The 144,179-nt window shown below is 37.9% G+C and overlaps 1 protein-coding gene across 2 annotated transcripts; it reads left to right on the top strand.

Annotated features, from left to right (window-relative positions):
• The first annotated feature begins 45,691 nt into the window (after window positions 1-45,691).
• Window positions 45,692-133,379, top strand: SDHAF3 (succinate dehydrogenase complex assembly factor 3). 2 transcript variants are annotated; one of them, XM_082632303.1, is made up of 3 exons: window positions 45,692-45,937; window positions 47,740-47,806; window positions 133,150-133,379. In XM_082632303.1, the coding sequence occupies exons 1-3, from the start codon at window positions 45,764-45,766 to the stop codon at window positions 133,179-133,181; spliced, it is 273 nt and encodes a 90-aa protein (XP_082488429.1). In that variant the 5' UTR covers window positions 45,692-45,763; the 3' UTR covers window positions 133,182-133,379. The 2 variants fall into 2 exon arrangements, with proteins under 2 accessions (XP_082488429.1, XP_082488428.1); XM_082632302.1 differs by lacking the exon at window positions 47,740-47,806.
• Window positions 133,380-144,179: the final 10,800 nt, after the last annotated feature.

Below are 144,179 nucleotides of genomic sequence, written 5' to 3'. Positions count from 1 at the left end.
ATCATTGAAAAGCCTCAATATTTCCATCATATTTTTTCTAAAATATCTCACAAGGGTAATGCCTTACCAGACTTGGGAGACTCGGTATTATCTGGGTAGGCGAGGATAGGCTGATTGTCTTTTCCTAAATCCCACGAATTACCATGATATCCAATTTTAAGGTGATAAAATAAATTGGTTGTATGAATTGGTCAAAAGTTTTATAAACTTTCTGAGCCCCAGTTTTGTAATTTGACTAATTACAAAGAAAATATTTATTGTAAAGATTATCACGTTGGTAAAATGAGATGACAGATGTAAATCTCTTGGCTCAGAGCCTGGGCATAGTAGACACTTGATAAAGAGGAACAATTACTATAACTTGAGAGAGCTTGACTGGCCTGGGAACTAGGGCAGAAACTTTGGTGGCTTGGGAGCGGGACTTCTCAGGGGACATTTCTTCACTCTTGGCCTTCTTCTGCTAGGTTTATACTGCTAGGATAGGCAATATTCCAGAATCTCAGGGATTATTATTTTACTTGGCCACTCTCTGCAATGATTCAGCAGTGAAAGGGAGCAGCGTCAGTGGATGAGCCTGTGTAGATGGATCAGAACCAGTTTGTCTAACTTTGACGAACTAATATTATTTTACCAAATCTTTCCCCACCCTCCTGTAAAAGGGAGAAACCAAATGAGAAGAATACAAATTTTCACTTTAAACGAATAAAGTCATAACTCCTGGAATTATACATATGTCCATATATATTGACTTATTAACCGTCACATCAATTTTGTGACAAACTAATATTTTTAATCAAATGAGCTTTTTTTTTTAAAGTGAGTGAGTTTTTTAAAAATTAATTAATTAATTAATTTTTGGCTGTGTTGGGTCTTCGTTTCTGTGCGAGGGCTTTCTCTAGTTGCGGCAAGCGGGGGCCACTCTTCATCGCGGAGCGCGGGCCTCTCACTGTCGTGGCCTCTCTTGTTGCGGAGCACAGGCTCCAGATGCGCAGGCTCAGTAGTTGTGGCTCATGGGTCCAGTTGCTCCGCGGCACGTGGGATCCTCCCAGACCAGGGCTCGGACCCGTGTCCCCTGCATTGGCAGGCAGATTCTCAACCACTGCGCCACCAGGGAAGCCCCTCAAATGAGCTTTTGAGGTCAGGAATACTGCATCTGTTATATGTTATGCACAACTTCCAGTTTTTCCTTATACTTTTGGAATTTACTCTTTTCTTTTCACTCCCAGCCTACCTTATCCTAGGTCCTCCTTGTCTCAAGCAGTGCTATTGCAATCACCTTCAATTTCAGTCTCTCTGTGTTCCACTCCACCAGCCTCACCCTCAATCTGCCTCACCAGTGATAGCTATTCCCTGTGAGATCAAGCCCAGACTCCATACCATGGTATGAAAGGCTTCTACAATCTGGCTCTGACGCCATCAGTCCAGTATATTTCCATCTCCTTGAGCTCCCCAAACAATCCCATTTCTTCAGTCAAGCAGCTTTCCTCCTCGTTTCCTGATCATAGCATATACTTTCCCACCATCTTTGACTATTCTGATCCCAGCTGGGGCTCAGTGTAGAAAACAGAAGTCCTTCGCGATGTTTGAGGCAGCGAGGGATTTCATACAGGCAGTTGGGTACTTACAAAAGTGTCAGAAGGGCTGGAGGAAGAGTCTAGGCTGGGCCTCCAAGGACGACCCCTGGAGCATCGTAGAGGCTGCTAACAGACAGATTTAATTCAAGAAACGCTGCAGCAATCCAGGGATCAGAAACTATTGCCGTCACTGCTGTTGCAGTTGCCTCTTAACCAGAGAAGCTGAGGAAAAAACACCAGAATGTGATTGAGGGGGAAAAAAACGAAAATTCATTTCCATAACCTGTAGCTAGCGTAAAGAGCCCAAAGGGGTATGAAAATGGCCTTTCCTTCATGTCTGCTTTCTACATGGAAAAAAAAAAAAAGCATGTCTTTGCAGCCTGAATCCTCACTGAAAAGAAGTCTTTCTGTACATGAGGGAAACCAGAAAAATGGTGAATGAAGTTTGAGGGAGCTAGTCCATGGTTTTAACACCAGTCCTTGCTTCTTGCTTACTTCTCCTAGATACATGATCTATGATATCATGTATAACGTAACACCAAGGTCTGCCTTCTTCCTTCTCTACCAAAATTTACTTATTCCAAGGTTCAGTTCAAACGTCTCCTCCTCCAGAAAATAGCAAGCAATGTCAATGGTAGATCTTTATACTTCCTAGTCATCCTGAACCACGTTGCAGAGATGGTAAATATGTGGTTCACATAGCCACACCCTGCCTCCTTATACCCTGACAGTCATCTCACTTGAATAGCAAGATTAAAGCACAAAATTTACTCGGCCTGGAATTGGCCTCAGAATCCTTCTTATCACAGTACTCAAGTCAGCCTCAGTCAGCTGATAGGTGATAAAGGCATGGCCCCTGCCCTCAAGTGGGTCTTCCCTTACTCTTAGATCATCCATCTCTCTGACTTCCCCACCCACGGAGACTGTCAGTGTCCTGTTTCTGAGATGGCTCTTTTAGTGCTGAGATTTTTCAACATAGGAGCCTATTAATGCACATGAGCCTAGATTCTACTTCTCTTTTTCAAACCTCTCTTCTAAAGTCCAGTTATATACCTTCAAGTGGACATTTCAATTGATTCCATAATTACCTCCGACTCAGGCAGATGGACCTTCTCATCATTCTTCTGATTTTCCTCTTTCTTCGAGGAGTCCAAAATTCTCCCAGTCACAAAGGTGGAAAATTTTGCAATCAACCTTGATGACCCCTTCTCTTTTCTTTCTGTAACAGGGATGATATTTGGGGTGGGGAGGGTGTTAAACTGGTGTATTTTATCCTTGGCAATCCCTAATTCCTAGCTGAGCCACAGATCTCACATCCATGTCTGGCCAATGTGTACCTTAGAGTTTTCTCCATAGTCTCAGGAAGATTTAGCTTCTACCTGTGATGGGTAGGCTGTGAAATTCTGCCCTAGGGTAGAAGAGAGATATGACATAGAAGAGTTTAAACTGAGAGAAAGAGGAAAGCTTTTTTAAATGGTTGAGTAAGATTCTGTTGTATATATACCACATTTTCTTTATCCATTTATTCATCCATGGACATTTATGTTGTTTCCACATCTTGACTCCAAGTCTTTTCTACCCCATTACCATGAAGTCACATGAGCCTTACTAACAATGGGATGCCATCTTGGGGAGGAACAGGGAGAGAGAGAATCTAAAGGAGCAGCTTTCAAAAAGAGATTGAATTATTGCAAAGTGACTTTACAACAGGGAGACTAAGACACTTGAAGTTTTCTTGACCCCAGAGTCATACTTAGGGCAGTGGGGTCTCATGAGAAAGATAAGCTTGGTTATAGGAAATGAAGAAACACATTTTTTTCTCTCATATATGTTGTATGTTTGAAGCCCTGGTTCATTTCTCCTTCTGTGGAAAGATTGGTTGCAAAAATGGCTCAAATTTTCCATCCCTCTCTGCCCTACTCCCTTGGTAACATGAAGTTGCAGCTCCTCCCATCAAGAAGTGGAATCTACTTTTTGAATCTGGGCTGGACTTGTGAATTTCTTTGTCCAAAACATGGTAGAAATCATGACATGACAGTTTCAAGCATAGGCCTCAAGAGGCCTTTCATTGCTTCTCCTTGCTCTCCCAGACCTCTACTATCACCATGAAAATAAACCCTGGCTAGCTTGCTGGAGAAGAAAACCACATGAAGACTCAAGTCAGCTCAGAAGATGCCATCTTAGATCAGCCAGCCTCCAGCTGATACAACGGATGATTCATGAGTGAGCCCAGCTGAGATCAGCCAGGCTTGGCCCAGCCGAGCAGAATCCTCCAGACAACTCATAGAGTCACAAGAAATAATACACAATTATTTTAAGCCACTGAATTTTGGGGTGGTTTATTATGCAGCAGTAGCTAACAGATACACCTATAGAAGGACTACTACCCACTGTGTCTTTTTTTTCTGTCACTGTGTCGCAATAACCACCATATCTTCTTACCTTTTAGTGCTTTCCCTCTCTAACACATCTTGCAACTCTAAGCCAGGTCAAGCCTTCTGCATGTCTTTCTTTTCCTTTGAGTCCTGGGAATCAAAATAACAATGATATTTGACACCAAGTCACTCCCTGATTTTATTTCCAAGGATACTATTTCCTCCTCTTGCTGTGACCTTCAGTACTTCTTGGCCCTCCTCAGTCACTGTGGTAGCTCCCAGAAGAGCTTCCCCACCTGGGGCCAGGGATGCAGCTTGCTGGTCTGACATGTTCTGTGTGCTCTGCTTTGTACCACCCTCCCCCAGTCCTGTCTCTGAAGGGAAGTTTTCCTGACAGAGTTTATATGTACCCATGATTAGAGGGTCTTTTCAGTGACTACAGCTCAACCTGGAGTAATACGGCCTCCCATGGCTATAGCATTGTACCCTAAGACCTTTGAAAGGATACCTGAACTTCTAGTCTCTCAGCTACATTATCAAGGAAGTTGGAACAAGGAGAAAGGGCTGGATACAATGGAACTTTATTCAGCCTTAAAAAAGAATGAAATTCTGACACATGCTGCAACATGCGTGAAACTTGAAGATGTTATTCTGAATGAAATAAGCCAGACACAAAAGGGCACTTATACGAGGTACCTAGGAAAGTCAAATACACAGAGACAAAATGTAGAACAGTGATTGGCAGGGGTGAGGAGAAGAAGGCCGTGGGAAGTGATTATTTAATGGGAGTAGAGTTTTGTATGGGATGGTGGAAAAGTTCCGGAGGGGGATCGTTGTGACGGTTGCACAACAGTGTGAGTGTACTTAATGCCACTGAACTGTACATTTAAAAAGAGTTAAAACAATAAATTTTATGTTATGTTTATTTTACTAAGTAAAAACATGTAAACTTAAAAGAAACACACAGTGAGGTACCACATCACATGCACTAAGATTGCTATCGTAAAAAAGTTTTTTAATGGAAACAAAATGAAGACTGTCCCACTGAGACCTTCGAACTGGCCAAGACTTGGCTCAGGCCTCTAAACTCTCTCCTAGATCCCCTGAGACTTTGTTTTCCTTCTGGGCTTGAGAGTCTTACTCTGTGTTCTGATGCAAGGCCTCAGCCCAGAGCCGCTTTCTTGTTTGGGTACTTTCCCATCTCTTCTCCACTGAGTCAACCCCCCTCATCTCTTAGGGTCCAGTTCATATCCCATTTGCTGTATGAAACCCTCCCTGATCACCACCCTAATCTTTCTGTCCTTTGAGCTCCCCTTGACCTTATTGTTTGTGTAGTTAGTTAGCCCTTTTCATAAACTGTTCCACATTATTAAACATCTTTTAAATAGTTCTTTGTTTTCAGATGTTGATATCCACATCAGCATCTATTTATCCTGTGCTAGATCCTCACTACCCAACTCATCTATACGTACTTTTAAAAAAGGAATCAAATTTTGTAGCTCTTTTGTTCTCATAATAACTGATAAAGTGGGCCACGTATAATGTTGCTCAATAATTGTTGGTCAGTCATTTGATTCTGTGTTGTTCCTGCTCACATAACCTTGACGGAGCTTTTCTGAGAAAAATGCCTGAATCCAGTGTTTCTCAACATTTTTCATTATTGCACAGTCCTCCCCGCAGGAACGTTTACAGGCATCTTTTTCTGATCTCCTTTACCGTGAAGTTTTAATGCCACAGATTAACAGTATATTTCTTTATGGAATATCTGTATATCCATGCATAAAAAGAGCAAGATTTTTTTCTCCCTTCAAGAACCAATTTTCTTCCGCTTGGGGGAGATATCACTCCCACTGAGAATGTGTGTCTCAGCCAAAAGAGGAGATGAACTTTTTTTTTTTTTTTTTTGTGGTATGTGGGCTTCTCACTGTCGTGGCCTCTCCCATTGTGGAGCACAGGCTCCGGAAGCACAGGCTCAGCGGCCATGGCTCACGGGCCCAGCCGCTCCGCGGCATGTGGGATCTTCCCGGACTGGGGCACGAACCTGCGTCTCCTGCATCGGCAAGCGGACTCTCAACCACTGCACCACCAGGGAAGCCCAAGGAGATGAGCTTTTAATGTTCGGCAAGAAGGCTGTGGTGGAGATGTTTGGGTGGTTATTCAGGCATTTCAGACTCCTCCAAGCACAGCATCATGGAGAAGTTCTTCTACTCCAGCTGCTGACTGCCTGAAAAGCCCAGCTCTTTCTTTCCTCTGTGGTTATTGCCTTGGTTCTTGTTGTCTACATTCACAGGTGAGGACAGAGCCTGAAAATATACTTTCTAAAGTGTACTGATTTCTCGAAATCTCATAGTTGTTCAGTTATTCACTTATGGGAGGGGTGGGGGGAATAAGCTACTGTAGTTGACACAGGGGAATATACAATGTTGCCTCTTCTCCTAAGGTGCGTGGGCGTGGGGGGTGGCATTAGAGAGAGAGGTTGGAGCACAGTAGACAGGATGAAAGGCTGCTGCTAGCACCTGGGAGGCCCTTGTTGGAGTTAGAGCACGGAGCTCCTTCCTTTAGGTCCCACGGCCCTGGCCAGTGCTCAGCCTGCTCATGCCTGAGCACCCTTGTCTGGGTGTCTTTAGGGAGGCAACCAACCACACAACCTCAAACAGTAACACCTGAAAGGATAAACAGATGTAAATGTAGAAATTAATATATGTAAAATATATTTAAATGCTTTGAACCAGTTTATGAGATGAGCCTTGCACAGCCACAAGCTCCTTCTCCCCTCTTATTGACTGTGCAGGGTTTGGCTTGGGAAAGCCAAACCAAACTCTTGATTTCACATGCCTTCTCTTTGCTCGGATGTGGTGTGCAACTGGCACAGGTCCCACGTTGGAGTGTGGGAGCATCCGGACAGAGAGCATTTCCAAAAAGAACTCTAGACAAGTCATCATTCAGAACACAGATCTCCTGGGACGTTTTGCCCAGGGTTGTAACTGAATTTTTTCCCCTATAATCTGGGCTTTCCATCTGAACTATCAAATTTTAGTTCAGATTAAAGCATCCCACCAACTTTACTACCAATAACAAATTGTTAATTTGCAAACACGTTTTAATATAACTAAACACAAAGGTTTTTTTTTCTGGTTACTAGTGATCAAAAAGTTTTCCTGTTTCTTTAAGCGTAAACCTGGGATTTCCACCAACTGTCTGATTTTCTATTGTTACCACATTTTGACCTCAAATGGGAATAACCATTTACATTACAAATATTATTGCATCATATAAATTAGGGAAAATTTGCATGGCTTCTGATAGAATAGAGGAATACTAGTAGTTTCTTTTAGTTGCTCTGAAGTAGCATACAATGAATTAACAAACTCCCCAAAGAAGTAATAACATGATTCCAAATGGAAAATACATAAACTTTCTTTGTGGCTAAACATTTTACCTTATAAAATATAGATTCCACAATATCAGTTTTTTTCAGATTGCTTAAGCTTTCTAGCTGCTCAAGGAATTTGTCAGCCTGACTCTGTCCCTTGTGGTGAGCTAGATTCGAGGGAAAGCAAGTTTTCTTTGGAGGGGATGAAGGGAATAGAAAGAACATCTTCCTCTTGTATATTGCCATGCCCTCAGAAAGCTGACTGCTCGCACACTGCTGGACCAGCACATTATGTCTGGGACATAGAAGGCCTTTGCCCTCAGAATCTCCTGAATTCTCTGCATTGCCCTGAAACTGGAATGTCTGGTGTGCTGAAATCACAGTGCAACATGAATTGGAACACGGTGTGAGATGAATCTCTCAGATTTTGTGCTCTTAGGAGTCCAGCTGAGGAAGTGACCAAGTAGTTCCCCAAAGATGCAAATGACTGGAAAAAAAAAAGGTAATTTGTCCTACAAGGCATGGAGGACCTGGCCGCATGTGCCTCCCAAAATTCCTGAAAAAGAATGAGGTTTGGACACATCAAAAATTAAAAAACAAAACAAAACTTTCTGATTAAAAAAATCTATACCCACTCTCATGAATTTGAAGAACAATTATGCATCTATAATCCCTTAATTCAATGAAATGGTATTTTGTGATATCCCCATCTTTAGCTCCTTTATGAAATTACAATCAGAGACGGAACAGGAGTTGGAATCACATGATTCTGTTACCCTGAAAAAAACAGGAGCTGCAGAAGAACCCAGATGCTTAAGATGGCAGGCTTGTGAATCCTTGCTTCCACTTTCGTGTGTGGCTGGCTTCCCACCATCTTAATTTAAATAGTATCTTTAAGGAGTAGGAAAAAAACTCCAAGAATCTGGGTTAAATACAATTTGGTTACCATAGAGGATAGTCATTAAATATTTCATAAGGTATTTTATGTAGTATCTATTTACAAAAAAGACATACAGTGCTACTTAAGAGCCTTTATTAGGCACACAAAATGTTGTTATAAGATGCTATGTTCAGAACATAAGCTATAGCCTATACATGTCGAATAACTAAAATATCCAAAATATCTTTAATGGCTCAGTAATGAGAACTGTGTAAACACATGAGAGAGTGTGCTTTGAGCTTCCAAATTGCCCACTGTATTAAAAGTCACATTATGAAACAGTGAAACAGAATTCAGGGATTCTGATGTAGCAATAGACCTGTGACACATGTAACTAAATGGAACGCTCAAAGTCAGATATTAAGTGATTAAAAAATTTTAAAAATCACTTGAAAAAGAACTAACCCACTAAGTCAATATGGCTGCGTATACTGCTTAAGAAACGACATCCCAGTTCTAAGCACAGCACTGCAGTATGCTCGATGCTAAGGACGAAAGCTGCATTAAAAATAAGAATGCAACAACGGCAGCCAGCCTATTTTAGAAATTATAATATACCCTCAGACAGGTAGCCTGAATTTGCCTCCTGGGCAGAGACTGGATGTGGGGGAGATCTGGGTTTTGGAGCATTTTGGCTGCAAGTATTATGGATTAAAATTTTTTCTCTTGCCTTGAAAGCTATTTCAAACGCACTGTACTTCTAACCTTGAGGTAGGCTAGCAACAGTGACATCTAGTGGTCATCTCCCTCCCTCCCTCTCTCTCTCCTCTCTCCCTCTCCCTCTCCCTTCTTTCTCTTTCCTTGACTCCCCCCACTAAAGAAACAATGTTATCAGAGTTAAGCATTTCAAGTTGAATCTCTCTATTAATATCCACACTTAAATGGTCTTTCTGGGTCTCCAGCGCATGCTTCAAATACATGTGTTGATGGATTAAGAGTGAAATGTTTAACTGACTATTTCTTCGACTTGTTACGAAAGTCACCTAGCTGTATAGTAAAGGGAGAATAATTGGGCTCAAGTATTTAAAAGGACAAGTTTGACAGCCCAAAGCACATGGTGATGGATTGAATGCTCGCAGGTGCTCCATTTGCTTCAGCACTGCCCCTGCCCGCTTCATCCCATCCACACAGAAAGCTGCCACCAGACTAATCGTCCTGCATAGTAACTCTCCTCAGTCCTTCAGTTGCCCGCCACACTGAACTAACTCATGCATGCCTGCCTAGCTTTTAACCACCCATAAGACTAATCCACTTCACCTATTACTCAGCTCGTCAACTCTTTTCTCTATTTCAGTCAAATCAGTTTCCTCACTGTCCTCTGGACCCATAATATTAATTTCTCCTTTCCTGCCTTTGTTCTTCTCTCTCCCTTTCTTTTCTGCGGCCTATCTTTCAAGGCTCAGTGTAAGCTCATCTCCTCTATGAAGTTATATCTTCTTTATTCTTTAAATCTACACTGATCTCTCTGTTCTCTGAATTACTATTTTATTTATACTTAGTACCACACTGTTTAGCATTAAACTGCTTTTCTAGTATTTCATGCTTCTTTATCTTGTTGTATTTGCTAGAGTTCAAATCCTGCAAAAGCAATGGTTGATGTCTTATATGTATTTTTGTATTTTCCTTAGGTTTGTTGAATTCGGGGGTAAGGGGTGCCGAATTACTTTATTTGAAGGAATGGTACACGTGGAAGAACTTAGGCAGATGTTTTGGTACAATCTCAGTTTTTTTTTTAATTTTTATTAATTTATTTTTGGCTGTGTTGGGTCTTCGTTTCTGTGCGAGGGCTTTCTCCAGTTGCGGGGAGCGGGGGCCACTCTTCATCGCGGTGCGCGGGCCTCTCACTGTCGCGGCCTCTCCCGTTGCGGAGCACAGGCTCCAGATGCGCAGGCTCAGTGGTTGTGGCTTACGGGCCCAGCTGCTCCGCGGCATGTGGGATCCTCCCAGACCAGGGCTCGAACCCGAGTCCCGTGCATTGGCAGGCAGATTCCCAACCGCTGCGCCACCAGGGAAGCCCCCAATCTCAGTTTTTTAATGGTGTAAAATAAGGAAAACATATCCTCTTGTAAACCATTCCTTAAACTTTCCGCATGTTTCAGTGGAAAAGTTCTATTTCCTTTTGTCCAACCAGCTGAAGGACTACAGTTTTTGATGCTAAGTTGTTACACGAGTCAGTAAAATACGCCTTAGATCAACTTGAGTTATGAAAGTTTATTCTCAGGAGATTCTCAAGGAAACGTAAGCATGAAATAAATTCTCTTACAAACATGGGATCCTACACAGACAGAGTGGAATGACATAGAATAGTGTGGAAATCTTTCTCAGTATTTGAAGAGCTCTATTTATTTTCCTTTAGGAAGATCATCCGCTCTAAAAATGTTATCCTCTCTCTCCAACTCTGTTTGCTGTTGCTTGACATCTCACTGCTTTTCAAATACTGTCGTATACTATCATGTGGCCTACCTAAAGAGCACTTGAATGTCAAGTTAAAATCCCTAATTTCTATTATTTTTTAAATAAAAGGAACCTCCATACCAGAATTTGGATAAGTAATATCTGAGATTCTATTACACATGCTGTAAGCATTGACCAGGTTAATAACATATTGGTTAAGATTCAACAGAAGGGTTGAATTCTCTCCGGGGCACCACATTTTAAAAGAGATAGACAAATTGGAGAGGGTTCAGAGGGGAAGAACAAAAATGATCAAAAGTTTGGAAAATCAGCCCTGTGAGGAAAGGTGAAGAGAATCAAGCTGGTTCTACCTAGAGAAGAGAGGCCTGAAAAGGGCTATAATAGCTCTCCAAAATACATAAAAGGATGTTTTCAGGAGGAAAGGGACCAATTATCCTCATTAGTCAACAAGGATGGGACCAGGAGTAATGGGACTTAAGCTACAGCAAAGGAAGGAAAAAAAAGGATTAAATATTATGAAAACCTTCATTTCAAGGCTAGGCCTAATGCTTTTTCTGAGTTAGGGATAAAGATATCAGTCCTGCTGTGATGGTTGGGGGAATATTAGAAAATTACCAGAGAAAACCCTGACAACTCCATAATTCTAAGGAAAAAAACAAGCAGGGAATTTTTATGTTACTTTTAATGTTTAAATAATGTCTACCACACCAGTCCAATGAGGGGGTTATTTTCACCCAAAGTCATAAAAACACATATTAGACGCACACAAAGATGCACAGAGACATAGATCACAAAAGAAAAAGATATTTAATTACCCATTCCTATACCATCTTGGCTCATTCTTTCACAGAATGAACACGGAAAAATAGGTTTATCTTAAAATAATATACTGTCAATGTGCTTTGTTCCTGGGTTAAATATAATAATAATATTAGGTGATGGTAGGACTGCTAGACATTTAAGTACAGATAAGTCAAGCATGAAAGCAATGACAATAGATTGAAAGAAAATATAATAGATCTGAAAATAATCAACATTTGTTTGTATGTGATTTGTTTTTATTGCTTGCCATTTACTCACTGTTTTCTTAATCTCTTACTTCACTGAGGAAGTCAGCGTTATCTAGCTTCAGTGCTGTGTATTCATTTTATTCCACTTATATCTACATACATTTCCTTTCTGTACAACCCTGATTCTAAATCTGCTTTTCTCCATCCTTTCCTTCTTTCAACTCATATATTATATCTGCTGTTTGACCAGAAACAGGGATAGTGCTTTTACCCAGTTTCATTGAATCCATCACCCAATTGTTTATTCAACGAACATTTATTGAGTAACTCCTATATCCTGGGCACCATGCTAAACACCCTGGATATACCCAAGGACAAGACATATTTTGTCCCTGCCCTCGTGAAGCATACAATCTAGACATAAACATGTGCATACAATGTGTGATGGGTGTTGGGAAGGGGAGGTTAGGAGTGCTGTGGGAGCACATAACAGGAGAACCTAAGTTAGCCCAGGGAAAACTGCCTTCCAAAGGAGCTGAGATCGGAAAAACAAATAAAACTTAGGAGGTAAATGTGAGGGGAAGGTGACGAGGCCAGTCTTCTAGGTAAAGGGACTAGCATGTGCAAAACTTCAGAAAGGAGAGAGAGAATTCGCAGTTCACATAAATTGTAAATTTTTGTATTTTATAAAACCACCGTAGCAGGTCTTTTTAAAGAGTGGGATTGGGCTTCTACACAACTTCTAACCATTTGTAGGAGTTGCCCCATAGATACGTATAGACTTCCAAAAAAGAGATATCTACCTCTACAGAAAAAAAACAAAACAACTCATATTTATATTTACCCCACAATTGTTATCTTTTTAGAAACTTTTTATGATTATATTATAAGTGTAGAGCTATTAGTATTATGAATTCATCACCTAGTTTCAACGATAATCAACATATGTCCAATCTGTTTCATCCATGTACATCACTCCCCCCACCATGATACAGTTGTTTTGAAGTAAATCAATGGCTTTGTTTTTTGCTATGAAATGTTTTGTGTACCTGTTCTGGAGTGGAGGTTAAGAGATTATTCTGCATAGACAATGTTAGAATTATTGAGTTTCCTCTCGCAGCTGAGGAGAGAGGGTCTAAGGTGCCCTCTTAGGCCTGAAAGAGGAGGAAATTGGAAAAAGATGTATGCATCAAGGAGAACTAGATCCCCCCCAAGTATGGTGGAAAGTGGAGCCCAGGGAGAAAAACTGACATTGAGAAATTCCTTAGGACTGGGATGGGTAAGAATAAATAAGATTTAGAAAATTCTATTTAATGTTATTTACTATTTGATTTGAAATATGTCTCCAATTCCCTCAAATTCTAGTAAAAGTGGGAATATCTGTGAAACTTTGTGTTAATGATGTTTGGGAAATGAAGATGGCTAACGGTGCAGAAGCACTTGAAGATGAGCAGAAAAGGAGGGCGAGCAAGATGATGAATGTAGATCAAAAAGTTAGCCAGAGCAGGGCTTCCCTGGTAGCGCACTGGTTAAGAATCCACCTGCCAATGCAGGGGACACGGGTTCGAGCCCTGGTCCAGGAAGATCCCACATGCCGTGGAGCAACTAAGCCCATGCGCCACAACTACTGAGCCTGCACTCTAGAGCCCGCGAGCCACAACTACTGAAGCCCACATGCCACAACTACTGAAGCCCACAAGCCTAGAGCCCATGCTCCGCAACAAAGAGATGCCACTGCAATGAGAAGCCCATGCACCACAACGAAGGGTAGTCCCTACTCGCCGCAACTAGAGAAAGCCTGCGCACAGCAACGAAGACCCAACACAGCCAAAAAAAAAAAAAAAAAAAAAATTAGCCAGAGTAGTTACTTGGGCCCAGAGATGGTGATGATAACTGCTGTAAAGGAATCCCAAGACACTTTGGGATGTGTACTAGATACTGTAGAAATTGGGTAAAAATTTAAGCCCCTCTATTTGGATATTACTAGAAAGGGATATTAAAGTAGGATGGAAGCCTTGGAGACTTTTTTTTAAAAAATCAGGATTAACTTAAAAAAATTTTTTAATTGAAGTATAGTTGATGTGTAATATTATATGTTATAAGTGCACAATATAGTGATTCACAACTTTTGAAGTTTATACTCCATTTATAGTTATTATAAAATGGCTATATTCCCTGTGTTGTATAATATATCCTTGTAGCTTATTTTATACATAATAGTTTGTACATCTTAATCCCCTACCCCTATATTTCCCCTCCCCACTTCTCTCTCCCCACTGGTAACCATTAGTTTGTTCTTTATATGACTTGGGGATATATGGATTATCTATATTTTTCATTTCTCAGATGCCAATGATTGTATGATGAACTGTTATTTTAATAATATGTTTGGGGGATTGAAAAAACACTTCCACATTAAAATGGGGGAAGAAATATGTCTTGAACATATTCATAAATGTTTTAACAAATGGGATCTTTTTTAAAATTTTTATTTTATTTATTTTTTTATACAGCAGGTTCTTATTAGTTATCTATTTTTTTTAGTATATTTATTTATTTTATTTATTTATTTTTGGCTGTGCTGGGTCTTCGTAGCTGCACGGTCTTTCTTTAGTTGCGGCGTGCGGGGGCTACTCTTCGTTGCGGTGCGTGGTCTTCTTATTGCAGTGGCTTCTCTTGTTGCAGAGCATGTGCTCTAGGCACCTGAGCTTCAGTAGTTGTGGCACGTGGGCTTAGTAGTTGTGGCTCACGGGCTCTAGAGTGCAGGCTCAGTAGTTATGGCGCATGGGCTTAGTTGCTCCGCGGCATGTGGGATATTCCCAGACCAGGGCTTGAACCCTTGTGTCCTGCATTGGCAAACAGATTCTTAACCACTGCGCCACCAGGGAAGCCCTAGTTATCTATTTTATACATATTAGTGTATATATGTCAGTCCCAATCTCCCCGTTCATCACACCCCCACCCCCGACCCAGCTTTCCCCCCTTGGTGTCCGCACGTTTGTTCTCTACATCTGTGTCTCTATTCCTGCCTTACAAACTGGTTCATCTATACCATTTTTCTAGAGACCACATATATGCGTTAATATAGGATATTTGTTTTTCTCTTTCTGACTTACTTCACTCTGTATGACAGTCTCTAGATCCATCCACATCTCTACAAATGAACCAATTTCATTCCTTTTTGTGGCTGAGTAATATTCCATTATATGTATGCACCATATCTTCTTTACCCATTCGTCTGTTGATGGACATTTAGGTTGCTTCCATGTCCTGGCTATTGTAAAGAGTGCTGCAATGAACACTGGGGTGCATGTGTCTTTTTTTTTTTTTTTTTTTTTTTTTGCAGTACGCGGGCCTCTCACTGTTGAGGCCTTTCCCATTGCGGAGCACAGGCTCCGGATGCGCAGGCTCAGCGGCCGTGGCTCACGGGCCCAGCTGCTCCACGGCATGTGGGATCTTCCCGGACCGGGGCACAAACCCATGTCCCCTGCATCGGCAGGTGGACTCTCAACCACTGCGCCACCAGGGAAGCCCCTGCATGTGTCTTTTTGAATTATAGTTTTCTCTGGGTATATGCCCAGTAGTGGGATTGCTGGGTCATATGGTAGTTCCATTTTTAGTTTTTTAAGGAACCTCCATAGTGCTCTCCATAGTGGCTGTACCAAATTATATTCCCACCAACAATGCAAGAGGGTCCTCTTTTCTCCACACCCTCTCCAGCATTTGCTGTTTGTAGATTTTCTGATGATGCCCATTCTAATGGGTGTGAGGTGATACCTCATTGTAGTCTTGATTTGCATTTCTCTAATAATTAGCATTGTTGAGCAGCTTTTCATGTGCTTCTTGGCCATCTGTATGTCTTCTTTGGAGAAATGTCTATTTAGGTCTTCTGCCCATTTTTGGATTTGGTTGTTTGTTTTTTTGATATTGAGCTGCATGAGCTGCTTGTATATTTTGGAGATTAATCCTTTGTCAGTTGCTTCGTTTGCAAATATTTTCTACCATTCTGAGGGTTGTCTTTTCATCTTGTTTCAGGTTTCCTTTGCTGTGCAAAAGCTTTTAAGTTTCATTAGGTCCCATTTGTTTATTTTTGTTTTTATTTCCATTACTCTAGGAGGTGGGTCAAAAAAGATCTTGCTGTGATTTATGTCAAAGAGTGTTCTTCCTATGTTTTCTTCTAAGAATTTTATAGTGTCCAGTCTTACATTTAGCTCTTTAATCCATTTTGAGTTTATTTTTGTGCATGGTGTTAGGGAGTGTTCTAATTTCATTCTTTTACATGTAGCTGTCCAGTTTTCCCAGCACCACTTATTGAAGAGGCTGTCTTTTCTCCATTGTATATTCTTGCCTCCTTTATCAAAGATAAGGTGACCATATGTGTGTGGCTTTATCTCTGGGCTTTCTGTCCTGTTCCATTGATCTGTATTTCTGTTTTTGTGGCAGTACCATATTGTCTTGATTACTGTAGCTTTGTAGTATAGTCTGAAGTCAGGGAGCCTGATTCCTCCAGCTCCGTTTTTTTCCCTCAAGATTGCTCTGGTTACTTGGGGGTCTTTTGTGTCTCCATACAAATTTTAAGATTTTTTGTTCTAGTTCTATAAAAATTGCCATTGGTAATTTGATAGGGATTGCATTGAATCTGTAGATTGCTTTGGGTAGTATAGTCATTTTCACAATATTGATTCTTCCAATCCAAGAACATGGTATCTCTCTCCATCTGTTTGTATCACCTTTGATTTCTTTCATCAGTGTCTTATAGTTTTCTGAGTACAGGTATTTTACCTCCTTAAGTAGGCTTATTCTTAGGTATTTTGTTCTTTTTGTTGCAATGGTGAATGAGATTGTTTCCTTAATTTCTCTTTCTGATCTTTCGTTGTTAGTGTATAAGAATGCAAGAGATTTCTGTGCATTAATTTTGTATCCTGCTACTTTACCAAATTCATTGATTAGCTCTAGTAGTTTTCTGGGGGCATCTTTAGGATTCTCTATGTATAGTATCATGTCATCTGCAAACAGTGACAGTCTTACTTCTTCTTTTCCAATTTGTATTCCTTTTATTTCTTTTTCTTCTCTGATTGCCATAGCTACGACTTCCAAAACAATGTTGAATAATAGTGGCGCGAATGGACATCCTTGTCTTGTTCCTGATCTTAGAGTAAATGCTTTCAGTTTTTCACCATTGAGAATGATGTTTGCTGTGGGTTTGTCATATATGGCCTTTATTATGTTGAGGTAGGTAACCTCTATGCCCACTTTCTGAAGAGTTTTTATCAAAAATGGGTGTTGAATTTTGTCAAAAGCTTTTTCCACATCTATTGAGATGATCATATGGTTTTTATTCTTCAATTTGTTAATGTGGTGTATCACATTGATTGATTTGCATATATTGAAGAATCCTTGTATCCCTGGGATAAATCCCACTTGATCATTGGTGGATGACCCTTTTAATGTGTTGTTGCTTTCTGTTTGCTAGTATTTTGTTGAGCATTTTTGCATCTATATTCATCAGTGATATTGCTCTTTAATTATCTTTTTTTGTAGTATCTTTGTCTGCTTTTGGTATCAGGGTGATGATGGCCTCATAGAATGAGTTTGGGAGTGTTCCTTCCTCTGCAATTCTTTGGAAGAGTTTGAGAAGGATGGATGTTAGCTCTTCTCTAAATGTTTGTTAGAATTCACCTGAGAAGCCATCTGGTCCAGGACTTTTGTTTGTTGGAAGATTTTTAATCACAGTTTCAATTACATTACATGTGATTGGTCTGTTCATATTTTCTATTTCTTCCTGGTTCAGTCTTGGAAGGTTATACCTTTCTAAGAATTTGTCCATTTCTTCCAGGTTGTCCATTTTATTGGCATAGAGTTGTTTGTAGTCATCTCTTAGGATGCTTTGTATTTCTGTGGTGTCCGTTGTAACTTCTCCTTTTTCATTTCTAATTTTATTGATTTGAGTCCTCTCCCTCTTTTTCTTGATGAGTCTGGCTAAAGGTTTATCAATTTTGTTTATCTTCTCAAAGAACCAGCTTTTAGTTTTATTGATCTTTGCTATTGTTTTCTTTGTTTCTATTTCATTTATTTCTGCTCTGATCTTTATGATTTCTTTCCTTCTGCTAACTTTGGGTTTTGTTTGTTCTTCTTTCTCTAGTTCCTTAAAATGGGATCTTATATACACAATGTTCTGAAACTTTGCGTATTCTTTGGAAAATAACAATATTTTCTTCTTTTAAAAAAAAATTTATTGAATGTAGCTGTTTTTCAATGTTGTATTCTTTTCTGGTGTACAGCAAAGTGATTCAGTTATACACACATATATATTATTTTTTATATTCTTTTTCATTATGGTTTATTACAGGATATTGAATATAGTTCTCTGTGCTATACAGTTGGAACATGTTGTTTATCTGTTTTATATATAGTAGTTTGTATTTGCTACTCCCCAAACTCCTAATTTATCCCTCCGCCACCCCCTTTCCCATTTGGTAACCATAAGTTTGTTTGTGAGTCTCTTTCTGTTTTGTAAATAAGTTCATTTGTATCATATTTTAGATTCCACATACAAGTGATATCATATAGTATTCATCTTTCTCTTTCTTACTTACTTCACTTAGTATGATAATCTCCAGGTCCATCCATGTTGCTGCAAATGGCATTGTTTCATTCTTTTTTATGGCTGAGTAGTATTTCATTGTGTATATATGCCACATCTTCTTTATCCATTCATCTGGTGGTGGACAATTAGGTTGTTTCCATGTCTTGGCTATTGTAAATAGTGCTGCGATGAAAATTGGGGTGCATGTATCTTTTCGAATTACAGTTTTGTCCAGATATATGCCCAAGAGTGGGATCACTGGATCACATGGCAACTCTATTTTTAGTTTTTATGAGGAAACTCCATAGTGTTTTCCGTAGTGGCTGCACCAACTTACATTAGCACCAACAGTGTAGGAGGGTTCCCTTTTCTCCATACCCTCTGCATCATTTGTTATTTGTAGACTTTTTAATGATGGCCATTCTGACTGGTATGAGGTGATACCTCATTATAGGTTTGATTTGTATTTCTCTAATATTTAGTGATGATGAGCATCTTTTCATGTGTCTATTGACCTATGCCTTCTTTGGAGAAATGTCTATTTACATCTCTGCCCATTTTTTGATTAGTTTGTTTTTTTTGATATTGAATCGTATGAGCAGTCATATATTTTGGAAATTAAACCCTTGTCGGTCACATTGTTTGCAAATATTTTCTTCCATTCTGTATGTTGTATTTTTGTTTTGTTTATGGCTCCCTTTGCTGTGCAAAAGCTTATAAGTCTGATTTGGTCCCATTTGTTTATTTTTGCTTTTATTTCTATTGCCTTGGGAGACTGACCTAAAAAATCATTGGTACAATTTATGTGAGAGAACATTTTGCGTATGTTCTCTACTAGGAGTCATATAATCATGTTATGTCATTTTATGGAGTCATGTCATTTTATGGAGTCATGTCTTATGTGTAAGTCTTTAGGCTGTTTTGAGTTTATTTTTGTTTATGGTGTGAGGAAGTGTTCTATCTTCATTGATTTGCATGCAGCTGTCCAGCTTTCCCAACACCACTTGCTGAAGAGACTGTCTTTTCTCCTGAATATTCTTGCCTCCTTTGAATGACTGTATTTTTTTCTTTGGGGATAAACTTGATTTTCAGACAGAAAAAATAGCACTATATATATATATATATATATATATATATATATATATATATATATATATATATATAGTGTGTGTGTGTGTGTGTGTGTGTGTGTGTGTGTGTGGTACGCGGGCCTCTCACTGTTGTGGCCTCTCCCGTTGCGGAGCACAGGCTCTGCACATGCAGGCTCAGTGGCCATGGCTCACGGGCCCAGCCGGTCCGCGGCACGTGGGATCTTCCCGGATCGGGGCACGAACCCGTGTCCCCTGCATCGGCAGGTGGACTCTCAACCACTGAGCCACCAGGGAAGCCCGCACTAGATGTTTTGATGGTCAAAAAGATAGTGAGAGGGCTTCCCTGGTGGCACAGTGGTTGAAAGTCCACCTGCCGATGCAGGGGACACGGGTTCGTGCCCCGATCCGGGAAGATCCCACGTGCCGCAGAGCGGCTGGGCCCGTGAGCCATGGCCACTGAGTCTGCGCGTCCAGAGCCTGTGCTCTGCAACAGGAGAGGACACAACAGTGAGAGGCCCGCGTACCACAAAAAAAAAAAAAAAAAAAAAAAAGATAGTGAGACTACCTAACTCTAACAGAGGATTTAGAAAAATATTTCTTTGCCCTGTTCACAAAATGTATAGAACCTTAAGGTGTCTACTTTAAATAATATTCTTTTGGATGTATGCATTTGCTGTTTATTTTTCAAAGTCTCATTATTTTATGGTTAAACTTTGATATTACAAATAAACTGGAATTAACATATATACACCACTATGTATAAAATAGATAACTAATGAGAGCCTACTGTATAGCACAGGGAATTCTACTCAGTGCTCTGTGGTGACCTAAATGGGAAGGAAATCTAAAAAAGAGGGGATATATGTATACCTATAACTGATTCACTTTGCTGTATGGCAGAAATTTACACAACATTGTAAAGCAACTATACTCCAATAAAAAAATTAAAAATAAAAACGAATAAGCTGGAAAATAAAGTACTTACTTGAAAGACTCCAGTGAAGCTAGAGGAATTTTATCGCTAAGAAAATCATGAAAGGAGCGTTGATTGGGTAGCAGCTGAGCTGGACATGGCCACTGCTTTATTAACCCCAGTCTCTCCTGCTCCTCTTCATCTGAAGGTCCTCTGGTGACCTGGCAGAAGGCATTCAGACCCTCAGATATGAGAAGAGTTGTAAAAAGAAATCTTAGCACACTGGAGCTACTGGGGAGTAGCCAAGAATCCTCAGTTGTAGATGCTTTTAACATAAGTGAGAAATGTATATTTGAGCTGCCTCACTCTGTACTAATAGCAAGTTCAATGGCTACTCAAAGGGCATGTGTGTATGTTGTGTGTGTGTGTTTAGTGAAAAAAACTTTGAATATTCTTAGCACCATCTTCTATTTAAAAAGATACTGAAGGAAAGGGTGACCAGAACCATGTGTTACAGATTTTCTCCTAATCATATTATTTTTATAATTTTCTTTGTTGTGAAATTAAGTTTACAGTACTATTTAGGCATTATTTAGGTAAATTAATTTAGTATTTAAATTAAAAAGGTGTGACAGCTGTCCTTAGTACAGTTCTTTGGTTGCAAGTAATGAAAACCAAATCTGGCTAATTTAAACAAAAAAGGAAATTAGTAGAAGGATATTGTTGCCAGAACTCAAAGTGCCTGGTCTCTAAGAGGATGGGAATTAGAATATCTCCAGGAGTAGAGGTAACAGGAATCAGAGCACAGTTCTTAAGGTCACTGCCATCAGAATGAATGAACTTGAATTTATCTTAGTTCTTGTTACTTGCTCGAGATTCAGATTCTAGGAAGAGAGCCTCACATTGGCCTAGTCTTGATCACATGCTCATTTCCTTGATTTCAGTCCTCTCAAGGGCATAGCCAATGAATGAGACTTGGTCTCCCAAAGAGGAACAGTTAGTAGATGCTGAGTGGGCAAAAACAGCAGATGTGCGCTTCTCAAAAGCATCTTCACTTGCAAAAATATAAAGTGCCACATAAGTAGCATTTCCGTTGTACTATGCACAGTGATTCTTGAGCTTGAAATTTTGATTAAGATTCATGCCTATGAAACTATGATTGTCATGGCTTTTTTTTTTTTACCCATCAGTACTTACTTCTAGATTCTAATTAATATGGTCCAGAATGCAGACACTCAAACACAGAGGTACTTCTGTATCAAACATTATTCTTATATAAATGCAAGTCACATGCCTACCTTGAAAACCAGAAAAAAGTAAACAGTTTTCCAGAGTCACATGCTAAAGTCTTTTCAAAGATAAATCACAATTTTAGTCAAATTACATGGGGTTGGGAGAGAGAACCATAACCTTTTCAGGACTTGGAGTCAGCCCTTAGCAAGAAAGGAGGCAGAAATATGAGTTGGGAGAATGTTGAAGCAGTCTTGATATGAGATCATCATTTAAAAAAAATAAATTTATTTATTTATTTTTACCTGCATTGGGTCTTTGTTGCTGCGTGCGAGCTTTCTCTAGTTGCGGTGAGCGGGGGCTCCTCTTTGTTGCATTGCGTGAGCTTCTCATTGCGGTGGCTTCTCTTGTTGTGGAGCATGGGCTCTAGGTGCGTGGGCTTCAGTAGCTGTGGCATGAGGCCTCAGTAGTTGTGGCTTGTGGGCTCTAGAGCGCAGGCTCAGTAGTTGTGGCGCATGGGCTTAGTTGCTCCGCGGCATGTGGGATCTTCCTGGACCAGGGCTCGAACCCGTGTCCCCTGCATTGGCAGGTGGATGCTTAACCACTATGCCACCAGGGAAGTCCCCAAGTCATTTTAAATTAGGGTTATGATGATGGAGATGAGGACAAATATGTAGATTCAAGAGATATATTGGAAGTGGGATTTATAGGATTCTACATTGTAAATAATTTTCGAAGTGAGAATCTGAAATGACTGTAATAATACTATGAAGTATTTGCTTTTAAAATCCTCTTACCTGGTACTGTAAAATGTCCCTCTGAGTATGAGTAACATTATTATTACTACAACTCTGCAAATACAAAAAGAAAACCTGCACATATTTAGAACTTTATACAAGATGAAAATGGAATCCTGTCACCTTCTTTTATGTTGTCAACTTGTTTTATATTGTGTTATAGCACATGTGGTATCTCATTTTTCTGCATTTTTCTTAACTTTAGGTTTTCAAGGCACTTCCAGTTACCTTGCTACCTTTAGAATCACGACGTGTTCATCCATCTTTCTAAAAGCCCCCATTTTTTTAATGTTGTTCATTTTGGAATGGAAGACAACTGTATATACATTTTCAACGAGGAAACGGAAAGCATATCACAGAAATCAGGACCTTTTCAAAAACCTGCTCGGAAATTCTACTCCTTTTATATCTGTTTTGTCATATTTTGTTCATTCTGACAGTAGTTAAGATGATGACAATTTTCATGAAAAATGTTTGTTAGGGAAGAAACCCATCATGATTTCTTTTTACCACATCTACTATGTGGAGACTCTACAATTGCAAAAAGACAGATGGCAAAAACCATGTCTGCTCTACTGAAAACATGAGGTTTCTTAGCATTTGTTTAATTAAATACGGCTGCTTCCACAGCTTCTGAGCTGATGTTTTGAAGAAACAAACTCTCTTTAAAGAAAAACTTATTCATTTCATTTTATTTGCACAGTTGATGCCAAGTTTTCCAACCAACTTTCTTTACAGAGCTGTAATAATATCCAGGAGAACTCAGGGAAATATGTGAAAAATGGGTTGACTATGGAGTGTTTAGAGTAGGGATTTGGGTTCAGCTCTGGGTGCTCACAAGTTCGTATTTAGCACTTGCTGGTGGCATTTACAGTTTGCCTGATTTCTAGCCATTGGAACACACACCCCAAAAAATCCAGTTGCTGAGGTTGTGATGCTTGTTGGAAGGATTTAGTGGATTAGACTAAAGGAAATGGGGTTTTGGTTTCTGGCTCTGTTAGTGATGTCTGTGTGACTTCAGACAAGTTACTTAGCTTCTTTGTGTACCCCTCTCCCACTTTTCCCCCAGCAATGAAAGGGGAAGTGAAAAATAGAGGGGAAGAATATGATACTAACATACATTTCAGGGCCAACATAAGTAACTCTGAGTTGATGCTTCGTGATACATTGTCTCTTTGTGATCCAAAAAGAAAAGAGTGTGATTAAGAAGTCATCTTATGTAACATGGTCCTTTTATTTACACTTTCAGAGGACTCTTTTATTATATACTTCCCTGCATTGTTGAACTTCAAGGTTTCAAAATTCATTTCAGTCAGCTTCTCTTGGTTTATATCTATCTGAACCCCATAAGCTGAAAGTGTCTCTCTTTTTAAGAGATACTTTTCCATTATTATTTTTTGCAAAGGTTTTTATTGTTCTATTTCATGCCTGACAAATTTCATTCAGAGGAAAAGATAATAGTGACTGATGTGTCAAAGAAAGTTTGTCTGGGCGTGTATTAAGGATACAACTTGATGTTTTCATAAAATACTGTGCACAATAGATCTAGTCCAGTGCTTGCTTTTAGCAGATGCCTAGTTCTAAAAGAGAGCGTTAGTTTTTGTCTGTGGGCAGTAAAGTACTTGGTAATTGATCATCTGCAAGTATATTTTGCCTTTTACAAATGATCACTTTGTGATCATTTGTTCCTCAATTCCCTTTAGCCTGGGAGCATTTAACCCAGTTGAAGGCATGGAAATACATTTAAGCCATATGCCATGATGTCTAAAGTTGGGGACTGTGTAGTTTTCCCTAGTCTAGCTCAGGGCTGTAATGTTTGTTGCTCCCAGTTCAACTGGGTTGACTCTATCCCCTGGCATTATGGTTGGCACATGGCCCAGGCCTCACTGATGAAGGTGCCACTCTATCCCTTACCCGTGGTGACTGGTTCAGTGGTGTGTGTGTGTGTGTGTGTGTGTGTGTGTGTGTTATCCTATCCAGGCAGTGACAGTCAGTTTGGGAAAGAGAGGCTCTTTTTGCTCGCACTGCTGTGCTAGTAGGATGTAAGCCTAAAGCTAATATTGCCCATCTTTGCCATCATAGTCTATTCATTTTTTAAATTCATTTTTGTAAAAAGACATAAGTTTGTAGGGTGGAAATTCCTGTAATTTTTTTCATACCCAGGACTAATTTATTTTGTAACTGAAAGTTTGTACCTCTTTCGTTCCCCTCCCCAGCGCCCTCCCCTCTGACAACCATCTGTTTGTTCTCCATACCTATGACTCTGTTTCGGTTTAGTTATGTCTGTTCATTTGTTTTGTTTTTTAGATTCCACATATAAGTGAAATCATACAGTACATCTTTCTATGACTTATTTCACCCTCTAGGTCCATCTGTGTTGTCACAAATGGCAGGATTCCATTCTTTTTTATGATTGAGTAATATTCCATTGTGTGTGTGCATATATATACATATATATATATATATACGCACACACACACATATATAAAGCATCTTCTTTATCCATTCATCTGTTGATGAAACCTTATGTTGCTTCCATATCTTGGCCATTGTAAATAATGCTGCAATGAACATAGGGTGCATATATCTTTTCAGATTAGTGTTTTCATTTTCATTTTCTTTGGTTAAATACCCAGGAGTGCAATTGCTGAAACATATACTCTTTTCCATAGTGGCTGTCTGTAATGTTTTTTGAAAGCAATTGAAAATACTTATCAATATTCTTTGTCAATATCGTATTCTTTGTCCCAATAACTGGGAAACTATTCTAAAGAAATAACTCTAAATACAGAAGAGTTTGGGACACAAAACCAGAAACAACTAATGTCCAAAGACAAGAAAATATTAAATAAATTATAGCAGATACATTTGACATTTTTTTTGTGTGTGTGTGGTATGCGGGCCTCTCACTGTTGTGGCCTCTTCCGTTGCAGAGCACAGGCTCCGGACGCGCAGGCTCAGTGGCCATGGCTGACGGGACCAGCCGCTCCGCGACATGTGGGATCTTCCCAGACCGGGGCACGAACCCACGTCCCCTGCATCGGCAGGCAGACTCTCAACCACTGCGCCACCAGGGAAGCCCACATTTGACATTTTGAAGTCAAGTGAAGAAAGAATAAAAAATTGTAAACTCATAGTCCCTAAATGCCATTTATATTATAATTATAATTGATTTGTTATAAATATGATTTGTCTCTATGATATTTTCCTTTATAATATATATTAAACATTCACTATTGTCACTTTAAATATCTGTTCCCCCATATTCCAAGTGCTAATGTGCTGTCTCAGCCAGTGGTACCTAGTGGAGTCTGTAAGACCTTTAGCTTCAGCTTGGCCACATTCAGTCTATTGTGCAGTGGATGCTCTTTATTCTTCCAGGGTCTCTCTTCCTGCCATTTAGTTTGTACTTAGGGAATAGTTTTATCTCAAAATGGTGGACAAGATGTGTGCAACTAGGAGTGGAGCAACTGTTTCCAAGCATCAGATGTTAAAACTCAAGTTTTCTGGAAGATTGAGGAGTCTTCAAGGAAATGGCAGAGGCAATAATAAATAAAAAAAAATAAAATAAAATAAAGAGGATCAGGAAATTAGGGGTTGGTGGAAATCCTTCAACCTTTCGAAAGTATACACATCACTACAAGTGAGTAAACATTTTTAAGACAGAATTCCTCTCTCTGTGAGAAAATAACTCTTTCTGGCTATGTAATTTGTAATACATAATAAAAACAAAAAAAATCTCTACATAATACGTACATAATACATTACATAATAAAAACTCTTTCTGACTACATAATTTGCAAGATAAAAAGAAAAATGTGGAGCCCTTGTTTAGAAAGCAGGTGGAAAAGTAAAGGTATATGAAGCACTTCCCTGGTGGCACAGTGGCTAAGAATCTGCCTGCTAATGCAGGGGACACAGAATCAAGCCCTGGTCCAGGAAGATCCCACCTGCTGCAGAGCAACTAAGCCCGTGCGCCACAACTACTGAGCCTGTGTGCCACAACTACTGAAGGCTGCGCGCCTAGAGCCCGTGCTCTGCAATAAGAGAAAGCACCGCAATGAGAAGTTGGCGCACTGCAACAAAGAGTAGCCCCTGCTCGCCACAACTAGAGAAAGCCCGTGCACAGCAACGAAGACCCAACACAGCCAAAAATAAATAAATAAATTTATTTTTAAAAAAGAAGGTATATGAGAAGCTTTTTCGTTTTTACCATCCTCTCTCTCTTGACATTGCCATGGTGTGTGTGTGTTTTTTTTAAATTTGCTATTTAATGTCATTCTAAGTAAAGAAAAAATTAGATATTAAATAAAAATAAGATATTAAATGAGTATTCCCACTTATCTTTATATTGTGCAATGTCAATTTTAATAAATATCAGAGCACAGTATAAAAATGAAGTGGAAATATTTCCTGGCTCTCGGGGACCAGAAGAGCAAATACCAGCGTTACTCAGACAGGAGGAAGGAGGAAGAGAGGGCCCCCCCAGACAGGAGCTGGGGGTACTTGTGGGGTGAGTGCAGCCCCTCACAGCTGCCCAAGGTCGTGTGTGCTTGGGCTTGACAGTTACCAGCTTCTGCTTCTGGCAGCTGTCAACCCAGGCAAGGTGCCTCGGCTGGGGGCGGGGTCTAGGGAAATTGAGGCCACAGCAAGATGGATGACCCCTGAGATCTTTAAACCTCAGGGCCTGCAGGTGCTCCGGATCTGGATGAGGGTGGGGAAGAGGCTCGCCCACGCCCAGACGCAGCCTCTGGCCGGTTGCCCAGCAGATGCTGCTGTCTGCCGAGGGCGAGCAATGGCCACCACTCATCCCTTCCGTCCCCACACTGCGCCCGGGCTCCTGCCAGCGGAGAGGGCGTTAGCAGTCCTGGGGCGGGAAGGGGGAGGTCGGACTGCCTAGTGTGTGGGGCGTGGGCGTGTGTGGGGAGAAGGCCGTTGAGAGCCAGTCCCGGGAAGATGGAGGTAGGCGGGATCACGCTGGAGCGGAGGCGCTGAGGTCCTGGCGCATGCTCCATTGCCTCGTTGGACTTGACTCACAAAATCCAGATCCAAAGGTAACATTATTAAGAATTTCAAGACAGCAACCACAGAGCATTAAACCCCAGTTGTGGGACCCTTCCAGCACCTGGCCCTGTGTGACTGCGCTGCTTTCGCGGCCCTGTCTTTTTGTGGGAGGCACCTGGGCTAGTTAATCTTGCCGCAGTCTTCCAGTTTCAGGGTATGGGGTTCCAGTCTAGGTCACGTTTCTGTGTCTCTGCATATGGCATTTAAGATTATATAACCTAATTTAGTACTTATTAAAAAACATTGCCCCAGTAAAACTACCTGGACACCAATTAGACCCGTAGCGTGGAGACGACCAATGTGAACATTATCTATTTATTTTCTTACGTGAAAGTCTGTCTCCCCAGCTGCCTTGTTAATGCCTTGGAGGATAGAGACCCTGTTTTATACTTCTTCAATCCCCTTGCCCCTCATCATCACCTCGTCATTGCCTAACATGTGACTTGAGTCTTCTGTGTATGATGGTAAAGTTTGCTCTCTCCAAATGAGGTGGAGTTACCTTATTTAGAGCAATAAACACATACCTAGTCTTAGATTAATATTTATGATTCATTAAGAAAGGATATTGAGTCCTATGATTTTAAAGCTGGAAGGAAGATGGGAGAAGTGGGTTTGCACTACTGGTCTAGAGTAACACAGCTTATTATTGACAGGTTCAGGACTAGAAACCACGTCTCCAAATTCCAGCTCAAATGCTCTTTATAATGTATGATACCCCTTCTGCTACAAGTTAAATTAGCAACCTACTTTGAATCTTCATAAGCTCAGAGCTAGTTGTACTATACACAATGGGGAGATGACAAGTTATATCTGAGAAATAAGAACAAACAGTCAGAGTTATACGTGTTAGAATATGATTCATTAGCAACTTGAGGAGGATAATGAGAAAAAGGAATGGCTTATTCACATAATATAAATAATACTGCTATTTGTATTTTCCTGTTAAATCTCTGCTACCTCCATGAAGTGTATTCTTTGTGGTATAGAAATGGAAAAATGTAAATTCCAGACCAGCTTCCCCCATCATTCTCCATCTCTCTGGCAGACTTCCTTCACCATCTATAATGCTAATGTTAACCTTAATTTGCTGCTTCTCGAAAGATATCTCAGTTGATTTCCCCCAATTATTCAGTGCTTATTTAACTCAACACGTTTTTGCTGAAAACCTATACTGTGTTAGATACTATGGAGGATATAAAAATAATTAAATAAACAAACAAATCTAAAAAACCCCATTTTCAAGGAGCCCAGGAACAAGGAGAGGGGGCACCGAGTTTATTTGCTATTTTGTTTAATCCAGCTCATTGCTACCTCTTACTATGACGAATCAAAAGTTGAGGTGTAATAGAAAAAACTAACAGCAGATGGGGAAGCTGGAGACATGGAACCTAGTTCTCTCAACTTTTAACTAGCTGTATGACCTTGAGCACGTCACTTAATCACAATGGATCTCCATATATATATATTTTTTAATCTCTAAAATGAGAGGTTTAAACAGGAAATAATTTCAAAGCGCCCTTCAGAGTCTAAAGTCTCAATTTATGATTACAATATATTTATGGGAACTAAGCAATCTTCTAATTTATTCCAGATTATGCCAAAATTAACTTATAATTAACTGATGTTACCTTCACTTTAATTTAGAGCACTGAATAAAACTGAAATTACAAATTGAAATCAAAATGAAACAAAGGTTGTAGTGTTAGTGATGTTGGCAAGAAAGTTGGTAGTTAAGGTTCAAATGACTACTATAGATTCTTTTTGTTTAGCTTTTGCCCAATCCATAGTTTTTGAGCCTTACTGTCTGATGTCTTTTTATTGTGATTTAAGGTAAAAAGCATGTGCGTGCGTGTGCACACACACACGCGCACACGCACACACAGACACAAATCCTATTTAAGGACAGAGGAAGGTAAAAGAAGGTATTTTGACCCAGGGCTCACAATTCACCTATTCTTTGCACCAAATGAAGGTTTCCTCTTTCAGCTGTGGTTAGTCTTGGTTTCTGTGTGGAGCACTGGGCAGGCTGGTACAGATGCATATACAGCTTTGCCACAGATCATGCCCTTCACAGCTAAAAACTGTACATTGGTGGTCCTGACCCTTAGGAGCCCTATTTGACAGGGTGCAGTATAGAAGAACTCACATTCTTGCTTGTGTCCTCAAAATTGGTGTGTGTTTTTTTTTTTTTTTAACATTTCAGCATATCTTTGCTTTCCTTTGATTCTTCTGAGGTTTAAGGGTGGTCATTGGCAGAATTACACAAATAGAGTGTTCACAGCTCAGCAGTCGTTGGATCCACATTTGGAGTTCTACGTGGGTGGCACAGGAATAAATGCCAATGAGAAGCCAGGACAGATCTGTTAACAGAAATTAAATGACTCAGGATACAGCTCTGAAAGCTTCCATTAAAAAGCCTGAAACACTTAAAAGTTATAATAGTAGGAAAAAGGCTGATTTAAAAATTGCTTTGAATCTATTAATCTTTTCAAAAGCATATATCTTTTCATATGTCCAATAATTAGTATTTTTAACATTTTTAAAAGTGAGAGGCAAAGTAGCCTTCAGAACTGACTTTTGCTTGACTTTAGATTTTTAAAAATTGAAGCCAGAAACAGAATTTCTTTGTGTTCCTGCTCTGGCAAAAATGGGGTTGTGGGAACAGATCGAAAGATGAGAAAAATATTACCTGAAACATAGCCTATGAAATACAGCCTGTTCTTCTAAATTTATACCTTTCTATGGGATGTTATCAGTTATACTGATGCAATCAAAATCGATTTCAACGTAAGTATTTAGTTACATTTCCAGAATCCTAAGTAGTGCAATATCAATGATCTGTGCCCATCTTTCTTTTTTCAAAAATACTGAGCTTGGCTCACCTTACTATTAATAAGTAGCTTGCTCAAGAGTTTCACTCAAAAATTACAATGATTAAACAATTCATTTTGCATATGTGTAGAAGTATAGACATACATTTTTCAGAAAATAGTCTCAATTTTAGCTTTTAGGGTAGCAGCTATTTCTGGTTCTGCTTCTGTCTGGTTGCAGGCAGGATAAATACTGAAATATATAGTAAAAATAATTAATTTTCAGTATTTTCCTTTAACCATTGAACATTAGAAATATCCTAGGTTAAGGACTGTCCCCGCAGTTGCTGCCCACCTGGTTGGCTGGCCACCCATGCTGAGAAGCCACAGACCCTGATTTCTGTAGTAAAGCATTATTTTCCTTTAGTGGTCACCATACCATGCTAGGATTGCCATTAAATGATGGCCTTAGGGCTTTCCTGGGACACTGTAATGTGTTCTTCCCTGCCTCATTGCCAGGGCGATTATTCTCAGGGAAAAGCTATTTCCAGGGGTATTATAAGAGACGTGCTGGCTGCCCAAGAAGAAATTTTGAAAAGAGCTGTGGTGCTGGAAGAAATGATCCTGACCACATGTGTTCTCTGAGATCTCACAGAGAGCAAAGCCCAGAAAAAGAGGCCATTTAGAGAAGACTTTTTCTACTGTTCCTCCCATTGAAAAGCAATGGGGCCTGCCCCTGTGGAGTTACGGAAGAGAGATTTAGGATGGGAAGCAGCATTCCCCTCTGCAAATCATGAAAGGGCTAGTGCCTTTCATCTGTAATTTAACAAGTCAGAGGTAACTGACATTGACCTGGAGTCCATTGGCTCTACTGACTCTGTGGAGATGCACTAGAGGAAGTCTGCTTATCAAATTGTTATCTACGTCATGCAGCTTCAGCTTCTTCATAGATTTTCATGAAGATGAGTGGGCATGAGGATATCAAGCCACAGGTGACAGTTATTGAACACTTGCCTTGGGAGGATTGTTCCTCCTGTGTCCTGTTGACCCTCATAGCCTTCCTAAAAGCCACATAGGCTCTTTGTAGAAGAGTCTGTGGAATCCAAAAACTCAGGTGAATTGCTTAAACTCATCCTTTTCAGGCAAGTTGGGGCAAAGGGGAAAGACTAAGACTCACCTCCAAATCCTGTGGTCTGTATGCTGAAATTCTCAGGCAGCAAGGCCTCTGGCCAGAAAAACTCCTTTTCCCTCATGGCCCCAGCAAAACTGGGTAGTGAGCTCTGTACTTTTGGTGACTGTTCTAGTTATCTGTGCCATGTAACAAACTACCCCAAAACTTGGTGGCTTAAAATAACAGCATATTTTATAATGTTTTGTGGTTTTTATGGGACAAAAATTCAAGAAGGGCTCAGCTAGGTAGTTCTGTCTCAGAATCTCCCATCTAATTATAGTTAGACAGTGGTTGGAGCTGGAATAGTAGACGACTAGAACATCTGGAAGCTGGCCAGTTATCTCTCTCTTCCTATAGCCCTAGAGGCCTTTCCCTGTGGACTCTTTGTGTAGGTTTAGTATGGGCTTCCTCACCGCATGGCAGCTGAAAGGTAGAACTTCTTAACATGGCATCTCAGGGCTTCAACACAAGTGTTTCAGCAAACTGGGTGGGAGCTATATCTGAGATTGTATGCTGGCTGGAATTTAGTCATATGCCTCTCCCTAGGTACAAGGAGAACTAGACAGTATGATGCCAGCTTGGCAGCCATGGGTTCAGTTAAAATGTGAGATTTATATTTCTAAAAGGGAGATGTGAGGATAGTATCAGGGACAATAAATAGTCTCTGCCACAAAATTATCATGGAGTTACAGAGTCCACATAGAAATGCTGGTAGAAGATATGATTACAATGATGATATTGTGCCCTCTTCACTCTTGTCTGAGCCACTGCAACCATATCTAGTCCGAGTATATTTGCAGAATATCCAGATTATAAAAGCGGTCTGACTGAGGGTCCAAAAAGAATGGAGCCAGATAGCTGATCAGCTCCAGATTTACAAGGGACATTTTTTACTTTGTGGTATTTCTTTTTTTAAATTTTATTGAAGTATAGTTGATATACAAGGTTGTGTTAATTTCTGCTGTACAGCAAAGTGACTCAGTTAAACATATATGTATTCTTTTAAATATTCTGTTCCATTACAGTTTTTCACAGGATATTGAATATAATTCCCTGTGCTGTGCAGTAGGACCTTGTTGTTTATCCATTCTATGTATAATAGTTTGCATCTGCTAATCCCAAACTCCTAATGCTTCCCTTGCCCTCCCTTCCCCTCCCTTGGCAACCACAAGTCTGTTCTCCATATCTTTGAGTCTGTTTTTGTTTTGTAGATGTTTTAGATTCTACATATAAGTGATATCATATGGTATTTGTCTTTCTCTTTCTGACTTACTTCGCTTAGTATGGTAATCTCTAGGTCCATCCATGTTGTTGCAAATGGCATTATTTTATTCTTTTTAATGGCTGGGTAATAGTCCGTTGTATATATGTACCACATCTTCTTTACCCATTCATCTGTCAATGGACATTTAGGTTGTTTCCATGTCTTGGCTATTGTAAATAGTGCTGCTATAAACATTGGGGTAATGTATCTTTTAGAATTATAGTTTTGTCTGGATATATGCCCAGGAGTAGGATTACTGGATCATATGGCAACTCTATTTTTAGTTTTTTTTTTTTTTTTTTTTTTTTTTTTTGCTGTACGCGGGCCTCTCACTGTTGTGGCCTCTCCCGTTGCGGAGCACAGGCTCCGGACGCACAGGCTCAGCGGCCATGGCTCACGGGCCCAGCCGCTCCGCGGCATATGGGATCCTCCCAGACCGGGGCACGAACCCGTATCCCCTGCATCGGCAGGCGGACTCTCAACCACTGCGCCACCAGGGAGGCCCATATTTTTAGTTTTTTTTTAGGAACCTCCATACTGTTCTCCATAGTGGCTGTACCAGTTTACATTCCCACCAACAGTGTGAGAGGGCTCCCTTTTCTCCACACCCTCTGCAACATTTATTATTTGTAGATGTTTTAATGATGGACATTCTGACTGGTGTGAGGTAGTACCTCACTGTAGTTTTGATTTGCATTTCTCTAATAATTAGTGATGATGAACATCTTTTCATGTGCCTATTGGCCATCTGTATGTCTTCTTTGGAGAAATGTCTATTTAGGTCTTCTGCCCATTTTTTGATTGGGTTGTTTGGTTTTTTTCTGGTTATTGACTTGTAGGAGCTGTTTGTATATTTTGGAAATTAAGCCCTTGTTGGTCACATCATTTGCAAATTTTTTTCTCCCGGTCTGTAGGTTGCCTTTTCGTTTTGTTTCAGGTTTCCTTTGCTGTGAAAAAGCTTATAAGTTTGATTGAGTCACGTTTGTTTATTTTTGCCTTGGGAGACTGACCTAAGAAAATATTGCTATGATTTACGTCAGAGAACGTTTTGCCTATGTTCTCTTCTAGGAGTTTTATGGTGTCTTGTCTTATATTTAAGTCTTTGAGCCATTTTGAGTTTATTTTTGGGTATGGTATGAGGGTGTGTTATAGCTTCCTTGATTTACATGCAGCTGTCCAACTTTCCCAACACCACTTGCTGGAGAGACTCTCCTTTCCCCATTGTATATTCTTGTCTCCTTTGTTGAAGATTAATTGTCCATAGGTGTGCTTATTTCTGGTCTCTCTGTTCTGTTCCATTGGTCCAGATATCTATTTTTGTGCCATTACCACACTGTTGTGATTACTGTAGCTTTGTAGTATTGGCTGAAGTCTGGGAGGGTTATGACTCCAGCTTTGTTCTTTTTCCTCAGGATTGCTTTGGCATTTCTGTGTCTCTTATGGTTCCATATAAATTTTACAGTTATTTGTTCTAGTTCTGTGAAAAATGTCATGGGTATTTTGCTTTGTGGTATTTCTAGGGGACCACTTTGTCATTGATAGTATTGAATAAAAACATAAAGAAACACTAATCTGTTGAGCACCAAAGATAATGCAGAGCATTGCCTTGGGAACCTGAGAGATAAAAGGAGTATGAGATGATACTTGTCTCCAAAGAACATGAAGTCTACTTGCATAGACTCAATCTTGAAAAGTTAAAGAGCCACGAGGTTATAAAATGATGATTTAACATTTCTTTGGTTACTCTTCGTGTGCTCTGTAACACAAAAGAACCCTATGGCCCATTGAAGATCCATCTAAGCTCGCTATTAGATGGGCTGTCTTATGCAGGCCAAAGACAAGAAAGCCAAAACAACAGTAAGGAGCTGGAGAGAGAAGATGCTCTAAGAGTGTGTAGACTGGGGATCGACAGCCTCACCCAATCGCAACCATCTACCCCCTTAGTCCCACTCATGGCCTGATGAGTTCTATAGAGAGAAGCACAATGGAGTCCAAGGATAGAGGGCCTTCTGGAGGTTGAAGTCCTCTTAAGAAGTTTCCTGAAGAAGTAAATGTCACCTGGAGAATGGATAAAATAGAGAAAAGAAAGGAAGTCTTTTGAGATTAAGAGACAAAAAAGGGAAAATGAGAGGCATGTTCTAGGACTAGCTAGTTATGACAGTTGACTAGAGAGAAAGGTCATGCAGACACAGAGTGTGAGGACCAAGAGCTGGGATCAGTGTATGAAGGACCGTGAATGCCCAGACAAGAAATCTTTCTAATATGCTGTCTGTTGTGGAAAGCAACAGGCTGGGCTTGGCAACAGATGTTTTTAAATAACACGCTACACCTAGACAGTGCAGGCACACCACTTAGCTACATTGGAATTTAAATGTTAGCTGGAAGTTGTTAAACACAGTGGTTTCTTCTGGAACCTGGGGGCATACACAAAAGTTCCATTTTGAAGAGATCTATATTTAACTAGCTAAGCATCTTTTCCAGACTTTGGTCTTTGAGTGTTTAATCAGTTTTTGTTTATTCTGTTTGATGAGCCTGCTCTCACAGAGCTTTCTTTGGGTCTTCCTAAGTATGAGTGTCTTCAGAAGGGAGAGGAGCTGGGGTTCACAGACATCTCCCCAAGCCTGCCTCTGCCTCAAGGGTGTGTGGGAGCTGCTGTGCCATTGCTGTTCTTAGCACAGAGCCACAAAAAGACAGACGTGAGGCCTGCGCACTTGTGCCTTCAGGGCTGAAGGTGGTTCCGCTGCTAACATCAAGTGACATTACTTTCACTAAAGATCAAAACAAAGTGATTAAAAAACGTTTGCTTAGTCAGAGTAAGTCTACTCTCAGTGACGTTAAGAAAAGGTGGCGAGGGGCCTCCCTGGTGGCGCAGTGGTTGAGAGTCCGCCTGCCGATGCAGGGGATGCGGGTTCGTGCCCCGGTCTGGGAGGATCCCATATGCCGCGGAGCGGCTGGGCCCGTGAGCCATGGCCGCTGGGCCTGCGCGTCCGGAGCCTGTGCTCCGCAACGGGAGAGGCCACAGCAGTGAGAGGCCCGCGTACCGCAAAAAAAAAAAAAGAAAAAAAAAAAAAAAAAAAAAAAAAAAAAAAAAAAAGAAAAGGTGGCGAGTAAGGATCAGGTGTAACTTGGAGCCTGCATTTCTAGCCCCCTTCCATAGGTCAATGAAGAGGATTTGGCTAATGTTTGTTTGATAAACACATGTAATGTATGTATATTAGTGCATTGCAGTGCCAAGCACAATCTCCTATGTCTGGGACATAGGAGATTCTTAATAAATTGCGTTGAATGACTGAATTAAGTAACCTATGTAAAATAGCTGTGGAAACAAGTATCAATAAGAAGAATTGTTAATTATGTTTCTGCTTGTAGTATAGTCTTCTTTGTTTGTTTGTTTTTGTTTTAAACAGCTCAGAAATTTGGGGGGTGAGGGGAGAAGAAACACATAAAAAATAAAAAGAATCACCTCTCATTTCACTTTTCAAAGGTAATCACTTTCAACATGTAGGTATATTTCTTCCAGTCTTTTTCCTATGTATATCTTTGTTCATATGTAAATTGTAATTTATTTAAACCAAGTATATAACCTGAAGAACAGAAGCATAAATTAAAGAATACTATATGGATATATTGTCTTCTCTGCTATAGTCTGAAAACATAAAACAGATATGTAAATATATGCCTATATTTTATGTGAGTCACCATTAGCTTAATCACACATTTGGAGCCTGCTGTATCAACACACACGTCATATTATACATGTGCTCCTTTTTGCTCTCGATTTTAGCAGCATTCATTTAAAGTCGAATTAATATTAAACTAAAAACAAAATCCGGGGCTGCCCTGGTGGCGCAGTGGTTGAGAGTCCGCCTGTCGATGCAGGGGACACGGGTTCGTGCCCCAGTCCAGGAGGATCCCACATGCCGCGGAGCGGCTGGGCCCGTGAGCCATGGCCGCTGAGCCTGCACGTCCGGAGCCTGTGCTCCACAACGAAAGAGGCCACAACAGTGAGAGGCCCGCGTACCGCAAAAAATAAAAGACAAAAAAAACCCCAAACAAAAAGGCAGACAAAAACTCACAACATTTTGGGGCCATTCAGTCTTCTAATTAGGCAGCTGTTCAGCGTGTGACCATTAGTCAGACCTTGCCTTCCTCACTAAGGCTTGCACAAAAGATGTTAGAGGCCTGTGTATTGATTGCCCCCTTGTTGGTTATTTTGCTAAGACATGATTACAGCCTCTGAAATTGGCTTGTAGAGGGAGCCTCCAGGCCAGAGATCTACGGTGAAGATAGCACAGGAGCCAGAAGAATATTTTAATACATTGGCACTATAAAATTGGACAGTATCCTTGTTTTCCATAAGCCTTGGAAGGCTGTCCACGTACTTGATGTTAAGGGTTTTGAGTATCCCCACTCTGTCAATATGCTAGGAAGATAATGGGCTTTTCTTAGGTATGATATAAGGGGGTTTCCATGAAGGGCATTTACTTGTGCAGTTGGGATGTTTTGCCCTCCTTTTCCTCCTGCTTTTCTATCTAGCTGCACAGGAGGTAGGATAAGGCGCCCAGGAGGGGTATGAGGTGGCTGGTATGTGCTCTCCCAACCCTTCACCACAAACCCGGCTGCCTAAGCTGAAGCAGCCACACAGAGAGCTAAGGAAACTTTAAAAACTTAATTAAGGGGAAAAAAGCAAACAAAATAATGCTATTGTGGATTTACTTAGTGCTGTAGCCTTGCCAGGGAAACCACAGAGCCTGCATTTATATAAGACATATCTAATTAAAACAGGAGACGGGACAACAAGCTTTCTTTTAAGTTCATTTAAATACATGTTTATGTTGTGTTTAAGTTCCCTGTGGGGTAATGTAACGCTGATCCAAAGGCATAAAAGCAGTTTGATTAGGCAACTGTAGGTCTTCGTGAATACTTTGAGCCTTAAGTACTTAAGACTTAATCTCCTCCATACCCCATACCAAGGTTATCCACTGAGGCTGGGCGAGCCCCACCCCTGAAGGCAATACGTCTGAGGCTGGACTGATTCATCTTCCCTTTGTAGTCTCCCTTCTCTCCTGCCTTGGTTCTTTAACTCAAGGTTATCATACTTGAGCCTTATTTTTGTTCTTCTCTGCTCTCAATAATTTATGTTATCCTTTCAGATGATATATTTATTTAACAAAGAAGAACTCTCCTTTCTCTTTGCTTCTCATACCACTTCTTTTTGAGGGCAATGCAAATATTTTAAATAGGACTTCAATTTGGAGAAATTTTTACAAGTCAGCCAAAATATCCACATTCGATATATATCTAAATAAGAAGATGAAGTTTGGGGAACTAAAATGTCATTCTCTGTTTGCTTCTGATATGTATTATGTTTTAGGACCTCACTTCTTAAAGCGAGTGGTCCAGCAGCATTAGTATCACCTGGGAGCTTGTTGGAGCTACAGACTCTCAGGGCCATCCCCAGGCCAACTGAACTGGAATCTGCATTTTAATAAGATACCCAGATGATTAGTGAGTACATTACAGTTGGAGGAGCACCAATTCCCTCAGACTCATCTCCTTGAGACATTATGTAGGTTCTCCAGTAGGAAGACTGTGGAAAACATTCTGTATGCTCAGGTTAGATTCTTCCTTAGGCATCTTGAATGGCCTTTTTATGGACTCATTAGAAGTCTGCTACATAGAATAAAAATGAAGAATCACTGCACAAGGTTTTGTCTCCCCTTTAATTATGTCTGAATTTAATTTATAATGGTTCTGGACTATAATTAGTACATTAAAAATTGATTTACTATTCATTTATGAATACATTTAAATTGGGTACTTGTGAACAAAAAATTTTCTTTAATATTATATACCTATATGTGGCAAAGTAGCTTCTCTATAGAATGTTTATTCTGCCACAGATTTTGAAAAAGGCTATAATCACATCATATATCCATAAAGGAACACTAGAGTTATGTTCTTCTTTTTAAATTTTTCGTTAATATAGACCCTATTTGATCTAACTGAAATGGATATTTCATCACTGGCTGCATGTGTTGTCACATTCTTGAGAAAGAATGTAACAATTTAAAAATAATCTCATCTGCTTAAGAACATTAGTGTACTATCTGAAAGGCCATTTGGGGTTCGATTAAACAAAGTAATTAAAATAAATTTATGATTTGTTCTAAAACTTGAGCTGAATTTAAGATGTATATGATATTTGCTGTTATATTTTTAAAGAAATACTGTAATCTTTTGTTGCCAAAGTCTTGTCTAATGAAGGAAGAACAAATGCTTCTTTGTTTAACCACTCAATGCAATCTTGAAATTAATTTTTAATAAGTTATTGGTTCAGAATTATGTAGTTTCAAGAATTATCCAACCCCCACTCTTTATTCTGTAGATAAATGATCCTCCTTCCTCATCCTCACGGCTACAGTATCGTAGACAGAGACTAAACACTAATTTTCCTTTAATTTGTTAGTCATTCCCAGCCATCATGAGTAATAGCAATTCAAGTGATTTCACAACACAAGCCCAAGACTGAAAAGTTCCGTTCCCATTGTTGATGCTGAGGGTCTGCTAGATACTGCGGGATTTATCTTGAATCAATAAACACAGTCCAGATTTACAGGAGATTCTCACCTCAAGAGCAACTGTTCTTGTTGCTCAAAGGAAAGCCATCATGCTTGTGTATAGTAGGGGCTCAGGCACAAATGTTGGTTTATAATTTTAGGTGTCACAGTGTAATTGCATTATATCATTTCAGTTAGCTTAAGTTTCATACCTCTAAGATTGTTGTATTCTGAAGCGGGAAATAGTTTTAAAAAACCTTAAACTAAGATTCACAGTTTTTACTGGCTATCATTTTATTTTTTTAAATTAAAAAAAAGATTTATTTATTATTTATTTATTTTTGGCTGCGTCGGGTCTCAGCTGTGGCATGCGGGCTCTTCGTTGTGGTGCGTGGGCTTCTGTCTAGTTGTGGTGTGCGGGTTTTCTCTCTCTAGTTGTGGTGCACAGGCTCCAGGGCACGTGGGCTCTGTAGTTGTGGCTCACGGGTTCCAGAGCACCTGGGCTCTGTAGTTTGCAGCACGCGGGTTCTAGTTGAGGCTCGTGAGCTCAGTAGTTGTTGTGCGTGGGCTTAGTTGCCCTGTGGCATGTGGGATCTTAGTTCCCTGACCAGGGGTCGAACCCGTGTTTCCTGTATTGTAAGGTGGATTCTTTACCACTGGACCACTAGAGAAGTCCCCGGGCTATCATTTTATGTCATCATCATCATTGCTAACACTATGCGCACTTTCTATATGCTGCAGACAAACTAGTCTAAATTTCTTTTACATATCAAACCATTAAAGCACACAGGAAGCTTTTTAGGTACATAATATTATTCTCATTTTAAGAGAAGGAAACTTGCGACTCAGGAAGCTTAAACAACTAGTCCAATATCACATAGTTAAGAAAAGGTAAAGCTGGAACCTAATGGTATATGAATATAATTTACTCACTTCAAATTTGTGAGCATGAAGAACACATACTGTGAACTTATTCTAATTTGGGGGGTGGGGAGAGGAATGCCTTCTCTTGTAAGACAATTACTTTTTGCATTTGTTTATCTATTTACTTACTTTTGCTTTCTGCAGGTTAAAAGTGTAATGGCATTATAAAATTGAAATCTGTCTGAAGTTATCATTTAGAATTTTTCCTTCAATTTTAAGAAAATTGTATAATGTATAGTTGTATATTATAATGAAAATATAATTTTATACATGTATAATATAATGAAAAAGTAGATCAATAATAGCTCAGCTGCAAGTCTTGCCTTTGGTTGAAATGTGATTTTTTAAATACAGTTTTATATTCTGGGGGCACATACTTCACACTGAAGACAATGGAAAATCTTTCGAATTTTGAAGAAACAGAATCCAATCAGAAGACTGTTGTCATTTAAACGAGGGATATGGAGTCAAGGCAGGTGGGTCAATGACATGGGAAAAAAGTGACTGATTTACAAAAGAAGTCTCAACAAGGGCTCCTCAATAACAAGATACATGAAGAGGGTGAAAGATGTTACAGAACCCTAAGTCTTGAGCCTAGGTAAATTTAAGAACGGTGGCGAGAGAAAGGTCTTTGGAGAAAAATGATGAGTTTAATTTGGGACATAGACTCTGAAGGAATGACAGGATATCCAATTTGAATTTATCCAGTGCTTAGCAAGGAAGGTTGAAACTGTAGAGAGGCCAGGGTGGGTGTGAGAGTTGGTTAAGATGTCCTTACCCTTTCCAGGTAAGGGTCCAGCGAGGGCCTCCAAAATGGTTAGAATGGGGTTGGCCAGGTGGGGGCAGCAGAGCATCACCAATTGCTGAGGACAGCTGGCCGGGACAAGGGCACTGACACTGATGTTTGGACTGATGCATTCTCATTTGGAGGCAGGAAGAACTGCAGCTAGCTAAGGACCCAGAGACAGTGGGGCCCTAGAGGTGGATCACCTGGACAGTACAAACATATGGAAGCCGAAAGATGGAAAGATTTCTAGAAGGTCAGGGGAGAGTAGATGTGTGAACAGAAGCAAGTAACTAGGGAATTTGAAGAAAGTGATTTTAGAGGAGTAGTGGGGACAATAGATTAAAAGGGATTAAGCAGGGAATGAGAATGGAAGTGGAGAAATATTTGTTTCAAGTTTGCCAACGAAAGAAGCAGGGTGATAGGATGGTAGTTTGAGGGGGAGGTAGAATAGATGGAGGGAACTTTTTTTTTTAATGTGAAGTGTTCTTGTGAATGTTTATGAGCTGAATGGACTAGTCTTATGAAGAGAATAATTGAAGATGCCAGTGAGAGAAAGAATGAGGGGATAATTATGAAACTACCTCTTAGAAGAGTTGGGATACAATCAAGAGGTCTAGTGGAAGGCTTGGGTTGGAGGAGAGTACAGATGATAGAGATTTTGTGGATTTTTATTGAGTGCCAAGTTTGCATAAGTAAGCTGTGTTCTGAATGTTCATTACTTATTTGGAAAGCTTAAACCATGTCCTCTGGGAGACACTGTGGTGCTGTGGATGTGGCATGTGGGAAGTGGGATGATTCTGGAGTGAGCTCTTCAGATAGCCCTTAAGTTATTAATCACCTCCTGTTGATAAATGTGCATATAGCCCGGAGTTATATAACTTATTTTTCACTCTTACATTCTCTTTCTCAGAGATGTTTTACTTTTTTTCTTTCTTTTTGATTATGTTTTTAAAAATTTTTATTGCAGTGTAGTTAATTTACAATGCTGTGTTAGTTTCAGGTGTACAGCAAAGTGAATCAGTTATACATATACATATATCCACTCTTTTTTTAGATTCTTTTCCCATATAGGTCATTACAGAGTACTGAGTAGAGCTCCCTGTGCTATACAGTAGGTCCTTATTAGTTACTTATTTTATGTATAGTAGTGTGTATATTTCAATCCCAATCTCCCACTTTATCCCCCCCATTTTACTTTTTTTTTTTAAAGAGGTCTAGGGGTAGGATAAAGGTTATGAAATGGCTGCTGTGGATCCTGGAGGATGGTCACCTCATTCAGCTCAGGAGTCTAGGACGGTTTCCTGGAGGAGTGATTTTTTTTTTAATTTATTTATTTTTATTTTTGGCTGTGTTGGGTCTTCGTTTCTGTGCGAGGGCTTTCTTTAGTTGCGGCAAGTGGGGGCCACTCTTCATCGCGATGCACGGGCCTCTCACTATCGCAGCCTCTCGTTGCAGAGCACAGGCTCCAGATGCGCAGGCTCAGTAGTTGTGGCTCACGGGCTTGGTTGCTCTGCGGCATGTGGGATCTTCCCAGACCAGGACCCGAACCTGTGTCCCCTGCATTGGCAGGCAGATTCTCAACCACTGCGCCACCAGGGAAGCCCCATTTTACTTTTATGTTTAAAATATTTTTAGCTATATCAAAATCTTTATCCTCATTGTTGCAGGAACACTTTAATATTGAAGGACTGGTATTTAGTAATCAGTTTTTAACAGTGTCAATAACTTGGGTACTATTCCTGGAACCCAGGTGTTTCCAAGTTGGAAACTTAGACCATTGGTTATCAATCTTGGCTGCACATTAGAATCACTTGGAGGGGTTTCTAAGCAATAGGCATGCCTCACCCCACTCACAAAGATGCTGATTCAAGTGGTTTGGAGTGGGCCTTATCAGTTTTTTTAAACCAGTTTCCCAGGTGATTTTAATATACAGCCAAAGTTGAAAACCACTGACTTAGACCAACAGCACTTTTACTATTAGGCAACTTGTTCAATGCATCATTTAACATAGGCTGTCCCTGCAAACTCAATATGACTAAAGTAAAATGCATTTCCAAAAGTAATTTTCCCTCCTGATTTTTCTTTGTCAATTGCACTTCCATAAAGGAAAACATGGAAACCTCTTTGATTCAAATTTTGAGGAGTTTCCCCTTCTTAAACAAAAATCTTTTCAAAGCAGTTATTTCAGAGTGGGTACATATCTGCTGCTCCTTTTACACAAAATTTTGGAGGGGGCTAGGGACAAATCATGAATAGCAGAGTTGAAAGGTACTGAGAATTACCTAACCCAATTTATTTGACACGTGAGAAAATCAAGGTGCAGATTGGTTGAGTGACTTGCTGAATAACACACAGGAAAACGAATTACATGCAGGAAGGATAAAGAAAAGGCCTGCATGAAGTGTACTGATCTGGATTAGTGGCCAGGAATAGAACTCAGATCTTATTTTCAGTTCATGGCTATTTTGACCACAAGAGGAAAACTGGTCAGCCTAAATTGGAAGGTCAAAGAAACAGAAAATTTTGTCCTCAAAACATAACTCATTGTCCAGCCCACTGTAAAAAAATAAAGGTCATCTACCATTATTCTCACTGTTATTCTTGATTCCTCTCTGCAAGGCCTAACCACACCATTATGTCTTGGCTTTTCTCTTACCCATCATTTGTCATTTTTGAGCATTGATTACCCAAAGCTTTATGGACCTTTTCTGCTCCCTTTATGCTGAATTAATTCTTTTATTGTTATGTTTTATTAATTTACTGGCAGAATTTTTTCCCACATTTTTATAAGAGCTTTGGCTCTAAAAGAAGCATTTATTATACATGTACTTTAACCCCAAAGGAAACCAGAAAAAAGTAAACTGGAACAAGAAATTAATTTTTAATTTACAGGGATGTTAAAAGATGAAGTATGGTTAGAAAAAAAATTTCCTGAAGTAAAATAACCATGCTGCCATTCAATCCTTGCCATGAATGTGGTTTGTCAAAAAACCAAATTAAATCCATTTAAAAAATGTTCTGTGTTCTTTTAAACAAATATTTTTCTACAATTTAAGCAAAAGGAAAAGAGTCCATTCAAGGTAATAAATATTAGAGTGCTTACTATTTGTAAGGCACTGCGGTGGACCCTGAAAAGAATAGTAAAATGAGTTAAGTCCCTGCCCTTGGTAGAGGGGTGTGTATCTTTTTGTCTTTCAAGAAGTCTTTGCATAAACAAAAATCTGGGGTCTCGGAGGGAATCACATAAATTTTCCCACATTCTTGCCCTTTCATCACCAGCAGGTCATATAAATCACTTGACACCCTTAAAATCACAAAATCCCTGCCCTCCGGAAATTTGTAATCTAGTGGGGGCAGGCAATAAGCAAACAAGTAAAATATGTAAGTGTTACAGAGAAAAATAAAGCAGAGAGGGGGCTTAGGGAGTTCTTAGCATGATGTTGTAGCAATATCAAATATGCTTGCCAGGGAGGATCTTAATCAGAAAGAGACCTGAAGTAATGAGCTCAGTGAAATAAAGGTGTTAGCCAAGAAAGATACCTGAAGCAGAACATTCCAAGCAGATGGAAGAGCAAATACCAAGGCCCTCAGTTGGGAGAGTGCCTGGCCTGTTCAAAGATGAATTAGGGGCTTTGAAGACCAGTGTGGCTGGAATCGGCCAACCAGGGAAAGAGCAGTAGGAGAAAATTTAGAGAGCTAAGACGTGGAGAGGCTTTGCGTTTTACTCTAATGAGAAGCCACTGGAGGATTTTGGCGAGCAGAGTAGTGACATTTTTTTTAAGCCTATTAATAATTTAATAAAAAGCTATGTAAAAAGGTGTGGTCAGAGTGATGGGAACCAGCAAGGATTTCTAAGGCAGCCAGATACTACCAGTAGCAGAGGCTTTTACAGTTTAGGTGGATCATGATCAAAGTTGATCATGGCAGAAGCAGAAACACAAAAAGTGACTACAGCATCCGGTAAAGAGAGACGATTGTGGAATAGGGAGTAGTGAGAAATGATCGAGTTCCGCATACATTTTGTTGGTGGAGCCATCAGGATTTGTTGAAGGTCCAAAGGTGTGATGGGACAGAAAGAACGAGGCTAAACTGCTGTCAGCTTTGATTTGTCACACTCTCAGTATCGCCGATGTAAAAGGTGAAGATCTGTGAACGTTTTGATTCTACGTTTTCATCTCAGACTATTTAATCAGAATCTCCTGGATCGTGGCCTTGGACACAATACATTTAAAATGTTCTCTAATTATTCTTCTAAAGCCAACTTGACATGAGCTAAGGATTGAAACCTGCTGGCTCAGGTCTCACTTGAGTTACATGAAACAGGCCACGCCTTCAGGGTACAAATTAGGAGCACAGCTCTGTGCAAGGTACGTGGGTGGGTGGGCTCGTGAATGGAGAGATTAATCCCATTCCGATCCCTCTCGCAGAACGCAGGAACACTGCAAAGACAACTGAAGTGTGTAGCCAACCATGGAAGGCTTCCTGGAGGAGCCCGATTTTGACGAAGCCTTTCTTGAGCCTTTATCAGGAGGGAAAGGGGTAAGATGAATGGAAAAGAAGATGGGGTGTAACTGAGGGGTGACAAGCACCCAAGCCAGACTCCTGGTGGACGACCCCTCCGCCCCAGACGCAGCCCCTAAGTAGTCGCTGCGCTGGCGCTCCACGAAAGCTACGCCCCTTTCAGAGAAGGACCGGCCCGTTTCTGCCCGCCGCTGCCGCTCGCGTTTCCGGGAGGTCCTGATATTCGACCGGACCCAACCGGATGAAAGTTGCGCGCCCTCTTCCGCTTGTATTTGGGTTACTTATACCCGGCTTGTGAGGAGAGGCAGGCGCGCGCGGTCTCTCTGCGCAGGCGGGCCTGTGGTCCACGCGCGGAGTTATGCCTGTTCGGCACGTCTCGCGTGTCCGGGCCTTGTATCGGCGCATTTTGCTGCTGCACCGGGCTCTGCCCCCAGACCTCAAAGCCCTTGGTGACCAGTACGTGAAGGACGAATTTAGGAGACATAAGACCGTTGGTTCTGACGAGGCCGAGCGATTCTTGCAGGAATGGGAGGCAAGTAACTGCTCCCCTTTTCTTCGCCCCAGATCTTTGAGGTCCCTCAGCGGTGTCCCGGTTTGTCTCTGGGAGAGACCGCCTGACCCGGCTGGTTTCCCCGGGCCGCACGAGCTCGAACACAGCGGCAGCCTGTTCCGTTTGAGTTAAACAGCGCAAAGCCGTTCAAACAACACTTCACAAAGTTACGTCCCAAGCTGGTCTATTTTATCCCACGGGTTCCTCGCTGGAGCACATCCCGTTACAACAGCGTGTCCAATTCAGTTCAAGTTTTGCCAGGCTCTGGAGGGGTGAGGATGGAGGTTAAAAAATTGAGTAAGTCACCGTCAAGTGCTTAAAGAGCTTACCGTTTGGCAGCTTTTTTGTCTCCTCCAATGCCTTGCACGTAGCAAACGCCTGTTGATAAATTAATGGTTTTCTGGTTACTAGTTTTCAGAGTTTTAGAGGCTTGTTTCTATAATTACTATTTTTAAAATCCCAGTGCTCTTTGTTGGGTCTTAATATTCTCAGTTGACTGATACAGAAATCGGATAAGACTGGGGGTAATTACAAGCGGTGGGCAAAAATGCTGGTCAGAGGTAAGTCAGGTGAAAGTTGGTTTCTTCGTAGTCTCAAATCACGTTATTCTGTTGAATTGCTCTGCATCATTGCACTAAATCTTAATCAGGCACATGCATTAGGGATTAACCCTTTGACCTTCCCTCCCTTTTTTGAGTGAAGTCAAATGATATTCAGAGTATTTCATTTAGAGTATTTCGTGGGGTTGGGAGCCATGCAGCACTGCCCCTAGTTATTTGCAAATATCAAGAAATGAATGAAATTGGCAATTAGAGCGACAGGTATTTGAAAGCATGAAGCGGTGTTGGTTTAAGAACTGAGGTAAGTAATTCTTCAGCCTAAAAAGTTGATGGCTATAGAGATTATTGAAGTCTGTTTTTTAAAAAAAAATCATAAAGGGTGAACACAGGGTGAACATTAGGGTGAACACCGAACTTTTTCAGTGAATTGCAGAATTTTTTACTGTAGACTCATTGACGCTTGCAAGAGGGACATTTAGGACAACGGTGAAGTTTAGAACTTGCCTAAAAATCATGTGTATTAGATGTAGTGAGGCTGCCTAGAGCCAGGGAAGTTGAATCTTAAAATGCAGACTGCTGCAGACTGCTTTCTTTTAATATGGTAACTTGGTCTTGAAGCCAGAAGAACTGGATTCAAAGTCAGGTACTGGCATTTATTAAATGTCAGATCACTTTTCCTAGTTTTATTTTCTTATCTGTAAAATCATAACAGTATTTACAATATGCACCTCTAAATTAGTGTATGTAAATGTAAGTGACATCTTTTAAGCCAACTCAGTTTGTGGCAGGACAGGAAGAAGTCTAGCTCTATGTTGGGAAGAAATAAGGGCACTTTGGGAGGTCCTAAGAACTGGGAAGCTTTTTAGGGAAAGAGTAGGAACCCAGAATAAGTTGATAATAGGCTAGAGGAAAGAGACATTTATAAAAAACTGGTTTAAAAAAATGCGTTGATCAACCGAGGAGACTTGGTGTCAGGAGTTCAGCTTAAAAAAAAAAAACAAACCCACAAAAAAAAACTATCCTAGTGCTATGTGGCATTTGGTCTCTGGGATTCTTTCACACACTTCTAAAATTACTTATGAACTTGAATTTGCTTTACTTTAAAAGGCAAAGTTGGGTATGGATACCACTGGAGAAGAGAAGGGAAGGATCAGGAATATGAGAGGACTCAGTATTGGGAGGAGAGTTCTCTATTCCCTTTCATCTATTCCCTTCTGATCACAGAAAACTGTGGCAAATATTAGAGCAAATTCATCGGGGGAAATTTCTGTTCAAGGACCTTTGGGGGAAGGTAAGAGGAAAGTATTTCATTCTATTTTAAGGATAAAAATGTAAATGCATATTTACAGAGTAAATAGTGAATTTGTATAATTCCTTAAAATAGAGAAAAAATGTTAAGTTCAGGGAGGGATGTTCGATAACTGGTTAGTAAAATACCCCTTGTAATCTTATTCCCAGGCCTTTTAGGGGACAACTGTTAAAAGTGGAATTGGGGCTGGGTAGATCAGGGGGTCTTACTTATTATGGCATTTTTAAAGTTCTGACTATGCTCAGTTTTGAAGAATAGCTGTTTTAGGTAATGCTTTCCGTTTTTCTTTCTGTGCCGACCCAGTTGTGGAGAGAAGAACTTCTTACCACTATTTTCTGGGAAATTAGAATAAACGTTGAAAATTAAATAGCAAGTAAAAGACGTTCGTGTTAGAATGTGAGACAAAACACAGCTCCTTAGGAGCCACTTTGAAAAGAATCCGTGTGTTTAATTTTTCATTTTTTTGCCCCATTTATTTATGTCTGTTGCTTTCTTGCCTGGTTTCCATTGTTTTCCTTAAGTAGCTGCTTTGCTCTGTGTCTCTTGAGGGAGGTTTATAGTGGAAGTTTCTGGGAAAAGCAAAATGCTTAAACATTCTTTAAATAGTTATTGATCACTTATTGCCAGGCAAAGCGCTAGGCATTGTAGGACACAACAATGAATAATATATGTATTTTACTTTTATGGTGTCCAAGTTTAGAGTATAATAGACGATTATAGTATGAAAGAGTGTCTCTGAAGTGCTATAGGGGCAAGGAGGGAATGGAGGAAGCTGAGGGCACATGTAATGTCTGAGCTGAGGTTTGAGCAGGTCAGAGTTACCTTGTCAAGAAAAAGACTCTCTAGAAAGAGGGAATAACCTATGCAGAGGTATTGAGGTAAGAAACAGTATGACTTTTTCCAGGATCTGCGATGATGTGTTTAGAATTTAGTGTATTACATGGGAGATAAGGAAGAGATAAAGCTAAAGAGGTGACAAGAGACAGGATATTCTGCTAAGGATATTAGGTCTTTATTTTGAATCATTGAAAGATTTTAAGCAGTGGTGAAAATGATTCAAATTATATTCTAGAAAGATCACTTAAACAGCAATAGAAAGGAATGATTGACGAATGAGACAGATTGAAGGTAGGGAGAACTGTTAGGAGAGATGTAGTAATCCCAAATATGTATGTGCCTGAACCAAGACAGAGGTGTTGAGGATGGAGAGTATGGGTTTTTGTGTTACCCTTTTTAAGGTAGAATGGGGTTTGACTTGGTGACTGATACAGGATTAATTAGAGGGGAGGCCATAGAATGGATAACTCTCAAGTTTTGGAATACAATACCAATAACCAGAATAAGTATCTAGGAGGAGGAGGTGAGGGATGAGTTCAGTATGGTACATTTTTGTGTTAAAAATTGTGGTGGGACAGTCAAGTGGAGATGTTCTGAGATATATTTACTCTGATACTCAGGAGGCAGATTGTGGCTGGAGATAGAGATTTGGAATTCATTATTTGTACTTGATGGTCCAAAGGTGTGAATTAAAGTGCCCAGGCTGGGTATAACGGGGGAAGCTAGATAGATAGTGGTCAAAGATAGACCACTAACATTTAGGAGTTAAAGAGAATGAAGGTAGTAGTGTAGTGCTGGAACTGTTCTGTTCTTTTCTTTTTCTGTACTCAGTTGTTCCTAAGCTACTTCTGCAAGGGAACATACTTTTTCCCTTCCTGATTATGTTTAAGTCTTTAGATTTGTATGATAGTCTTTATCATAATATTTGCTTTTTTGTTTTATTTTGTTGTATTCATTTTAGAGAGGAGGAAATGCTTCAGATTTCATGTAACTGTCCATTTGTAACTCATGTGGGATATCTTATGAGTTTGAAGTGGATCATCAGATTAAAAAATGTATGATTACGTTGCATGCCATCTATATTTAGACTTTCCTTAACTTAATATAATTAAGGTTGGCTGGGTATTTTGCAGTTTTTATAATTGTATGTCTCTCTTACCTAATTTGAGGACCTCATTTTGTTGCTTTTGAACATCCTGATTTGAACTTTGTATTTTAGTTTGTGGGAGAAAAGGAATGAATTACCTCTCTGTTCAATAGATGGATTGTATGTGTGGGGGATCATCTACCAAGTATGAGGGAGTCATCTGGGAACCTCTTAGTTGTACTGTTTATTCTGCATGTTACTCAGTGTGGTGTTTTTGTGATGGTTTATTGGATGGTGATGGTTTATTGAATGGTGATATGTCACACATGTGTGTTCTCTACATTAAGCTTTACCATTTAAAAAATTTTAGCCATACTGTGGTCCTTAACTAATGGTTGAAAAAGGGGTGAAGGTGAGGATTTGAAACAGTATATCCTTGGAACATAAGATGTTTCTTTTTTTTTCTTTTTTTCATTTCTGAAGTATTTGGAAGCTTTTACGATATTTTTTGATTAGAAATACTTAACTTTTATTGGTGTCAGATGTGTTATAACAGTGCTTATGTTATAAAGTAACTTAAGACGTTTTTTAAAATCATAGTTTGATCAACATTGCATATATTATTGACTTTATACTATATTACTGGAACACAGAGGTACGTCCTTTTATTTAAGTGATTTTAAAGTTACTGGAATTTATAGATTTAAAATAATGGTAATAGAATGATAGTATTAATATGCTAGTAGTTATGGTTCTAAAACAGATCTGTGTGTGTGTAGGGGTGTGTGTATGTCTATATACCACACAGACTTAAGAATTTGAAGTAAGTTTTTCCATAGAATTTAATAAAAGGATTATATGTATATGCATAATATTGATTTTACTGGTTTACTTATTATTTTATGAGATAAATTATTTTACGGTTACTTAATAAGAACAGATGTCTGAAATTTTACATAGGGAGTATTAGAATTGATTGAAAGGGGCTTCACATTGCTTCAGTAAACTTGTTTTTTAGGTTAATGCTCTTAAGCTTTTTTGAAAAACCAAAGTAATGTATGTATGTGGTTAAAAAAATTAGTGTGGGAGGGCTTATAATAAAGAGCAATATATTCTTTCTATTCCTTAATTTATCTGTTCTGGGGACATTTTTCATTTTATTTTGGTGTCTTTCAGGTTTCAAGTATCTTGTGAATTTGGTTATCTGTCCAAATTTACAAGTAAAGCAATAAGAAACTGAGAACTCTGCATATAGGTAGGCTTGTTGATTAGAAAATTACTTTTAGGATTACAGAGTTTCAGTAAATCTCCCTTCGATTTGCTTCTTGCTCCTCATTTTCTTTACCTCCCTGGTGTTTGTGTTCAGTTGGTTCTGGCAGTTTGGCTTTATCTTCAGCTGTTATTCTCTGTTTTGATTTCTAAGCTGTGGCTGCTTCTACTGAGGCTGTTTTATTAGTTAAACTTCTCCACCTGATTTCCATTTTGAGAACCTTATTGAAATCTCTTGGCTTCTAATGGCTCCTTTCTTAGTCATTATGGATCGCTCCTTTAAAAGTTTTTCTATTATCAGTTCAGTGGGGTTTCGGAAGGGAGAATAAATAAGAATTAAGCTTCTGTGATTTCTCCAATCTGCCATCTCAAACTGGGGATTCTCAGTTTTTTCATTTTAAAGATGAAGAAACTAAGGCCTGTAGAAATAAAATGACTTGTTTGATGCCACACAACTAGGTATGATGAAAATCTTGTGCTCTCACCTCATGAAAATCAGTTAAGATTTTGGAAATTAATGTTTCCAAAAGACTGTTCAACTTTTGTTTAATGTAAAATGATTATATATTTTTTCTTCGAATTTTGCTTGTTTACTTACTACAGTTTACTTGTGTATTTGGTTTGTTTTCCATTTTTGGTATTTTTCCTAAGGGACAGGGAAGATTTTTTAAATCATGTTTCTATCTACTACACCTCTAGCATAATTAGGAAATGTTTAGGTATTGTTTAGGTAATGATTTATTTGTATGTTTATTAGCTCAAGGTGCTAATTGCGACACATTTCTTTCTCAAAGATTTTTTTCATTAATGACATGAGAATAGAAGTTGCTGCAATGTAACTGTTAAACTGTTGTGCTAGTCAGGCACATATATTTCCTGTGTGATTTTTGGCTTCAGTTGTCTTAGTAGGGGAAGTAATATTTTACCCTTGAAATTACAGATGGACCAAAAAGTTCTCTTTTACGTCTAAGATATGATTATTTTAGGAGATGAGTTAAAACTATATCAAACGGCTTAACCCACTTTACACTTTTCATTGGCACCACTGATTTTTCTCTTTAATCTTTTCGTTTTAGGGTTATGTGTTACCATAGTAATACCACGGACAATAAAAATGCAGTACATTTTATTTCTCTTTGTAATACTTACCATTAACATAAAATTAATAATTCCTGAATTAAAAAATAGTTAAAATAAAAGGCAAATGGAATGTATTTGGGATTAATGTGATAGATGATTGATAGCATTAGTATAAAAAACTTAGCTTGGACTGGGAAAACACTTAACAGCTTTAATACAGGAATGGGCAAAAGGGACTCTAATAAGAGGTCATTCTCTGATTTATATATGAATTTAACTGCTGTGTTGAATGTATATGGTAATAGTGAAAAATTTAAATCAGTATAGATGTCCAGTGATGGCAGAAGAATGAAATTATAATTTAGCCATATGATGGATGGGTTAGTATGCAGCTCTTAGTAATGGTGTTTCAGAAGAATTAATGGTATAGAAAACTGCTCATGATACAATTAAAAATAAACAATGTTTATCTTTGGGTGCTGGGATTAAGGATGATTATAATTTTCTTCCTTGTACCTCAGAATTCCAGATCATGTGCTACTTTAGTAATTATAAGAAAGCCAATAAATGTGATTTTAAACAATACAGTTGGATATACTCAGCATTTTTGTTACCAGTCTTGTGTCACAAAGCACAGGAAAACACATACATGAGTCAACTAGCACCTTATAAATATAGTTCCTAATTTTGCCCTTTAAATTTTGTAGGTTAAACTTAGACTTCTTCATGTTTAATAAATAACGTCAGCTATATATTTTAATTATTTCTTGCTGAGTTTTGTAGAATTAAAACAATCTAAATGTGTAGACTTTTTTATTCAGTATTGTAAATGGCCACTGAACTAAGAGAAGAAATAAAAGGCATCCAGATTGAAAAGAAAGAAATAAAACTGCCTTTATTCACAGCAGATATGATTATGTAGACAATTTGATGTAATCTACTAAAAAACTTCTGGAATTTAAGTCAGTTTAGCAAGGTTGTATGATACATGATCAGTATATAAAAATTAACTGTACTTTTATATACTAGCAGTGAAAACTTGGAAATTAAACTTTTTAAATATCACTTACCATCAAAAAATATGAAACGATTAGGGAAAATTCAGACAAAGGATGTTCAGACCTCTACACTGAAAACTACAAAGCATTGCTGAGAAAGAATAAACATGTATAGATTAAAAATTAAACTTTATCTAGTTACTGTTTTTTCCTTAACCACTAGAAGACATATTTAGAATTTAGAATCTTTAGGGCTCTAAACTGAGATCAGAAAAGAGTCATCAGGGCCATCTATCTGGTATAGTTTTAAGTCTTTTTAAGCAACGTGAAGAATCTTCTCATGTTAATTTCTTAGAGATCATACTTAGTCATAATTCTCCAATAACTTAATTTAATGAAAATTAAGTTGCTACTTAATAACTGTTAGAAATCTATTTTAATTTTTTACTTTTTCTTTGTCTAAGTATTGTAGAAGGTTGCATGAAGGTTGACAGTGTATAAGGACTGGCAGAGGAAATTGGTTAACTGTTGGTTTGTCTTCTGGCAAGTGAGACAGAGAGGATGGAAGGTGGCTTGGAAACCAGTAGGCTTAGGAAGGAAATTCTAGGTAGGTTTGTGCCACCCAAGATTGTCATTGTAAGTCCTGGTAATTGATCTTGTACATTTGGAATTGGACTTTATCAACATACCCAGAGATGATCGAATATTGACTTCAGATTCACACTAACTAAATTTATGTAATACTGAAGTATAAGCTAGAATGCTGATTTCTGTGGGTTGGGGAGTGGGGGCTGATGAAGAGGGCTCTCCTTTTCCAGGAGTCAGAATATTCATATTTAGATCCAGGGACACTTCTTTCAGAGGTGTCTCAGAACTTAGAATTTTTTAGATTTTAGAAAGGTGAGAAGGAGTATGACTGAATTTTAAGACACACCCCTGTGGGATCTGGAGTGGTACCCTGTAATCAAGTACATTAATATTTCTGCAGTAAAGCATTTGACTGTTCATATTAAGCAGAGTAAATAAACGCTTCACATAATTCCATTTAGGTCCGGATTTGCTACCAGATGAGCTCTGAAAGAGCTATTGTTTTTTGAAACTTCTTTGACTTCAGAATTGCAAGTAAGGGATTGTGGACCTCTATTAAGCTTTCTAGGAAACTGAATTAATGTTTCGAAGGTTGCCTGGTAAACACGGAATTAAAATAATGGGAACTGGGTAGGCATGAGAGATTTTTCATCAGGCCTTGTAGTAGAAAACATCCGTTTAGTTTACAGTAGAAAACATTGTGGGTCCTCATGCTTCACTGCCCTTTTTTCCTGGACAGTGCTGAACACACATTAGGAAGTTTGCCCCCTCTTGATACTTTATTTTTATTTTAAGCACATTTTTTCCTGCCAAAGCATTATTATTATTATCAGTGTGTTGACAGATTAAGCTACCTAATTGGTCTTCTGGGCCTGAGAGAATTCAGATGTTTCTTGTTGTGTGTTGATTTTTTTAGCTCAGTTCCCAAGGGAGGATCATATTTGTCTTATTTAGAAGTTTTTGGTCTTCCCTAATCCTAAATTAGTAGAACTTGAAGCATTTCTAAAATAAATTGAATTTTGACTCCTAAGCTTTCAAACACTAAAATACTTATGCTTTATTTGAATAGATTTTAAACATATACATGGTCTATTTTTTTTTTCAAAAAACATTTCATCATTATAAACATAAAAAATAGCAGAATGTTGTATATATTGTATGTTTAAGTAGCAAAGCTTTCTGGACTTTGCTGCAGTGACTCTTCACTTTGCTGAAGATGAAGTTGTCTAGTTTGTTTAAAACTATCCCATTGAATAAAAAAAAATCACACACTTCTCATAGGAACTTTCCCCTTTCCACACTAAGAATGGCAGCTGATGGCATGGCAAATACGTATATATAAAAACAACTATAGGGCTTCCCCGGTGGCGCAGTGGTGCCAATGCAGGGGACATGGGTTCGAGCCCCGGTCTGGGGAAGACCCCACATGCCGCGGAGCAGCTAAGCCCGTGTGCCACAACTACTAAGTCTGTGCTCTAGAGCCCGTGAGCCACAACTGCTGAGCCCATGTGCCACAAAAGCTGAAGCCCACGCACCTAGAGCCCATGCTCCGCAACAAGAGAAGCCACCTTAATGAGAGGCCAGCACACCGCAACGAAGAGTAGCCCTGGATCGCTGCAACTAAAAAGAAAGCCCACACGCAGCAACGAAGACCCAATGCAGCCAAAATAAATAAATAAATAAATAAATAAATTTATAAACAAACAGACAAACAGCTATAATAACATCAGCATGCAGCATCAATGGGTCTAGCCTCACAGCACAGACCCAAAGCTCTAACCCCTCCAAAAGGTAGCTTGTTCACTGCCTCACACTTCCCAGCCTGGCTGCCTACTTATTCTATAAGGTATAAATACGTACAGTTGATAATGCAGGATTTCTAGCCAATAACCATAGTTAACACCACTTAAAAAACACCATGAACATATTTAAATGTCTTTACTAGGCTAAGCAAGATGCACAGAGTGAGAAAAACGTCTTATTTTAAAATATTTGGAAATATATACAACTTTGATATAGTTTCAGGGTACTAATAACACCCTTGGCTACTTCATGTAAACTATTTAAAATTTCTAGTACACTTCTAGAAACTGCAATATGATTATATTTGAATTTTGTAATTAAATGTAATGAGGGCAGAGCCATCTCAAAGAAGTTTATTGTGTTTTTCCCTACTTTGGAATTCATGTGGAGTTAGATACTCAAGTTTATTTCTCTATCCTCCTCTTTCACAACCCCCTTCTTTCCCTCCTCTTGTCATCCTCTTCATCTTCCTTTTTTTAGGCAACATCTGTCTTCTTTGCACCGTCAGATTTTCCTGAGTTGGCTAAACCTTTTTCCTATTTCTCCTTCAGCCTCACTACCTTATTATTGTAAGGCTGCTTTTTTTGCTCTCAGATTACTCCACATCTGTTTGGTCTTCAGTGGAGGTGCCAGGGTTTGTGGATTTGATCTCAGGGTGGAACTCTGAACAGAACACTCCCAATAGAGGCTACTCGGGAGCATTAGGATCCTTCCTGCTTCTCTTAGTTGTTCCAAAATGCTCCATTTCTGGATCATCAGATTTGGATTTCCTTTTCCCAGACATTGTCTTCTATATCTCAGAGCACTTCTTAGAAAACTGCAAAGGAAAAATCAAAAACAAGCTGCAACGCTGATGGGATCTCTTGGATTTTTCTTCTTTTGTACCTCTGGCTTGCCTGCACAATGAAGGCAGAGAAGACCCTTTGCTCTGTCGTTTCTTAGGTCACCTTCAGCCATATTGATTCATTGTTTGCTAGCCTCTGTGTGCAATTTTACTGCACACAGTAAAGAAACAGTTAACAAGAAACCAGTATTAATGATTATGATAGACATACATGTATATAGTTAAGAACTATATAAAATTTGCTTTTCTGTGCCATTTTCAGCTATTGTATTTAATCTTTTTGTGTCACGTGCTAGGTAAGTCAAGCGATTGGGACAAAGATTGTAATAATAACATTTTGGAAGCTTGATACTTTTGTAACTACTTTTATGCTATGAGTGCATTTCTGAAAAATTGTTTATAAGTTGATTTTTAAAAATTTTAACTGTATTTTAAGTATACTGGCAGATTAACTATTTAAAGAAATTCTTTTGTTAATCGTTTTGTAAAATGAATAATCAGCCGATAATTTCCTTCTTTGTGTAAACCTGCATTTGCATACATGAAATTTGTTTTAAATAGGGTTTGTCTACAAATGTCGATGCATGTGTCTAAAAAGAAGAAAATTTAATTTCTGTTTGTGAAGAACAAATTCAGATGGGGCACTTTTGATAAGTAAGACATACCAGATTATTTTAGTTCTATTCTTTTCAACTAAAGCATATTTTAGATAGCATTTTGCTATCAAAATATGCTCTACACCTTTAAGGGGTGACAAGAAGTTCATATGTTAAGATTGAACTGTAGTATATTTTTAAACTATATTTTCTTAAATAGTAATAGAGCTAGTGTGAAGTTATATAAAGTTTAAAAAGTTATTTAATAGTTTTATCTTTTCTTTCTTAAAAGCATAACTGGAATCTCAAATCTTAATGATTTTTTTCTTTAAAAATTTTGCTTTATCTTAGTCTGTACTTATAGAGGTAGATGTATATGTTGCTTTTAATTATGTTTGTTAGCTTTCTGCTTAACTGTAGTTTCGTGATACCCAGCAGTTTACTCCTCTCCTTGATACTTGGATGATAGATAACTCATCCTTCTTTTAGTTTGGATACTGAAATCTTGTTAACCAGTATTAACCATAAGCAGCTATTTAGTCCACAGTATAGCATAAATATGGTATATTTATGATGAAAAAATAAAAATGTAATTGCCATTGTGTAATATTTTAACTGTACTGTGGTTAAATAGACTTTTTCTGCAGGGCTGTGTGGGAGCCTTACTACTATTTGTTATACTGTTTCTCTGGGAAAGTATATACAAATTAAAGTCTAGAGCATTGGGAACTTGGCCCCATCTCTTAGACCAGCTGCACAACCTATTGGATAGTCAGTCGAAGGAGAAGCCTCTGATGATTTAACATGGGTACTATTTGATTCCATGGAAAGTAAAGCCTTTTCCTCGATAACTGAGAAAGAAGTTAGTGGGTTAGAGAACCTTTGGAAATGTCCTGGGATCTAGTAGAGACACGTCTTGTAATATAAATAAGGCCAGCCATTTGTTTGTTCATGGCCTTACCAAGTTGAGTGTCAGGGATAATCTAGAAGACATTATTAAGGACAAAAACTGGAAAGAAAGCAAAGAATCAGGAGGAGAGGTTTCAGCAACAAGTTCAAGGTGGGACATGGAGAAATTGTTCCAAATGTAGGTCTTGAATTGTGTGAGGCTGGGAGGGCTAGACAGGAGGAGCCCAACTGAGTTTATTTGTTCACTGGTTCATTCAATGCCTACTATTTTTCAGGGGATACGGAGATTAATGGTCAGTATCCGTAAGGAGTTCATAAGTGTGGTACAAGTCTGTATAAGATAGAAGAAGACTCATTGTACTCTAAAGAGTAGTAGATGAGAATGTTGGTCTTCTGGTAGCAGGGCAAACAAAGAGTGGTGTGATTACAGGAGGAAACTTCTCTTTCCCTTAGCCATTCAATTTATGATTGATTGTTAGGCAGTTCTCTAACCAGTATATCTACCCTGTCACTTGCTGTTCCTTAATCTGACTGTTCTGTTGGATTTTGAAGATCTTTTTATCTTTGAGTTTCTTTTTAAAATATAATTACCCTATGAGAGATTCCATTTTAAATTATTGGCAGCTAACACTTTAATGATTAACAATGACATTGATTAACATCCAGCTACTTACTGTGTGAACTTGGATACTTTGATTAACCACTCCAAGCCTCAGTTTCCTCATCAGTGAAATGGGAATACCAGCATCACTTACTTCAAAGGTTAAGGATTAAATAAGATAATATATGCACAATAGTTGCCTTGTACATGGTAAGTTCTCAATAAGTGTTAACTATTTTAGCTGTAGCGTGTGGTAGGAAGGAGATTTGATAGGAAGGAGTTTTGAAGGTACTGAAAACAAATTTTGTAATTTCATTATTCTTAATTCTTCCTTCTTTCCTATCTTCCATATCCAATTAGTTGCCAAATCTGGTTGATTCCTTTTACCATATCAGAACTCTGAGCTGTTGTCTCCATTCTCTTTGCCTCTGGATGTTTGTAGTAATTTCATAAATAATCTTGCCTTTAGTCCCTTTTAAATGTCAGCTTATAAAACACAACTTTGATCATATTATTGCCCTCGTAAAAAGCCATCACTGTTTTCCCACTGACCTCTCTTGAACCCAAGTTCAAAACTATGCAAAATCTGACTTGAATATGTTTTTCCTACCTTACATCTCAGTATTCTTTGTCAAGTTTCCTAAGTTCCAGTCATACTCAACTGAGCATTGTTCTCTGAATGTGGCCTTAAGTTGTCTTGGCCTCACTATTCATTTGCCCTAAATGTTTTCCTGTCTTTTTCTGTATAGGCAAATCCTAAAATGTCTTTCGTAACAGCTCCAATCCTTTGCTATCAACCGTTTCTTGATTAATTCTCCCAGTAAAAAGCAAAACTCTGTCTTCTAATTTCCTAAAACATTATTTTGTATTTTTGTTTTCTTCATGGTTTCTACAGTGTATTATAATTATTTGTGTACATCCTTTTTGGTGCTAGTAGAGGGTAAATTCCTTGAGGACGAAAACTATGTTTTACGTATCTTTGTGTACCTTAAAGCTCCTAGGACAGTATTTTGCTTATGATAGATGCTCAGTAAATCTTGGTTTTTTCCTCCAAAAGAAAAATGTGTGATTTTTCAGATGAAGACCAAACATGTTGGATAAAAAGTTAACCAAATATGTGAATTATAGTTTATAAAGATTAATAGCTTAAGCAAAGACTTTTAGCCTGATTATGGGAATTCTTAAATTGTATTTCATAAATAAATGAGAATTCAGTGTTATATTTCATAGTGTACTAGGCTTATTCCAAGCACTTTAATCCATGTTTTTATCTAGATATGCTGTCAAGTCACTAGGCATATGAATGCATGAATAGCTGGTTCAGTTTTTTTTTAATTAATTAATTAATTAATTTTTGGCTGAGTTGGGTCTTCGTTGCTTCACGCAGGTTTTCTCTAGTTGCAGCAAGTGGGGGCTACTCTATGTTGTGGTGAGCGGGCTTCTCATTGTGGTGGCTTCTCTTGTTGCGGTGCACGGGCTCTAGGCATGTGGGCTTCAGTAGTTGTGGCACACGGGCTCAGTAGTTGTGGCTCGCGGGCTCTAGAGCACAGGCTTAGTTGTGGCACACGGACTTAGCTGCTCTGCGGCATGTGGGATCTTCCTGGACCAGGGCTCTAACCCGTGTCCCCTGAATTGGCAGGCGGATTCTTAACCACTGCACCACCAGGGATGTCCTGGTTCAGTTTATATATATATCTATATATCTATATCTATATCTATCTATATATTTTTTTGCTATGTGTAAAACTTGTATCAAGCGTCTGTGGTTCCTAATGATTCAAGACAATTTAAAGTAGCTTAATATCTGTTTCTTTTTCCATTTAATATAGTGGTTTAAGTGCCTAAGAATGGAGAGAGATAATTAAAGAGTATTTAGGAAATTTAAGATCATGAACTGGGAGAGTCCTAGGACAGGCATAATTGCTAAGAATCTGGGAAACAGAAAAAGAAGTTGAGTGTCTGTCATGCAGTTTCCTTAAGCTACAATGAACACCATCTTCTCTCCGGAAGAAGAGAGAAACTAGGAGCAACTGTGCATGGTCATTTTCACTAAATTCTTCTAAGAATATTTACCTTGTTTACAACCGGATTCATTCATTCCTTCTAATATTGACTGGAATACTCCAGTCAGATACAGGATTTTTTTGTGTTTAAGTGTAATTTCAAAAATTTCCACATGATGGCAGAAGATATCTGGAAACATGTTATTGAATGAAATTCAGAAAACTGTATTTCAATTTTATCTGAAATAGTGTCTTTTCATATTTCTACTAGTAATTTTCATGCTTGTATTGTCTGATAGAGATGGTTATTGCTATTTAGAACATTTTAAATGTTTTCACTAATTTTAAAATTTTAAAAAGAATAATTTTTTTCCCAATTTCTTTATATAATTTAAATTCATTTTTGAAGGTTTCATGGTTTTCCCCTGAATAGTGTTTTAAATACTTGTTTTGGTAAATGTCTTTTTTCTTAGTAAGCCGGTTTAGCGGAGATTGAGTTCAGTTATTTACTATTTATAGATAAATGTGTGAAACCAAATATGTGGACTTTTATTCAACTTTATTTTAGAAATTAAGGAACTGATACAACGTACATTCTTTTGTGTGAATGCACCTCATGCTCTCTTGACTGTTTTGTTTTTTTGCCTCCCTTCTCTATCACTGTCAGGTCTTCTCTGAAATCTTCCCTGTCTTAATTTAAGAAATGCATTCATTCTGGGGCCTTCCCTGGTGGTCCAGTGGTTAAGACTCCACACTCCCAATGTAGGGGGCTAGGGTTCAATCCCTGGTTGGGGAACTAATATCTCTCATGCCGCACAGTGTGGCAAAAAAAAAAAAAGAGAGAGAGAGAAATTCATTCATTCTGTATATGTTTGTTAAATATTTATCATGCTTCATATACTGCCCTCAACATTGATAATTCATAGTGTTAAAAAAAAAATTTCACCAGATGTAATTTTCATTTGCTGGAGTTCACAGTCTTACAAGGCAGATAGCTACCAAATACATTACTGTGTTTGAGTTGATGTTTGTGGTTCTTATAAAGCAGTATACTTTGCATAAAATTATAGAGTATGCAGCTTTTACATAGTTATGGTAGATTACTTCTGAAAGCATGAATTAGATGAACAGTGACCTGAAAAACATCAAAATAAAGATATGGAAATTTTGTGAAAATGTAAATAGACCAAGGTATTTTGTTTGTTTGTTTTTTGAACACTAGGTGATAGATGATCTAGTTAAAAAAGACAGGGGGGAATAACATGGCAATTTTTATTTTGGCTAATAACATTGTTATTTATTTATTTATTTATTTATATTTTAATTTTTTTTGCGGTACGTGGGCCTCTCACTGTTGTGGCCTCTCCCATTGCGGAGCACAGGCTCCGGACGCGCAGGCTCAGCGGCCATGGCTCACGGGCCCAGCCGCTCCACGGCATGTGGGATCTTCCCGGACCGGGGCACGAACCCGTGTCCCCTGTATCGGCAGGCAGACTCTCAACCACTGCGCCACCAGGGAGGCCCTCTGTTTTTTTTTTAAATGATGTGTATCAAGAAGCTATTTTATTTTTACATATTTTTTTAAACATCTTTATTGGAGTATAATTGCTTTACAATGGTGTGTTAGTTTCTGCTTTATAACAAAGTGAATTAGTTATACATACACATATGTTCCCATATCTATTCCCTCTTGCATCTCCCTCCCTCCCACCCTCCCTATCCCACCCCTCCAGGCGGTCACAAAGCACTGAGCTGATCTCCCTGTGCTATGCAGCTGCTTCCCACTTTCTATCTACCTTACGTTTGGTAGTGTACATATGTCCATGCCTCTCTTTCGCTTTGTCACAGCTTACCCTTGCCCCTCCCCATATCCTCAAGTCCATTCTCTAGTAGGTCTGTGTCTTTATTCCTGTCTTACCCCTAGGTTCTTCATGACATTTTTTTCTTCTTAAATTCCATATATATGTGTTAGCATATGGCATTTGTCTTTCTCTTTCTGACTTACTTCACTCCGTATGACAGACTCTAGGTCTATCCACCTCATTACACATACCTCAATTTCGTTTCTTTTTATGGCTGAGTAATATTCCATTGTATATATGTGCCACATCTTCTTTATCCATTCATCCGATGATGGACACTTAGGTTGTTTCCAGCTCCGGGCTATTGTAAATAGGGCTGCTATGAACATTTTGGTACATGACTCTTTAATTATGGTTTTCTCAGGGTATATGCCCAGTAGTGGGATTGCTGGGTCATATGGTAGTTCTATTTGTAGTTTTTTAAGGAACCTCCATACTGTTCTCCATAGTGGCTGTACCAATTCACATTCCCACCAGCAGTGCAAGAGTGTTCCCTTTTCTCCACACCCTCTCCAGCATTTATTGTTTCTAGATTTTTTGATGATGGCCATTCTGACTGGTGTGAGATGATATCTCATTTTAGTTTTGATTTGCATTTCTCTAATGATTAATGATGTTGAGCATTCTTTCATATGTTTGTTGGCAATCTGTATATCTTCTTTGGAGAAATGTCTATTTAGGTCTTCTGCCCATTTTTGGATTGCGTTGTTTGTTTTTTTGTTATTGAGCTGCATGAGCTGCTTGTAAATTTTGGAGATTAATCCTTTGTCAGTTGCTTCATTTGCAAATATTTTCTCCCATTCTGAGGGTTGTCTTTTGGTCTTGTTTATGGTTTCCTTTGCTGTGCAAAAGCTTTTAAGTTTCATTAGGTCCCATTTGTTTATTTATTTTTTATTATTATTTTTATTTATTTATTTTTTTGCGGTATGCGGGACTCTCACTGTTGTGGCCTCTCCCGTTGCGGAGCACAGGCTCCGGACGCACAGGCTCAGTGGCCATGGCTCACGGGGCCAGCTGCTCCGCGGCATGGGGGATCCTCCCGGACCAGGGCACGAACCCGTGTCTCCTGCATTGGCAGTCAGACCCTCAAACACTGCGCCAACAGGGAAGCCCTGGAGCTCCGTTTCGCAGCCCTCTTAATCCCCTCTCCTCGCGCACCAGGAAACAAAGAGGGAAGAAAAAGTCTCTTGCCTCTTAGGCAGCTCCAGACTTTTTCCCGGACTCCCTCCCTGCTAGCCGTGGTGCACTAACTCTTTCAGGCTATGTTCACGCTGCCAACCCCAGTCCTCTCCCTGGGATCCAACCGAAGCCCGAGCCTCAGCTCCAGCCCCCGCCCACCCCGGCGGGTGAGAAGACAAGCCTCTCGGGCTGGTGAGTGCCGGTCGGCACCTATCCTCTGTGCGGGAATCTCTCTGCTTTGCCCTCCGCACCCCTATCACTACACTTTCCTCCGCGGCTTCGAAGCTTCCCCACTCCACCACCCTCAGTCTCCGCCCGTGAAGGGGCTTCGTATTGTGTGGAAACCTTCCTCCTTCACAGCTCCCTCCTACTGGTGCAGGTCCTGTCCCTATTCTTTTGTCTTTTTTTTTTCCTTTTTCCTTTTACCTTACCCAGGTACCTGGGGGGTTTCTTGCCTTTTGGGAAGTCTGAGGTCTTCTGCCAGCGTTCAGTAGGTGTTTTATAGGTGCAGTTCCACGTGTAGATGTACTTCTGATGTATCTGTGGGGAGGAAGGTGATCTCCGCGTCCTACTCTTCCACCATCTTCCCCGTTCCTCCTATTTTTACATATTGATGTTCATTAAGCTTTTTAAAATTTTTTATTGAAGTATAGTTGATCTGGTCTTTTTCAATATGCAGTTTTATCTTATGTCTGAATTTGATTGTATAATTTGTTAAAATGGGGACACTTGGAAGTTTAGAAGTACTAAAATAAAATCATAAAACACACACATCTGAAATGTATATTTATTGACTTACAGATTTGGTTTATTATATTGATAGAGCTATAAAATAGTTCTTTATGAAAACTGTTCTCAAAAATAAGTTTTTAAAATGTGAAAATTATATATATCTGTTTAAGGCCAAGAAAATCGCCTTTATAATGATTATATGACCATTACAAAAAGAACATAAACAGAATAATTACTCTTGGGATATATTAAAGTACTTTCTTTTTAGATGTTGTTGTCTGTAACGTGTTATTTTTTCTGAAGAATATAGGTTTTGCAATATGGTTTTGTTATTTAAATTTTTTTCTTAAAATTGCTTGCAACAAGCTTTATCAAAGTTACATTTTATGGGGCTTCCCTGGTGGCACAGTGGTTGAGAGTCCGCCTGCCGATGCAGGGGACGTGGGTTTGTGCCCCAGTCCGGGAAGATCCCACATGCCGCAGAGCGGCTGGGCCCATAAGCCATGGCCACTGGGCCTGCGTGTCCGGAGCCTGTGCTCCGCAACGGGAGAGGCCACAGCAGTGAGAGGCCCACATACCGCAAAAAAAAAAAAAAAGGTTACATTTTATGACTAATGCATTTGAATTGTTGACTTCTTTAATTGAGAAAACTTTCTATAAATGTTGAGATATCAAAGGAGCTCAGGGCAAATTCTGCTCGATGGAGGATATTTTCAAATCAATATATTTTGTATTGGAATTGTATAAATATTTAAGCCACAATATTTTAACAGGTACTGTCTTTTTATCTCCATTTCTAGTAGCTCTTTTTGATAAATGTTTTTTTTTCTGGCCGTGGCGCTCGGCATGCAGGATCTTGGTTCCCCAACCAGGGATCTAGCCTGTGCCCCCTGCAGTGGAAGTGTGAGGTCTTTTTTTTTTTTAACTTTTTTTTCTTTTTGGAGTATAGTTGCTTTACAATGTTGTATAAGTTTCAGCTGTACAACGAAGTGAATCGGCTATATGTATACATATAGCCTCTCCCTCTTGGACCTCCCTCCCACCCCACACCCTATCCCACCCATCTAGGTCATCAGAGAGCACCAAACTGAGCTCCCTGTGCTATACAGCAGGTTCCCACTAGCTATCTGTTTTACACATGGTAGTGTATATATGTCAATCCTAATCTCCCAATTCGTCCCACCCTCCCCTTCCCCCGCTGTGTCCACATGTCCATTTTCTATGTCTGCGTCTCTATTCCTGCCCTGAAGATAGGTTCATCTGTACCATTTTTCTAGATTCCACATATATGTGTTAATATACAATATTTGTTTTTCTCTTTCTGACTTACTTCACTCTGTATGACAGACTCTATGTCCATACACCTCTCTACAAATGACTCAATTTCATCCTTTTTATGGTTGAGTAATATTTCATTGTATATATGTACCACATCTTTATCCGGTATCTGTTTTTGGACATTTAGGTTGTTTCCAGGTCCTGGCTCTTGGAAATAGTGGTGCAGTGAATGTTGGGGTGCATGTGTCTTTTTGAATTATGGTTTTCTCAGGGTATATGCCCAGTAGTGGGATTGCTGGGTCATATGGCAGTTCTATTTTTAGTTTTTTTTTTTTCTGCGGTACGTGGGCCTCTCCCGTTGCGGAGCACAGGCTCTGGATGCGCAGGCTCAGCAGCCATGGCTCACGGGCCCAGCTGCTCCACGGCATGTGGGATCTTCCCGGACTGGGGCATGAACCCATGTCCCCTGCATCAGCAGGCGGACTCTCAACCACTGCGCCACCAGGGAAGCCCTATTTTTAGTTTTTTAATGAACATCCATACTGTTCTCCATAGTGGCTGTATCAATTTACATTCCCACCAACAGTGCAAGAGGGTTCCCTTTTCTCCATGCCCTCTCCAGCATTTATTGTTTATAGATTTTTTTAATGATGGCCATTCTGACCACTGTGAGGTGATATCTCATTGTAGTTTTGATTTGCATTTCTCTAATAATTAGTGATGTTAAGCATCTTTTCATGTGTCTCTTGGCCATCTGTATGTCTTCTTTGGAGAAATGTCTATTTAGGTTTTCCCATTTTTTGATTAGGTTGTTTGTTTTTTTAATATTGAGCTGCATGAGCTGTTTATATATTTTGGAGATTAATCCTTTGTCCATTGATTCGTTTGCAAATATTTTCTCCCATTCTGAGGGTTGTCTTTTTGTCTTGTTTATGGTTTCCTTTGCTGTGCAAAAGCTTTTAAGTTTCATTAGGTCCCATTTGTTTATTTTTGTTTTTATTTTCATTACTCTAGGAGGTGGGTCAGAAAAGATCTTGCTGTGATTTATGTCAGAGTGTTCTTCCTATGTTTTCCTCTTAGAGTTTTATAGTGTCTGGTCTTACATTTAGGTCTTTAATCCATTTTGAGTTTATTTTTGTGTGTGGTGTTAGGGAGTGTTTTAATTTCATCTTTTACATGTAGCTGTCCAGTTTTCCCAGCACCACTTATTGAAGAGGCTGTCTTTTCTCCATTGTATATCATTGTCTCCTTTGTCATGGATTAGTTGACCATAGGTGCATGGGTGTATCTCTGGGCTTTCTATCCTGTTCCATGGATCTGTATTTCTGTTTTTGTGCCAGTACCATATTGTCTTGATTACTGTAACTTTGTAGTATAGTCTGAAGTCAAGGAGTCTGATTTCTCCAGCTCCGTTTTTTTCCCTCAAGATTGCTCTGGGTATTCGGGGTCTTTTGTGTCTCCATACAGATTTTAAGATTTTTTGTTGTAGTTCTGTAAAAAATGCCATTGGTAATTTGATAAGGATTGCATTGAATTTGTAGATTGTTTTGGGTAGTAGAGTCATTTTCACAATATTGATTCTTCCAATCCAAGAACATGGTATATCTCTCCATTTGTCTCTTTCATCTTTGATTTCTTTCATCAGTATCTTGTAGTTTTCTGAGTTACAGGTCTTTTGCCTCCTTAGGTAGGTTTACTTGTAGGTATTTTACTCTTTTTGTGGCAGTGGTGAATGGGATTGTTTCCTTAATTTCTCTTTCTGATCTTTCATTGTTAGTGTATAGGAATGCAAGAGATTTCTGTGCATTAATTTTGTATCTTGCAGCTTTACCAAAGTCATTGATTAGCTCTAGTAGTTTTCTGGTGGCATCTTTAGAATTCTCTATGTATAGTATCATGTCATTTGCAAGCAGTGACTGTCTTACTTCTTCTTTTCCAATTTGTATTCTTTTTATTTCTTTTTCTTCTCTGATTGCCATGGCTAGGACTTTCAAAACTTTATTGAATAACAGTGGCGAGAGTGGACATCCTTGTCTTGTTCCTAATTTTAGAGGAAATGCTTTCAGTTTTTCACCATTGAGAACGATGTTTGCTTTGGGTTTGTCGTTTATGGCCTTTATTATGTTGAGGTAGATTCCCTCTATGCCCACTTTCTGGAGAAACCCATTTTTCATCATAAATGGGTGTTGAATTTTGTCAAAAGCTTTTTCTCCATCTATTAGATGATCGTGTGGTTTTCTTTCAGTTTGTTAATATGGTGTATCACATTGATTGATTTGCACATTGAAGAATCCTTGTATCCCTGGGATAAATCCCACTTGATCATGGTGTATGATCCTTTTAATGCATTGTTGGATTCTGTTTGCTAGAAATTTGTTGAGGATTTTTGTGTCTGTGTTCATCAGTGATATTGGTATGTAACTTTCTTTTTCAGTGATATCTTTGGTTTTGGTATCAGGGTGATGGTTGCCTCATAGAATGAGTTTGGCAGTGTTCTTCCTTCTGCAGTTTTTTGGAAGAGTTTGAGAAGGATAGGTGTTAACTATTCTCTAAATGTTTGATAAAATTCGCCTGTGAAGCCATCTGGTCCTGTACTGTTATTTGCTGGAAGAGTTTAGATTACAGTTCAATTTCATTACTTGTGATTGGTCTTTTTATATTTTCTAATTCTTCCTGGTTCAGTCTTGGAAAGTTGTACCTTTCTAAGAATTTGTCCATTTCTTTGTGGTTGTCCATTTTGTTGGCACAGAGTTGCTTGTAGTAGTCTATTATGATGCTTTGTATTTCTGCAGTGTCTGTTGTAACTTCTTTTTCATTTTTAATTTTATTGATTTGAATCCTCTCCCTTTTTTTCTTGATGAGTCTGGCTAAAGGTTTATCAATTTTCTTTCTCTTCTCAAAGAACCAACTTTTAGTTTTTTTGATCTCTGCTATTGTTTTCTTCATTTCTATTTCATTTATTTCTACTCTGATCATTATGATTTCTTTCCTTCTACTAACTTTGGGTTTTCTTTGTTATTCTTTCTCTAGTTTGCTTTAGGTGTAAGCTTAGGTTGTTTGAGATTTTTCTTGTTTCTTGAGGTGAGATTGAATTGCTATAAACTTCCCTCTGAGAACTGCTTTTGTTGTGTCCCATAGGTTTTGAGTCATTGTGTTTTCACTGTCATTTGTTTCTAGGTGTTTTTTGATTTCCTCTTTGATTTCTTCAGTGATCTCTTGGTTATTTAGTAGCTTATTGTTTAGCCTCCATGTGTTTGTGTTTTTTATAGTTTTTTTCCCGTAATTGATTTCTAATCTCATAACATGTGGTCGAAAATTATGCTTGATGCGATTTCAGTTTTCTTAAATTTACCAAGGCTTGTTTTGTGACCCAAGATGTGATTTATCCTGATGAATGTTTTGTGTGCCCTAGAGAAGTGTATTCTGCTGCTTTCGGGTGGAATGTCCTATAAATATCAAGTTAATCTATCTTGTCTATTGTGTCATTTAAAGCTTGTGTTTCCTTATTTATTTTCTGTCTGGATGATCTGTCCATTGGTGTAAATGGTGTGTTAAAGTCCCCTACTATTATTTTGTTACTGTTGATTTCCCCTTTTATGGCTGGCAGCAGTTGCCTTATGTATTGAGATGCTCCTGTGTTGGTTGCGTAAATATTTGTAATTGTTATATCTTCTTCTTGGATTGATTCCTTGATCATTATGTAGTGTCCTTCCTTATCTCTTATTACAGTCTTTATTTTAAAGTCATTTTATCTGATATGAGTATTGCTACTCCAGCTTTCTTGTGATTTCTATTTGCATGGTACATCTTTTTCCATCTGCTCACTTTCAGTCTGTATGTGTCCCTAGGTCTGAAGTGGGTCTCTTGTAGACAAGCATATATATGGGTCTTATTTTTGTATCCATTCAGCCACTCTGTGTCTTTTGGTTGGAGCATTTAATCTATTTACATTCAAGGTAATTATTGATATGTATGTTGTTAATTGTTTTGGGTTTGTTTTTCTGGGTCTTTTTCTTGTTTCCTGCCTAGAGAAGTTCCTTTAGCATTTGTTGTAAAGCTGGTTTGGTGGTACTGAATTCTCTTAGCTTTTTCCTGTCTGTAAAGCTTTTGATTTCTCCGTCGAATCTGAATGATGTCCTTGCTGGGTAGAGTAATCTTGGTTGTAGGTTTTTCCCTTTCATCACTTTAAATATATCCTGCCACTGCTTTCTGGCCTGCAGAGTTTCTGCTGAAAAAATCAGCTGATAACCTTATGGGGATTCCCTTGTATGTTACTTGTTGCTTTTCCCTTCCTGCTTTTAATATTTTTTCTTTGAATTTAATTTTTGTTAGTTTGATTAGTATGTGTCTTGGTTTGTTTCTCCTTGGGTTTATCCTGTATGGTACTCTCTGCACTTCCTGGACTTGGGTGGCTATTTCCTTTCCCATGTTAGGGAAGTTTTCAACTCTAATCTCTTCAAATATTTTCTCAGACCCTTTCTCTTTCTCTTCTTCTGGGACCCCTATAATTCAAATGTTTTAGTGTTTAATGTTGTCCCAGAGGTCTCTGAGTTTGTTCTCTTTTCTTTTTATGTTTATTTTCTTTATTCTGTTCCTCAGCAGTTATTTCCACCATTCTATCTTCCAGCCCCCTTATTCGTTCTTCTGCTTCAGTTATTCTGCTATTGATTCCTCCTAGTGTATTTTTCATTTCATTTATTGTGTTGTTCATCACTGTTTGTTCTTTAGTTCTTCTAGATCCTTGTTAAACATTTCTTGTATTTTCTCAATCCATGCCTCCATTCTATTGCTGAGATTTTGGATTATCTTTACTGTCATTACTTTGAATTCTTTTTCAGGTAGGTTGACTGTTTTGTATTCATTTATTTGATCTTGTAAGTTTTTTCCTTGCTCCTTTGTCTGTAACATTTTTTTGTCATCTCATTTTTTTTTTTTTTTTTTTTTTTTTTGATGGGTAGGGCTGTGTTCCTGTCTTACTGGTTGTTTGGCCTGAGGTGTCCGGTACTGGAGTTTGCAGGCATTTGGGTAGAGCTGGGTTTTGGTGCTGAGATGAATACCTCCAGGACACCTCACACCGATTAACATTCCCTGGTATCTGAGGTTCTATGTTAGTCCAGCAATTCAGATTCAGTGCTCCCACCACAGGAGCTCAGGCTTGACCCCTGGCCTGAGAACTGTGATCCTGTAAGCCATGTGGAAAAAAAAATTGACAAAGAATAAAATATAAAATAAAATTAGAAAAACAAAAAATATGTTAGAAGAAATAAAAATATAAATGAAACAAGAGACAAAAAGACCAGAAAAGGCCTTGGTGGGGGGTGGGGGGGTGGGGCTCAGGCGGGGTGGGGCTTAGGTGGGGGGAGGGGCCTAGGCTTAGCGCAGATGGAGGGGGCCCTGAAGGGCGGAGGTTCAGTCCTGGGACCCCAGCAGGCTCGTGGGGGCCTGAGTGGACAGGGGAAACGCTGGTTGCATTCCCCTCTGATCCCTGGATGGTCTCTCATCATTCCTGTGAATCCCCGCTCTGTGGATGGGCCCCTCAGTGTGGGAACTCCTCCCCCCACCACCCCTCCCCACCACCCCTCATGGGTGCCGGTCCCCTCACACCTCCACTTTTCCTCCCCCTCTCCCTCACTCCCATGCCCCCAGGACCCACTCAGCTGGAGGGGGCCCTGGAGGGCTGAGGTTTAGGCCCAGGACCCCAGCTGGCTCGCCGGGGCCCAAGTGGTTGGGGGAGTCACTAGTCGTGTTCCCCTCCAATCCCCTGATTCCCTCAAGGTCTCTCCCTGTCCTCACTGATCCCTGCTCCGTGGCTGGGCCTCTTTGATCTTGGGAACCTATCCCCTCCCCCAGCCACCCCTCAGGGGTGCTGGTCATGACCCACCTCTACTTTAACTTTCCCCATCCTTCACCTCCCATGTCCTACCCAGTTGGGTGGGGATTTCTCCCGTCCCTCTAGGTGTCCGAGCCCCAACCTGGTACGTGCCCTAGTTGTGAGGAAATGTGAAGTCTGCGTCTTCCTGTTCTGCCATCTTGACTTCTCCCTCACCCCAAGTGCACAGTGTTATCTATTGGACACCAGGGAAGTCCCAACCAATATTTTTATAAGACAAAACTTGTTAGATAAATTGTCTTTATTTATTGATTATTTTGAATGTTTTGTCAGATTCAGCTGGTCCAAAATCACAGGCCTTTTACATTTTCATCCATTTTGGTATGAATATAAATACATACAACTATAAATATTGGAGATCCTTCAAAAGATTGTTCCCAGGAGGCTTCCCTGGTGGTGTAGTGGTTAAGAATCCGCCTGCCAATTCAGGGGACATGGGTTTGAGTCCTGGTCCGGGAAGATCCCACATGCCGTGGAGCAGCTAAGCCCGTGCACCACAACTACTGAGCCTGTGCTCTAGAGCCCACGAGCCACAACTACTGAGCCCTAGAGCCCATGCTCTGCAACAAGAGAAGCCACCGCAATGAGAAACCCATGCACCACAACAAAGAGTAGCCCCTGCTTGTCGTAACTAGAAAAAGCCCGCACGCAGCAACTAAGACCCAACACAGCCAAAAATAAATAAATAAAATAAATTTTTTAAAAAAGGCGAAGTTACCTTGCTTAAAAAAAAAAAAAAAAGATTGTTCCCAGAAGTTGAGATAAATATGCAATGATAGAATTTCATAGTTAAGTCTTGTATAACATTTGTGTTCTTAAAATTTAATTTTAATTTATTGTTTCTTTCTTGTTTTTGCAGTAGTAAATCTCAGTCTTTCTGTTTATAAGCTTTATTTTCAAAAAATGCCATTTGTTAAGAGTTAAAAGGTTAAGCTTTTTGCTTTGTCTCATATTTGAAGAATTCCTACTGATTTGAACAAAATGTAACCAAAATGTAAGGAACTCCTTTACAAAAAAGTTCAGTATCTTTGTAGGACACTTAAGTTGATTTATAAATTAGGTTTTTAAAAGGTCCAGTATTTCTAAAATTCGTACGTGATAGCACAAAGAGAAAGTTCGTACAGCAGTGCTGAATTGTTGCATTCAATGTCAGGCTTGTTATAAAGATTTTGTAGATTATTCTTTCTGTATAAACTACAGAGTTTTAAAAAAATGTATCAGTTTTGACAACAGATTCTGCTTTGATTAGTAGAATATCACAGTTTGGGCATAGTTATAAATTATGTACATACCACAACCAGTGCCAAGTACATTGCTTCTCTAAGGGTCTCTAAATTTAATAATAACATTTTTTCTTGGCATTTTGCTCTACCAAAATTTATATTCATGTTATCACTGTAAAAACAAGTAATTTTATCTTTCCTGTTGAAATTTTGTTTTTGTTTTTGTTTTTGTTTTGCGGTACGCAGGCCTCTCACTGTTGTGGCCTCTCCCGTTGCGGAGCACAGGCTCTGGACGCGCAGGCTCAGTGGCCATGGCTCACGGGCCCAGCTGCTCCGCGGCATGTGGGATCTTCCCGGACTGGGGCACAAACCCGTGTCCCCTGCATCGGCAGGCGGACTCTCAACCACTGCGCCACCAGGGAAGCCCTCGTGTTGAACTTTTAAACAGAATTTATAGTAGCTCAATAGTGTCAGATATTTCACCTTTAAGAATGAATTTCTAATAGCTTTACTTTGATTCCATGAATTGGATAAAGAAATCAAGCTATTATTTAATTGGTTTTCTATTTGAAGCATCTGGTATCACTGATACCAAGCTAACATCATTTAACTTTTTGCAAAGTTACTCTTTGGCAAACAGTTTAACAGTGATTGCTTTTTATTTAAGCATATGATAATCTAGAGTAGAAATGAGTAAAATTAATTTAGACGATTAGGGATTTGATCTAATTTTAAAAAATGCTTCTAGTGTAATGTGTAAACATAGTATCTCTAGCTACACGTTAGGTTGTCTCCATGCACAGTCTTCTTAAAATACTTCATTATAACTTTAAAGTAGATACCAGTGCTGAATCAGTGAATTTGTATCTGCTGCTTTTCATGTGGTCAGTGATATTGCCTGCAGTAGTGTCCATGTTGCACATTTATTATCAAATTTTTTTAAGAAATGGAAATTCTGTACTTAATTTTTTATTCAAGATGCATTTTTTTAACACTGGTGCCAAGAGAGTCGATGACAAAATAAAAAAGCGTTGCCAGACAATATACATAAATAGTTGTAGATTTGTGCTGTATGTTAAATGACGAAACTACTCTGGTAGGTTCGAACTCTATGTTTTTTCCTTATATACTCTATTTCCCTTACATATTTCACATGTACCTAACCTGTAATTTCCCATGTTTCCTGCTGAGCCTACAGAATGGCAGCTTTGTATTTGGGTGAAGCACAGACCAGAGCACAACTGCCTGGTAGACTAAGTATCTGGTAAGGGAAGTAGAGTCAAAAACTTACCTGACTGTTCTACTCCCAACCAGAAGGAGTTATATCTCTGGACCCTCTGTGCCTCAGTGCACTTGATTTTATTTCTTTCATAGCTGGCCAAAGCTACAGGCTCAGATCCTATTAAAAATTGTTTAAAATTTCTTTACTTGACATGTAATTCTGATTTTAGGTAACTAATTTTATCAGTTCTTTTTTAACTTTTCAAAGGAAACTTATCAAAATCACTGTTTACTAAAAATGTCTCTTTAGATTGTCTCTTATCTTAAAAATACTTTTTTTTTTACATGACTGGGACCAATCAGCAGGGGAAACCACACAGTAATTTGAATAGGAAAGTGTAATATAAAGCATTAGTAATTATAACAGGAGATTGGAATAACAAGAGATTGGCTAGGAAGAAGTGAAGAGAATAGGAATAACATAAAAGGAGCAACTGCTCCCCTCAGGGCTGAGGGAGAGTGCACAAAGCCACGTCCTCCCACTCCAGCTGAGAGCCAGACCTTGTTGGAGAGGGCACAGCAATAGCTGTCTAGATGGCAGAGAAGTTGCTGTGGTGCGCTGTTGGCAGAACTTGCCAGAAATTAGCACCTAAGGGTGCTGAGGAAAGCTGTTTACAGGGAGGTGTCTCACTGGGGGCCTCTGAGGGGGGTGACTAGAGGAGCTGTGGGCTGCTGGTTGTTGCTGGCTACCAGGCACTGCAGGAGATTCAAGTGCTACAGGAGCAGATCTAGAGAAAGCTGTGCACGCTTAAGCACTCCAGAATAAGGAGGCAAAACCTTCCTCCTGCACTCTCTCCCATGCCCTCTCCTGACACAGCTTAACATCCAGCCTGCTGGCAAAGGAAGAATAGTTAAAGGGCCCAGATGCATTTCACAGAGCAGGCTTTGAGCGAATTGGGAGCTGTGGCTGTGAGTTAATAAGCAGCACAAAAACAAACAGCCTTCTCATTTTGCTGTGCTCTAGTAAATTGCAGTTGCCATTCATCATGAAATTTGTAGTACCTTCTTCCAGTCCTTTTTTTTTTCTTTTTTAATGTTTTGGTTATCGTACTAGCTTTTGCATCTACTCGATTCTGCATCAATAATATGCGTTTCTATTAAATTTTAAAAGTTGTCCATACTAAATTTTTTAAGCTTAAAAAACAAATTTAATTATATTTTAACTTTAAAAGTATTTTGATTTAATTACCAATTAATAGGTATCACTGTAAGTCATTCTGTCTTGTGTAAAGTATTCTAATACACGTTACCTTGGTGCCTATAAAAACATCACTTGAGCTGAACCAATCCATTCACACTAACTGGATTGGTTAATATGCTTGTGTGTAATACTAGAAATAATGCTTGCACTCCCCTTCCCTTAGTATAGTACAATAATGATATCTTACACAAAGCAACTGTTAAACCGAAATCAAAACAAGAAAGTTGTGTTTACTGGGAAGATATTTTATGCTAGTTGTTTTTTTTAAAGTTTATTTTGAATTCATTATAGATTCATAGGAGGTTGCAAAGAAATGTACAGGGATCTTGACCCATCTTTGCCCAGTGTTAACATCGTGTATAACTATAGTACAATATCAAAACCAAGCAATTGGCATTATTTACAGTCCAGAGAACTTATTCATATTCCTCTAGTTACAAATGCACTTTGTGTGTGTGTGCGTGTGTGTTATAGATCTGTGCAATTTCATATGGATAGGTAAGTACTACCACAATGAAGATAGATATGTACCATCACTAGAAGGCTTTTTTGTGCTACCCCTTTGTAGGCACATTTACCCCATTCCTAATCCCTGGCCACTAATCTGGTCTCTATTTTAATAATTTTGTTATTCAGAAATGTTATATAAATGGTATCATGTAACTTTTTGAGGTTTGCCTTTTCCCTTAGCACAATTCCCTTGAGGGAATTCAAAACCGCTTTGTGTAGCAACAGTTCCTTTTTTATTGCTGAGTAATATTCCATGGTGTAGTTGTACCACAGTTGGTTTAACCATTGTTAAACCACTGTCCACTGAAGGACATTTAGGTAGTTTGCAGTTTTTGACTATTATGAATAAAACTGTTATGAACATTTGTATATAAACTCCTATATAAAATGTCCTGGGCCTCCCTGGTGGCGCAGTGGTTGAGAGTCCGCCTGCCGATGCAGGGGATACGGGTTCGTGCCCCGGTCTGGGAGGATCCCATATGCCGCGGAGCGGCTGGGCCCGTGAGCCATGGCCGCTGGGCCTGCGCGTCCGGAGCCTGTGCTCCGCAACGCGGGAGGCCACAGCAGTGAGAGGCCCGCATACCGCAAAAAGAAAAAAAAAAAAGAAAAAAAAAAATGTCCTCATTTTTCTGGGTTAATTCCCAAGAGTACAATTGCTGGGGTATATGGTAAGTCCATTTGAAAGGAATTTCCAAGCTATATGCTAGAGTGACTGCCATTTTATATACCTATCTGTAATGTATAATTGACCAGTTTCTCTACATCCTTATTAGTGTTTATTGTCGCTGTTCTTAATTTTAGCCATTTTGATATGTGTGTAGTGATATCTCATTGTGTTTTAATTTGCATTTTCCTAAAGACTAAGATGGTGAACATCTTTTCATGTGCTTATTTGTCATCTGTATGTTGTCTTTGGTGAAATGTCTGTTCATGCCTTCTTGTGCATTTTCTAATTAGATTTTCTTTCTCTTGAGTTTTGAGAATTCTTTATATATTCTGATACTAGTCTTTTGTCAGATACATGGTTTGTACATATTTTTTCTATAGTTTGTTTTTCATCCTCTTAACAAGATCTTTTTCAGAGAAAAAGTTTTAAATTTTGATGAAGTCCAACTTACTGTTTTTTTCCTTTTATGGGTCATATTTTTGGTGTCAAGTTTAGGAACTCCTCATTTACTCCCAGGTCCTGAAGATTTGCTCCAGTTTTTTTTTTAATGAAAGTTTTATAGTTTTACATTTAACATTTAAGGCAGTGATTCGTTTGAATTAACTTTTGCATATGGTGTGAGGTTTAACTCAAGGTTCATTTTTTGGCCTATGGATGTCGAGTTGCTTCAGCACCGTTTCTTGAAAAGACTGTTTCTCTTCCATTGAATTGCTTTTGTACCTAAAAAATCAATTAGGTATGTTCCTGTGAGTCTGTTTCTGGGTTCTCTGTTTTCCATTGGTCTTTGTGTCTATGCTTCACCACACTGTCTTGTTTGCTATGGCGATATAGTGAGCCCTAACATCAGGAAGTGTGATTCCTGTCACTTTATTTTTCTTTTTCAAAACTGTTTTGGCCATTCTAGGGCCCTTCCTTTTCCATATACATTTTAGGATAAGTTTGTCTATGTGTAAAAAAAAAAAAAAAATTTCTGGGATTTTGGTAGGAATTGTGTTAAAACTTGGGGAGATCAATTTAGGGAGCATTGACATCTTTACCAAGCTGAACTGCTTCCGTTTTTAAATTTAAATTTTAATGAAATAAAATTAAGAATTCAGATTCTCAGTAATCATATTTCAAGTACTCAGTAGTCATTTTGGTTTGTGCTACTCTGTTGGACAACGTAGCTCTAGACTCCTGTACCTACTGTTCCTTGTTTCTGGAACACTTCTTCCTGTTTAGCTTTAATCAACTTCTTATTCTTGTAGACTCAGCTTAGATGGCACCCTGTCCTAGACACCTTCTCTGCCCCATGTCTCGTTTCTCAGCCCAGGTTCTCCCATTGAACTCTGTTCATTTCTATTTATGGCGATTATTATGTACTCATTGCTCTTCATTATTATGTTGTATGCTAATTACCTTTCTTGTCTGCTTCATCACTAAATTATAAGCTGCCTTGAATCAAATTGTGTTATTATCCTTGTATCTCTAGTACTTCACATTAAGTGTGTGCTCAGTAAATAATTGGTGAGATATGAATAGTAGTATCACATCTAGTTAATTTACTTATTTTCTAGAATTGTGGTCTCAGCTTTTGGAGCATGTATTACATATGTGTATATATATTTATTATAAAATCTGAACATGTCTTATGGTTAGCTAATATCTGCAGCAAATTATAACTTAGGGTAGAGCATTCATCATTAACAACAGTGGATGTCAATTTGAATTTCAAATAGTCTTGATACTTCTAAAAATTTGTGGCTAATTTTTTTTTAGGTCTGATTATATTTCCATTTTTTAAAAAAGTATGGTACCTCTGTCACAACTAATGAACAAGTCTTGGTACACTGTTGCTTACTAAGTCCATTCTTTATTCATATTTGCTTAGATTTTACCTAAGGACCTTTTTCTGATTTAGGATCCCATCCAGGAGACCATATTACATGTCTCCTTAGCCTCTTCAAGACTGTGACAGTTTCTCAGGCTCTTCCTGTTTTTGATGACCTTAACAGTTTTGAGGAGTATAAGTCAAGTGTTTTGTGGAATGTCCTCCAAATGGGATTCATCTAATATTTTCCTCATGAATAGACTTGAAATTACAGGTTTTGGGGGGGAAGACCACAGAAGAAGTAAATGCCATTCTCATCACATCATATCAAGGTACATTATTGCCATTGTTTTTACCTTGTTAATGTGGCTGATGAGCTTGTACTCGTCATTGGAAAAGTGTCCATTCTCCATTATCTTCTTTGCTTGTGCTTGCATTATTAATATTGTCTTCAACCAGAAGTTTCTCTATAGGCATCTCTTAAAGCCATTGTTCATTTTATGAGTTAATTAAACTAGATAATATAAATGATAAATCTACTTAACTGACCCATCACACTGGAGCACATCCAAATACTGTATACCAGAAGCAGATGCACGGGTTATAGGGAGAGGTCTCTGTCAGTTTGGTGACATGGGGGAACTGGAGAACTAACCTCATATTATTTTTTGCCTGAATCCTGCATGACCTTGACTGTATTACACAGTTATGAGGATGCCAGTGATAGCCTGTAATTTAAATAGCAATAAAATAAAATTTCTCTTATATTTGAATGAAAAACTTAAATAGAAATTCTGATATTTTCTTCCTTTACCCCAGTGGATTGCCTTGCTGTAATCCCTGTATCCCTGAGGTGCTCACATCTGCTCTGGAGACGAATGATCTACTGGAAGAATTTCAGAGATCATTTTACTGCCTCCCTAAATTGATTCTTTTCTATATTCTCCAGACTTTCTCACATTATTATTCCTTTGTGCACAGTTTCCTTGTTATGACATTTCCTTCTGTTTTCTGATAACAAGACTGGATGTACATTACTACATTCCAGTTAGTTAGAACCTGGGAATCCATATAGAAATCCCAGCCATTGCTAGATTACTTGCCTTAAAAATTTTCTTTTGGGGAGTGGGTTAATTAGGAGGGTACTTGTAGGAGGCTGACATGTATATTCTCCAGGAATATAGATGAATGCTTTCGCTCTTTTGCCTTTTTTTCAAAACAAGTCTTCATTTCTTTTCATCTTATAAACACTCTCCTATTTTCCCAATGTTTATGAGTAATTCTTTGAAATGGGAAGATGCATGTGCTGTAACACTGGAAAAAAAATTAGAAAATAATATAGACCAAGATCATTTTAAGGAAATCCAGTGTATAGCATATAAAGCTAAATCATGATTAATTAGGACTATTTTATCTCCGAAGGGATTTTTAAACATTAACAAAGTATTTAGGAAGAAACCCTTTCATTCTGTAGTTCATTTAATATATTTCAACTTATCAAAATTTGACTCATGAAACTTTTTCAGAATTTTCTACTATAAAGTGAGGCATATATCTCTAGGCATTTATGACTGATTCCTGTTGTTAAGGGATTCCAGTTAATGGATTCTATATAAAGCAATATTTGGGCAAGCTATGCTACTATATATTATTATACTTCACAAATGTAATAGTTAACGATACATGTTTTGTTGGGGGGGGATCTTGGGGGGTATCCATAATCTTTTTAAGGAAAATAAGTATAATATATTCCATTTTATACAGTATTACAAGCATTATATAATATTTCTATGTGACTTTTACTTATTTCAGCATTTATGGTCTATGTAATAGTCTGAAAATTCCAACCTAACATTAACTATATAATACTAAATGCTAAGTCTCTAAATATGAAAGGTAAATTGCAAAATTCAGTAACTGGCATATTGATGCTGCTGTAAGGAGAAGAAATTCATGATACTTTTTTTTTTTTTTTCCCGGTACGCGGGCCTCTCACTGTTGTGGCCTCTCCCGTTGCGGAGCGCTCCGGGTGCGCAGGCTCAACGGCCATGGCTCACGGGCCTAGCTGCTCCAAGGCATGTGGGATCTTCCCGGACCGGGGCACGAACCCGTGTCCCCTGCATCGGCAGGCCACTCAACCACTGCGCCACCAGGGAAGCCCTCATGATACTTTCAAGTGTGACATATGGCAGCATGCTCAAGGAAGTTATTAGTATTTTATGTCTGTTTGACATTTTTGAGATACTGTTTCCTGAATTTTTTTTTATGTATATGTTTTAGTGAATTTTGTGAAACTTGTTAATTTTTTTGTTTAAAAATATTTATTCAAGGGGCTTCCCTGGTGGCTCAGTGGTTGAGAGTCCGCCTGCCGATGCAGGGGACGTGGGTTTGTGCCCCGGTCTGGGAAGATCCCACATGCCGCAGAGCGGCTGGGCCCGTGAGCCATGGCCGCTGAGCCTGCGCATCTGGAGCCTGTGCTCCGCAACGGGAGAAGCCACAACAGTGAGAGGCCCGTGTACCGCAAAAAAAAAAAAGTTTATTCAAGATGAATGCAGGTTTTGGTCATTCCAGGTAAACTGTTAACAATTGCATGTTTTTCCATTCGTTACTTTGCCTTCCCATTGTTTCAAATGATTCTCTTTTTGTTATTCAGAGCTATTCTCTTGTCATATATTCCTCATCTAAAGCATTTTCAGAAGAGTAATTGAATGGATTTGAATAGATTTGTATTCACTATGTTACTCTACAATTTTAGCTTGAAACTAGTCATAGTTATTATTTTCGCAGTTACTTCTGCCAGATGTTAATACTAAAACTCTGATTCAGATGAAACCTTGTAAGATAGATTCTAGCAAAGTTACATTTGAGCATATATAATCCATTTACCTAATGACTTATATTATGAAATATAAGATTTGGTTGGGCTGGCCAACATACACTGCTCTAAGTAACTTATTGGAAAGTATATCTATCTGTAAACACATTTAAACAGCCTATTTTTTGGTATTTTTTTCCTTTTAATGTTTTTGTTAGTCAACAATATAAATAAAATATATTTGCTAAGAGCCTAATTAAACAAGAACATAGTATAAAGAAGTCACTCATTTTTCTTTAAACAAGTTCTTTATTTTACAGCAAAATAGCATGCATATCTTCTAGGTTTTTTAGAGTCTAGGTCTGAATTACCCATAGAATTAACACCAACTCCTGTAACAAATAATCCCCAAATCTCGGTGGCTTAATATAAAAATTTATGTCTTGCTCCTGAGAAGTTTGTGTAGATGTTCCTATTCAGATAGCTTTCCCAGAAGGATCTCCTCTAAGCAGTGACTCTGGAATCTTAACTCCATCAACATTTTAGACATGTGGCCATTTGCATGACCTTTTAAATTCTCAGAAATAATGTGGATGTTTTTCAAAACCCTTACTCCCCAAAGGCATCTCATTCCTCAGCCTTTCCTCCTAGGGTTTTTGGTTAGTCTGTTGCTTGCCTCAACTGTTATCCCTTGCCCCAGGTATCAGTGTACATTTGCCTTACATGTTTTTGACAAACGTGCCTTGGTGGTCCCCCAGCACTGGGTGATTTCCGAGTCGGACGAGATAAAGGAATGCTGCTCCTCCAGGGAGTCACCAAACAGGTCACAAAAATAATCCCAATTGTTTGAGAATAAGGTCTGTTCTGTTCCCTCTGATACTGGGTACCCGTTCTGGGACCGTGAGCTGTTGTCTTCAAGACCAGCCCAAGGCTCTCTGACTGAGATTCAGTTATTTTTCCTTGACTAAACATTTACCTGGTTACTGCAAGCTTTCCATTCGTTTCCAGAATTCTGGAAAAGTTGGTTTTGACAATTTTTGCCAGTGTATTTGTTGCTTTTGTGGAGGAGTTAACTATTGGGGGGTTCCCTACTCCACCATTTTTGCTGACATCTAGTTCTATGATTTTTAATGTTTAAGAATGGTTCTATCCTGAGGACATTGGGAAAGAAGAGGTGATAATGACAAGGAGATGTTACCCATTTGATACTAATGGAAAAGTGCCCAAATGGAGATGCACCGTAGGCAGTTGTAAATGTGGAACTGTAGTGAAAGGCAGAGGTGTCAGGGTTTGAGATTAGAGTTTGGATTTGGTAATGTTGAACCTCTGGAACTCAGAAGCGAATTTGTAGAAAGAATAGGCCTTAGGTTTGGAGAACAGTCTATAGTTGTGTAAAATGAAACTGAAATTGGTGTGGTGCAGTAGAACTTTTTCAAATGGGAAAATTATTTTTGGAATTTGGTGTAAACTAACACATTAATTTCTCCTTGTGCCAGTTTGTCATTTCTGAATAAGATATTTAGTGTATAGAGTCTTTGGGACTCTACTTCACAATTAGCTGCCATTGGTTGGGATTGGAAGAAGGAATGATATCAATAGTAGTGTTTCTCTGCTTAGTTTTTATCAGAGAATCACTGATTTGTTACCTTTCTTTTACTTTCCCAATTTCTTAGCCCTCCTCAAACTCAGGTAGATTATTTGTAGTTACTATTAATACCAGAGTTTTTTAATCTCTGCTGAATCATCTTGAACAACCAATTTAGCAAAACTAACTTTGTTATCTAGCCAGTCCTTCAAGTATTCAAACCAATCTTACCCCATTTTCCACTTCTTCTCATTCTCCTTTCCCTTCCAGTTTTTACTTCTCTCATAGTTAAAGCCGTTTATTACAGGTTATAGGCATTTATGAAAAGGCAATGAGATGAAATTTATTAAAAATTCCAATATACGTCACTAATTTCCAGGGTGAAATACCAGAGGCTTTAATTATTTGCAACTGCCAAAAATCCCATTAAATTTCAAAATTGTAGTTCATAAATATAGACTGAATCATAACCTCTTGGGAATTGCAAAATAATTTCTCTCTAGTGACTCGTAAGTTGTCTTTTAAAAATCAATCCATAATTAGACTGTAAAAAAGAATATGATCATGAAAGTTTTAATTGCTCCCTATGTGTATTTTACCAAAGTAATAACATTAAAAAAAATTGGAATAGGACAGTATACTCTAGACTGTGTTGTTTAAAGGAGAAACACCAAAAGCCTTTCCCCTAGCATATTGGTTTAGAACATGTTAATTTGTATATCGACTAATGAAGTATAGAGGTTTTAAGGAAATTTTGTTTAGAGTTGAATATCCAATTTTGTGAATATGTATTCTTTAAAGTATTCTTACTCTATTGTATGAGGAGTAGTATAAAAACTTACATTAATCTGTATGCACTGGAGAATATGTGCACGCCTTGAAGGCTGGTTTCATTATAAGCCCAGGGCTTAACTCAGTGAAATGGGGAAACTTGTTAAGGGACATGGGGGCAGGAATCCTGTGGAGTGCAGCATCTCCAGTTCTCTGCATTTTCTTACTGTCTTAATATGAGCTTAACTGGGAAATAAGGAAGGTGACAATTACAGCATGCTGGCAGGGTTCCCCTTTACTCACTTGGCAGCATGGGAGACGGGTCCAGCCTACTTACTCAGTCATTGTCTCATTCTTCTTGGAACCTGTAGGGACTAAAATTTTTAGTAGCTGTAGTGGTTCTGATCTCAACTTGTTTAAAATTGTGGTCTAGCAGGGCAGGCTGCCTTTGGAAAAAGATCCTAAGGTCCAGTTCACCTAGGAGGAGTGTACATCAGATTTAACCCTGTGTGACCTGTATGTCTCTTCATTATTCTGATGATTAAGAATTGCTGTTATGGAAATTAATAATTTTTACACTTTGAAATTTTATAGTTAAGTTGTATTTAAGAGGCTTTTAAAGATAGGTTCCTAATTCTGTTTGAGAAGTTATTTTCTTTAAAAAGAATGGATAAGACTATATGAAATGGCACTTTCTTTTCTTTTCTTTTTTTTTTTTTTTTTTGCAGTGCACGGGCCTCTCACTGTTGTGGCCTCTCCTGTTGCGGAGCACAGGCTGCAGACGCACAGGCTCAGCGGCCATGGCTCACGGTCCCAGCCGCTCTGCGGCACGTGGGATCCCCCCGGACCGGGGCACGAACCGGTGTCCCCTGCATTGGCAGGCAGACTGTCAACCACTGTGCCACCAGGGAAGGCCCGAAATGGCACTTTTGTTTTGTAAAAGAGAATTATTTTTCTTAAGCTGATTTTACTACAGTATGGTATAACATTTATGAGGAGTAAACCAGAACTTACAGTTGAGCTTGAGTAGGTGCATGCATTATAAATAATCAGAAATTTTTTCATGGTTTTCGTCTTGAGTCATTTTAGTGATTGACCATCATGCAAATGTGTCCAGTTTTTCTTTATTGTGATTAAAGTGTAGAATTTTTACTTAATAATGGTGGGATTATTTGATACATGTAACGTAACATGCACCTCTTAGTTTCTAGTAAATCTAGGCTAACGTGTTTATGTCCATGAATATCCCAGAAATTTTCCTGTGCTAAATATGATATATAGAAATGTGTATATTGTAGAATGTTGTTCTTACATTAATAATGAATTATACGTCTGTTATTTTCATCCTGAGATCATATTGAATATGTTAAATTGCCATTTTAACATATTGAATAAAGACTTTATTGAAGAAAGTAACCCTTCTCCAAGCCCTTGATAGTATCTGAATGTTAATATTTTTGTGTTTGTTTAAAATTTTTTGAAATTTAAGATATACCAAAGTAGAATAAAATTACAAAAACTTGCTAAGTAAGACTCTGGCCTTTAGAGTCACTTTAATTTTATACTGATAGTTTTTTAGAAACTAAAACTACCAACATTATGATCACAGTACCTCTGTTGAAATTTACGTTGGTACTAAGTTAAGCTCCGTTTAACTATATTACTTTCTTTTCCAACAGACATTCAGTTGATTTCAGTAATATTCCAGGGTCCATATTAGCTTTTTATCTTTAGAATGGGAGTTGACTTTTCCAAATATTTATTGTTGTGAAGTATTGAACACACTTTATGATGTGACATTTAAAAAAATAGTATTTTTATTTGAATCCTTTATTAAATTTAAGCTGTCTTTCTTTGCTATTATAAAGTTTTAAAATTTTAATTTAAAAATAATCCTTAGAAGCTATGTTTTGGTTTATTAGCATTTATGAACATATGCTATAGGATATGTTCTGTGGTTTTATTTGATTGTAAGAATTAAGAGAAGGTAAGTAAAAGTGGTCAAAAATGTGATATTTTATGTACACCCAGTTTTTTACTGTTAGAGTAGTTGTCTTTGTTGTACCTTACAGTTAAAAAGGATACTTTTATTTGGTGACAAGTTCTCCAGGCATCCTTTTCGTACTATTTCTTTTCATTAAACACGACATTTCAAATTTATCATTAAACACCTATCAGTTCCTGGATATTAGAGGGCAGAATAAAGAGCAGTGTTTATCATTATTGGTGGCTTCTCCCCAGGTATTTACGTTAAGCAGAACTGATCTTCTGTGTGGGCTGTGCACTTACATACATGGTTGTGTGGAAATTGACAGATTGCAGCCTTTGTGAAGGAAGGAGTCAGGAAAAGAGAACGTTGAACCATTATAGTAGTCATTCTCAAACTTTAGTGTACATAAGAATCATGTGGAGGGCTTCTTAAACACAGATTGCTGGATCCCAATTGAAGTGTCTGCTCTGAAGATCTGGGATAAGACATTATTTGCGTATTTAACAAGTTCCCAGGTGATGCTGGCGCTGTTTCCTGTTTCATAGACTTAAGACAGATAAGGCTGACAGGAAAATCAGAAGGAAGACTACACTTTAAAAATGAAGGCAGGGCTTCCCTGGTGGCGCAGTGGTTGAGAGTCCGCCTGCCAATGCAGGAGACAGGGGTTCGTGCCCCGGTCCGGGAAGGTCCCACATGCCGTGGAGCGGCTGGGCCCGTGAGCCATGGCCGCTGAGCCTGCGCGTCCGGAGCCTGTGCTCCGCAACGGGAGAGGCCACAACAGTGAGAGGCCTGCGTACCGCAAAAAAAAAAAAAAAAAATGAAGGCAGATTGGAAATCTAAGAGGCAATTAGATATAGGGTTATGGAAAAATTGGTTCTAGTTCACAAACACCTACCCTACCTGCCAGAGAGGCAATATCATCACATGTTCTTTTAAAATTTTTTTTCAGTTTTAAGTTTACATAGTTTCAAAAGTCAAGTAGTACCAAAACATTTATAATTAAAAAAAATCATTACCCTATCTTATCCTTCTCCATTCCTGCATTTTTGCTTCCCAGAGGCAATCACTTTTTTTTTTTTTTTTTACTTTAAATTTATTTATTTATGGCTATGTTGGGTCTTCATTTCTGTGTGAGGGCTTTCTGTGGTTGTGGCAAGCGGGGGCCACTCTTCATCGCGGTGCGTGGGCCTCTCACTATCGCGGCCCCTCTTGTTGCGGAGCGCAGGCTCCAGACGTGCAGGCTCAGTAATTGTGGCTCACGGGCCCAGTTGCTCCACAGCATGTGGGATCTTCCCAGACCAGGGCTCAAACCCATGTCCCCTGCATTGGCAGGCAGATTCTCAACCACTGTGCCACCAGGGAAGCCCAAGACAGTCAATTTTTATTAAGTTTTAAGTCACATAATGAGATGTTCAGCTGATAGATCTTACATATAAACACAAAAATGCCTTTTTATTGTATGCATATTACCTATAACGAAGAAAAATTGGTAAGCATCTGGTTGAAGTACAGAAAAGGGAAAGGGGAAAGCATAAAAATTTCTAATATGCAAATAAATAGATTGAATAAATAATTTTGATTTAATATATATATCATTGATACCTTATTTAATTAGCTGTCTAGTATTGTTGTTCTTTTTAAAGTATGAATCCCAAAACACAAAGGGCTTTTATAGCTGCAGTTTCAGTCTTGGTCTCCCTATCATCCTGTAAGGTTTTAGATTAATAAACAAGAAAAGAGATGGCATTTCAGGTGGAGAGAATAGCTGGAGTAAAAGTGTAGAAGCAGGATAAAGCAGATATAGAGATGGATCTAATGAGAAAGGTGATTTGGTATTTGCTTGCTTATTAGTTCATTCATTGATTGTTCATTGTCTATTATGTGAATAAAAACATCTTCCCTTCCAAGGAGGAGCTTTAGGTCCAGTATCTGTGATAGGTATATAAATAAAAAATTAATAAAACTGATAAATGCCGGAGTAGAGTTGGAGATAGATAAATAAATAAATATATATATATATATATATATATATATATATATTACTGTGGGAGTAAGGAATACCAATTAAATTTAAGTTGAAAGTAATTCTGAACTGGTTAACTGGGGTTGGTTGATAGAATTTAAATTGGATCCAGTTCGAACTAGGACACCATTGTGGTTTCTAACATAAGAGAATGACTGTGTTAATGTCATTGTTTCTAAATGTATAGTGGAAAGGTAATAATTACCTCCAAACTAAACACAGGGCGATTCATGGTTCTTTTATATAGCTCTGACAGTTAGGCCACCAGCCATCTTGATGAATTGTTTTGAGTCGTTCACAGTGAATAACTGGGGGTGAAGTTTTAGAGTGAAACTAGTCTACCAGTTCGGGAAAGGAGGGAGGACAGACTAACATAATTTCTTATAATTTGCTGCCTACTGAAGCAATATATTATTATCATGTAAATAACTATATGGTGAACTTAAACTACAGGAAAGATGGCAAAATAAATATATTAGGGAACATAGTTTAAAATGATGTATCATGGCTATGAGGAAATTTTAATGGAAAGCAATAGCTTGGAGCTCTTTGATCAGTCGAATAACTTTTTTTTTTGTATTTTTATTGGAATATAGTTGATTTACAATGTTGTTAGTTTCAGGTGTACAGCAAAGTGAATCAGTTATACATATACATATATCCACACTTTTTTAGATTCTTTTCCCATATAGGTCATTACAGATTATTGAGTTCCCTGTGCTATACAGTATGTCCTTATTAGTTATCTATTTTATATATAGTAGTGTGTATATGTCAATCCCAATCTCCCAATTTATCCCTCCCCAACCCTTTCGCTGCTGGTAACCATAAGTTTGTCTTCTACATCTGTGACTCTATATCACTTTTGTAAATAAGTTCGTTTGCACCATTTAACTAATTTTAAATCAGGCACCCCAATTCTCTACAATCTCCGGCCCAAGTACACCTTTCAAATCTTTTTTTTTTTTCTTCGCTGTGTTTCTTCTTCAAGTCTTTTTTTTTTTTTATTAGTTTCTGCTTTATAACAAAGTGAATCAGTCATACATATACATCTGTTCCCACATCCCTTCCCTCATGCATCTCCCTCCCTCCCACCCTCCCTATCCTACCCCTCCAGGCGGTCACAAAGCACCGAGCTGATCTCCCTGTGCTCTGCGGCTGCTTCCCACTATCTGTCTACCTTACGTTTGGTAGTGTATATATGTCCATGCCTCTCTTTCGCTTTGTCACAGCTTACCCTTCCCCCTCCCCATATCCTCAAGTCCATTCTCAAGTAGGTCTGTGTCTTTATTCCCGTTTTACCCCTAGGTTCTTCATGACTTTTATTTTTAATTCCATATATATGTGTTAGCATACGTTATTTGTCTTTCTCTTTCTGATTTACTTCACTCTGTATGACAGACTCTAGGTCTATCCACCTCATTACAAATAGCTCAGTTTCGTTTCTTTTTATGGCTGAGTAATATTCCATTGTATATATGTGCCACATCTTCTTTATCCATTCATCGGATGATGGACACTTAGGTTGTTTCCAGCTCCGGGCTATTGTGAATAGAGGTGCAATGAACATTGTGGTACATGACTCTTTTTGAATTATGGTTTTCTCAGGGTATATGCCTAGTAGTGGGATTGCTGGGTCATATGGTAGTTCTATTTGTAGTTTTTTAAGGAACCTCCATACTGTTCTCCATAGTGGCTGTACCAATTCACATTCCCACCAGCAGTGCAAGAGTGTTCCCTTTTCTCCACACCCTCTCCAGCATTTATTGTTTCTAGATTTTTTGATGATGGCCATTCTGACTGGTGTGAGATGATATCTCATTGTAGTTTTGATTTGCATTTCTCTAATGATTAATGATGTTGAGCATTCTTTCATGTGTTTGTTGGCAGTCTGTATATCTTCTTTGGAGAAATGCCTATTTAAGTCTTATGCCCATTTTTGGATTGGGTTGTTTGTTTTTTTGCTGTTGAGCTGCATGAGCTGTTTATAAATTTTGGAGATTAATCCTTTGTCAGTTGCTTCATTTGCAAATATTTTCTCCCATTCTGAGGGTTGTCTTTTGGTCTTGTTTATGGTTTCCTTTGCTGTGCAAAAGCTTTTAAGTTTCATTAGGTCCCATTTGTTTATCTTTGTTTTTATTTCCATTTCTCTAGGAGGTGGGTCCAAAAGGATCTTGCTGTGATTTATGTCATAGAGTGTTCTGCCTATGTTTTCCTCTAAGAGTTTGATAGTGTCTGGCCTTACATTTAGGTCTTTAATCCATTTTGAGTTTATTTTTGTGTATGGTGTTAGGGAATGATCTAATCTCATACTTTTACATGTCCCTGTCCAGTTTTTCCAGCACCACTTATTGAAGAGGCTGTCCTTTCTCCACTGTACATTCCTGCCTCCTTTATCAAAGTTAAGTTGACCATATGTGCGTGGGTTTATCTCTGGGCTTTCTATCCTGTTCCATTGATCTATCTTTCTGTTTTTGTGCCAGTACCACACTGTCTTGATTACTGTAGCTTTGTAGTATAGTCTGAAGTCAGGGAGCCTGATTCCTCCAGCTCCGTTTTTCGTTCTCAAGATTGCTTTGGCTATTCAGGGTCTTTTGTTTTTCCAAACAAATTTTGAAATTTTTTTGTTCTAGTTCTGTGAAAAATGCCAGTGGTAGTTTGATAGGGATTGCACTGAATCTGTAGATTGCTTTGGGTAGTAGAGTCATTTTCACAATGTTGATTCTTCCAATCCAGGAGCATGGTATATCTCTCCATCTATTTGTATCATCTTTAATTTCTTTCATCAGTGTCTTATAATTTTCTGCATACAGGTCTTTTGTCTCCTTAGGTAGGTTTATTCCTAGATACTTTATTCTTTTTGTTGCAATGGTAAATGGGAGTGTTTTCTTGATTTCATTTTCAGATTTTTCATCATTAATGTACAGGAATGCCAGAGATTTCTGTGCATTAATTTTGTATCCTGCTACTTTAACAAATTCATTGATTAGCTCTAGTAGTTTTCTGGTAGCATCTTTAGGATTCTCTATGTATGGTATCATGTCATCTGCAAACAGTGACAGCTTTACTTCTTCTTTTCCAATTTGGATTCCTTTTATTTCCTTTTCTTCTCTGATTGCTGTGGCTAAAACTTCCAAAACTAGGTTGAATAAGAGTGGTGAGAGTGGGCAGCCTTGTCTTGTTCCTGATCTTAGTGGAAATGGTTTCAGTTTTTCACCATTGAGGACAATGTGGCTGTGGGTTTGTCATATATGGCCTTTAGTATGTTGAGGAAAGTTCCCTCTATGCCTACTTTCTGCAGGGTTTTTATCATAAATGGGTGTTGAATTTTGTCGAAAGCTTTCTCTGCATCTATTGAGATGATCATATGGTTTTTCTCCTTCAACTTGTTAATATGGTGTATCACATTGATTGATTTGCGTATATTGAAGAATCCTTGCATTCCTGGAATAAACCCCACTTGATCATGGTGTATGATCCTTTTAATGTGCTGTTGGATTCTGTTTGCTAGTATTTTGTTGAGGATTTTTGCATCTATGTTCATCAGTGATATTGGCCTGTAGTTTTCTTTCTTTGTGACATCCTTGCCTGGTTTTGGTATCAAGGTGATCGTGGCCTCGTAGAATGAGTTTGGGAGTGTTCCTTCCTCTGAAATTGTTTGGAAGAGTTTGAGAAGGATGGGTGTTAGCTCTTCTCTAAATGTTTGATAGAATTCGCCTGTGAAGCCATCTGGTCCTGGGCTTTTGTTTGTTGGAAGATTTTTAATCACAGTTTCAATTTCAGTGCTTGTGATTGGTCTATTCATATTTTCTATTTCTTCCTGATTCAGTCTTGGCAGGTTGTGCATTTCTAAGAATTTGTCCATTTCTTCCAGGTTGTCCATTTTATTGGCATAGAGTTGCTTGTAGTAATCTCTCATGATCTTTTGTATTTATGCAGTGTCAGTTGTTACTTCTCCTTTTTCATTTCTAATTCTATTGATTTGAGTCTTCTCCCTTTTTTTCTTGATGAGTCTGGCTAATGGTTTGTCAATTTTGTTTATCTTCTCAAAGAACCAGCTTTTAGTTTTATTGATCTTTGCTATCGTTTCCTTCATTTTTTTCATTTATTTCTGCTCTGATCTTTATGATTTCTTTCCTTCTGCTAGCTTTGGGGGTTTTTTGTTCTTCTTTCTCTAATTGCTTTAGGTGCAGGGTCAGGTTGTTTACTCGAGATGTTTCCTGTTTCTTAAGGTGGGATTGTATTGCTATAAACTTCCCCCTTAGAACTGCTTTTGCTGCGTCCCATAGGTTTTGGATCATCGTGTCTCCATTGTCATTTGTTTCTAGGTATTTTTTAATTTCCTCTTTGATTTCTTCAGTGATCACTTCGTTATTGAGTAGTGTATTGTTTAGCCTCCATGTGTTTGTATTTTTTACAGATCTTTTCCTGTAATTGATGTCTAGTCTCATAGCATTGTGGTCGGAAAAGGTACTTGATACACTTTCAATTTTCTTAAATTTACCAAGGCTTGATTTGTGACCCAAGATATGATCTATCCTGGAGAATGTTCGATGAGCACTTGAGAAAAATGTGTATTCTGTTGTTTTTGGATGGAATGTCCTATAAATATCAATTAAGTCCATCTTGTTTAATGTATCATTTAAAGCTTGTGTTTCCTTATTTATTTTCATTTTGGATGATCTGTCCATTGGTGAAAGTGGGGTGTTAAAGTCCCCTACTATGATTGTGTTACTGTCGATTTCCCCTTTTATGGCTGTTAGTATTTGCCTTATGTATTGAGGTGCTCCTATGTTGGGTGCATAAATATTTACAATTGGAATAACTCACTTTTTAAAAGATTAAACTGTAGCTGGCTGAAATGCAAAGAGACAGTGTCTCCATGAGAATCATCCTCTGAAAACAATGGTTTTTTGTTAAGCAGTCTTTTAGATTTATCATCATTTGAAAAAGTTTACACATATACAGAGTGGCTACATTGATACTATCCTTTAAATAAAAGCTAAAGGAAACTGATGTGATAAATTATTTACTACAGAGACTTATTTTTAGTGATGCAGGCTTTACATGTATAGAGAGAAAGAGAAGAGGAAGGCATGGACATCCTTAGAACTGCTTTGAGGTTGAATTTTTAAGAGATCAGACTACATACACTTGTATTTATAAACAGGCAAAATAAATTTCTTGATTTCAAATTAGAGTATCTGAAACTTTTTTCCTGTTTGTTTTGTTGCCTGTTTCACTTTCATTTTGGTTACTGTTTAGTATTCTGTTAGGCAGTTTTTTAAGTATTTTATTTATTTGAAAAATAACATTTGACTTTCACATGTGGGATTAAAGAGAACTTTCTGCCTCTTTAATAATATTTTTTGATTAAAAAATAAAGTGATATTAGGGGAGATTTTATAAAACAGTATAAAGGAGAAATTAAAACCACTCTCAAATAATCATGTTTATATTAATCCTCACTGAATAGCCTCATTTTATTGGGATAAATCAGGGTCTGAAATCTGATGTTTAAAATTGCAAGTTCATTCAGATTTGTCAAGTTCTCTGTGTTTTTGTGGTAATTCAGACTGTGGTGTAAAATTGGCAATTTCTTTTGTGAAACCTTCAAAGTCTAACACAAACAACATAACATATATGAACTTCCTTAAGATGTGTGTTATAGGAAATGTGTACAGAGTGCCAGCAGAGCACTAAAGGCAAACCTAGAGTGAGGGTACAGACATCATGGAGAAGAAGGTGATGAGCTGAGTCTTGAAGTTGTATGCCATGAAATAAATAAGGACAGTCCACATAGAGGGAATATATGGATGTTGATGCATGAATGAGCAGGAATATATTTGGGAACTATAGGCAGTTTTTAATGAGGCTGGTGACATCAGCAGGGGCCAGATGATGAAGGATCTTATAGATTAGTAGAAATAATAGTTACCATTCTTGCAATTTGAGGAATCAAATGCATGTCTGAAAGTTATTCATTAAGCATACTCAGAGCAATGTAAAAGAGCTTTTACAATTAAGCTTTTACAGTGATAAACCTTCTTCCACTTGAAGGTCGTGTTCAAGGATAAAAATACTCATTTGGCTGATCTAGGCACCCTCTCACTTGAAAATACTTGGTAACATTTTACAATATTCAGTGCCTTTTTTCATGCCAGAGCAGTTAAAGAGGGATGTGTTCAGATGGATTTACACTTTGGCTTTGTGTTTTCCTCATGCCTTTTATTACTTTTTTAAAAATCATAGCCCTATAAACTAATTTTTGTTCCCTCTTCCTGTTATTTTTCTTTTTAAACCTATGTATAAATATCCTAAGTTCATTTTTTGTATGCTTAATCATGTAGTCTCCTTTAGTGATTGAGTTATTTTTGTTTGTTTTGTTTTTTGGTTTAGTTACAGACGTAGATTCTGGGTAACTCATGTAATATAATTGTCATAATGATAATGCTACACTCATTCATTTGGTTCATTCAAATAATATTTAAATGTAGAAAATAACTGTTAAGACATAGTGTATTTTAATTTTCTGTTAAAATTTATCTTTCAGAAATAAGTAGTATTTAATGTAATAATAGCCTGCTTTGGATCATGGCACACAACCCCAATTTGAAGTGTGGAATTACTGTCAATTTCATCTGTGATTTTTAAAATACATTGTTTAACTTGATAGACTAACTCACTTGATCTTTTAATAGATTGCTTTGGAGAGTGTCTGAGAATTTTGTAGGTTGCTATGGATTTTTTCATGCAACCCAGAATATTAAGCAGTAATTAGTTAGAAAACATACTGCTCGTTTTATTTTCTTGATAAAATCTCAAAGATTTTCTAAAAAGTTTACACGAAAGTATAACTTGAATGCATCATTTTTCTTAGTTTATATAATTGTTTATTCTCTTTTTAAAAAAAATACGGAATTAGCCTGCATTGTAGATAAATGGATAGTAAAAAAAAAATCCTCTATTGATAAATGCAGAAAATTGAGTTTTAGAAAAATATATAGAATTTATACAGCTTTTTATTTACAAAATACGTGTCTGTAGAGTGAAAAAGAAATGAATTATAAAAATTTATCATTTTAGTTCTTGTATGTTTTCGTGATTTTTTTTTTACCTTGTATAAATGAGATAACTGGGGGGGGGGAATGTATCAATTTAAGAAGAAAAACCAAAGTATAATGTTGAATTCTGTATATTATTATCTTCCTTTTTTTCTATTTTCTTTGATCAGTGTATCAGTGATGTAAGCTGTTTCTGTTCCCTATGATTTATTACATCAATTGGGTATATGCATTCTTATTTCACTGTATTCTTGCTATCTTTATTATAGTTAATTTTATTTCCGTGCTAATTTTCTGAACCCTCCCCCCTCCAATGGCATCAGGTTGCAAATAGGGAGTAGGTAAGGATGGGTTGGCTAGTTCCTTTTTCTTAACAGCTTTACTGTGGTATCATTGATGTACAGTGAGCTGCGCATATTAAAAGTGTATAATTGGATGAATTTTGGCCTATGTATATACCCGTGAAGCCATCACCACTACTAAAGTAACAAAAGATTACTAATTTTTGTTCCCTCTTCCTGTTATGTCTTTTTAAACCTATGAATAAATATCCTAAGTTCATTTTTTGTATGCTTAATCATGTAGTCTCCTTTAGTGATTGAGTTATTTTTGTTTTTTGGTTTAGTTATAGATATGTAGATTCTGGGTAACTCATGTAACATAATTGTCATAATGATAATTCTACACTCCCTCATTTGGTTCATTCAAATAATATTTAAATGTAGAAAATAACTCCAAAAAGATTCCTTGTGCCTTACTTTATTCTATTTTCTTTATTGCACTCCACCTTCCCTCTTGGGCCCAGGACAGCACTGGGTTTGTTTGTTTGTTTTTTGTCAGTACAGATCAGTTTATATTTTCTAAAATTTTATATAAATGGTATCATACAGTAAGTACTTGTTTTTGTCTGGCTTTCACTCAGCATAATTATTTTGGGGATTTATCAGTGTTGTAGCTGAGTAATAATACATTGGCCATAACAGAATTTGTTTATTCATTCACCCCTTGTTGAACAATTTGGGTTGTTTCCAACTTTGGTTATTATAAACAAAGCTTCTATGAGTATATGTGTACAGGTCTTTGTGTGGGCATATGCTTTTATTTCTCTTGGGTAAATATCTAAGATTGAAATCGCTGGGTCATTTTTTTCACATTTTAAGGAACTACCCTACTCTTTTCCAAAGTGGTTGTACCATTTTACATCATCCCCAGCAGTGTTTGAGAGTTCAAGTTCTACATCCTTGCTAACACTTGGTATGGTTAGTCCTTTTAATTTTAGCCATTCTGATGTGTGTGTAGTTATAGCTCAGTGTGGTTTTAATTTGCATTTCCTTGATAAGTAATGATTTTGAGCATCTTTCCATGTGCTTATTGCGATCCCTATATTTTCAGTGAAGTATCTGTTCATATCTTTTGCCTCCTTCCCCTCCCCTCTTTTCAAATTGAAGTATAGTAGATTTACCATATCGTGTTAGTTTCAGGTGTATAGCACGGTGATTCAGTTATATATATTCTTTTTCATATTACTTTCCATTATAGTTTATTACAAGATATTGAACTTCATTCCCTGTGGTATACAGTAAATCCTTGTTGCTTATCTATTTTGTATATAGTAGTAGTGTGTATCTGTTAATCCCATACTTCTAATTTATTCCTCCCTGCCATCCCCGTTGGTAACCATAAGTTTATTTTCTATGTCTGTGAGTCTGTTTCTGTTTTGTAAATAGATTCATTTGTATGATTTTTTAGATTTCACATGTAAGTAATATCATATAATACTTGACTTTCTCTGACTTACTTCACTTAGGATATACTCTGGGTCCATCCATGTTGCTGAAAATAGCGATATTTTATTCTTTTTTATGGATGAGTAGTATTCCATTGTATATGTATACCACATCTTCTTTATCCATTCATCTGTTGATGGACACTTAGGTTGCTTCCATGTCTTGGCTGTTGTAAATACTGCTGCTGTGAACACTGGGGTGTATGTATCTTTTCAGATTAGAGTTTTTGTCTCTTCTGGATGTATGCCCAGGAGTGGGATTGCTGGATCATGGTTTTTTTTAGTTTTTTAAGGAATCTCCATACTGTTTTCCATAGTGGTTGCACCAATTTACATTCCCACCAACAGTGTAGGAGGGTTCCCTTTTCTTTACACCCTCTCCAGCATTTATTATTTGTAGACTTTTCAATGATGGCCATTCTCACCAGTGTGAGGTGATTGCTCATTGTGGTTTTGATTTGCATTTCTCTAATAATTAGGCATGTTGAGCATCTTTTCATGTGCCTGTTGGACATCTGTATGTCTTTTTTGGAGAAGTGTCTGTTTAGGTCTTCTGCCCATTTTTTGATTGAGTTTAATTTTTTGATACTGAGTTGTATGAGCTGTTTGTATATTTTGGAAATTAACCCTTTCTCGGCCACACCCTCCTTTTTAAATTGAGTTGTCTCTTTATTACTGAATCATGAGAATTCTTTAAATGTCCTAAATACAAGTCCTTTGTCAGATATGTTTTGATGAACATATTCATCAATCTGTGGCTTGCCTTTTCATGTTTCTAACCGTGCCTTTAGAAAAGCAAGCCCAGTTTATCAATTTTTTTTATATGGATTGTTTTTAGTGTTGTATATAAGAAAGTTTTGTGACCCCAAGGTCACAAAAATGTTTCCTTGGTTTTTCTTCTAGAGGTTTTAACTTTGGGGTATATGATTAATTTTGACTTAATTTTTGCTCATGGTGTGATGGAAGGATTGAGTTTTCACTTTTTTGCATATAAATGTTCAGTTCTAGTATATTTTATTGAAAAGATGATCCTTTTTCCATTGAATTCCTTTGTGCCATGTAAAAAATCATTTGGCTGTTGGGGCTACTTCTGGGTTCTCTATTTCATTCTGTTCTTTGTGTCTGTCTTTTTTGCCAGTACCACACTGTCTGGATTATTGTACTTTCATAGTGAAGTCTTGAAATCAAGTAAACAAGTCGTTCAACTTTGTTGTTCTTTCTCAAAACTGAACTTTTCTAGTTCCTTTGACTTTCCAAATGTGTTTTAGAATCAACATGTCAATTCCTACAAACACCCTGCTGTAATTTTGATTGGGATTACATTGAATCTGTGAATCCGTTTGGGGAGAATTAACACAGGTATGTGTTTGATTTTGTGTGTGTGTGTGTGTGTGTGTGGTGCTGTTCATTTTGGTACTAACTCCTTTTTCCTGAGTGCCTGTATTAATCCTAATAGTTTTAGTCAGTTTTTTAAAGTTTTCTTGATAACTATATTATATACAAATCACGTTTCCTCTTTTCTAATAGTTTTATCTCATTTATTTTATATCTTACTGAGTTGCCCATACATCTCATTTTGATATGTTTCCTCCCAAATAGAAATCAAAAAGACTTCAGTTGTTTTGTTTTTATAGATTTTATTTCTTTTTATTTATTTTTTTAACATCTTTATTGGAGTATAATTGCTTTACAATGGTGTGTTAGTTTCTGCTGTATAACAAAGTAAATCAACTATACATATACATATATCCCCATATCCCCTCCCTCTTGTGTCTCCCTGCCACTTTTCCTATCTCACCCCTGTAGGTGGTCACAAAGCACCCAGCTGAGCTCCTTGTGCTATGTAGCTGCTTCCCACTACCTATCTATTTTACATTTGGTAGTGTATATATGTCACTGTTACTCTCTCACTTTGTCCCAGCTTACCCTTCCCCCTCCCCGTGTCTGCAAGTCCATTCTCTACGTCTGCTTGTATATTCCTGTCCTGCCCCTAGGTTCATCAGAACCTTTTTGTTTTTTAGATTCCATATATATGTGTTAGCATATGGTATTTGTTTTTGTTTTTCTCTTTCTAACTTACTTCACTCTGTATGACAGACTGTGTCAATCCACCTCACCTACAAATAACTCAATTTCGTTTCTTTTTATGGCTGAATAATATTCCATTGTATATATGTGCCACATCTTTATCCATTCATCTGTCTATGGACACTTAGGATGCTTCCATGTCCTGGCTATTGTAAACAGTGCTGCAATGAACATTGTGGTACATGACTCTTTTTGAATTATGGTTCTTTCAGGGTACAATAATTCAAAAAGAGTAGTGGGATTGCTGGGTCATATGGTAGTTATATTTTTAGTTTTTTAAGGAACCTCCATACTGTTCCCCATAGTGGCTGTATCAATTTACATTCCCACCAACAGTGCAAGAGTGTTCCCTTTTCTCTACACTCTCCAGCATTTATTGTGTGTAGACTTTTTGATGATGGCTGTTCTGACCAGTGCGTGGTGATACATCATTGAGGTTTTGATTTGCATTTCTCTAATGATTAGTGATGTTGAGCATCCTTTCATGTGTTTGTTGGCAATCTGTATATCTCCTTTGGAGAAATGTCCATTTAGGTCTTCTGCCCATTTTTCGATTGAGTAGTTTGTTTTTTTGATATTGAGCTGCATGAGCTGCTTGTATATTTTGGAGATTAATCCTTTGTCAGTTGCTTTCTTTGCAAATATTTTCTACCATTCTGAGTGTTCTCTTTTCATCTGTATGGTTTCCTTTGCTGTGCAAAACCTTTTAAGTTTCATGAGGTCCCATTTGTTTATTTTTGTATTTATTTCCATTTCTCTAGGAGGTGGGTGAAAAAGGATCTTGCTGTGATTTATGTCATAGTGTTGTGCCTATGTTTTCTTCTAAGAGTTTTATACTATCTGGCCTTATATTTAGGTCTTTGATCCATTTTGAGTTTCTTTTTGTGTTGGTGTTAGGGAGTGTTCTAATTTCATTCTTTTATATGTAGCTGTCCAGTTTTCCCAGCACCACTTATTGAAGAGACTGTCTTTTCTCCATTGTATATTCTTGTATCCTTTATCATAGATAAAGTGACCATATGTGCATGGGTTTATTTCTGGGCTTTCTGTCCTGTTCCATTGATCTATATTTCTGTTTTTGTGCCAGTACCACACTATCTTGATTACTTTAGCTTTGTAGTATAGTCTGAAGTCAGGGAGCCTGATTCCTCCAGCTCCATTTTTCTTTCTCAAGATTGCTTTGGTGCTTTGGGGTCTTTTCTGTTTCCATACAAACTATGAAATTTTTTGTGGTAGTGCTGTGAAAAATGCCATTGGTAGTTTGATAGGGATTGCATTGAATCTGTAGATTGCTTTGGGTAGTAGAGTCATTTTCACAATATTGATCCTTCCAATCTAAGAACATCTCTCCATCTGTTTGTATCATCTTTAATTTCTTTCATCAGTGTCTTATAGTTTTCTGCATACAGGTCTTTTGTCTCCTTAGGTAGGTTTATTCCTAGGTTTTTATTCTTTTTGTTGCAGTGGTAAATGGGAATGTTTCCTGAATTTCTCTTTCAGGTTTTTCATGATTAGTGTATAGGAATGCAAGAGATTTCTGTACATTAATTTTGTATCCTGCTACTTTACCGTATTCATTGATTAGCTCTTGTAGTTTTCTGGTAGCATCTTTAGGATTCTCTATGTATAGTATCATGTGATCTGCAAACAGTGACAGCTTTACTTCTTTTCCAATTTGGATTCCTTTTATTTCTTTTTCTTCTCTGATTGCTGTGGCTAAAACTTCCAAAACTAGGTTGAATAGTAGTGGTGAGAGTGGGCAACCTTGTCTCGTTCCTGATCTTAGTGGAATTGGTTTCAGTTTTCACCATTGAGAACAGTGTTGGCTGTGGGTTTGCATATATGGCCTTTAGTATGTTGAGGTAAGTTCCCTCTATGCCTACTTTTTGGAGGGTTTTTTTTTTTTTTAACATAAATGGGTGTTGAATTTTTTTGAAAACTTTTCCTGCATCTATTGATATGATCGTATGGTTTTTATCCTTCAATTTTTTAATATGCTCTATCACATTGATTTGTGTATATTGAAGAATCCTTGCATTCCTGGGATAAACCCCACTTGATCATGGTGCATGATCCTTTTAATGTGCTGCTGGATTCTGTTTGCTAGTATTTTGTTGAGGATTTCTGCACCTATGTTCATCAGTGATATTGGCCTGTAGTATTCTTTTTTTGTGACATCTTTGTCTGGTTTTGGTATCAGTGTGATAGTGGCCTTGTAGAATGAGTTGGAGAGTGTTCCTCCCTCTGCTATATTTTGGAAGAGTTTGAGAAGGATAGGTATTAGCTCTTCTCTAAATGTTTAATAGAATTCGCCTGTGAAGCCATCTGGTCCTGTGCTTTTGTTTGTTGGAAGATTTTTAATCACAGTTTCAATTTCAGTGGTTGTGATTGGTCTGTGTATATTTTCTATTTCCTCCTGGTTCAGTCTTGGAAGTTTGTGCTTTCCTAAGAATTTGTCCCTTTCTTCCAAGTTGTCCATTTTATTGGCCTATAGTTGCTGTAGGAATCCCTCATGATCCTTTGTATATCTGCAGTGTCAGTTGTTACTTCTTTTTTATTTCTAATTCTGTTGATTTGAGTCTTTTCCCTTTTTTCTTGATGAGTTTGGCTAATGGTTTATCAATTTTGTTTATCTTCTCAAAGAACCAGCTTTTAGTTTTTTGATCTTTGCTATTGTTTCCTTTATGTCTTTTTCATGTATTTCTGATCTGATCTTTATGATTTCTTTCCTTCTGCTAACTTTGGGTTTTTTTTTTTTGTTGTTCTTCTTTTTCTAATTGCTTTAGGTGTAAGGTTAGGTTGTTTATTTGAGATATTTCTTGAGGTAGGATTGTGTTAATATAAACTCTCCTCTTAGAACTGCTTTTGCTGCATCCCATAGGCTTTGGGTCTTCGTGTTTTCATTGTCATTTGTTTCTAGGTATTTTTTGATTTCCTCTTCGATTTCTTCAGTGATCTCTTGGTTATTTAGTAGCGCATTGTTTAGTCTCCATGTGTTTGTATTTTTTACAGATTTTTTTCCTGTATTTGATATCCAGTCTCATAGCATTGTGGTTGGAAACGACACTTGATTCGATTTCAGTTTTCTTAAGTTCCCCAAGGCTTGATTTGTGACCCAAGATATGATCTATCCTGGAGAATGTTCCATGAGCACTTGAGAAGAAAGTGTATTCTGTTGTTTTTGGGTGGAATGTCTTATAAATATCAATTAAGTCCCTCTTGTTTAATATATCATTGTAAAGCTCTTGTTTCCTTATTTATTTTCATTTTGGATGATCTGTCCATTGGTGAAAGTGGGGTGTTAAAGTCCCCTGCTCTTATTGTGTTACTGTCGATTTCCTCTTTTATGGCTGTTAGCATTGCCGTATGTATTGAGGTGCGCCTATGTTGGGTGCATAAATATTTACAATTGTGATTTCTTCTTGGATTGATCCCTTGATCATTATGTAGTGTCCTTCTTTGTCTCTTGTAATAGTCTTTATTTTAGAGTCTATTTTGTCTGATGAGAATAGCTACTCCAGCTTTCTTTTGATTTCCATTTGCATGGAATATCTTTTTCCATCCCCTCACTTTCAGTCTGTATGTGTCCCTAGGTCTGAAGTGGGTCTCTTGTAGACAGCATATAGATGGGTCTTGTTTTTGTATCCATTCAGCTAGTCTGTGTCTTTTGGTTGGAGCATTTAATCCACTTACATTTAAGGTAATTATTGATATGTATGTTCTTATTACCATTTTCTTAATTATTTTGGGTTTGTTATTGTAGGTCTTTTCCTTCTCTTGTGTTTCCTGCCTGGAGAAGTTCCTTTAGCATTTGTTGTAAAGCTGGTTTAGTGGTGCTGAATTCTGTTGACTTTTGCTTGTCTGTAAAGGTTTTAATTTCTCTGTCGAATCTAAATGAGATCCTTGCTGGGTAGAGTAATCTTGCTTGTAGGTTTTTCCCTTTCATCACTTTAAATATGTCCTGCCACACCCTTCTGTCTTGCAGAGTTTCTGCTGAAAGATCATCTGTTAACCTTATGGGGATTCCCTTGTATGTTATTTGTTGCTTTTCCCTTGCTGCTTTTAATATTTTTTCCTTGTATTTAATTTTTGACAGTTTGATTAGTATGTGTTTTGTTATGTTTCTCCTTGGATTTATCCTGTATGGGACTCTCTGCACTTCCTGGACTTGATTGACTATTTCCTTTACATGTTAGTGAAGTTTTCAAGTGTAATCTCTTCAAATATTTTCTCAGTCCCTTTATTTTTCTGTTCTTCTGCTGGGACCCCTATAATTCGAATGTTGGTGCATTTAATGTTGTCCCAGAGGTCTCTGAGACTCTCCTCAATTCTTCTCATCCTTTCTTCTGTATTGTGCTCTGCTATAGTAATTTCCACTCTTTTATCTTCCAGGTCACTTATCTGTTCTTCTGCCTCAGTTATTCTGCTATTGATTCCTTCTAGAGAATTTTTAATTTCATTTGTTGTGTTTTTCATCATTGTTTCTTTGCTCTTTAGTTCTTCTAGGTCCTGCTAAAACGTTTCTTGTATTTTCTCCATTCTATTTCCAAGATTTTGGATCATGTTGACTATCATTACTGTGAATTCTTCTTCAGGTAGACTGCCTATTTCCTCTTTATTTGTTTGGTCTGGTGGGTTTTTACCTTGCTCCTTCATGTGCTGTGTTTCTCTGTCTTCTCATTTTACTTAACTTACTGTGTTTGGGGTCTCCTTTTTGCAGGCTGCAGGTTTGTAGTTCCCATTGTTTTTGGTGTTTGCCCCTAGTTGGTAAGGTTGTTTCAGTGGGTTGTGTAGGCTTCTTGGTGGAGGGGACTGGTGCCTGTGTTTGGTGGATGAGACTGGATCTTGTCTTTCTGGTGGGAAGGACTGCATCCAGTGGTGTGTTTTGGGGCGTCTGTAAACTTACTATGATTTTAGGCAGCCTCTCTGCTAGTGGGTGGGGTTGTGTTCCTGTCTTGCTAGTTGTTTGGCATGAGGTGTCCAGCACTGGAGCTTGCTGGTTGTTGAGTGGAGCTGGGTCTTTGCATTGAGACAGAGATCTCTGGGAGAGCTCTCACTGATTGATATTACGAGGGGCCAGGAGGTCTCTGGTGGTCCAGTGTCCTGAACTTGGCTCTCCAACCTCAGAGGCTCAGGCCAGACACCCGGCCACATGGCTCAGAAGAAAAGGGAGAAAAGAAAAAAAAAAAAGGAAAAATAAAATGAACTTATTAAAATAAAAAATAAAAAAGTAATTTAAAAAGAAGGAAGAGAGCAGCCAAACCAATAAAAAAAATCCACCAATGATAACAAGCACTAAAAACTGTACTAAAAAATCATGGACAGACAGAACCTTAGGGCAAATGGTAAAAGCAAACCTATACAGACAAAATCACACAAAGAAGCATACAATACACAGTCACGAAAAGAAAAAATATATAAATATTTAAATGTAATATATATAAATCTAATATGTATATTAAAGAAAGGGAGAGAGGCACCAAATCAATAAACAAATCTACCAATGATAATAAGCTCTAGATCATAAACTAAGATAAACATAAAGCTAGAAACAAATTATACACAGAAGGCACACCCCTAGTGTACAGTTGCTCCCAAAGTCCGCTTCAATTTTTGGATATATCGTTGTCTAATCAGGTATTCCTCAGATGCAGGGTACATCAAGTTGATTGTGGGGAATTAATCCACTGCTCCTGAGGCTGCATGGAGACATTTCCCTTTCTCTTCTTTGTTCATACAGCTCCTGGGTTCAGCTTTGGATTTGGCCCGACCTCTGCATGTAGGTCGCCCTCTGGCATCTGGTCTTCACCCAGACAGGAGGGGTTAAAGGAGCAGCTGACTCTGGGCCTCTGGCTCATAACAGGTGGGGCGGGGTAGGGAATGCTGTGTGAGTCTATGGCGGCAGAGGCCAGCATGACTGTTGCACCAGCCTGAGGTGGGCCGTGTGTTCTCCCGGGGAAGTTGTCCCTGGATCATGGGACCCTGGCAGTGGTGGGCTGCACAGGCTCCCGGGAGGGGAGGTGTGGAGAGTGACCTGTGCTCGCATATAGGCTTCTTGGTGGCTGCAGCAGCAGACTTAGCGTCTCATGCCCGTCTCTGGGGTCTGCGCTGATTGCCGCGGCTCGCCCCCGTCTCTGGAGCTCGTTTAGGCGGTGCTCTGAATCCCCTCTCCTCGTGCACCCCAAAACAATGGTCTCTTGTCTCTTCGGCAGCTCCAGACTTCTCCCAGACTCCCTCCCTGCTAGCGTGGTACACTAACCCCATTCAGGCTGTCTTCATGCAGCCAACCCCATTCCTCTCCCTGGGATCCGACCTCCGAAGTCCAAGCCTCAGCTCCCAGCCCCCGCCCGCCCCTGCGGGTGAGCAGACAAGCCTCTCGGGATGATGAGTGCTGGTTGGCACCCATCCTCTGTGCGGGAATCTCTCCGCTTTGCCCTCCACACCCCTGTTGCTGCGCTCTCCTCCGTGCCTCTGAAGCTTACCCCCTCCGCCACCCTCTGTCTCCACCAGTGAAGGGGCTTCTAGTGTGTGGAAACCTTTCCTCCTTCACAGCTCCCTCCTGGTGGTGCAGGTCCCGTCCCTATTCTTTTGTCTCTGTTTATTCTTTTTTCTTTTGCCCTACCCAGGTACGTGGGGAGTTTCTTGCCTTTTGGGAGGTCTGAGGTCTTCTGCCAGCGTTCAGTAGGTGTTCTGTAGGAATTGTTCCATATGTAGATGTATTTTTGATGTATTTGTGGGGAGGAAGGTGATCTCCACGTCTTACTCCTCTGCCATCTTGAAGGTCCTCTCCTAGATTTTATTTTTGTTAAATCCTCATAGCAGTTAGATAATTGACAACTAAAGTAAGCATTTAATGAAAGAAAAATGCAAAATTGGAACGACTAGTGGCTCTTCTCTGAGGCAAGTTGGAATCGTCACTTTAAAGTTGCTGATCATAGTAATGTTTTTTTCATGTGTGTGCTTTGAGATCTTTTTAATCTCTTCATTGAAGAGGTTCTATAGACATGTTTTTGGAACATTATATTAAACAGTTTTATAGTTTTCCTTTTTAAAAAAAAATTTTGGTACTTTTCAAACCCTTAATGTACTAATGAATAATCTCTAAGATGGCACATAGTGTGCAGCATATTCCAAATACCCCTAAACAGAGAATTCTCTTTTCTAAGGAAGAGCATATAGTGGGATTAGAGATCCATGAAAGATACTTTGGGAAAGTCTCTTAACAGGGGAACTGGTGGTGCAAAACCAATGATGGGTAAAACTGCTGGCACCTGAGCACAGTTGCATCAGGACACAGGTAATATTCTGTTCATCTGCCTTGCACTTGTGCTTTTCAATGCTGATTTTAATACTGGTCTTAATGAAACAGTAAAGATTATTAATTTTATTAAATTTTGATCTTTGAATGCATGTCTTTTTAATAAAGAAGAATGGGAAGCACTCATGAAGCACTTTGGTTTCATACCAAAGAATGGGAAGCACTCATGAAGCACTTTGGTTTCATGGTTTTTTACTCATGACATATCATGATTGTCATGAGTAAAAGCATTTATGCATATATTTGAATTGTATGTTAGTCACTTTTTAAATTGTGCACCATTTTTATCTAAAAAACAACGTGACAATCATTATTCGGACTTGGGTATTTGCATTTTCTCAAAAATGACTGGAATGAGCCAGTCACTTCATGGAAAATAACTGACATTTATTGCCAAAGATAAAATTTGAGCTTTCAAGTAAAAATTAGGATTTGGAAAGGTTATATTTACCACTGTAAGCTTGACAGTTCCCAACACTTAAAGATTTCCCTCATTTTATCAGTGGTGATATTAACAAATATATATATATATATATATATATATATATATATATTATATACTATAATAAAATGTCAGCATTTGGGAGATCAGCATAAGCCAATGTTTTCCAAATGACCAATGCATGATATTACAGAATTATGTATGGATTAAAAAATTCATTCAAAAGGTGAAATACAGCAATGAATTTTTATGTAATAGAGTAAAAAAAGTTCATTGATACGGTATATTGCAACTAACATTTCAGAAACTACCACTTTTCCAGTTTTGGTGTAGTGTCAAGGAATAATATCTATAGTTATCAGAAAAAGTATTAAAATACTATACTTCCTTTTCCAACTGTTATGTCGGTGTGAGGGTAGATTTTCTTCATATATACTTCAACCACAATTATATATCACAGCAGATATGAGAACCCATCTGTCTTTTAGTAAGTCGGACATTAGATTTGCAGAACCAGAAAACAGTGCCACTTTTCTAAGAGGTTTTTTGTTTTTGGAAAAGTTTTTTTATAAAAATGTGCTGTTTTATGAGTTTATTTGTCAAATTTATGAGTTCATGGCTAATGCCTGTATTATTTTAAATTAATTTAAAGTCTTTTAATTTCTAATATGGTAAATATTGATAGATAAAATCCACATAACAAAAATTCTTTGTTTTTTTAAAAGAGTACAAAGGTATTCTGAGACCAAAATGTTTGAGAACCACTGAGCAGAGAAGATAATCTTTGAAAATGTCATCAGTAAGAAATAGATTACTGAGGGGAGTATGGTTGTTTCCATAAAGTGAAAATATCAAAATCTTATATTATGAATTCTTTAAAAAAAACTAGATTAAAAAATAGGTGTATTTGAAGATTAGGCATTTGACATTGTGCTTGGAAAAGTGGTTTCTGTTAGATGTTTGGACAACATTCATTTATTCATCATTAAGATGATCATTACTGAGCACTTTTTTTGATCTAGGCACCATGCTAGATCAAGGGAATTCAGTAGTGAAAAAGATAGATGTGTCCCTATTTTTTTTTGTGGATTTTTCATTCCAGGGGTGACGTAAAATAATATTAGAGTAGTAGGTAGGGTAAGTGCCAAGCAGGAAATTTAGGGTACTGAGAAGGAGAGTAACAGGTTTATATAGGTGAGTAAGGAAGCCCTTTCTAAGGAAGTCACATTTAAGCCTGTGACCTGAGGGAGAAGCAGCAGCCAGCCACAAGAAGAGCATTTCAGGCAAGAGTACTCCCAAAGATACATAACCCCCAAGAGAATTCTACAGTATTTTACAGCCTGGGTACATATACCTTTTAAAAATACTGTTTGTCATTTAATTCTCACAATAATCTTGTACGGTACACATTTGGTAGGTCTAATAATGATGTCCAGTTAATTGGAATGTTTGATAACATTGTTTAAATCATTTTTCAGTGTCCCATGTTAATGAGCCACAGTATTATAGATTTAATTCTATTATCTATAACATAAGTATTGTAAGACTTAGGCAAATTATATCACAAAAGAATAAAGTTACTATATAAAGCATAAAATGTACATATCCATTTACTTCCATAGTTCTCTAAATGGTCAGGAAAATGTATATTTAAAATTACTTTTGTGAATCTATTTTTAGGTGGTGAAGAGTTGCCTTTAAGTAAAATGTTATGTAATATTTACCTTAAGTACAATCTGTTATTATTAGGCTTCTAGGAACTTTTGAATGAATTTCATAAATAGGAATGTGCTTATTTATTTGCACTGATGTCTCATTTCTGCCATCATGACATATTTGATTTGTATGTGTCTACAGAATTCATAGTAAACAAGTGTAAGGAGCATTTGTGAACCAGATCGTCTACATTTCCTTACTATTTTCCTAACAAAGAATCTTCCATGTTCTTGTTCCGGTCTTTTTTTCCTGCTTTAGGTAGTAATTAATACCTTTTTTGTTCATCCCTGGAGTCATAGGTGTGACCTGAGTTTGCTTTACTGCACTGGGCAGAGGAACCTGGGGACCTTGATTCCAGGGAGGCCCAGCTTCATGGCCACCTGAGAAATACACTGATTGGTGATACTGGTGCTACTTTCTTTTCTTTTCTTTTTTTTTTTTTTGTGGTACGCGGGCCTCTCACTGCTGTGGCCTCTCCCGTTGCGGAGCACAGGCTCCGGACACACAGGCTCAGCGGCCATGGCTCACGGGCCCAGCCGCTCCGCGGCATGTGGGATCTTCCCAGACCGGGGCACGAACCCATGTCCCCTGCATCGGCAGGCGGACTGTCAACCACTGCGCCACCAGTGAAGGCCTGGTGCTACTTTCTATTCTTGTTTGTTTGTATTCTGTGAGTCAGTGTGATGTAATAAAAGTGTTTAGGGGCTAAGAAATAGCATAGGTGGTTATTTGATATTTTTTGTGCTATAAAAAAGGGATAATCTGTCATCAGTGACTTGAAAATCATAAAACCTGATTAAAGAGAGCCAAGAAATCAAATTTATTATTATTGACAACATGGATGCCTTTTTTTCCTGTAATATAAAGTATTCTGTATTAATGACTTAGGCAGCTGTGCTTCAAATCCCCAAGGTGTCTTTGAATTTAGTCATTGTAATTCAAGTAACTTTCAGGTTTCTTACAGAGCGGCTGTTTTTGTTGTTTTTGTTCCTTGAGGAGGAGGAGGCGGCATGGCATTTTTAATCAGTTCTCTGGGGAAAGCTTGACTAAATGCTGCAAACTTAAGTTTATTGGTTCAATGTTGCTAAATAAAATTTTTAAATAATCCAGTAATTTGGGCAGAAAGGTAATTTTTTCCTTTTAGATCTAGTAGTTGTCCTTCTCTTTGTGAGTTTACACTGAAGGAGTATAAGTAGTTTGCCAAAACTCTGAAAAATTATTGTCATTTTAGCTTTCCAGGAAATTGTGGGCATGGCAGCACCATATATGCCTACCTTGTAATAGAATTAATAATATGATTTATATAGTTCAAAAGAAAGATATCTTAAACCATTTGGTTTCATTAAAGGGGGTCTATGATAAATGCTTTTCTAAGTTTGAATATCCTCTTGGGATGCAATCCTTTTATTTACAGAGTTTGACGGTTTGGATTGTCATATATCATGGTTTCTTACAGAATCAAAAGTGTTCCTGAAAAAAGAAAGAACAAGTATTTCTGACTGTGCTTTTGGGATATTTGTTGTAATTTTGTTCTAAAGAACAAAGAAGGACAAGTAGTATGTATGTGATTAAACAAAATAATGGAATTTGAGTTTTCTTTTGTTAATCTTTATGGCCAAGTTCATTAAGCACAATAGGCAAATTGATTTGGTCTCTGCTGTTAGGATAAATCATGAAAAAGCAGAGTTGTAACTTCCTCCATTCCAAAATTTCTCATATAAGCTTCTCTTTGCTTTCTTTCCCTCCCATTTAACTACTTAAATAATATTAACTATTAAAATAATGTTCATTATAAAAGATCAAAACAGTACAGAGGTGAGATGTTCAGAACAAAATATGAAAGACATCCCCCCAAACTTTTGTGGGCATTCTTTCAGCTTCTGTGTTTACATAAATATATAAAAATTCTATTACATATATAAATTTGTACATATTTTAAAAACATATGCAAATGGAATTGTATTTACATAATATTCTGCAAGTTGCTTTTTTTACTTGTCTTGGGGAGCTCTTTATGTCAGTACATTTTTTACTTTATTCCTTTTAACTGCTGCATACTATTCTATAGAATAGATGTACCATAGTTAATTTGACCAATCCTTATATTTTTTTCTATATACATGGATTTTTTAAAGATATGAATATGTCCAGTATCTTTTCTGCCCACATGTTCCTGTTACTTGCACTTAAAGTCTCAATTCTCTGAAATCTATAGCTTCTGAGCTTTCTGATATTCTATCACCATCTCATATTCAATCCCATTCTCTTCTTACCAACTGTGTTTCTCATTGGCATCTTAAAAAATTGTGGCCCAGCTTTGTTTATAAGAACCAATCAGTCTCAAGTTTTGTATGTCAGGTGTATAAGGAATTTTATTCTACTTTGATGCTAGCCTGTGGGGCAGGTAGCACAAATTCAGTGATTCACATTAATTATAAATACAAATGGTAATTAAGTGGTGCACAAAGTAAATTTAATCAACAGTCACAAGCATGTGTTAAAGTATGAATTCAAAATTCTATTCTTTTGGTGAGGAAATTGTTGTGAAGCCTATTTAAAAATGATTTTGGTATGTTTTACTTAGATTTTAAAAATGTGTCTGTCTTAAAAATTACAGTAATTCTAAGGTGTTTAAGAATATTGTCAGAAACAGAAAAAAGAAAAATGGATGATGAATGTAGGGTTTTTTAAAATTAAAGAACCTTAGTGTGCTCTCTAATGAACACTTGATAGAGAAGAAGGAGAAACCTAAGGAAATGGTTAATTGGTGCAGGAGAGACTGAGGCTCAAATAAGATTAATTAACAAGAACTAAAAGGGATGAAACTTTGTTACCCAGGTAATCATTATGACCTCATTGGAAACGAAGTTCTCAGGACTGAGAAAAGATACCCTCAAAGCTAACTAGTTTTCTTATATGAACCCTGCTGAATCCACAAAAACAAACAAAAACCCCAAAGGGTATTTTAGAAGTTGAGACGGCAAAGAACAAATAATACTCGAATCTGAATGAAAGTTTGCTTTTTTCTGTGCTGATTCATAAATAATTTAAATTTAGCATTGAAGACACCTAATATCTCTCACTCATTGAAACAAAAAGAATTGAGAGCTATGATTTTTGGTTTGAGAAGTTAAAGCAACATGAGAGCACTCTCTAGAGTTGCAGGCTTGGGGTTAGATTAGACCAATGGTAGCGTTTCAGTGTCTGGGAAGCTTTGGAGGTAAGTTAAATTTCATACTCATAGTTGAAATTTATAAGTGATGGGAATAGTTTTAGTTTAATGCTATTTGTACACAGTTAATTCTGTTTAAGTTATATGTTATATATGCATATGTGTATATATATGTACTTTTTTTTAGTTAATGGAAAAAAATTCAAACGTATACAAATATAGAGAGAATATAAGGAACCACCATGTACCTATCACTTGGCTTCCAACATTTTAGCATCAGTTTAAGGCCAGTCTTGTTTCATCCGTACTCCCACCTACTTTTCCTCTCACCCCTAGGTTATTTTAAAGCAAATCACAAGCATATAATTTTATTCACAAATATTTCAATATTTAAGAGACTTTAAAATAATGACCATAATACCTCCCAAATTAGAAATAATTCCTAATTCATGTATCATCAAACATCTAATCAGTTTTTTAAATTTCCTAGTTGTCTATTTGTTAATAGCACTTCCGTTTGAATAAGAATGCAAATAAACTGATGCACTGTGATTAGTTGATATGTCCATTAAATCTCTTTTAGATATTTTTTCCTTATTTTTTTAGCTTCTTACAGAGTTATAGTACAATTATCAGAAGTAAGCAATTAACATTGGTGTAATATTAGTTACTACGTGTATTCAGTTTCACCAGTTTTTACACTAATATTCTTCTTCTGTTCTAGGGCCTAATCTAGTATTACACATTGGATTTGGTTGTTATGCAGCCTTAGTTTCCTCTAATGTGTGATAGTTCCTTAGTTTTTCCTTTTGTGACATTAAAGCTTTTGAAGATTCCTGGTCTGTTATTTTCTAGAGTGTCTTTTTTTTTTTAGTTAATTAATTAATTAATTTATGGGTGCGTTGGGCCTTTGTTGCTGTGCACAGGCTTTCTCTAGTTGTGGCGAGTGAGGGCTACTCTTCGTTGCGGTGCGGTAGCTTCTCTTTATTGCGGAGCATGGGCTCTAGGCACGTGGGCTTCAGTAGTTGTGGCTCATAGCTTTGGAGTGCAGGCTCAGTAGTTGTGGCACATGGGTTTAGTTGCTCTGTGGCATGTGGGATCTTCCTGGATCAGAGGTCAAAGTGGTGTCCCCTGCATTGGCAGGCGGATTCTTAACCACTGCGCCACCGGGGAAGTCCCTCTAGAGTGTCTCTTAATTGAGGTTTGTCTGATATTTTCTTATGATTAGATTGAGGCTGTATATTACTGAGACGAATATTACAGAGCTTATATACCCATCTCAGTGTGTAATTATCTGAGGGTCATGATATTAATATCATGTATTATTTTTTATTTTTCTTTATTGAAGTAACATTGGATTATAAGTTCATATATGTTTTAAACATGTGTACATTATATTTCTACTTCTCTATACACTACATTGTGCTCACCACCAAAAATTTAGTTTCCACCTGTAACCATACAGTTGATCCTCTTTACCCATTTCACCCTGCCCTGCCAACCCTTTCCCCTCTGGTAACCACTAATCTGTTCTCTGACCTATGTGTTTGTTTCTGTTTTTTGTTTGGTTTGGCTTGTTCGTTTATTTTGTTTTTTATATTCCATATATGAGTGAAGTCATATATTTGTCTTTCTCTTTCTGACTTATTTCACTTAGCATAATACCCTCAAGGTCCATCCATGTTGTCACAAGGCAAGATTTCATCTCTTTTATGTCTGAATGGTTATACACACACACCCCATTTCTTCTTTATCCATTCATCTGTAAATGGACACTTAGGTTATTCCAATATTTGGCTGTTGTAAATAATGCTGCCATTAATATTAGGGGTGCTTATTTTTTTTTGAATTAGTGTTTTCATATTGTTTGGATAAATACCAGAAGTAGAATAGCTGGATCATATGGTAGTTCTGTTTTTTGAGGAATCTCCATACTGTTTTCCATAGTGACTGCACCAATTTACATTCCTGCCAGTACAGTATGAGGGTTCCCTTTTCTCCAGATCCTTGCCAACACTTGTTTTTGACAATAGCCATTCTAACAGTCAAGAGGTGATATTTCATTGTGGGTTTGATTTGCGTATCTCTAATTATTAGTGATGCTGAACATCTTTTCATGTGTCTGTTGGCCATCTTTGGAAAATGTCTATTTCAGTTTCTCCTCCCTTTTTTTTTTTTTTTTTTTTTTTTTTGCGGTACACGGGCTTCTCACTGTTGTGGCCTCTCCTGTTGCGGAGCACAGGCTCCGGACGCACAGGCTCAGCGGCCATAGCTCACGGGTCCAGCCGCTCCGCGGCATGTGGGATCTTCCCGGACCGGGGCATGAACCCGCGTCCCCTGCATGCAGGCAGGTTCCCAACCACTGCGCTACCAGGGAAGCCCTCTCCTCCCATTTTTTAATCAGGTTGTTTGTTGAGTTGTATGCCTTCTTTATGTATTTTGAACATTAACTCCTTATCAAATATGTGATTTGAAAATATCTTCTTCCATTTGATAGATTATCTTTTCATTTTGTTGATGGTCTCCTTTGCTGTGCTGAAGCTTTTTAGTTTGATATCCCATTTGTTTACTTTTGCTTTTGTGTCCCTTGCCTGAGGAGACATATCCAGAAAGATATTACTAAGACTGATGTCAAAGAGTGTACTGCCTATAGTTTTTGTTTAGGAGTTTTATGGTTTCAGGTCTGATATTCAAGTCTTTAATACATCTTGAGTTAATTTTGTGTATGGTATAAGATAGGGATTCTTTTGCATGTGACTGTCCAGTTTTCCCAAGAGACTGTCCTTTCCGCATTGTATAGTTTTGGCTCCTTTGTCATAAATTAGTTGGCCACATATAAGGGGTTTATTTCTGGGCTCTCAATTCTGTTCCATTGATCTGCGTATCTGTTTTTCTGCTAACATGCTATTTTGATTACTATAGCTTTGTAATATAGTTTGAGATCAGGGAGTGTGATACCTCCAGCTTTGTTCTTTTTTCTCAGAATTGCTTTGACTATTTGGGGTCTTTTGTGGTTCCATATGTATTTTAGAATTTTTTGTCTTATTTCTATGAACAGTGTCCTTGGGATTTTGATAGATATTGCATTGAACCCATAGATTGCTTTAGGTAATGTGGACATTTTAATAGTGTTAGTTCTTTCAATCCATGAACATTGACTATCTTTCCATTTACTTGTGTCTTCACCAATTTCTTTCAACAGTGTCTTATAGTTTTCAGTGTATAGGTTTTTCATCTCTTTGGTTAAATTTATTTCTAGGTATTTTATTCTTTTTATTGCGATTGTAAGTGGGATTTTCTTTTTTCTTTAAGTTTGTGATGAATTTTAATGATATGGGTTAATTTTATGATGAAATATTTAATAGAGAGCAGAGTATGAAATGATAAATCCATGAATTAACAATGTAAAGAAAAAGCACATGTAACTTTTGTCTATAACATTTTTATGGGATTGTTTTCTTAATTTCTCTCTCTGCTAACTCAGTGTTAGAAACATAACAGATTTTTTTGTTGTTGATTTTGTATCTTGCAATTTTACTTTATTTGTTTATTATTTATAATAGTTCTTTGGTGGAGTCTTACGGGTTTTCTAAATAAAATGTCATCTGCAAATAGTGACAGTTTTGCTTCATTCTTTGCAGTTTGGAGGCCTTTTATTTATTTATTTTTCTTGCCTAGTTGTTCTTGCTAGGACTTCCAATACTGTGTTGAATAAGAGTGCTGGGAGTGGGCATCCTTGTCTTGTTCATGATTTTAGAAGGATCGCTTTCAGTTTTTTTATCATTGAGTATGATGTTAGCTGTGGGTTTGCCTTTGTTATGTTGAGCTATATTCCTTCTGTACCCATTTTATTGAGAGACTTTATGATAAATGGGCGTTGAATCTTTTCAGATCATTTTTATGCATCTGTTGAGATGATCACATGGTTTTTATCCTTCATTTTGTTAGTGTGGTGTATCAGGTTGATTGGTTTGATGATGTTGAACCATCCTTCATACCTGGACTAAATCCCACTTGATCATGGGGTATTATCCTTTTGTTGTATTGGGCTTGCTAATAATTTTGATGAGAATTTTTACATCTGTGTTCATCAGAGATATTGGCCTGTAATTTTCTTTTGTGTTGTCCTTGTCTGGTTTTGGTATTAGAGCAATGTTGGCCTCGTAAAGTGAGTTAGGAAGCATTCCTCCCTCTTCAGTTTTTTGGAAGGGTTTGAAAAGGATAGGTATCAAATTTTCTTTGAATGTTTGGTAGAATTCACCAGTGAAGCTGTCTGGTCCTGGACTTTTGTTTGCTGGGAGATTTTGATTAGTGTTTCAATCTCTTAATTAGCAATTGGCCTATTCAGATTTGTTTTATTCAGTATTTAGTCTTGGAAGGTTGTATGATTCTAAGAATTTGTCCATTTCTTCTAGGTTGTCCAATTTGTTGGCATATTGCTGTTCATAATGTTCTCTTATAATCCTTTGTATTTCTGTGCTATCCATTGTTATTTCTTATCTTTCATCTCTGATTTATCAGAGCCTTCTCTTTTTTCTTAGTGAGTCTAGCTAAAGGTTTGTTGATTTTATCTTTTAAAAGAACCAGTTCTTAGTTTCATTGATCTTTTCTTTTGTCCTTTTAGTTTCTATTTCATTTATTTCTCCCCTGATCTCTTTTATTTTCTTCTTTCTACTGACTTTGAGATTTGTTTGTTCTTTTTCTCATTCCTTTAGGTGTAAGTTTATTTATTTGAGATTTTTTCTTGTTACTTGAGGTAGGCCTATATTGCTATAAATGTTCCTCTAAGCACTGCTTTTGCTGTATCCCATAGATTTTGGTATGTTGTATTTTCATTTTCATTTCTATTCAGGTATTTTTAAGTTTCTTCTTTGACTTTTTAATTGATCCAGTAGTTGTTCAGTAGCCTGTTGTTCAGTCTCCACATATTTCTGATTTTACCAGTTTTCTTCTTAGAGTTGATTTCTAATTTCATACAACTGTGATCAGTAAAGATGCTTGATATGATTTTGGTCTTAAATTTATTGATCTTGTTTTGCATCCCAACATATGGTCTGTCCTTAAGAATGTTGCATGTCCACTTGAGAGGAATGTGTATTCTGCTGCATTTGGATGGAATGTTCTATAAAAACATATCAAATCAATCTGGTCTAGTGCTTCACTTAAGGCCACTGTTTCCTCTTTGACTTTCTGTCTGGATGATTTATCTGTTGATGTAAGTGGGGTGTTAAAGTCTCTTACTATTATTGTGTTCCTGTCAATTTCTCCTGTTAGGTCTGTTAATAATTGCTGTATATATTTTGTGCTCCTATGTTAGGTGCATTTACATTAATAACTGTTATGTCTTCTTGATGAAATATCTCCTTTATCATTATTAATGTCCGTCTTTGTCTCTTGTTACCTTTTTTGGCTTGAAGTCTATTTTGTCTGATGTGATTATGGCTATGCGTGCTTTCTTTTGGCTGCCATTTGCTTGTAGTATCATCTTCTATCCCTTCACTTTTGAGCCCAAGTTTGTCTTTAGAGCTGAGATGAGTCTCTTGGAGATAGCATATAGTTGGGTCGTGTTTATAATGCATCTGTGCACTCTGTGTCTGAATTGGTGAATTCATTCCATTTATATTTAGGATGATTATTAATAAATGGGAACTTAGTATTGCCATTTTATGCTGTGTTTTCTGGTTGCTCTCTATCTCCATTGTTTCTTTTTCCTTATGTTTCCTTTGGTGGTCTTCTATGTTTTCTCAGTTTCCTCTTTTTCTATATTTTGTGTCTGTGTTCTGGATTTGTATTTTGTGGTTAACATGAAGTTTGTATAAAATGTCTCATAGGTAAAATAGTCCTTTTTGTGATGACAGCATCTTGTCTTCATTTGCCTATATGGGTTCTGTCCTTTTCCTCTCCCCTGCTGCCTTTGTTTTTGTTGTCTCAAATTATCCTTTTCTATATTGTGAGTTTGTTACCAAATTGAAGTAGCTATAGTTATTTTTGCTGCTTTTTTTCCTCTTTAACCTTTATTCTATAATGTGTTAAAAAACCTATTCTGATGTAGAGTTGAAATGTTCAGATTTATCACTTTATGCAAAGTTTTGTGTACTCTGGCCTTTTCTTTCTGGTAGAAGAGCTCCTTTCAACATTTCTTGTAAGGCAGGTCTAGTGTTGATGAGCTCCCTCAGAGATGGGAAAGTCTTTATTTCTCCTTCATATCTGAATAACTTTGCTGGATAGAGTGTCCTTGGCTGACAGTGTTTATCATTGAGAATTTTGAGGTGGTCATTTCATACTCGCCTGGACTGTAGAATTTCTGGTGAGAAATCTGCTCATTTCCTAGTGGTGGTTACTTTGTCAGTTATCATACATTTTCCCCCAGCTGCCTCTAAAATTCTTTGTCATTGACTTTTGTGTGTGTGTGTGTGTGGTACGTGGGCCTCTCACTGCTGTGGCTTCTCCTGTTGCAGAGCACAGGCTCCGGATGCGCAGTCCCAGTGGCCATGGCCCATGGGCCCAGCCGCTCTGCGACATGCGGGATCCTCCTGGACTGGGGCATGAACCCGTGTCCCCTGCATCGGCAGGCGGACCCCCAACCACTGCGCCACCAGGGAAGCCCTGCCATTGACTTGACAGTTTAAATGTAGAATGTCTTGGAGAAAGTCTTTTTGCATTGAGGTAATTAGGTGTTCTCTTAGCTTCATGGACTTGTATATCCAGTTCCTTCCCCAGGATTGGGAAGTTCTCAGCTATTATGTCTTTAGATAAACTCTCTGTTTCCTTCTCCCTCCCTTCTCCTTCTGGAATGCTCATTATCCTAATGTTGCCTTTCCTAAAAGAGTTGGATAGTTCTTAGAGAATTTCCTCTTTTTAAAAAATACTTATTTATTATTTTTATTGAATATTTGATTTACAATGTTGTGTTAGTTTCTGCTGTACAGCAAAGTGAATCAGTTATACATATACATACCTCCACTCTTGTTTAGATTCTTTTCCCATATAGGTTATTACAGAGTATTGAGCAGAGTTCCCTGTGCTGTACAGTAGGTTCTTATTAGTTATCTGTTTTATATATAGTAGTGTGTTTATGTCAATCCCCATCTCCCAATTTATCTGTCCCTTCTCCCTTTCCCCCTTGGTAACCATAAGTTTGTTTTCTACATCTGTGACTCTATTTCTGTTCTGTAAGTAAGTTCATTTGTACCATTTTTTTAGATTCCACATATGTGATATCATATGATATTTGTCTTTCTCTGACTTCACTTAGTATGACAATCTCTGGGTCCATCCATGTCACTGCGAATGGCATTCTTTTTTATTTTTCAATTTTTTTGGATCTTCATTCTTTTTCTTCTTCTACCTATATTATTTATAGATTTCTATCTACAGGCTTACTAATTCTCTGTTCCATGGGGTCTGCTCTGTTTTTAGTGCTTTCTAATGCAGTCTTCACTTTGATTATTGAGTTCCTCATCTCCAGAATTTGTTTGGTTCTTTTACCTTTCAATCTTTTTGGTAAAGTATTCCTTCTTGTCATTAATTTTATTCCTGAGCTCATTTCAGAGTTTTCGTGAAGTTTGTTAGTTTCTTTGTGACAGCTATTTTGACTTTTCTATCAGTTAGATCACAATATTACATGCCTTTAAGTTTGGTTTCTGGAGAATTGTCATTCTCTTTTTGTGATATAGTGCAGGGGTCCCCAACCCCTAGGCCACAGACTGGTACCAGTCTGCGGCCTGTTAGGAACCGGGCTGCACAGCAGGAGGTGAGCGCTGGTCAGGGGAGCAAAGCTTCATCTGTATTCACAGCTGCTCCCCATTGCTGGCATTACTGCCTGAGCTCTGCCTCCTGTCAGGTCAGCAGCAGCATTAGATTCTCATACGAGCATGAACCCTACTGTGAACTGTGCATGTGAGGGATCTAGGTTGCGTGCTCCTTATGAGAAACTAATGCCTGATGATCTGAGCAGAGGTGGTGATGCTTAGTGTAAATACCGATTATCATTAGCAGCGAGGTTTGACTGCACAGGGACCATAATAAATCAGTTGCTTGCAGACTCATATCAAAACCCTATCAGTGAGTGGCAAGTGACAATTAAGCTGCATCTTATGGAGTAGACTGGAAATAAGCAACACACTTCAAGTGTCACTGTCTCCCATCACCCCCAGGCAAGACCTCTAGTTGCAGGAAAACAAGCTTAGGGCGCCCACTGATTCTGCATTATGGTGAGTTGTAAAATTATTTCTTTATATATTACAATGTAATAATAGTAGAAATAAAGTGCACAATAAATGTAATGTGCTTGAATCATCCTGAAACCATTCCCATTCCCACCCAGCCCTGGTCCATGGAAAAATTGTCTTCCACAAAACTGGTCCCTGATGCCAAAAAGGTTGGGGACTGCTGATATAGTGTTACTGTGGTTCTTCATGGTACTTGATGACTTGTTCCTCTGCTGGTGCATTTGAAATAGCAAACATCTTTCTTCTTTAAAGTTATTGGTTTTAGTTTTGGTTTTTTAATTTAATTCTAAGGATTCAACAGGTTAGAAATTAGAGTCCTTTCTTTTGTTTTCCAGTGGGTGACACTATGACACAAGTTTTTTGTTTTTCTTACCTTAGCTGCCTCTGGTTATATTTGAGAGTTGGCACTTTCCACCCTTTACCACCTGTCATAGGTGTTGCCAGTTGACCTTGTTGCTGCTTGTGCCTCGAGGGTTGTTGGTGCCTTGCTGCTGCACTATTGCTGGCATTGCCACCAGGGGCACTGGGATGGTAAGTGCTTCTGCTGTGTCCAGGATCTCCCAAGCCACAGGCTCTGCTGCTGTGGGGGGAGGGGAATGGGGAGGAGCTGGGGCAAGGTTGCCTCTGCTGTGCCTGGGGTTGTCGTGTTTGCAGGCACCACTGCTCTGAGTAAGGGGTCAGAGTGGTGGGTGTCTCTGTGGCTGGAGGAATGTGGTCATAGGCCCCTCTGCTGCTGCTGCCCAATTACCATGGCCAGGAGTGCCCACGTGGCCAGGTATCTGGAGTCATGTGTGCTACCTCCTCTGCTGTTACGGGGCTCCCTGGGGCTGTGGGCTCTGCTGCCACAACCAGGTAGCTGGGATTGCAGGCACTGTCTTTGCTCTTTTTCTGGTTCTGTCTTCTCTATGTGTTCCAGTCTACCCACCTTTAGATGTACAGATATGTGGATCTCTGGAATCCTGATGTGTTGGGCAGAGGTACCTTTGTTGAGGGCAGAGGTACCTTTGTTGAGGGCATATGTTTTAGAGTTTGCAGATTGAAGAGGAGAGACAAAGGGAGCATCTTACTCCACCATGATGTTTTCAGTATCACTTATTACTGGTAATGTTAATCTTGATCATTTGGTTAATGTGGTGTCTTCTAGGTTTCTCCACTGTAAAGTTATTTTTTCTTTATTACCTCTAAGACTGGGGTTGTTTGTTTTTGTAGCTCTTCATAGTCTGGATTCTGCTGATTGAATTTCCATAGTGATATTTAACATATTCTGTAAATTGGGTTAAATGTAGAGGATATTCAGTCTAGATAGATTTTTGTGTTAGGTGCTTCCATCAGGAGGCCCATAATATCTGGTTGTTTCTCTTGTTGAGTTATTCCTTTAGTTTTTTAAGTCCCGAAGCTGGTTTAAAAAAAAAACCTAATACAGTTCATTTTTATTCTTAAAAAAGTCTTGGGCTTCCCTGGTGGCGCAGTGGTTGAGAGTCCGCCTGCTGATGCAGGGGACGTGGGTTCGTGCCCCGGTCCGGGAGGATCCCACATGCCGCGGAGCGGCTGGGCCCATGAGCCATGGCCACTGAGCCTGCGCGTCCGGAGCCTGTGCTCCGCAACGGGAGAGGCTGCAGCAGTGAGAGGCCCGCATACCAGAAAAAAAAAAAAAAAGTCTTTGCCTGCATTTTGCTGATACTTTGCTTTAGAGGTAATTTTATTAGATGGACAGTTTATTTTTATCTTTTAAGTTAAAGTCATGTTATAAAAGATTCTATCTACTTTGTTACCAGTAATTTAATGGTAATCAATTGGATTCAGACTATAGACAAGTTTAATGCATACAGAATAAGAAAGTACAGTGACGGCATAACTAGTCTCTTAAAATATTTCTAATTATTGTCACTGATAAGACTAGGTACTCTGGTACTCTAGGTTCTCTGCCTTTTTAAAAACTCTAGTGAGAAAGAGAATTAGCAAGCCACACTTCAAGTTGTTACCATAGCATGAAGGGTAGTTTTTCCTGTTACAAGCCTTTTCTAACATCATATTTCTGTAGTTTACTGCTGTCTTAGTTTCCTGGAGCTGCTGTAACAAATTAGCACAACTTGGTGACTTAAAACAACAGAATTTTATTCTCATACTGTTCTGGAGGCTCTGTGTCCTAATCAAGATGTTGGAGGTTCTCAGGGAGAAACCGTGCTTTGCTTCTCCTAGCTTCTGGTGGGTGAAGGCATTCCTTGATGTGTTGCATGTCATTCCAAACTGTCTCCATCTTCACAGTACCTTCTCCTCTGGTGTGTCTGATTTCTCTCAGTCTCTCTCCTTTATGAACATTTGTGATGGTATTTAGGTACCAGGATAATCTCCTCAGCTCAAAAATTCGTAATTTAAATACATCTGCAAACCCTTTACCATATAAGATAATACAGTTTTCAGGAATCAGGACTTGTTATCTTTGGAGGACACCATTCAACCCACTACACCTTCTCTCACCATACTCAAAGAGTCTTCCTTTGATGGCTTTCTGCTACCTGAGGAAGCACTGTGCATTCATTTTGGTTCAAGAGATCAAATCATAGGAGTCTTCTAACTTTAGGAAAATTCTGGGATAGCTTTATTCTTAGAGGCTAGCATGACAAGCTTGAAACCAAAGGGTGCTGTAGCTCATATGAGATGTTTTTCTATTCTGTCTTTCTCCCTCTAGGTAGGTTTTCTTGGCAGGGGATCGAGTCAGAAAATTAATATTGTATTGCTGCTTCTCCCTGTATCTGGACACATACAAATTGTCTTAAAGTTTTTGGGTTTTTTGTTTGACATTTTTCTTGCATCCTGTCAATAGAGGAATGTTGAAAGTGCATAGGGCAGACTGGTAGGCAATAGAGGGTGACAGCAGGGGGGAAGGGTGTTCTTTTTCCCTGCTGTGACAGTCTTTACACTCAAAATGTTCACTGATCATTCCCCTTAGATCTTTTTTTTTTTTTTTTTCCAGTACGCGGGCCTCTCACTGTTGTGGCCTCTCCCGTTGCGGAGCACAGGCTCTGGACGTGCAGGCTCAGCGGCCATGGCTCACGGGCCCAGCCGCTCCACAGCATGTGGGATCCTCCTGGACTGGGGCACGAACCCGTGTCCCCTGCATTGGCAGGCGGACTCTCAACCAACCACTGCGCCACCGGGGAAGCCGAGATCTTTTTTTTTTTTTTTTTTTTTTGGCATTTTATCAAACTAATATGGGCTTGAATTATCAGATTTTTAAAAATCGAGATATAACTGACATGTAGTTGGCCCTCTGTATCTGTGAGTTCTGCAATTACTAATACAGAGGGCCAACTGTACTACACCATTTTATATAAGGGACTTGAGCATCCTTTGATTTTGGTATCCACAGGGGGTCCTGCAACCAATACCCTGTGGATACCAAGGGATGATTGTATAACATTGTATTAGTTTTAGGTCTACAACATAATGATTTAATGTATGTATATATTGTGAAATGACTACCAGAATGAGTTGGTTAACATCCATCACCACACATTTACATTTTTTCTAGTGACGAAAATTTTTATGATTTACTGTTTAACAACTTTCAAATATACAATACAGTATTGTTAACTATGGTTACCATGTATACATTACATGCCAAGGACTTATTTATCTTATAACTGGAAGTTTGTACCTTTTGACTACCTTCACCCGTTTCCTCCCTTCTCTGCCCAGCTCCCTCCCTCTAGTAACTACCAATTTGTTCTCTGAATCTGTGAGGTTTTTTTTTTAAGATTCCTCATATAAGTGAGATTATACTATATTTGTGTTTTTCTATCTGACTTATTTCACTTAGCACAATGCCCCCATGTTGTTGTAAATAGCTTAATGATATTCCTTTGTGTGTGTGCGTGTATATATATATCGTATTATATATGGTAGTATATATATAAAATCACGTATACCACATTTTCTTTATCCAGGAAGAGACTGTCCTTTCTCCATTGTATAGTTGTGGCTCTTTTGTCATAAATTAGTTGACCACATATGCACGGATTTACTTCTGTTCCATTGATCTGTTTCTGTTTTTTATTGCAATACCATACTGTTTTGATTACTAAAGCTATGTAATATAGTTTGAAAGCAGGAAGTGTAATGCCTCTTGCTTTGTTCTTTCTCAAGATTGCTTTGGCTATTTGGGGTATTTTGTGGTTCCATACAAATATTAGTATTGTTTACTGTATTTCTCTGAAAAAAATGCCATTGGAATCTTGTTAGGGGTTGCATTGGATACATAGATTGCTCTGGGTAGTATGGATTTTAACAATATTCTGGTCCGTGAGCATGGAGTATCTCTTCATTTGTGCCTTCTTCCATTTCTTTCATCCATGTCTTACAGTTTTCAGTATACAGGTCTTTCAGCTCCTTGGTTAAATTTATTCCGAAGTATTTTATTCTTTTTGATCCAGTTGTAAATGGGATTGTCTTAATATTTCTAATAGTTTGTTACTAGTGTATAAAAATACAGCTAATTTTTGTATATGGATTTTGTATCCTGCAACTTTACCAAATTCATGTATAAGGTTTTTTCTTGGAGTCTTTAAGGTTTTCTATGTATGTCATTTACAAATAATGACAGCTTTACTACTTTTTTTAATTTGGATGCCTTTTCTTTTTTTTTTTCTTTTTGTTCTGATTGCTCTGGCTAGGACTTCTAGTAGTATGTTGAGTAAAAGTGGCAAGAGTGGACATCCTCCTATCATTGCTGATCTTAGAGGACAAGCTTTCAGTTTTTCATCACTGTGTATGATATTAACTGTGGGCTTGTCATATATGGCCTTTATTATGTTGAGGCATGTTCCCTCTGTACCCAGTTGTTGAGAGTTTTTGTCATAATTGAATTTGAATTTTGTCAAATGCTTTTTCGACATCTACTCAGATGATCACATGATTTTTATCCTTAGTTTTGTTAATGTGGTGTATCACATTGATTGTTTTGCTGATGTTGAACCATCTCATCCCAGGGATAAATCACATTTGATCATGGTTTATGATCCTTTTAGTGTATTGTTATATTGGGCTTGCTAATGTTTTGTTGACAATTTTTGCATTTATGTTTATGAGGAATATTGGCCTGTAATTTTCTTTTCTTGTTTGTTTTGTCTAGTTTCAGTATCAGAGTAATAGTGCTGGTCGTGTAAAATTAGTTTGGAAGTGTTCTCTTCTCTTCTGTCTTTTGGAAGGGTTTGAAAAGGATTGGTATTAATTCTTTAAATGTTTGGTTGAATTTACCAGTAAATCCATTTGGACTTATGTTTTTGGGGAGGTTTCTGATTACTGATTCAATCACCTTATTTCTAATTGGTCTGTTCAGATTTTCTATTTGTTCATGATTCAGTCTTATTTAGTAGGTTTTATGTTTCTAGCAATTTATCCATTTCTTGTAGGTTGTCTAAATTGTTAACGGATAATTGTTCATTGTAGTCTCTGATGATCCTTTGCATTTCTGTGGGAACAGTTGTATTGTCCTCTTTCATGTCTAATATCATTTGAGTCTTCTTCTTTCCTTAGTGAATCTAGCTAAAGGTATGTGTACTTGGTTTATCTTTTCAAAAAATCAGCTTAGTTTCATTGAACTTTTGTATTGTCCTTTCTTGTCTTTATTTTTTTCTGCTCTGATCTTTGTTATTTTCTTCCTTCTACTAACTTTAGGCTTAGGTTTTTCTTTTTCTCGTTCCTTCAGGTATATAGTTAGGTTTTTTTTATTGAGGTGTTTCTTTTTTCTTAATGTAGTCATTTATCACTATGAACTTCCTTCTTAGAACTGCTTTTGCTGCATCCTCTATGTTTCGGTGTGTTGTATTTCCATTTTTGTTTGTCTCAAGATATTTTTTGATTCCTTCTTTGACCCATTGGTTGTTCAATTTCATGGTATTTAATCACCACATATTTATGAATTTTCCAGTTTTCTTTTTGGAATTGATTTCTAGCGTAATAATACCATTTTGGTTGGAAGAGATGCTTGATATGATTTCAGTCTTCTTAATCTGTGTCCTAACATAAGATCTATCCTGCAAAATGTGTCATGTGGGCTTAAGAAGAATGTGTACTATGCTGCTTTTGAATGAAATGTTCTGTAAATGTTTGTTAAAGTGCATGTTACACCAGGTGGACTTGAATGTTTTCTTACTGATTTTCTGTCTGGATTATTTGTACATTGATGAAAGTATGGTATTAAAGCCCCCTACTATTATTGTATTTCCTGTTTTTCTCATTAGATCTGTTAATATTTGCTGCATACATATTAAAAATGCCATTCTTTTTTGGATGGACCCCCTTTTCATTATACAGTGACCTTCCTTGTCTCTCTTTTAGTCTTTGTCTTAGTCTGTTTTATCTGATGTAACTATAGCTACCCCAGCTTTCTTTTGGTTTCCACTTGCATGGAATATCTTTTTCCACGTGTCTGTTTGTGTCCTTAAAGCTGAATTGAGTCTCTGGTAGGCAGCATATAGTTATGTCTGTTTTTTTTAATCCATTCAGCTACTCTGTGTTTTTTGATTGAATAATTTAGTTCATGACATTTAAAATAACTATTGATAGATATGGACTTACTCTTGACAGAGAAGCAAAAGCTGAAAGAGTTCATCACTATTAGACCAGCCTTACAAGCTTCTTTCATAGAGATACTGACAACCTGTGGCAGGGCAATGGGAGCATGCCAGGATGGTGCCCACCTATTTGCAGATCCTCAGTGCTGGGTTGGGGTTTATGGGGAGATTGTGTCTCAGCCTCTGTTACCTTTTTCAGTGTGGATTTTTTCTTATTTACCCAATATGTAAGAGTCATGCAGCTAGTTTCTGGATTTTTTTCACAGGAAGTTGTTCTATGTATAGCTGTAGATTTGGTGTGTTTGTGGGAAGAGAAGAGTTCAGGAGCCTTCTTTGTTGTCATCTTGAACTGGGACCTCCTCCTCACACTTCTGTGTGAAATGCATTTCTAGTTTTCTCAGGAAACATAAGAATTTAAGATAAGCATTAGATTGTTACCTTAATTATTATAAATTGTACCCCAGTGAAATGTTCTAGAATTTTGTATACTTAAATTTATAAGTGTAAAATAATGAAAATTTCCAAAATATAGGAAGAAGAAAATTGTATAAAATACATTCATGTATCCACCACCCAGATTTAACAAATACTAACATTTTACAGTATTTGCTTAAGTCAGTCTTTTAAAAAGCAAATAGAATACTAAAAGTACAGCTAAAACTTTACCCCAGTCTTTGCCTTGAAAAACAGGAAGGGGGAAATCAGTATCCTGACATTGGTGTCTGTTGTTTCCATGCTTGTTTTCATACATTTTGAATATATGTATATAACTCTAAAGAATATATATTTTCTACACATATGGTCATAGTATATAAGTTTCTTTTAGGATTTTTACTTTATGGGTCCTTTTCAACAATCTGACTACTGTATGCCTAGGTGTGGCTTCATTTTGTATTTATCTTGCTTGGGGCTTGCTAAGCTTTTTGAACCTGTACATTTATTTTTCAAAAAAATTTTTGCCTCATTTTCTTCTGGGATTCCATTAAAACACAGTTTTGACATTGTCCCACAGATAATTGATCTTAAGTTCATTTTTTTTAACATCTTTATTGGAGTATAATTGCTTAACAATGGTGTGTTAGTTTCTGCTTTATAACAAAGTGAATCAGTTATACATATACATATGTCCACATATCTCCTCCCTCTTGCATCTCCCTCCCTCCCACCCTCCCTATCCCACCCCTCTAGGTGGTCACAAAGCACCAAGCTGATCTCCCTGTGCTATGTGGCTGCTTTCCACTAGCTATCTATTTTACGTTTGGTAGTGTATATATGTCCATGCCACTCTCTCACTTTGTCACAACTTACCCTTCCCCCTCCCCATATCCTCAAGTCCATTCTCTAGTAGGTCTGCATCTTTATTCCTGTCTTGGCCCTAGGTTCTTCTGACCAATTGTTTTTTTCTTTTTTTAGATTTCATATATATGTGTTAGCATATGGTATTTGTTTTTCTCTTTCTGGCTTACTTCACTCTGTATGACAGACTCTAGGTCCATCCACCTCACTACAAATAACTCAATTTCGTTTCTTTTTATGGCTGAGTAATATTCCATTGTATGTATGTGCCACATCTTGTTTATCCGTTCATCTGTTGATGGACACTTAGGTTGCTTCCATGTCCTGGCTATTGTAAATAGAGCTGCAGTGAACATTGTGGAACATGACTCTTTTTGAAACATGGTTTTCTCAGGGTATATTCCCAGTAGTGGGATTGCTGGGTCGTATGGTAGTTCTATTTTTAGTTTTTTAAGGAATCTCCATACTGTTCTCCATAGTGGCTGTATCAACTTACTTACATTCCCACCAACAGTGCAAGAGGGTTCCCTTTTCTCCACACCCTCTCCAGCATTTATTGTTTGTAGATTTTTTGGTGATGGCCATTCTGACTGGTGTGAGATGATATCTCATTGTAGTTTTGATTTGCATTTCTCTAATGATTAGTGATGTTGAGTATCCTTTCATATGTTTGTTGGCAATTTGTGTATCTTCTTTGGAGAAATGTCTATTTAGGTCTTCTGCCCATTTTTGGATTGGGTTGTTTTTTTGATATTGAGCTGCATGAGTTGCTTGTATGTTTTGGAGGTTAATCCTTTGTTAGTTGCTTCATTTGCAAATATTTTCTCCCATTCTGAGGGTTGTCTTTTGGTCTTGTTTTCCTTTGCTGTGCAAAAGCTTTTAAGTTTCATTAGGTCCCATTTGTTTACTTTTGTATTTATTTCCATTTCTCTAGGAGGTGGGTCAAAAAGGATCTTGCTGTAATTTATGTCATAGAGTGTTCTGCCTATGTTTTCCTCTAAGAGTTTGAGGGTGTCTGGCCATACATTTTCGTTTAATCCATTTTGAGTTTATTTTTGTGTATGGTTTTAGGGAGTGTTCTAATTTCCTTCTTTTACATGTAGCTGTCCAGTTTTCCCAGCACCACTTATTGAAGAGGCTGTCTTTTCTCCATTATATATTCTTGCCTCCTTTATCAAAAATAAGGTGACCATATGTGTGTGGGTTTATCTCTGGGCTTTCTATCCTATTCCATTGATCTATATATTTCTGTTTTTGTGCCAGTACCATACTGCCTTGATTACTATATCACTGATGAACATAGATGCAAAAATCCTCAACAAAATACTAGCAAACAGAATCCAACAGCACATTAAAAGGATCATACACCATGATCAAGTGGGGTTTATCCGAGGAATGCAAGGATTCTTCCATATATGCAAATCAATCAGCGTGATACGCCATCTTAACAAATTGAAGGAGAAAAACCATATGATCATCCCAATAGATGCAGAGAAAGCTTTTGACAAAATTCAACACCCATTTATGATAAAAACCCTCCAGAAAGTAGGCATAGAGGGAACTTTCCTCAACATACTAAAGGCCATATATGACAAACCCACAGCCAACATCATCCTCAATGGTGAAAAACTGAAACCATTTCCACTAAGATCAGGAAGAAGACAAGGTTGCCCACTCTCACCACTATTATTCAACATAGACTACTATTATTCAACATAGTTTTGGAGCTTTTAGCTATAGCAATTGGATAAGAAAAAGAAATAAAAGGAATCCAAATCAGAAAAGAAGTAAAACTGTCATTGTTTGCAGATGACATGATACTCTACATAGAGAATCCTAAAGATACTACCAGAAAACTACTAGAGCTAATCAATGAATTTGATAAAGTAGCAGGATACAAAATTAATGCACAGAAATCTCTTGCATCCCTATACACTAATGATGAAAAATCTGAAAGAGAAATTAAGGAAACACTCCCATTTACCATTGCAACAAAAAGAATAAAATATCTAGGAATAAACCTACCTAAGGAGACAAAAGACCTGTATGCAGAAAATTTTAAGACACTGGTGAAAGAAATTAAAGATGATATAAATAGATGGAGAGATATACCATGTTCTTGAAGAATCAACATTGTGAAAATGACTCTACTACCCAAAGCAATCTACAGATTCAATGCAATCCCTATCAAACTACCACTGGCATTTTTCATAGAACTAGAACAAAAAAATCACAAATTTGTATGTAAACACAAAAGACCCCGAATAGCCAAAGCAATCTTGAGAAAGAAAAACGGAGCTGGAGGAATCAGGCTCCCTGACTTCAGACTATACTACACAGCTACAGTAATTAAGACAGTATGGTACTGGCACAAAAACAGAAATATAGATTAAGTTCATTTTAAAAATATTTTTTACTTTCAGGTTGGATAATTTCTACTGACATACTTTCAAATTGTTTGAATCTTTCTTTTCTCATCTCTAGTATGCTGTTAAGCCCATTCAGTGAGGATTTTAAAATTTCAGATAACTGCATTTTAGAGTTCTAGTGTTTTCATTTGGTTCTTACAGTTTCTCATTTTCTGCTGAGATTTCTCATCTATGCATTTATTATGACATTTTCTTTTATGTATTTGAACATAAATAATAACTGCTTCAAAATCCTTTGCTGCTAGTTTTAATGTCTGAACCATTTCAGGCATTACCTTTTCTCTTGATTATGGGTCACATTTTCTGTTTCTTCATGTTTCTTGTAATTTTGGATTTTTTTCTGGACACTGAATGATAGATACATTGTAGAGACATTATTCCACTATGTTCTTCCAAAGTGTATTGATTTTTGTTTTATCAAGCAGTTAACTTGGCAGAACTCAGATTCCAAGCTCTGTGTCCCCCTTGACAAGAAGTGTCTATTTAGTTCTTTTTGCCTTAGCTGGGCTTTAGTCTGTTGTGAGCATGCTTAGTTAAGGGGTTAGCCAGAGATTTTGGCAGAGTTTATTTGCAGAATTTGGGGTTCCCCTTTTGTAGTTCTTTTTCTGAGATTTCCCTTTCTTACTTTCCAACTGCTGCTGTTCTCCCACATTGTGCTCTGAGTCCTCAGTAACCTTGCAGCACCAACTGGCATCTTCCCTCAGAAAAAATGCCGTAAAAGTGGCAATCTAACCCTGTGTTCCCTGCCATTCTCCATTCTGTCAACTCCTTTCTACTTTCTGATTTGGTTGCTCTCCAGTGTCTTGGGATTGTTGTTTGATTATATTTTGTGTAGACTTTATGTTATCTGCAGGAGGGTTGGTCTGATAGAAGGTACTCCACTATTAATGGGAGTAGAACTCCTTGCATAGCTTTTTTTTTAATGTGGTAAAAATACATATAACGTAAAATTTACCACTTTAGCCATTTTTAAGTGTACCACTCAGGGGCATTAATTTTATTTACAGTCTTGTTCATCGGTTACCACTGTCTATACCCAAAACTTTTTCTTACCCAAACTCTGCCCCAAAAGCAGTACATTCCCTCTCCCCCAGCCCCAGGTGTCCTCTATTACACTTTTGTCTCTATAAATTTGCCTGTTCTACATATTTCACATGAGTGGAATCCTGCAATATTTGTTTTTTTGTGTATGGCTTATTTCAGTTTTAGCATAACGTTTTCAAGTTTCATCTGTGTTGTAGAATGTATCAAATTCTTTTAAAGTGTGAATAATATTCCATTGTATGTTCATACCACATTTTATTTATTCATCTGTTGATGGATATGTTTCCACATATTTGCTGTTGTGAATAATGAATGCTGTTATGAACATGGATGTACAAGTATCTGTTTGAGTTCCTGCTTTCATTTATTTGGGGTATATACCTGTAAGTGGAGTTGCTGGATCATACAGTAATTCTTTAACTTCATGAGGAACTGCCAAACTGTTTTCCACAGTGGCTATACCATTTTATATTCCCACTAGCAATGTACAAGTTTCCAGTTTCTTCAAATTCTCACCCATATGTGTTATTTTCCTTTTATTTACTGTCTATTATTATAGTTATCCTAGTGGGTATTAAGTGGTATCTCGTGATTTGGATTTTCATTTCTCTAATGACTAATTATGTTGAGTCTCTTTTCATGTCCTTGTTGATGGTTTATATATCTTTGGAGAAATGTCTACTCAAGTCTTTTGCCCATTTTTTGAGTTGTCTTTTTATTGTTGAGTTGTAGGAATTCTTGACATATTCTGGTTATTAAATGCTTATCAGACATATAGTTTGCAAATATTTTTTCCCATTCTGCAGTTTCTTTTCACTGAGTGTCTTCTGATGCACAAAAGTTTTTAATTTTGATGAAATCCAATTTATCTAGTTTTTCTTTTGTTGTTTATGCTTTTGGTGTCATATCTTAGACTTGTTGCCAAATCCAAGGTCATGAAAATTTACCTCTGTTTTCTTCCAGGAGTTTTATGGGTTTAGCTCTTATGTTTGTTTTTCATCCATTTTGTGTTAATTTCTGTATATGGTGGGAGGTAGGGATGCAGCTTTACTCTTTTGCATGTGGAAATCCAATTTTCCCAGCATCTGTTGAAGAGATATTCTTTCCCCCATTGATGGACTTGACACCATTGTCAGAAGTGAGTTGGCCATATATGTAAGGGTTTATTTCTGGATGCTCAGTTCTATTCCATTGGTCTATATATATCTACCCTAAAGCCAGTAAGTTTTGAAATTGGGAACTGTGTATGCTCCAACTTTGTTTTTTTCTTTTTCAAGATTGTTTTGGCTCTTCAAGGCCTCTCATTTTCATATGAATTTGAGTATTGGTTTTTCTATTTCTACAAATGAATAAATTTTTTAACTTGCTTTTTGGATTCTGATTATTTTAGAGATTTATTCATGTTAATATAGACATTTAATTCACTTAATGGGTTATAAAGAAGTGTCTAAATAAACACTTTATTAATAAACAATGTTTTGCTTTTATAAGGAATGCCACAATGAACATTCTTTGAATGCCTCTTGTCCACATGTTGGAAAGTGTCTTTAGGACAGTAGTTCTCAACCTGGGCAGTTTAGCTTGCAAGGAGACATTTGGCAGTCTTTGGAGACATTTTTGATTATCAAGACTAAGAGGAGGGGTGCTGCAGGCATCTAGTGGGTAGAGACCAGGGACACTATTAAACATCCTACAATGCAAAAACAGATTCCCACCCACTCCATTACAAAGTATTATCCAAATTATACAATTTGTTAATAGTACTGAGGTTGACAAACTATGCTCTGGGGCATATACTTAGAAGTGGAATTTATAAAGCCCTAGGGTGTGTGCAGTTTTTTGGTATTATATGAAATGGGTTTCTGTAAAATGTGACAAAGATATTATTTCCAATTCAAATAAAGGTTTGGAATATCTGAAATTAAAGTTTCTTTGGTGATGCTGGTATCTAACAGTTATAAGCAATTTAATTATCTTAAACCAGATACAATAGCAGCATTATCCAGAGTTAACTAATTTGTTTACTTACCCAGAGGGTGCACATAATTTAACTTCATGAACTGAAATACAGTGGTACTTCCTGCTTGATTAAAATACTGATTTTAGAGTGAGAATCTGCTTTTAATTAATCTATGCTAGATAATGGTAGTTGGAATATTAAGTTGAAAGTGAAGACTGAATGAGAGAAAAATTACAGTGTGAAAAATGTAGAATTTTTTTCTGGCAAAGATGGTTGTTAAATATTGAAAGCTTAAAGGTTTGAAAATTTTTTCTAAGTGTGATTTAAATTAGTTTTTAAACTGAAGACAGGGGAATGAACCTAAAGAATTTTGAGACCCACTTTATAAGACCCATGGCTCCCCCTTTGAAAATCTGATGAAAGTTATGGCCCCAGAACTATGTGCATGTTTGTGTACATACAATTTTGTGTATGATTTTTGGGTGGTTTATGCATGCTCCTGAAGCCAATTCATGGACCGCTTCTACCTGCCTTGAACCTTCTAGATTTCCAGATTCAGGACTTTGGTAATAAAACTCTTAAAATGCTAAAAATAAGATTATGTATTTGAAATTATCACTGAGTAGTAAAGACACAGCTCTATGTTGTTCGCGTCTTATTTGCCAAATGCACAAGACTCAGTGATAGAGTTCTTTAAGTTCTTCAACATTAAATGAATGAATACAGATCTCATTTTAATATCTATGACCTTCAATTTTATTCTTTTTACTAGGCATATGCAGCAGTGCTATGGCAACAAGCTAATGAAAACAGACACAATTCAACTGAAGAAGCATGTTTTGGAATCTCCCTACCAGAAGAAAGACTTAATGACTTTCGTGATGAACAAATTGGACAGTTGCAAGAGCTGATGCAAGAAGCCACTAAACCCAATAGGCAGTTTAGTATTACTGAGTCCAGGAAACCAAAATTTTAGTCTATACAATAAAGTTTAACAAAGCATTTCAGAGCCCCTTATTTTAACTATCATTGGTTTTTAAAATTTATTTCTTAAGCTTTTAGGCTTTGAGAATGCCTGGTGTTAATGAAATATTCTTTTATCTGGGGATGAATGCTCTTTGTAATATACAGATCAGGATCATAAGTGGATGAAACTTTACATTATTGAAGTAACAGCATTTGAAGGATAGGATTTGTTTTTTGGATTGAACAAGAAAGAATGGCTCTAAAATGGACAAGCTTGTGAAATTTTGCCAAAAATTTTTTTATGTATAAATTCGTTTTAATGCTATTCTTGTTTAAGCATTAGCTTCATGGCTTTAGCTTTATAAGTATATTTATTATGATAATGATTGATAGATATAGAATTCTGAGGTTATTATTTAATTTCCATTTGCATGGAATATCTTTTTCCATCCCCTCACTTTCAGTCTGTATGTGTCCCTGGATCTGAAGTGGGTCTCTTGTAGACAGCATATATAGGGGTCTTGTTTTCATATCCATTCAGCCAGTCTGTCTTTTGGTTGGAGCATTTAATCTATTTACATTTAAGGAAATTATCGATATGCATGTTCTTACTGCCATTTTGTTAATTGTTTTGGATTTGTTTTTGTAGGTCTTTTTTCTTCTTTTTCTCTTTTTTTAAATTTTCTTTTTTTTTCTGTTTTTATTTATTTATTTATTGGCTGTGTTGGGTCTTTGTTGCTGTGTGTGGGCTTTCTCTAGTTGCAGTGACTGGGGGCCACCCTTCGTTGCAGTGTGTGGGCTTCTCATTGCAGTGACTTGTTGCAGAGCACGGGCTCTAGGCTTCAGTAGTTGTGGCATGTGGGCTCAGTAGTTGTGGCTTGCAGGCTCTACAGCACAGGCTCAGTAGTTGTGGCACATGGGCTCAGTTGCTCTGCAGCATATCCCAGACTAGGGATCAAACCTGTGTCCCCTGCTTTGGCAGGCAGATTCTTAACCACTTTGCCACCAGGGAAGGCCCTTTTTTCCCCCCTTCCTCTGTTGTGCTCTTCTCTTGTGATTTGATGACTGTCTTTAGGGTTGTGTTTGGATTGCTTTTTCTTTTTTGTGTGTGCATCCTAGTTTTGGTTTACCATGGTAAAGCGGCTACCAGGAGGTTTTGATTTCGTAGTCTATATATATACAAGATTGTTTTAAGTTGCTGGTCTCTATTTTAAATGCATTTCCAATATCCTGCATTAGTAACTCTCTTCATGATTGCTGGTTTTGATATATTTGTGTGTGGATGATTTCCTGCCTTTACTGTATGTTTGCCTTTACTGGTAAGCTTTCCCATTCATAATTTTCTTGTTTCTAGTTGCAGCCTTTTCTTTTCCATCTAGAGAAGTTCCTTTAGCATTTGTTGTGAAGCTAGTTTGGTGGTGCTGAATTCTCTTAGCTTTTGCTTGTCTGTAAAGCTTTTGATTTCTCCATCAACTTTGAATGAGAGTTTTGCTGGGTATTCTTGATTGTAGGTTTTTTCCTTTCATCACTTCAATTATATTGTGCCACTCCCTCTGGCCTGCAGAGTTTCTGCTGAAAAATCAGTTGATTGTGATTTTGGAGTTTTTGCGAGAGGAGGTGAGCTCAAGTCCAGCAAGGTTAGTATTTAAATACCTTGTTATCGTGAAAATTTCATCACTTCTGCTTTAATAATACTTATGATTATTCTTTTAAATGTCCCTTCTCCCTGAGTCATTGTTTATTTACAATGAAAGGTTAAAAAGAAGCTTTAGGATTCAGTATTATACATATTACCATTTGTCTACTAGATTTTACAATGTTTATTAATACATTTCTCTGGTGTTTGTTAATAACAGATGACCCCTTAAATTAATTTGTAGTTACCTTGAGAATCTCATTTATGGCCTAATTCATGGGGAGATAAAAACACTTTCATTTTTTACTTACACTTAAGTCGATTTATACACTGAAAAAAAATAAGCATTTTAGAATGTGACTGGGATTATGAATTTAAAAAAATATTGTACACTAAAACAACTTGCATACATATATGTATGTGTACTCTGAGATTCTTTTTTTTAACACTTTTATTGGAGTATAATTGCTTTACAATGGTGTGTTAGTTTCTGCTTTATAACAAAGTGAATCAGTTATATATATACATATGTTCCCTTATCTCTTCCCTCTTGCTTCTCCCTCCCTCCCACCCTCCCTATCCCACCCCTCTAGGTGGTCACAAAGCACCAAGCTGATCTCCCTGTGCTATGCGGCTGCTTTCCACTAGCTATCTATTTTACGTTTGGTAGTGTATATATGTCCATGCCACTCTCTCACTTTGTCACAGCTTACCCTTCCCCCTCCCCATATCCTCAAGTCCATTCTCTAGTAGGTCTGCGTCTTTATTCCCATCTTACCCCTAGGTTCTTCATGACCTGTACTCTGAGATTCTTAAGTGATCATTTTTCAGATGCAATTGTGTTTATGTCAGCTTTTTAAAAAATTAATTCATATTTGCTCTGTTCTTCTGTCTTGTGCTTTCTCTATGTGTATAGCTGCTGGGTCCCTCAGTCCTTTCTTCTGTTCCTTTCTGATCAGTCTATAGACTGATCAGTGAGTCTTTTCTCATAAGTCAATCAGTAATTAGTCTTTACATTATAACAGGCTCCAGGAATAAAACAATGAATAAGATAAAGCACTTGCCCTGAAGTTAGTCTTAACTGTGCATTCAGGAACCCTGTTTCATCATGAACGAATATGTTACATCCTCAAACTCTTTATAGTACTATCTTTTTCATCTTCTTGGTTAATAGAAACCTAACACCTGTGAGGACACTGCTTTTTTTTTTTTTTTTTTGCGGTACGCGGGCCTCTCAACTGTTGTGGCCTCTCCCGTCGCGGAGCAACAGGCTCTGGACGCGCAGGCTCAGCGGCCATGGCTCACGGGCCTAGCTGCTCTGCGGCATGTGGAATCCTCCTGGACCAGGGCCCGAACCCATGTCCCCTGCATCGGCAGGTGGACTCTCAACCACTGCGCCACCAGGGAAGCCCGACACTGCTTCTTTGTGTCTTGTGATGTGGGAGGTGGGGATCCTTTAGAACTCACTGTAACATAGAACCCCCTCCTGTTGTCCCTTTCAACACGTCACTGTGTCACCCTTACTTAAGAATTCTTTCATTTGTAGTATTTTCTTTTTGGTTATACATTTTCTTGTTCTTTGGTACCTGGCTCATACCTCTTCATCTCATGTCTTGCCATCATTTTGGTGACATTAGTACTAATCTATGTGGTTGACTTACCTAGTAGCCAGATGGTTCTTTGATGGTTCATTATTCACTTTCACTAATCCAACCACCCATTTTCTTGGCTACACGTAAACCTGCTTTATTCAAAACTGAATAAAGCTCCAATTCTGAAATTATGAATTACTACATTCCATGCTTTTGTCATTGCATCTTAATGTGATTAGTTTTCTACTCCTGCACCAGGGCATTCTTTCAACAAATACTAAAGAACCTTCATATGCCAGGCATCATTTTAGAGACTGGGATACAACAGTTATCAAAGACAAAATGTCTATCCCTATGGAATTTACATTCTAAAGGAGGGAAACAAAATACATAAATAAAATAGATAGGGTGGTTAGAACTATGAAGAAATAAAGCAAGGACAGAGGATAGAGCTGTGGTTCCCAAAATATGAACTGAGATGCCCCAGGGCACCACAGAGAACCACAGCGGCGCTGCAGGATATTTTTAAATTTTCAGGAAATCACAGCCATATTTATTGGATACCACACAGTTACTAGCTTGAGGTATTTCAGTTTTACTGTTGTATTTCAACATTCTTTTGAATGATGTATCTTTGGAAATCTGGGCTTTAGCAATTGCTGTGAGAAAAGCAAATACCACACAAAAATTAGTGACAGAAAATGTCCAGTATGATTACAGTGTTTGAGAAGCTGTGTAGTGTCCAGTAGGTGCTAAATTGTTTGTTAGTACTTACATGCCTACTGAGTTGTTTGAAGTACGTAGTGAAACTGTTGTGGGGTTTTGTTTTGTTTGCTGTAGGTGTGCTATGTAAATACTGAGACACTAAGAGTGTGGGAACTGATGAAATCAGCAGCATGTCAGAGAGTGGTCTGTAACTGTGAACTCATTAGTCTTTTGACCACTCACTCAGTATGTTCAGTATCATTCCTTTACTGCCTTCATTTCCATCCCAATCTCCCCTAGTTTCTGTGATCTTTCACTTCATCCAGCCATTTAGCAATACCCTCAATGTCACTGTCTCCTTTTCCTTTTACCTCATCTGCTGCTCTCACCAAGGTAACCACTCACTTGCCAAAATTAATAGGGTATTAATCAGTATAAGATTGATATGTTAGGGACTTCCCTGGTGGCGCAGTGGTTAAGAATCCACCTGCCAATGCAGGGGACACGGGTTCAAGCCCTGGTCCAGGACGATCCCACATGCTGCAGAGCAACTAAGCCCGCGTGTCACAAATACTGAGCCCGCGCTCCAGAGCCCACAAGCCACAACTACTGAGCCTGTACCCACAACTACTGAAGCCTGTGAGCCTAGAGCCCATGCTCCGCGACAAGAGAAGCCACTGTGGTGAGAAGCCTGCGCACTGCAATGAAGAGTAGCTCCCACTCGCCACAACTAGAGAAAGCCTGCACGCAGCAACGAAGACCCAATGCAGCCAAAAATTTAAAAATTAAAAAAAAAAAAGATTGATATGTTATCCTGTGAGGCTTGATTGATAGTATTATTTACTCTCTCCTGCTTTTAACTCACTCCTGCTTGGTTTGTATACTGCCTAACTCTCCATTAGGTTATAATTTTTCTCATTTTTAAAAAAGTGATGTTCTCTGGGATTTCGTCTTTAGGACTCTTACTTTACACATCCATTGCTTCAGATATTAGCTATACTCTTAAATCTATAAGACCAACCTAAATCTCATTTCTTACCTTCAGATCTGTGTTTAAAATTCTGTTTGGCATTTTCCAACTCATATTTAAAATTACTTTTCTTCCCTCCTCAGGGAATGAATGATATTAACATATACTCAGTCCAGAATTCTGTAATTTAGCCTAGATTTTCACAATTTTCCTGGAGGCCTCCCCCTCATTATTCAATTCTGACAACTCCATGTGGTGGCTGCAGAATAGCCATAGTTCTCTATCGCTCCTAGTACCCATGCCCATTGCAGTGTGACTTTGCAGTTCCTCCCGTCAGGAATTCCATGTGTTTTAGAATTCTCCAAACCTGGAACTGGCCTTGTTTCTTGATTTGCTAAAAAGAATGTGGGTAATGACAGTATGCCAACTCAGGCTCTAGGCCTCAGAGCCTTGTACACTTCCACCTGCACTACTGGAAACCTACCCAGCTACCATGTGAACAAACTTGGTCTTGTGCAGAATGTGGAGCAGAGATGAAGCCATCCTAGACCAGCCAGCTCTCAGCCAACTGCAGTTACATGAATAAGCTCAGCCAAGCCCAGAAGGACTGCCCGGCTGATCCCAGCCCAAATTGCCAATTGTAAGTTAAATAAATGGTAGTCCTTTTAAGTCACTATATGTTTTGTGGTGGTTTGTTATATAGTTAAAACTGATACACTCTACTGCTTTACTATTTCAGAATCACTACCTTTTCTCTACCTAGTCTGATATTTCAGACAGAATTTTTTTCCTTTTCTGTAGTAAGTTATATATGGCTTCCTTGTCTTTGGCATACTCCTTAATATATTATTCTCCATTTGGCTGTAAACATTGCCTTATTGACATGCAAATCTGATCTAGAGATTGTTCAGTTATCAACTTACCATTGGTGGTGGTGGTTGAGGGGAATCTAGTACAGTTTATAGAAATTGGCAATGTGTATTGAGAACTTTAAAAATTATCATACCTCTTGGACCCATTAACTCTATTTCTAGAATTCTGTCCTAAGGGGGGAAAAATTAGAAATGTGGACAAAGTTTTTGATACAAACGTATTATTAGAATTGGTGTTTAAAAGCGTCAAAATTTGAGAACAGAAATTCCCCAAACATCAGAAAGTTTAAGTGAGTTGTGATAACATGTATAGTCAAACAATTTAAATTTAGATTTACAAAGGGTTTTTAACGACATGGGAAATTACTTGACACTGATAAGCACAAAAAGGATGCTACAAAATAGACAACATTTCACAACGACGTTAGATTTCCTTTTCAGTAATGTGGCAGACTTTGTTAATCTGAGCATTTCTCCTCGTGAAAATGAAAACTTTTAGGTAGAATATAAAAGCATTTTTGAGAAGCATTTAGAGTTGGCAGTATTCTAAGAGATTAAGTAAATACAAGGCCAATATCTAAGTGAAACTGCTGAAGCCCCTTTGGCTCTGAGGGTGAATTTCAGCTTTGGTTTTGATAGTCCTTTGGAACAGTAGGCAGAGGACAAAGCATACAGCCCTCCAGAGGTGGAGAAAGCCAGCCACTAAGGACTACACCATCAGGATAAGAGTGAGCCAGAAGCAAACCTGCTCCAGTGTTTGTGCAAAGTGAAGTCACCCCAAATTCAAGTTATCTGGGTGCTAAAACAGGGTCTAATGTATAGCTAATAATAGTCTCAAATAGATGATGGGGAACAAGCAATATTTGAAGAAATCATTGCTGAGAATTTTTTTTTTTTTTTTTTTTGCGGTAGGCGGGCCTCTCACTGCTGTGGCCTCTCCCCCTGCGGAGCACAGGCTCCGGACGCACAGGCCCAGCGGCCATGGCTCACGGGCCCAGCCGCTCCGCGGCATGTGGGATCCTCCCAGACCGGGGCACGAACCCGTGTCCCCTGCATCGGCAGGCGGACTCTCAACCACTGCGCCACCAGGGAAGCCCGAGAATTTTTAAATCAATGAAAAATACCAGTCCACAGATTTATCCCAAGTGGGATAAATATGAAATCCTCACTTAGATAAACTGCAGTGAAACAGTGGAATGCTGAAGACAAAAACTTGTAAAAGCAGCTAAAACAGAAGTCGCGGATAACCTTCAGAGCTACGTCAGCTAGACTTTTCTTTAGCTGATTTGGGAGCCAGAACCCAGTTGGATAACTAATGCGTGAGCAAAAAATAACTTTCAACTTAAAATTCTATACTTAGCAAATATATTTCAAGAATGACGGTGGAATAAAGACAGTTTCAGACAACGAAGCATGAGCACAGTTGCCACCTGCAGGTTCTTACTAAAGGAAATTCTAAAGGATGTGCTTTGTATAGTAGAAAGGTGATGAAAGAGGAATAAGGGACCAAGATGGTTGTAAATATAGATTAATCTAAAGGAACATTACCATATGGAACAATAATGATGTTTCCTGGGGTTAAGAAATGAGGGATTTAGAAAACAATATGTAAGTTGGTATGGTAGTGATTGGAATAAGTACTCTAAGTTTGGATGGACTGAGAAGAGAATAAAAGTACTGATTAACTAAGTGGAAATGTGATTTCTAGTGTGTAACTCATTTCTGTATAACATGTTAGTGGTTGTTACATAGAAATGAGAATATAACTTCCAAGCTAGTAGAGGGGAAAAATGAAATAGGAAAAAATAATAATTATAAAATAAGGAAAGAGAAAAAACATAGAAGAGGAGATAAGTAGAGAGATAAAAATTGAGAGATATAACTCAAAATGTCAGTAATTATCTTAAATGTAAATGGACTATGTTATCCAGTTAAGGGCAGATTGTTAAACTGGTTAAAAAATGAAACCAATTATATGCTACGGTAAGAGACCACACCTAAAGCATAAAATACAGAACGTTTGAAAGTAAAATGATGGTAAAAGTTATACCAACCGGAAATAAGCTGATGTAGTTATATACATATTTGAAAAAAAATTGATTAAGGCAGATTGCTAAAGAAAGTAACTTCATAAAATGAAAGGTTCAGTTTACTAGGAGGATCATTTTAAATTGTTATTTACCTGGGAAGTAAGTGATTAAACAACCCCATATTCTAGGAAGCTAACAGTTCCAAATAACCCATGAATTAATCAAGAAATCCTAATGGATCCTAGAATATAAGTGAAACTGAGCACTAGTGGAATACTTAATAAAATATGTGGGTTGTAGCTAAAGTAGTAGTTGAAGGAAATTAATAGCCTTAAATGTGTCTAGCAGAAAGAAAGAAAAGAAAAAGGCTGAATATTAATGAGAGAAGCATCTAACTTAATAAATTAGAAAAACAACATAAAATAATCTCAAAGTAAAGAAGAAAATCAAGATAAGGGCAGAAAATTTTTTTAAAAAAGCATTAGTTCATTCTTTGAAAAAAGACAACAGTGATAAGTCTCTGGTGAAGTTAAGAAAAAAAAGAGCGGGCACAAATAATATCAGGAGTGAATAAGAGGACATAACTATTTATGTGATTTTAAAATATGAGCAACTAAAAACCAATAAATTTGTATCATGTAGAAGAAATGGACACATTTTTAGAAATACATAGCTTACCAAAATAGAAGAATGGTTTTACAGTTATTAAATTAATAAATATTCCTAGAAAGAAAACTCTAGGCCTAAATAACTTCTTTCATGAGTACTGCCAAGTATTCAATAAATAAATAATTCCGAGCTTAAAAGACAAGAATGTCTGTCATCACTGCTCTTCAAGTCAAACCTGTTAGTCTCATAATATCATATATGTAGAAAATCTAAAGGAATCTATAAATCATTAGAATGAATAAGAGAATTTAGCAAGTTTGTTAGATGCAAAAATTCTATATGAAAGTCAATTGCATTCCTATATAGCAACAAACAACATGAAAATTTATGAAAGTATCCTTAAAATAATATCAAGTATTAAATACTTAGCAGTTTCACAAAAGATATTCAAAACTCTCTGGAGAAAATTGTGAAATTTCACTTAAAGACACTAAAAGAAGACTTAAATGAAGTTGTACTCCATGCTCAAAGATTTAAAGATTGACTATTGTAAATATCTTAAGTATCGCCAAATGGTTTGTAGCTTCATTGCGATTTTCATCAAAATTCCAGATGATCTTTTTCTAATTGACAAGCACATTTTAGAATTTATATGGATATGCAAAGACCAAGAATAGCCAAGGCACACTCTAAGAAGAACAATGTAATAGGATTTACCCTGCCTGTGAGATATCCAAACATAACTGAGACAGGCTGGGACCTGGGACCCTTCGCTGCAGTGCTTGCACCTGGACAAACGTCTCCTCAAGCAGCAGAATACAAAGAAACTACAAGGGACTGAAAAGTAACTGCGTGCATGTACATTTGGGGCAAATTATGAAAAACAAGAAACAAAAAAGACCAAAACCCAACCGCCACTTCTGAGGTGCTGGGAGCAAAAGCAGCCTACTGCACATGATCCCAGCACCACCAAAGGGGTGGGCAGGCCACCCAAGCCGCCCCTCCTGTCCGACCCCCGGACCTGCCCCTACCCTCACCCCATTTAAGGGACAGCTCACCCACACCCCAGAGAGCTATCAAGAAAAACTGTTGCTTGCTTTCGCTCCCTTGTGCTGCAGCACGAGTCCCAATAAAGCCTTGCCCGAATTTGTCTGGCCTCTTACTAATTTCTATTGATTAAAGATTCGAAGAACTCTGGTCAGTAACGTAACTATAGTCATTAAGACAGTGTAGCATTTAATTATATGGAGGTTTGGTTTATGGCGATGGTGGTACTGCCATTGCCATAATGGTGGTGGAGAAAGGACTCCCTTTCAATAAATGGTTCTGGGACAATTGAGTATTTTTGTGGGGGAAAAAAAAACTTTTTGGTGCCTAGAATTGACTATAGGTTCTTAATTAAAGGCAAAATTACAACACTGTAAGAATATAATACAGAGCATATCTTCAAAATGTTGGAGTGGTAGAGGATTTTTAAAATAAGACACAACCAGTTCTAACTGTAAAGGAAAAATGTAAATAAATCTGAATATATTAACATGTTACTTTTTTTCATTAAAAGGAATAAAGCGTGCAAATGCAAGCCTCAGAGTGTGAAGAAATGGTTGCACCGTGTATAGTGGCCAAATAAATAGTATTCAGAACATCTAAAGAATTCCTACATATCAATGAGAAAGATGTAAAATCCAATAGAAAATAGGCAAAAAAACAAGAAATTCACAACTAGGAAACCCACATCATCAGTAAACATAAAAAATACCCTTTGCCTCATCTGTAATAGAGGAATGCAAATGCAAATCACAATGATATTGTATTACACAACCTCCAGATTAAAATATGACGAATAACAAGTGTTGTAAAAGATAGGAAATAATGGAAACTCTCTTATCCTACTTGTGGGAGTATAAATTAGTATAACCTCTTTGGAAAACATTTTAACATTCTCTTACAAATTTGAAGATGTTTATAGCCTATACATACTATTACATTATGATGTGGTAGTTAAGTACAGACTGCTGCCAACTATATGGATTTGAAGCCCATCTTTCTAGTTCTGTGATCTCGAGCATATGACTTTATACATAAAAAGAGTGAGATTTTGTCCTCCTACCCTGCCTCCAAGAATCAATTTTTGCCCTTGTGAGGATTAAATGAGTTAATGCTCAGAACAGTTCCTGGAAAATGAACTGCTCAGAACAGTTCTTGGAAAATAAACACTATAAAGTGTTTGCTACAACCTAAGTGTCCATCATCGGATGAATGGATAAAGAAAATGTGGCACATATATACAATGGAATATTACTCAGCCATAAAAAGAAATGAAATTGAGCTATTTATAATGAGGTGGATAGACCTAGAGTCTGTCATACAGAGTGAAGTAAGTCAGAAAGAGAAAGACAAATACCGTATGCTAACACATATG

The sequence above is a fragment of the Mesoplodon mirus genome, assembly GCF_964341445.2.
Source record: "Mesoplodon mirus genome assembly, chromosome: 9".
NCBI classification, from domain to species: Eukaryota; Metazoa; Chordata; class Mammalia; order Artiodactyla; family Ziphiidae; genus Mesoplodon; species Mesoplodon mirus.
The sequence above is the reverse complement of the archived record's forward strand: the minus strand, read 5'-3'. Positions and strand labels throughout refer to the sequence as shown.

Excerpts from the sequence above, each read along its gene's own strand:
- SDHAF3 (XM_082632302.1), top strand. The coding sequence starts at position 45,764 with ATGCCTGTTCGGCACGTCTCGCGTGTCCGGGCCTTGTATCGGCGCATT. Across the intron at positions 45,938-133,149 it reads GATTCTTGCAGGAATGGGAG|GCATATGCAGCAGTGCTATG; the intron begins GCAAGTAACTGC and ends TCTTTTTACTAG.